This window comes from Phaseolus vulgaris, chromosome 1, assembly GCF_000499845.2.
Source record: "Phaseolus vulgaris cultivar G19833 chromosome 1, P. vulgaris v2.0, whole genome shotgun sequence".
Lineage (NCBI taxonomy): Eukaryota > Viridiplantae > Streptophyta > Magnoliopsida > Fabales > Fabaceae > Phaseolus > Phaseolus vulgaris.
In genome coordinates, this window is record NC_023759.2 from 7,570,604 (window position 1) to 7,703,651 (window position 133,048).

Consider the following 133,048-nt stretch of genomic DNA (forward strand, 5'->3'; position numbering starts at 1 on the left):
GTGCGTGTGTTTGCATTTTTCTGATTACCAAGGTTAATCCCACTAAAATAATCCAAGAATAATTTCTAAATGTTCTCAAACTGATTAGAATTTATTGTTAGTATTAATATAATTTCAATGGACTGAAATTATATTTTTAATTTATTAAAATACTCTTAGCAAAGGTCTTTATATACTATAGTAAATATTTTAATTGGTTGTTCTATCGAATCAATTTGTTAAAATTACATAAAACCTTTAGTAGTTTTGTAGAGATTTTTTAACCTATTATAACTTGTTCTTAGCATATTAAAATCTCTTGATCTTTTTTATATAAAGCTTTCATGTTTGACATCACTATGGAACTTGACATTTCAGCTATGCTGACACCTCAAGTAACAACAATCATTTGTCATCACACGAAAAAAAGTATTATTAAAAAAATACAAAAAAATATAGGGGGACTAGACCAAAACCCATATGTTAACAAAAACGGTACATAGGTAGACTATACCTATTTATAAAGAATTCTAAAACACATACTAGAAGGAAGCCTATTGTACCAATGAAATGATTCTCTATGCATAAATTTTAAATTAACCAACTTATCAGCTCTCGCATTCCCTTCACAAAAAATATAAGTAAACCTAAACCTGATTTTGCGACAGTAATTAAGAGAAGTGATCCATCAATTACGAAGCATCCACGATACATTAGTCCTACCAGTAAATGCAACACAAACCAAGGCATAATCACATTAAGGCCATACACTAGTAAGCCCTATCCTTTGAGTTTCCTCCATAGCATATATAACTCCATAAAACTCAGCAACCAAAACAAACGTTAAGAAATGCAGAGAACCCACCAATAAATAGCTCCCACAAAAAATAGCTCCACAGGTATGAAGACCAGGATATCCCCGAGCAGCCCCATCAGTGTTAATTTTAACCCAGCCCAGTGAAGGGAACTCCCATCTAACAGGAAAAGGACGAAAAACTTTACCAGTACGAATATTAATACCAAAAAACTTAATGACATTGAAATCCAACATATCATTCTTCATTGAAGCTTTAGATGAATTTCCCACAAGACAAGTTAAATATTAAATTATCGAAATACCCTAGAAACATCAATTTTATCCTGAAATCTAGCATAATTCCTCATACGCCATATCATCCAAATAGAAAAAGTTATCACAGCAAGCTTAAGCAATTTAACCAAACGACTACCATCACTCCTAATAAAAGAAAGAAGATCAACCTTATTAGAGAATTGAGGAGTAAGAAAAATCTTCTGAGCCCAACTCCAAATACGCAAAGCAGTAGAACATTCAAAAAATAAATGTTGAATAGATTCCTCATGCTTTCCACAAAGCGTACACATAGAACATATATTCAAAACCTTTATATTGAATATGTTGATCTATAGGAAGTCGCCCATGAAAATTTTTCCAAAGTACTAGAGGTTTGGAAGGCAAAATAGATGAAGACCAAATGAATTTACCTAACCACAGGAAACTCCTGGTTCCAAGAAAAAATTTCTAACTAGTGAAACGATCAAACTCATCTAGAATCCAATTAGGAATATCATGTTCCTCCCTAATTATGATATGATTAAAAAAATGAGGCATCTGAATTTTCCAATCACAACCAAGTCAAAACTGGGAGACTGTATCTGAAATGCTGGCACCATTAGATAACCATGCAATATTTGATAAAGAAGTAGTAGAACACCATTTATCATTCAAGAAGTATTATCCAACAATCCAAGAAGTATTATCAAGTATAGTAGATTAAAACTACTTAATTTCAGGCCAAAAAGATGAGGATCTATAAACCATTCTAAGCTCGTATTTTGATTTAAGAACCCTAACTTTCAAGAAAAAAGACCAAGGCTTGTTCCTATAAGAAAAGTTTCAAACAAGCTTAAGAAGATACGAATTATTTTCATGATGAAGGTTAATAATCTTCAAACTTCCATTCTCAAGAGGAGAACAAATTGTAGCCCAATTAATGATAGTTATGCCATTTTTTCAAAATATCACTAGTTCAAATAAAATTTTGACACTACTGCTCAACTTGCTTAAGAAGAGAAACATGTTATTTATACATATTAAAGTTATGAGCTAGAAATCCAATAATCACCGCCTTACTGAATCCAACTCATCATGCTAAGACATTTACCTTTCCAAGATGCTAGCTTCAATTTGAATTTATCAGTCAAAGGTTGAAGAAATCGACACTTTGGAGCACCAACAAAGATAGACACTCCTAAATAAGTGAAAGGCAAACAACCATGACTACAAGAAAGAATACGTTGAATTTTGGTGACAAATCTTGTAGAATTATCCATGGTGAAAAAACAACTCTTAGAATTATTAACATATTGACCAAAAAAATCACCATATGTTTTAAGTAAATACTCAGATTTCTAAAAGACTTATTATCCGCCCTACAGAAAACAAATATGTCATCAACATATAAAATATGAGAGGGAGTGAGATAACCTTGCGGACTAGCTATATGTAGAATTTTCTTATCATTCACAAGATTAAAGATACCTCTACTGTGAACTTCCTCTGCAAGACAGAAAAGTAAAGGAGACAAAGGATCACCTTGTGTGACACCTCTACTATAAGGGAAAAAAAACACCAAGCGTCCATTTATTCTGATAGAAAGCATAACTGAAAAGAGAATTGTACTAATTCAACCGACAACCGAGGGTTGAAAACCAAAACGTGTCAAAACTAATAATAAGAACTTCCAACTCAGAGTGTCAAAGGCTTTATAAATATCAACTTTGTAAGCCACATTACCTCCTCTAACCTTTTTAGAAAGCATGTTAATAGCTTCAGAAGATATACCTATAAAATCCTGAATTTGTCTACCTTGCACAAACCCATATTGATTAGGAGAAATGATTCTAGCAGCCACAAGTGCAAGCCTATCCGCCAGTATCTTGGAAATAATCTTAAATTTGAAATTAGCAACAAAAATTGGCCTGTAATCTTTAATGGATTCAGCACCCACAATCATAGGAATAAGAGATACCATATTAATGTTCATGACAGGCAGAACCCAGCTTTGTTTAAAAAACTATTGAACAGCATTGCGAAAAGTTTTCCTAATAATTTCCTAGCAAGAATGATAGAAAATACCATCAAAACCATTAGGACCAAGAGCATTATTACCATTAAGATTGAAAACAACATTCTTGATTTCCAAAAAATCAGGACATTTATTCAACATCATATTATCCTCAGAGGAAACCAACTCAGAAATATAAGTACCAATAAAACATTCCATATTGTTTGTATCCTGAACATTAGAAATAGACTCAGCATAAAGATTTTTATAAAAATCCAAAATATGATCGTTAATGAGTTTAGGATCCTCAATAACCTCATTATCAATCCGTAGACGATTAATCCCACTAGAATTATTTCTCCTTTTAACCACAACATGGAAAAAAGCAGTATTTCTATTCCCATCTTTAAACCATAGCATCTTAGCCCTTTCTTTCCAAAAAAAATGTTGACAGTGAAGAGCATGATCAAGCTCCTCCTTAGCAATCTTTTCTTGATAGAGAAGCCCATCAATATCAGAAAAACTAATAGTCTTTAAGGTTTGTTGAATACCAAGGAGGATATGTAAGAAATTATGTTTTAATTTACAGGATACACTACTTAAGAAGAAGTGCATTGTGAACATTACCAAAAGAATTTTAATTCCAATCTCATAACTTAATTTTCAACCTTTTTAACTTATATCAACTTTTAAAAGACTTTTTGAAATGAGTATCAAAATGATAGAATCTTGAACAAGATTACTTATTTGAATTTTAAAACATGTACTACTTAGTCAAAGATTAAAGATACTTTGAATTTTAAGAAAGATTAATGTCTTATCAGAATCTTGAAAAACAGAGTATGATTTAACCCAACAACAGTTAAAACAAAAAATTCAATTTTGAAACAACAGGTATATTTTATCACAGATTTCCATATTTCAGTTTTAAAGCAGTAATCAAGAAAGGAGAGATGCACACACACAATTTTTATATTGGTTCACTCAGTAAGAGCTACATCCAGTTTCACCTTATACCAACATGGATTCCACTAAAGCAAAACAATCTTTACAAACCTCCTAGTTCTTGAACCTCCAAGAACCAAGATCACAAGCTAAAACACATTATTCCAGCAACACACTAACTTCTAGAAACTCCATCAAGAAGTAAAAACACAACCACCTTTACAAAAGAAAATATTTAGGAAGGAAAACATCTTGATTGCAGATTCAAGAGTTCGAATCAAGACCCTTACAACTACAACACTTGAAAGAACCTTGAATTTCAAGCCAAAGGCACCAACACAAGAGCACTTAAATGTTTTTAAGAAAAACTTTCAAAAAACTAAACTCACTTCAAACTCTTAATGAAAGCACTTGAAAACTGCATGCAAATTGTAATTGCAAGGGGTATTTTGACCGGGAGATTAACCTTTCTTTTTAGGTTTCATATCAAAATAGTTAAGGACTGTTATAAAAACAACAGATTAAAGTTCAAAAGAACATATTGTTTTTTGAAAATACTCTTGGTTGTAACATAACCACTTTCTGATTAGTTGAAAATTGAAAATGTGAACAAAACAGAATTTGGAGTCAAAACTGAATTTTGAAAAAGTCAAGTAATTTTGATGCAGTGCCAAAGAATTAATTATTTTGTCAAACAACGGATTAAATTTTGTGTGCAGTAAAACGATTTTTGAAAAACTTGGAGTAGTTTCTTAAGACTATTTTTAAGAGACCCTTGTGCTTAAGATCATCACTATGACTATGAGATATAAGGTAGGTTCCGACTGCAAAATGATATTTAAAAAAAATTAACCTAACTAAGACCATGAATTACATATTCCATAAACCTTTGAATAAATTGTCTTCATCAAACACTTCTTCATGCAAGTTGAGTAGAATCTCCACTTATCCTCAATAGTAACAGGTCATTTCCTCAAGGAAAACCTAAGTTAATTCCAGTATTGGATATGAGGATTATTATGGAACCTAAGTTCTTTGACTAATGAGGTCCACCAATACATAGTTGGTCCTTAAAAGCTCAAAGTAGATAAGGACACTCTTCAGTTTTGTTCAACTTGGTAGCATTCAAAAAATTGATCTACCTTCATCTCCCAGTTCAAATACTCTTCTACATCTTCTCTACCATATAAGAGAGGAAGGTCAACCCTAGGTTCTTTATGTGTGTGATGAGCTTTATGTCTATGTTGTCTAGGTTGTTGTTGATAGTAGTCTAAGTTATGGTGGCTACTATTCTCATCTTCTCTATTAGGGAATAATGAGTGTTTCTCCTCCTTCTATAAGAACCTTCCCCATGCCTACTCTTAGACCTTTCTCTTCTTTTCTCTTGGGAAATTAGAAATTGGAAAAACACCTCCTTTAGCTCAATAATTTCTTTCTTTGTATTTGAATCTCTTCTTTAAGCTTATCTTCTTTATCTTTCCCAACTCCCCCATGAACACTAGAACCATGAGACCTATTACTCATTGTTAATATTTTTGAAAAGCTCAAAGGTTTTCACAAACAATCAAGATTAATGGAAAAATAGTTTTCACAAATGTATTTTCTATAGTGTTTTCAAAAAGGAAACAAACAATTTACAAAAACAAATATTTTTGGTTGTTACAAAGAGAAGTGAGTACAAGGACTTCTTAAGCACCAAGTATTCCCTAACTAGAGTGTTCCTTAGATAGTCTTCACAAAAGACCCTTCAAGTAACTTCAAAAATAAGTTTTAACAAGATATTAAAAGTGTGTGTATGTAAATGCAAATAAACCTACTAAACCAAAGGAAGGTTTAAAGAATAATAAGAAAGGAACTCTCATAATACCACGAAGACCTGAAAAGTAACAACAATAAAAGAAAGGAAATAAAAGAAATATTAAAAGCAATTAAATGCAAGTGAATATAACTAGGTGTTTCCTAGTAGAAGTGCAATCAACACTTAGATTCAATTGACACACATTTAGTCTAAAATGAATTTACTAACAAAAGTACAATGGAATTTCCAAATGGCATTTTTCCAAAAATCAAATGCACAAATTAAAAGAACCTTAAATTTTTGTGGTATAACTCATGCAAACTCTCCAATATTCTTGATCTTTGGTGCAAACTTTGAAGTGTATTTGATTGCCAACTGGTCTAGCCCTCTTTGAGTTTTTACTTCTCCTTTGTTAGCACTCTAAGAGTTGCAAGAAAACCTAAAAAATGTGGTTGAAAAGTGATAAGTGCCAAATTTCAGTAATATTTCATATTAAAATATCGACACTTATGAGTATTAATTGCTAAAATAAGTATAAAATAACCCCTAATTTATGAATTTATACATTTTTACTATTTTATGATTTTAATTTGAATAAGAACGATTTATTCCCAAATTTGTGTTAATTTCAGGATTCTAGGGAAGAATGGAGATAATTGGGCAAAAGGAAATATACAAAGTTAAAAAGAGAAAGTTGGAATGCATCAACACTCACCAAAGCTACCCAAATTCGCAAAAAACTAAGATGCCACCAGTGGATCTCGCTCAAACGAGATAGCGCCAATAACGTTGGGCCTTTTTATGTTTTACTCGCCCAAGTGAGCCCATTAGCGCCCAAGCGAGAAGTCACTTAAGCCAAAAAGATTAGGTTAAATAGGAGGCTTGAGGCACCCTAGTGTGAAAGATTGAGAAGAAAACACCATTCAGTGACTTATATAACCCAATTGGAAGAATAGAAGTTGTTAGAAGATGTGTGGCTAATTCTACCCTTTAGGATTGAGAGTAATATGTTCAAACTCTTATGTATTGAGGTGATCTCTGAACATAATATTCTATTCTTGATTGATTATTGGTATTATTGTTTTGCTTCTAATTCTTGCTTTAGAATCTTATATTTGACTGAAAAGTATTTTTAGGGTTCTGACCTAATCAATAATACTTAACATATTTGAGTGTTAGGAATAGACTTGAAATGTTAATTGCTATCAACGTTTAATCGTAAAGTTAAGTTGTTTTTATAAGTATGCGAGGAATTAGTATTTAAGAAACACCTTAAGAATTTTATATGCGAGGAACCGATATAAATGATTTTTATAGGGGCATCAATATCAATCAAAGGACATAATATTATCAGGCTAATCTAAATACAAAAGAGTGAGAAAGATGAAACTCAATCCCTATTTTTCCAATTGAAGCAACAACTCTTTGTCTTGTTTTCTTGTTAATCATTGCCATCACAAAAAAATTCCAACAAACTTTTATTATTATATTTTATATTTAGTGAATATTTTAATCGATTATTTTGTTCGATATCCGTCCTTAGGCACACATCATTACTTCTGAAAACACGCTGCACTTGTCGTAAAAAGTCATCAAAAATCTGCCTCAACCTTTTCCAAAGTTGTTCACATCTTTCTCCAAGATTTTAAGAAATAAAATCAAGAAAAGCTAAAATTTGAAAAGGCTAAACCAAATGGGATTCATATGTAGGCAAGAGTGAAATGAAAGTCAATAAATGGCAAACAAAAATTAAGGCACAAGAAAAATAGATTTCACAACAAAAAGAACCAAACAAAGGCACTATAATGAATTAAAAACCAAAAACAAACTAGATTTGCCACTAGCATCAAAGCTTCCCAAATTTATGCAAAAATGTTCTGGATGGAATTTGGTTCTCAAATTTTAACTAGTTATAGGTAACATCTCAAGAATCATCCTCTCAAAATTTCAAGTCAAACAGATCCCTGGATAATGTTTAACAAATCAAATACCGAGAGCAAAGATTATCGCACAAACCTAGTTGTCAACAATGAACGTCCTGGCTTTTCAGATTTATCATATTTTTTTCTATTTAGAATTAGGATGTGCCTCTTTTACCTAAAATCAATGACATATTGGACTTTTCAGATATAAAATTTCAATTAATTTGGAAAGGTATTTTGATCACAATAAATTTCCCAATCCAGAGCAATTTACAAAATATTGGTAGCAAGATAGAAACCTAAAGATTTCAAGAAAAGACACAACTACTAGACACAAAGGAATTTGCAATGCAAGAGACTTACTAATGATCAAATAGTAAGTTTATAACTAAAAACTAAAACAAAAAATGCACCAAAAGCTTATACAACTTTATTTTCATATGAGATATTTTTACAAACACTTGGTGTGCAACTCATAAAAATTTCATCGAACACCTTAAATACACAACTAATCATAGAATTATTTTTGACAAATGAAAGGAGAAACATGACAAGACAAAAACCAAATAGAAAACTAAATCAAAACAATACAAACACTCAATACTAGACTCCAAACATTAAGAAACTCATTTCGTATTATCAAGAACACAAGAAAAAATAGCAATAAAAAACTAAAACAAAAATCAAAATGAAACTTGGTAGATTATGATTCGAACTCAACTAGGAACACAAAGAAACACCAATACTTGAAAACTGATAAATCTACAACAATTAAAATGGAAATAATTGAACCATCCATGAGGAACGTGAAAAACAACAAAGAACAAACACGGTATGGTTTTGTTCAACCAAGACAAAGAAAACAATCAAGAACTTATCTCTTTTTTTATTTTTTATGAAGAAACTGAAGCTCTGAGTACCAAATGATGGATTTCTCCCTCTCCTTCCTAAGTTCTTTGGTTGTAGATGTTGAACCAAGTGTGTTCAAGCTTTGAAGAATCCAAACCCTTTAAAGGATAATGAAAGGCTAGTTGTGCTTGCTGTTGCTGAGCTGTCTTTTAGTTAGGATCTGGGGTAGATTTTATGTATAATCCACTCTTGATTAAATCCAAAGCATAAGCATTCTCAATCCTTTTAAAAGAAAAGTTTTTTTGAAACTAAGGGAAAAACAACCTGTTGTTTTGTCGAAACAATCGATTGTTTTATACTTAGGAGTTTTTAGAAAGGTTGAAAACTGTTTTCAATGGTTGACTTGCTGTCAAAACCAAAACAACCGATTAAATCGTGGAAACAACCGATTGTTTGTTTTGGTACCATAACAGAAAACTGTTTTGTGCTTTAACTGAGCATTAAATGATTTTCTAACTGTTTACGCTCCAGTTTTTAATGCTTTGACCAAAATTTAAATGCAATGAATAGTTTGTTAAGATTTGATAACAAACAACAACTTTGAATATATACAGAAAAATAGATTTGAGTTTTTCAAGAGATTGAGATTTTGAAAATTTGAGAATTGCTTAGAGATTGAGTTTGATCAAAGAGTGTGAGATAGGATTTTTCATCTTGTATTGATTTCAGATTTGTTCTGTAACAAGTGTAATCCTTTGTATCTGTTGAAAGAACCTTGTGTGTTTGCTGAGAAGTGTTGTGTGTTCTTGAGGGGATCAAGATCAGCATTCTTAGTGTTGTTGTGTTTGACCAAAGGAAGTATGTGTCTTGAGGGGATCAATGTCACTTCTTTGGTTGTGTTGTAAGTGATATAGGGTTGATTGCTTAATGGATTCCCCAGTGGTTTCTGGGAAGACTGGATGTAGCTCTGGGTTTAGAGTGAACCAATATAAACCTTTGTGTGCATTCTCTCTATCCTTAATCTCTTTAATTTCAGTTTTGATATTTGTGAACTGGTATAAACAACCGATTGTTTCTGCGAAACAACCGATTGTTTTTCTGGTGCTGTGGTTTTTGCTTTGTGTTTTGGCAAATTGATTTCCTTATCAACTGTTTCTTGAAGTAATTTCATTCTTGACTTAAAAGTTTGCGATAACCCTCTTTAAACCATTCACCCCCCTCTAATTTAAAGTCATACATTCTTACAGTAGATGGTTTGAATGATTGGAAAAGATATGGCAGCGAAAGATTTCAATGAAAATGGGTAAGAATATGAATGAGTTTGGGTTTGGAGAAGGGTGTTAGGAAAAAGGTTAGGCCAAGTTTCTAACTTTTCTAAGGCTTCTACACTTAGAGAGTGAGAGAAAAGAGAAGTGAGACTTGAGAGAAATTTTGAAAACCATTTAGGCTGAGATTCATTACTCAATTAAAGTTTTATGTTTACAATAGAAGAGCTTTTTATTTATAGAGTCAAAAGTGACTAATGGAGCTCGAAAACTCTCCATTCATGGAATGACATGTGGCTCCTAAAAAACTTCATTCATGAGTTGCCATGTATCCATGTACCCCAAAGCTTTCCATTCAATATGTGACAAGTTGCACAAGAAGAGGAGAAGGCAAGTAGTAGGTGCCCCCATTGCACCATGTGGAAGAAGAATAGTAACTTTGGGAAAAGAAAGGAAAACGAATCCATGTAGGTGTCCATGTGGTGCCTATGTGGATGACAAGTAGACTTCCCTTCAAGCTCTTCAATTCTAATATAAAATTTGTCCCAAATACAAGGCCTAAAAAGTCTAATATAGAATTTTAAAAACTGAATTAGAAAATCCTAATTACTCTATACAAATTTACAAGGCTTCAAAAAGATAATCTTTTAGAAAATAATCTTCTATTCAATACTTCTTTTTCTTCTGAGTTTGATGATTTAGGTGGTTGGGAAGGTCCTCCATCGTCACCTCTCTTTAGGGTAGTATTTTTTTTTGTCTTGGTGAATTATTGTTCAAGTTACTTTCGGTGACTTTAAGAGTTAAGGAAGAACTTCTAAAATAGTGAAAACTCTTGTTAGAAGAGGCAATTTGAGAGGTGGAAAAAAATCCACACAAAAATACTTCAAAACAAATTAGTGACGAAATTTCCATCACAAACACCAAAAATTCGTAGCAAAATTCTTTCTAACATGAGCTTGTATGCTTAAGATGTTTTTGTTACGAAAATTTGTGTTGTAACTTGTAATTTTCTATTTTTGTGTATTTTCTTTTATTTCTTGGGTGTCTTGGGAAAATGTCTTTGAAAGTAAGTCTTATAATAGAAATATGTTAGACTCGTGAAAGTGTTTCAAGGGGCTCACAATTATCACTTGGACTTTCACACTAGGATTTGTCTAATTTACTTTGAAGTTTATTTATTTTAAAAATTTTATGTTAGTAATCTTAATCTATGGCAATAACTAGCATCTCATTTCTACACACTTAATAAACCTTCCTTTGGTCCAAATAAAGGCACATGAACATACTCACTTGAAATTTTTTGTGAAAATCTATCACTCCATATTATTGAAAACCATTCAAAATCTTGAAAATTTTATTTTGATAAAAAATGAGTGACCATTTTAGATATTGTAAACATTCTAGTGTGCATGGAAGCTACAAGGATAATAATGAAGAGTTAAATCTAAGAGATGAGATTAGAATCTTCAAAAAAAATTAGAAAGAAAACTTGAAAAAAGAGATGATGCAACTAGGAGAAGAGATGCGAAAGTTAGGAAAAAAGATGAGGATTTGAAAGACATGTTAGTTCAATTCATGAAACAAAAATAACAATCTAGGAGAAAACATGGAAAGAGTTCACAAAGAAGACAAGAAACACTATAAAGATTCTAAGGTAGAACTTCCTCCCTTCTATGGAAATAATTTTTTTGAAGGATATTTATATTAGAAGATGAAGGTTGAGAAACTTTTTTATTGTCACTAAGTAAATGAAGAGAGAAAAGTGTCAATGACTACTTTAAGTTTTCAAGAATATGTTATGTTTTGGTGAAAACAAAGGTAATATGATGTTGCAATTAGAAAAAAAAAATCAAAAATATTGAAATGCCATGAATTAAAGGCTTGCATTAGAAGAAGCTTTGTTTCGCCTTCTTATGAGAAAAAAAAAACACAAAGAAGAAATGAAACAAAAGAAAATTTATAGTTGGAGAAAAAAACTTAATAAGAAGAGATAACGAGTTTAGAAAAAAGTACAAGCTCTTATTAAAGAAGGAAGAGAAAGAAAGAATAGAAAGAGATGAGAAAGAAAAGAGATAAAAGAGGAGGAAGAAGAGATGTTAGAAAAACTAGAAAAGATTAAGAGTCTCTTATAGCACCCCCTACAAACATAATTAGGGAAATATCCTTAAAGGGGGATTGCATACTTTGGACTCTTCTTTTCATTCAAAACATAATTCTAACTTTTCTTCTCAAAATTATATAAAAAAAAAGTACTTTGTCTTGTTATTTCATAGCATAAAGCAATGGCAGAAACTAAATGAAGAAACAAATATTTCCAAAGTAACACCTTAAGTTTTTCACATAAAACTCTTCCAAAAATAAAGGGCATTGTTTCTTTACTTTTTTTTCTTTATATGCACTTGTCTTAATTTTCTTTTAATAAAGAATTTTATTATGCTTTTGTTTGATGTTTATTGTAGATTGATATTTGACTCGGGAGGGTGAAGGTGTAGTGATGCAATCCAAGCCAACAAGGAGATGACCAAGAACTCAAATTACCATTCACACTATGAGAAGTCATTTCAACTTTCAAGTGAAGATCCCGCCAAGGATCTAGCAGACCTCACCAGAAGGAGAAATGGGCAAAGACCATAACATCAAATGTACTTCCTTATGGTATTCTTAAGAATAATTCAAGTTGTAAACACAAAAAAAGATAAGAATATATTAGATAATTTAAAATATTTTTAATCAATTAAAATTTACTTAGCTTTTATTAAAGAATTCAAAACTCTAAAACAAATTTAAATTAAAACCTATAAAAAATATTATATAAACAACTCAAAATCACTTTTAAAAAGTAAGATTAGTAATCTAACAACACATTCTTCACCAAGCTCATATAGTTGGAGACATCAAGTTTTCCAACGATAAACTTTGTTTTACTTTTTAGTTCTAACAAGTTTTTATTTTCTCCTACATATTCTCACACCTCCTCTCTAATTCTCACAAATTCACTCCCTCCTCTCTCCACAAATCCCCTCCAATCCAAACACAACATAAATTTCAAGTTCTCTCATCTTTCTAAGTCTTGCATATGTGTAAGGACAATATCTTGTGTTTTTTTATGAGTTTGAGTTCATAGTAATGTATTTATTTATTGTAGTTGATTTTCTAGAAGCAATTTAGAATATTTTTGAGTATTCTTAACTCATTATCCTATTCATAATTTAGTTACCTAATCTACATACTTGGCCCACTCATCATCCTTAATTTTCTTAATTTCCACATAAAATTTATAAAATATTATCTTTCATACCAAGAAATCATAATTATTGAGAATATCAAATCTTAAAAATCATAATTATAAAAATGATTAAAATATATTTAATCTGTACCTATATATAAAGGGGATTTTCCTCTTAACTTCTATTTTATTTTATTCAAAATTTATCCTTATACATATATTTTATTTTCTTATTTTAAAAATATATGAGAGGAGATCTTTATCATTTTGTGATTTCTTTATTTTTAAAAACTAAATTTTGAATTTTTGAATTTTAAATTTTGAATTTATAATTTTAAATTTTAAATTTTAAACTTTGAATTTTAAATTTTAAATTTTGAATTTTAAATTTTGAATTTTGAATTTTAAATTTTGAATTTTAAATTTTAAATTTTGAATTTTAAATTTTAAATTTTAAATTTTGAATTTTAAATTTTGAATTATGAATTATGGAGTAATTGTAAACATAATTCAAAATGTTTTGAGTCACTCCTCTTTTCACTTATTTAATCAAACATTTTCCTTCAAATCTCATTCTTCTCCATTTCTTCTTCAATGGTTGAGAAAAACCCCGATGGATCTAAGAAGTGAATCTTATTTCCCAAAAGTGTAATGATGTGTAATGATCAAAGAAAAAAGAAGAAGAAAGTTTCATGCTTTCAACACAAAGAACTCTTTCATTCTTCTTAGGTATGCACATTCTCTTCTTCACTTTTTCCAACTTCTTTGTTACACTTGTTATGATTATATATTATTTATAATTATATTTATTTGTCTCTCATTTCTCCTCTTTTTTCTCTGCAAATTTGTTCTTATTTTCCTTGCAAATTTGTTCTTTCTTATATATATGTGTGCATTTTGCAATTTATTCATAATTGACATTCTTTCGTAAGAAACAAAATTTGTAAAGAATGAAACACTTAGAATGATGATTAATAACTCGCATTCGTTAAACCAATTCGCACAAAGATATAATGATTTTACATAATAGTGATGATAATGACATTTTTTTTATTCATAATGTACTATAAATTTCTATTGTTAATATAAGTGTGCGAATAATAACATTGTTTAATATATAAATGAAAAAAAAAGAAATGCAGATACACAGGCGCTCTCGCGCCTGTATTCCTACTAGTTGATGATAAATATAATTACAATTCTTCATATAAATTTATTAAAAGCATAAATTATATATTTGTAAATAAATTTGATTATCTAACAATTATGATAATTTGATCACAATGATATTTTTTTACTCAAAGAATACATTTTGATCTTTTCATTCAAATAAATTTTGAAAATAACATAATAATCATGTCAATTTTTTTTAATTTGAAAATGACCACTCTCCTTTTCCCCCCTAAACAATTATTGTAAATAACATATAAATTCTAAAAATCGTTGGATGAAGAATTTTCATTCATAGAAACATAGTTTTTTTTATTGGTATATAATTTTTGTTTACAAATCTCAGATATTTAAGAAATCAGTTTTTTTATTCGGAACAACGTAGCAACATAACAACAAATCAATCATTGTTTAAACATGAAGATTTTTCAATTTTTGAATGTTTGAAAATACATTGGTGCGCGTGTCTTCTCCATATTGTTTGTATGCATGTGAGCCCAGGACATGGGAGGGAACGCGCGCTCACTTATCTGCGAATTCAAACTTTATTCTCTCTTTCCCTCTTCGCTCTATCACACACTCTCACCCACCAGATCCATTTTCACAAACCCTAAATTTCTCCTTCCGACATTCACACACTACAATCTTTGATTTAACGTATGAACGAGGATTGCAATTCTGGAACAGCGTCGCTGTTGTCCTCCCTCACAAATTCCAAGGTCGGTTTTTTTTTTTCTTTTTTTTTCGATTCTTGCTTTCAAATCTGAATCTTCTCATTCGACCTTTGTGTTTCAGATCGCGGGAGAGAAGCGAGGAATCACTCACGCTGAGCACAACGCTCGTAAACGAGTCAAGATGAAAGATCTTGGCTCCCTTGCTCACTCAGAGGGTAATTTCGCGTTTCAGCCAAACTACGTCGTTTTAGCTTTTCACAAGCATGCATTTTTATCGCCAAAGGATTCAGCTTTTCATCTAAATATCCGATTTAATTATTGTTTTTGTTTTGTAAAATTCAATCCCACATACTTGCATTTTAGTCTCAATTTTAATTTGGGATTTCAATAAATATTGTTCAGAAACTAATAGCCGTTATTCGGAGTTTAAAATCAAGAAGGAAAACACTGTGCAGTGGTCGTTGGGTGCCTTGGAATCTTCTCAACAAGGGAAAATAGGAAGGAACGCGTTGCCGGAAGAGGTGAATTTTGCGGATAGGCCTCTGGATCTTAACGCTGAAGCAAACAAGAGCGGGGGCTATGTTGAAGTTACCGAAGAATCTTTGACTGAGAAGCAAGATAAAGGACATGGTACTTTAGTAGTTTCTAGGGGAATTAATGTGGATCTGAATGCAGAAGATGTTTCAAGCTCTGTGAATTTGGATCCTGCAGGTTCCTCTAGAGGGCGCAATTCTCTTAAGTTGAAGGATGTATCGGAGAGTGGAAGCTGTGTTGGACCTTTGGAGGAGAAAGATCCAATGATGAAATGGCAGCAGATGAAGGAATATGGCTTTTGGTCACCCTCTCACGCTGGTATTCCAAAGCCGAAGCAACGTGGGAGGAAAAGTAAGAGTGAAATGCTCAAGAAAAAGATGGAACTTGCAAAGAGGGAACAGGTTAACCGATTTACCAAGATTGCTGCTCCAAGTGGACTGCTGAATGAGTTGAACCCCGGAATTATAAATCATGTTAGGAATAGAAAACAAGTTCTTTCAATTATTGAGAATCTTGTAAGGTCTGAAAAACATGAAAGCACAAGCACAGCGAGCAAGCAAGCAGCACATCGAATACATGGAAGTTTAGAAGCTAGTAAGAGGGATCAAGAAAATGTGGCCGAGGAAGGGGTCCTACCTAGCTCTTCAGGGAACAAACAACCAAGAAAGTTTCCTGTAACAATGAATGATTCTTCTTCCCTGATTTTGGAGGGTAAAGTTTGTGATCATGACACAAGCACTGCAGAGAAAGGAAGTCTTAAAAGTTGTATGACGCAGTCAACGAATATTATGGAGGATGATGTTTTGGCTCTGAAATTGTCATCTGAAACTAGGGCATCAATGAGTTCTACCAATTTGTCAAACGATGAATCTTCTAATGTCACAACGGTTTCATCTCTTTCCCTAAAAGGCTTGTAACCATTTCCCTCATGCTTGTGCTTTATTATGCTCAGTTTACTTTTTTGTCTCCTTTTATGCTTGTCTTTTCATGTAATGCATAATTGATGCAAGGGTTCTTAATCTTATTAGAGTTTAAAAGCTAGCAATGAACTGATGTGGTCTGAAATTAGTTTTTTACACTACACTTGAGTAGAAAATGTTATACATTTGGTACCATAAGTAGTTGTTCAGTGATAGATTGGGATACTGAAGAAAGATTCCTTAAAATAGATTCTTCCTTGTGCCTTTGCTGATATGGGTGGTTCTGTGTTTTCCAGCTGCTACTGTTGCTTCTCAATGGTTGGAGCTTCTGCATCAAGATATCAAAGGACGCCTTTCAGGTAAAGCCATATATCTAATTCATTTTGCCAGGTTTTGTAGGTAAGCTGCTTACATGTTATTTTTTGTACTTTTTTCTATAATTCCCAGCTTTGCGACGAAGTAGGAGGAGAGTTCGATCCGTTATCACTACTGAGTTACCTTTACTTATATCAAAGGAATTTGCTAATAGCCAAGATTGTGATCCTTACACTATGAAAATGTTTGCGGGACTTCCCACTAGCCAAATTGCAGATATGCATGGGTCAAGATGGACTGCTTTGTTTAATCATATGGATGAAGCACTTTCAAAAGAGGAAAAACAACTAGTGAGTGCATAAGAGACAACATCTTTTTAATATTTTTGTGGTTTTCTCTAGACTTCTTTCGGTTCAGTAATTTAGTAAATGCTATAATATATGAGAAATTATGGGGGATGGAATAGGTGTTTGTACAAGCTAAGTAAGGTATTGTGGGGGATGGAATAGGTGCGCATACAAGAAACGTAAGGTAGTGGTTGGTTTGTTTTCTGTTTATGTTCTTAGTATGTTTTCAGTAGGATTATAAACTGTGATACAGGTCTCAAAAACCTGTTTTTGCCCTTGAAATAACTATAACTAGCTTTGTTTTGAGTATTCTCCCCATTTTTTCTAATGCACTTTTGTTGATTCAGAAATATAATAGGATGAAGCACTTTCAAAAGAGGAAAAACAACTAGTGAGTGCATAAGAGACAACATCTTTTTAATATTTTTGTGGTTTACTCTAGACTTCTTTCGGTTCAGTAATTTAGTAAATGCTATAATATATGAGAAATTATGGGGGATGGAATAGGTGTTTGTACAAGCTAAGTAAGGTATTGTGGGGGATGGAATAGGTGCGCATACAAGAAACGTAAGGTAGTGGCTGGTTTGTTTTCTGTTTATGTTCTTAGTATGTTTTCAGTAGGATTATAAACTGTGATACAGGTCTCAAAAACCTGTTTTTGCCCTTGAAATAACTATAAATAGCTTTGTTTTGAGTATTCTCCCCATTTTTTCTAATGCACTTTTGTTGACTCAGAAATATAATAGGATTTGAAATCCTGCTTCCTTGACTATTTCTATAAAGTATTACCTTTGTTTTGATCTCTGTTCCTTCGCACTTTACAAGACTTATTTTTCTTGTCTTAATGAGTATAATGGCTGCAATTTAGTTCAAATTTATTTTATTACCTTTTATGGGTTTGTTTCTGTTGATCGTTATTCTATTTTGGCTGTTGTAACAAACAAATACTTTAGTGTGAATCTGGCTGAACATTGAGAGCTTTATTTAGTTGCCAGATTTTTGCACCATTCCTGCAAAGGGATGGAGTTTGCCTGGAGATAATTAATTAGATGCATGCTAAGCTTCTTTGCTATAAATTACATTCATTTTTTTGTTTATTTTTATTTTTTAGGGAGTGGGGTTGAGTATTTAATTTTTTAGCTATTAGAATCAAAATCAGGACTGCCCCTTTGATTATCTCTTTTCAGTTTAGTGCCTTCGACCTTTTAGTAGCGATTTAGTTTAAGATACCAGCAAGTTTCTCGGTTGGTGTTAAGTGACTTCAAAATAATGCATTATTTAAATTTCTGACCTTGTTGGTTAGCAACTTAGCATTGGATCTCGAATTATATGTATATCAATCAAGTGCAGAAAATCCTTATTAATTTCTCTCTCTAATTTGAGGGCAGTTGATGGAAATCAATGTATGTTTAACCATATATAGTTTTTCTTTCTTAATTGTTTTATTACTTTAACTTTCACTTTTATATTTTGATATATATTTTCTATTTCTATAAGCAGGCATTAATTTCATAGTAATGGTCTTGACTTTAAATATTGAACTTAGGAGATGTTAATTTGTGTTATGGTTTTTGGGTAATTTGTTAGCTACAATTTTTTTATTTTATAATTTTGAAACTCTGAAATTTATCTTAGGAAATTCTCAATTTGAAGTTAGAAAATCGATTGAACTTGTATACTCAATGACACCAAATATAAGTTCTGATCTTGGTAGAATCGTAAACATATGTATGATATATTTGACTTCTCCTTGGGCTAGAACTTTTGCACTTCCAAAATCCCATAGCTTCACTTGGTGAGTAAGAAGACTAAAAATATACTGTTGGATCCTCTTACTCACCAAGTGAAGCTATGTGATTTTGGTAGTGCAAAAGTTATGGTTCAGGTGAAGCTAATATATCGTACATATGTTCACGATTCTATCAACACCAAAACTTATTTTTGGTGCCACTAAGTATATAAGTTCAATCAATACAAGTTCTTTTAGGCTAGCCATTATTTCCTAGTGAAAATGTTGTTGACCAGCTCGTACATATAATAAAGGTGCTTGGCACACCCACTAGAGAGGAACGTCATATGAATCCTAACTACAATGACTTTAGATTTCCACATATAAAAGCACACCCATGACACAAGATATTCCACAAAAAAGATACCTTCGGAAGTTATTGATCTTGCATCCTGGGTTTTGCAATTCCAAGTCTTAGGTGCACTACGCTTGTGCTCATCCTTTCTTTGATGAACTCCGAGAACCCAATGGTCGTCCATTACCCCCTCTATTTAACTTCAAATAAGAATTAACCGGGAGTTCATGAAAGAAAGGATGAGCACTTGCTTCAAGCGCATTATACCTAAGATTTGGAGAGTATCAGAATGCAAGATCAATAGCTTTTGGACGCATCTTTTTGTGGAATATCTTGTGCCATGGATGTGCTTTTATCTGTGAAAACCTAAAGTCATTGTAGTTGGGATTCATACAGTGTACTTCCTCTTGAGTGGGTGTGCCAAACACCTTTATAATATGTATGAGCTGGTCTACACAACCAACGGATCAAAATTGATTGTACTTGTATACTTAGTGACACCAAATATAAGTTCTGGTCTTGATAGAATCGTAAACATATGTATGATACAATGACTTTAGATTTCCACATATAAAAGCACATTCATGGCACAAGATATTCCACAAAAAAGATACCTTTAGAAGCTATTGATCTTGCATCCTGGGTTTTGCAATTCCAAGTCTTAGGTGCACTACGCTTGAAGCACGTGCTCATCCTTTCTTTGATGAACTCCGAGAACCCAATGGTTGTCCATTGCCCCCTCTATTTAACTTCAAATAGGAATTAACCGGGAGTTCATGAAAGAAAGGATGAGCACATGCTTCAAGCGCATCATACCTAAGACTTGGAGAGTATCAGAATGCAAGATCAATAACTTTTAGACGCATCTTTTTGTGGAATATCTTGTGCCATGGATGTGCTTTTATCTGTGAAAACCTAAAGTCATTATAGTTGGGATTCATACCGTGTACTTCCTCTTGAGTGGGTGTGCCAAGCACCTTTATAATATGTATGAGCTGGTCTACACAACCAACAAATCAAAATCGATTGAACTTGTATACTTAGTGGCACCAAATATAAGTTCTGGTCTTGATAGAATCGTAAACATATGTATAATATATTGGCTTCCCCTTGGGCTAAAACTTTTGCACTTCCAAAATCCCATAGCTTCACTTGGTGAGTAAGAAGACTAAAAATATACTGGTGGATCCTCTTACTCACCAAGTGAATGTGATTTTGGTAGTGCAAAAGTTATGGTTCAGGTGAAGCTAATATATCGTGCATATGTTCACGATTCTATCAAACATCAAAACTTATATTTGGTGCCACTAAGTATTTAAGTTCAATCAATACAAGTTCTTTTAGGCCAGCCATTATTTCCTAGTGAAAATGTTGTTGACCAACTCGTACATATTATAAAGGTGGTTGGCACACCCACTAGAGAGGAACGTCGTATGAATCCCAAATATAAAAGCACACCCATGACGCAAGATATTCCCAAAAAGATGCCTTCGGAAGCTATTGATCTTGCATCCTGGCTTTTGCTATACTCTCCAAGTTTTAGGTGCACTGTGCATAAAGCATGTGCTCATCCTTTCTTTGATGAACTTTGAGAACCCAATGGTAGTCCATTTCCCCCTCTATTTAACTTCAAACAGGAATTAAAAAATACACCCTTGAAAAATCATCAATTGTAGAGATCCAAAAAAATGTCTTTTGACTTGGACACTTAATCGATATTTGTTGTATGCGTGTCAGTGTCTGATATGTGTTAGACCATTTAAAAGGTGTGTTTGAGCTTCATAACATATGATTGCTTGCTATAGTGTCTAGGTACCAACAATTGTCTTCAATTCTTTCATTATTCGTGCAAGCCATCAATAAGGTGTCACCTTCTAATAACCTCTTGTGGAGCTTTCTCCTCTTTGAATGTTGTTGTTGTCATAGGGCCTCCAACATCGTCTTGTTCATGTTCTTCATCATGACCTCTTCCTTATCCTCAATCTCCACCGCAACCTTGTCCTTGTTGGCTTTGATTATTGTGACCTTTGTGGGTTGAATCAACTTGCATCTAAGTAGTTGCTCTATGATCCCTTTCTTATTTTCTAAATGTTGCTCAATAGTCATAGCTTTCAAGTTTTTTGTTTATGCGATGATGACAACAAAAACTTCAAACTTTGTATCAAATGATCTAGGAGATTTCTCCATAATTTATTCATCATCAAACTTTTCACCATTTTTCTTATGTTGATTAGTGACCATTAAGACTTTAGAGAAATAGTCGGATATGATTTCACATTCTTTCATATGCAATGTTTCAAAGTTTGGTTTTTTTGAAGACGTACCTTATTCACAGGATTTGCTCCTTTGTATGAGGTTTGAAGCTTCTCCCATGTTTCTTTTGTTGGCTTTGGTTCCTAAATCTTCACAAAGGCATCATACTCTAATCCTCAATAGATTAGATAGAGAGCCTTCTTGTCTAGAGGTCATCCCTATTCTTTAACTCGATATGACCTCTTGGTGTCTCCCAAGCATCTAGCGCACCAAGGAGAGCATTAATCTTGATGCTCCATTTGTCATAGCTGCTCTTGTTGAGAATTAGGACTAAGAATGAAATCATGTAGCTACTACTCGCCACCATTTGTTGCTAGTTCCTCAACATGTCATCTTCACACACCTACATTAAATTGATGCAGCTTTGTCATTATTGACATTGTTAGCTTTAGCAACCAATTGATTGATATGTTCACTAGGTCTCTCAAAGATGTTGGGTGATAACATTTATAACAAACTTGACTTAGATACATATGCTCTAGCTTGAGAGAGAGTGTTAAATATATGATTGCATTAAATAGGGAAATATGATATTTGATTACATCAAATAGGGAAATATCTTAGCAAATATTTCTCATTTATTGATTTTGTTACTTGTTAGTTTATCTCTTCTTCATTATATATAAGAACACACGTGTCTACAAAACATACAATTACAAGCAGTCCTTTTAATAAGGTTTTAGCAGTAAAGAGAATATTTTGGAATGGGAGAGATTTGAATTTTTGATGAAGAGGGTATTATACAATTGATCACTTATTGTTTATTTTGCTTAATACAGAGTCTAGGAAAGCTACCCACTAATACTAGTGGCTTCTCATAAACCAATACTTAGGATTTTGCCAACACTACCTAGGAAGATGCCAAGTTACTGAGAAACAAGTTTGTGCTTTTTCCTTCATCCAAATCTGAACTTTTCCTTGTTGGTAATTTCAGGAGTGTTGGTTGAATCAAGTGAAAGAAAAACAATTGCTGTGTGACCAGGGCATTCAACATGTAAACTGGAGTGTGGCTTTTGGTTTACAGCAGCTGGGAAATTCTGAAAAAAATTCCAGGTAAATGTGTTAATCACATGTCATAAAATTATGTTCTATTGATGTTGTTGACTTGGTACTTTTGGTCAGGTTGTGTATCTTTAAACTAGAAAGACACAAAGATAACATCCCAATATGGACTTTATCAGTATTTGGAATTTAGGAGAGAACAAGACTTCTGAAAAAATAAAGCAAATTTAATTTGTTGTGAGCCATCTATGCTCATTATAAATTAGTGAAATAAAATTGATATAATATTTTAAAGGAATAAGAATAAAATTGAAGTACCAAGCATCCTCTTGAAATTTATTTCAAGGCAAGCTGATAAATGTTTGCATATAATGGCTTTTGATCTCCATTGAGATTGTGTGTCTATTTTTGCTATTGAACTGAAACAGCTTTATGCATTTTCAAGAAAGACTACTAATTCTGTTCCCTCATGCATACTTATGCACTGTACTGGAACTTTTGTTCCTGTGAAAATTATCACTTTCTCTACCTAGGGAATTACGTACCTTAAGTTTGTTGCTTTATTATGTGTTCAATTTTCAGTTTAGATAAGTGAAATACCTGGGTTTTCCTTGTCTTTTATCACGGATGTTTGGTTCAGTTTAGATTCTGTTCAATATACGTTTTACCCATGTTTAATTTCCCTTGCCCTGAATTTTTTATGGTAATCATATATTTGATCTGGACAAATTAATCTGTGTTTATCTTTGAAAATGAGTCTTGGAAACACATTTTTGAGTATTTTTGTGAATACTATCTGTGTGAAGTTTAGAAGCAATAAGCCATTTACAGATTGTATTTTTGCCCCTATTTTCCCCTTTTAAACATGCATTAAAAATTGTCCAGAATTTTATACCAATGTAAAAAATCTGCTTTCTACAATAATGATCAGAAATTTGACAATTTTGATATTGTACAAAGTGTAGATCATCGACATTTAATAGCTCCGAGAAAGAGTTAGCGGTGAATGCTGCTGCTGCTTCCATATATTCAACGTGTAATTTTCTACTGTCCGAGCGCTGACCTGTATCTGACTTAGAGTTCATGCATCTAATTATGTCATATCTTTTTTTTTTCGCACTTTATGAATTACTATCAATTGCTAGAAAATGTCATGGGCACGTAGAAAAAACTAAAATATAGGCCCTAATGTACGAGACTCTTGATAACTATTATGGTTGTAATTTAAGTTGTGGAATATAATTTATTTATACTTAGTAAATTTGAATTTTGATACCACATTACTGAACCATTTTCGTTGATCATAAGAATACTCTCTTTTAATACAATTCGTTTAGGTTCTGTTTATTTACTGATAAAATTAGAAGTGATTCTATAATTTGAAGAGAACTCAAGGTATGTTATTTAACATCAAAACTCATTTTTTTTTATAATGTTTAAAATTTAGACCAAACCCCCACAACCCAAGTTCATCTTTGAATATCACAAGATTTGTAATAGTTTCCTAAAATCGTTGAAAGTAAAACGGAAGGTTTTGTATTCCAAATTTAAATTTTGCCATAATTAGGTTTCTTTAAAATTACTTAAACCATTAGACTCAACTAATCATTGCTTTGAGCCAAATAAATTATTTTCTTAATCTCGAATTCTTATTCTAAAGATTAGTTTATTTTCAATGGACTAAGACTATTTACAAATCTCTTTAATTTACACTAGTCTTAATCTCTTTATGAGATTAGGACTAGTGTAATGAAGATTTACAAAGTTTAAACACAACCCAAAAAGCTAGACGTTCTAAACAATTGAATCTTTTCTACATAAAGTTGTTGTATACATCTTCGTCTTATAGTCCTTTCAAAAAGATGATCATTTGAAGCTCGAAACAATAATACTTGATGTTGCATAAATTTTGCCATGCATAACTTCATTGATTTTGCATAGATGCTCGAAAAGGAAACAACTAATTTGATAGATTTTTGTGTATTGAATGTTAAATTTACTTATGGAAACAAACAAACTTGTAATATTTTGTAATAAAAGCAAACAATTAGAATTAAACAGAATCATGAATTTGAAAAACTTCTATATTCAAAAGCTTTTTTGAATGTTGTATTTCGAAATCTTTTCAGTCTTGAATATTTTAAAAACATTAAAGCATATATTTGGTGTTAACTCATTAAAACAAGATTAATACGAGGTTTGTAAACGTTTAATAATCATTTAAGTTCTTAGGAAACTTTGGGAAAACAAAGTAAACTTATTCTAAATAATTTGATTACATAGATCGTAAGCGAAAACAATACCGTGTAACATGTAGAGTGTTGTGAGATTGTCTAACGAGTTTAACATTGTAAAACCCCTTACATATTTAATAGTTTGAGATTGTCTAACATGTTTAGCATTGTGAGATCGTCTAACATGTTAATATTATATACCGTCTAACAAGATTAACTTAAATTGCACATGAAATAAAACTTTATTAGAAACCTTTACACAACTTATAGTTTTTCTTATTTTCAAAATCTCATAGATTTTCTTATACACATAAGACCATCTAGTAGAGTATTAAATCATCTAAAGATAACTAGACCGTCTAATGTTTTAATACTAATGATCTTTCTTGTAATCAGGTTTCTTGTAATGATTTTCTTGATTGAATTAATTGCAAAGAGGGGGTGGCTCCTAATCAGGTTTCTTGTAATGAATTTCTTGATTGGATTAATACCAATGATCTTTCTTGTATGCCTTTTATTGGATCTTGTTATACTTGGTTAATGGAAGGAGAGGGCAGCATAAAATTCATAGAAGACTGGATAGGACTTTATGTAATGTAGTGTGTTTGGATGAATGAGATTCTTGTACTTATCAGGTTCTTGTTAGAAATTGTTCTGATCATTCCCCTATTCTTGCTAGTAATTCTTTAAGGAAGGTTATCAATTTTTGTTTCTTATATATGTGGCTTCAGGACACTTCATATATGAAGCTTATTCATGATTCTTGGGCTAATAAGGTTGTTGGTTGTCCTATGTTTATTTTGCAATATAAGTTAAAAAGGTTGAAAATTAAGCTCCGAGACTGGAATAAAAATTCTTTTGGTAATGTTCACAATGCATTTCTTCTTAAGCAGGGTCTCCTCCTTGATATTCAACAAAATTTAGAGACTACTAGTTTGTCTGATATTGATGGGCTTCTCTATCAAGAAAAGATTGCTAAGGAGGAGCTTGATCATGCTCTTCACTATCAATATTTGTTTTGGAAAGAAAGGACTAAGATGTTACGGTTTAAAGATGGGGATCGAAATACTGCTTTTTTCCATGTTATGGTCAAGAGGAGAAATAATTCTAGTGAGATTCATCGTCTATAGATTGATAATGAGGTTATTGAGGATCCTAAACTCATTGAGGATCATATTTTGGACTTTTTTTTTATGCTGAGTCTATTTCTAATGTTCTGGATATAAGTAATATGAAAGATTTTATTGGTACTTATATTCTTGAGCTAGATTCCTATGAGGAGAATATGATGTTGATTAAATGTCCTGATTTTTTGGAAATCAAGAATGTTGTTTCTAATCTGAATGGTAATAGTGCTTCTGGTCCTGATGATTTTGGTGGCATTTTCTATCATTCTTGTTGGGAAATTATTGGGACAGATGTTTGCAATGCTGCTCAACAGTTTTTTAAACAAAACTGGGTTCTCCTTGGAATGAACAGTAATGTGGTATCTCTTATTCCTAAGATTTAGGGAGCTGACTCCATTAAAGATTACAGGTCCATTGCTGTTGTTAATTTCTAATTTAATATCATTTCCAAGATAATGGCGGATAAGCTTGACTTGTGGCTGCTTGAATCATTTCTCCTAATCAATATGAGTTTGTGCAGGGTAGACAGATTCACGATTACATTGGTATTGCTTTTGAAGCTATTAACATGCTTTCTAAAAATGTTAGAGGAGGTAATGTGGCTTACAAAGTTGATATTCATAAACCCTTTGACACTCTGAGTTGGAAGTTTTTATTATTAGTTTTGACACGTTTTGGTTTTCACCCCTCGTTTTTCGGTTGGATTAGTACAATTCTCCGCATCTATGCGTTCTATTAGAATAAATGGCAGTTTGGTGTATTTTTTCCTTGCAGTAGAGGTGTCAGACAAGGTGATCATTTGTCTCCTTTACTTTTTTGTCTTCCAGAGGAAGTTCTTAGTAGAGGTATCTCTAAGCTTGTGAATGATAAGAAAATTCTACATATGGCTAGTCCGCAAGGTTATCTCACTCCCTCTCATATTTTATATGTTGATGAGATATTTGTTTTATGTAGGGAAGATCATAAGTCTCTTAGAAATTGTAGTATTTTTCTTAAAACATATGATGATTTTTCTGGTCAATATGTTAATAATTCTAAGAGTAGTTTTTTCATTGTAGATAATTCTGCAAGATTTGTTACCAAAATTTAACGTATTCTTTATTGTAGTCATGGTTGTTTCCCTTTCAATTATCTAGGAGTGTCTATCTTTATTGGTGTTCCAAAGTGTCGATTTCTTCAACCTTTGGCTTATAAAGTCAAATTGAAGCTAGCATCTTGGAAAGGTAAATTCCTTAACATGATGGGTCGGATTCAGTTGGTCAATATGGTGATTACTGGATTTCTAGCTTATAGCTTTAATATGTATAAATGACCTGTTTCACTTCTTAAGCAAGTTGAACAATGGTGTCGAAATTTTATTTGGACTGGTGATATTCTGAAAAAAAGGCATAGTTACCGTGAATTATGATACAATTTGTTCTCCTCTTGAGAATGGAGGTTTGAAGATTGTCATGAAAATAATGCATATCTTCTTAAGCTTGCTTGGAATTTTGCTTATAACAATAAGCCTTGGTCTTTTCTCCTGAAAGACAGGGTTCTTAAATCAAAATACGAGTTTACAATGGTTTACAGATCCTCATCTCTTTGGCTTGGAACTAAACAGTTTTATTCTACTAAACTTGATTATTCTTCTTGGACTGTTGGAACAAGTACTTTTATTAATTTTTGGAATGATAAATGGTGTTTTACTACTTCTTTTTAGCAAATATTGCAAGGTTATCTAATGGTGCTAGCATTCCGGATACAGTCTCTCAGCTTTGGACAAGTTGTGATTGGAACATTCACTTGTCTTTACAACAAATGCCTAATTGGAGTCTAGATCTGGTTGTTCACTCTTAAATCGGCTAGGACTTTTTTCTTGGAACCAGGAGTTCCTTATGGTTGGGGTAAACTCATTTGGTCTTCATCTATTCCGCCTTCCAAAACTCTAATACTTTAGAAAAATTTTCATGGACGGCTTCCTACAGATATGCATATTCATAATAAAGGTTTGCATATATGTTCTATGTGTACGCTTTGTGAAAAGCACGAGGAATCTATTCAACATTTATTTTTTGAATGTTCTAATGCTTTGCACATTTAGAGTTGGGTTCAACAAATTTTTCTTACTTCTCATTTCTATAATAAGGGTGATCTTTTCTTTTATTAAGAGTGATGGGTTAAATTGATTAAGCTTACCGTGATAACTTTTTCTATTTGGATGATATGACATATGAGGAATTATGCTAGATTTCAGGATAAGATTGATGTTTCTAAGGCTATTTCGGTAATTAAAGATTTAACTTGTCTAGTGGAAAATTCGTCTAAAGCTTCAAATGAAGAATGATATGTTGAATTTCAATGTGATTAAGTTTTTTGGTATTAATACTCGTATTGGTAAAGCTTTTCGTCCTCTTCCTGTTAGATGGGAGTTCCCTTCACCAGGCTAGGTTAACATTAACGCTAATGGGACTGCTAGGGGATATCCTGGTTTTGCTACTTGTGGAGGTATTTTTCGTGGGAGTATGTGGGAGTTTATTGGTGCTTTCTTTGCGTTTCTTGAAGTTCAAACTGCTTTGGTTGCTGAGTTTTATGGAGTTATACATGCCATGGAGAAAGCTCAAAAGATGAGGCTTACTAATGTATGGTTTGAATGTGATTCTGCCTTGGTTTGTGCTGGGTTTACTGTTAGGAATAATGTTTTATGGATGCTTCATAATCGATGAAATACTTGTCTTAATTACTGTGGGAAAATCAGGTTTAGAGTTTCTTATATTTTTCGTGAAGGGAATGTGTATGTTGATAAGTTGGCTAATTTAGGATTTATTTATAGAGAATAATTTCATTGGTATAATATGTTTCCATCTAGTATGTTCTTAGAATTCTTTATTATTAGGTATAGTCTACCTATCTATAGTTTTTGTTAACATATGAGTTTTGGTCTAGTCCCCCCATATTTTTTTTTGTATTTTCTTTCTTTTTTCCTTTTTCTAATAATACTTTTTTCATGTGATGACAGATGATTGTTGTTACTTGAAGTGTCAGCCTAGCTGAGATGTCAAATTGCATAGTGATGCATAACATGAAAGCTTTTATAAAAAAAAAGTAAACTTTTATCACTTATGATAATATAATGGGTAACCATGTACTAGAAGAATGAATTCTTCAATTAGGGATTTTAGTATTGTCAAAGCTTTTTCACATGGAGCAACTATGAATGTTGGCTTCTTGGAGCAACATGTGGTGGGATTCTTTTCAATATTATAGAGTTGTTTTTCTATTTCTGTTGTTAGACACACTAATAAGAGAGTGCTTAAGAAACCCTTTACATATCTCATTCATTTAAAAGTGATTTTTACAAGAAATAAGAATAGTCTCTCTTGCATACTAACCTAAGATATGTGCAACTTGTAGTGCACGACGCTTCCAAGACTTATTCAAGACCGACGAAAAATTGTCTTGAAAAAATGTGAGACTTCAGCCTTCTATTCATATTTTACATGCCACTTTTGCTAAATGAAAACCAAAAGTTTGTCCAAATATATTTCTACAAAATCCTAAAAGTTACAAATAAATAATGTACAACGCAATTTTTACAAGAAATTTCTAATATTTTACTCTCCAGATTAAAAGGATTTTCTTTTTTTAAGTTTTATCTTCTTCTATTCTTTTTAAGTCATGATCATGTGGCGGGAAATGCTATTTAAATTGCTTATCATACGAAACAACAAAGTAAATGGATTAAAAGTGATAAAAGCAAGTATAATTTAAGTATTTGCTACTTTTACCATTGTTTCTTAGAGGCTTTTGAATAGATGATTAAATACGACTCTTAAGGAAATGAGATTTAAAAGAAGGTATTAGACATGTTGACTTCCTTGCTGCTCAAAGTATTAGGTATCATAATAATAGTTGGTAGGGTGTTCTGCTCCTTTTTCTTAGTATTGATGAGATAAATATCTTCTACCTTTTTATAGGTTTCTTTAGTTATTGAAGACGAGTTTAGTTTGGCTCCATCATGTATATGATTTTTTTACAAATTGAGATTATAGATAGCATCGTACTTGCTTTACTAAAAAGGAAAAAAAAAAGATGACTATCGATAACAGAAGGCTGAGATATATATGGTCGTCATCTTGCTCAGCGGGGAAAAATATTGATAAAAATTTCTCCGTAATTTAAAATTAAAAATGTGAATCACAGCCGCTGTATGAACTCCAGAATGTAAAGGAGAGTATAATTCAGTTTTTAAAAGTTTAAAATATATCCCTATTTCATAGTAAATAATTTATACCTAATTTTGTAATTGCGTTGCAATGCGTGCTGAATCGATTCCCTCAGTATGATAAAAGCTTCGTATATAACATAACATGGCATTAATAGTCATCTACCTAATCTAAAATAATTACATGACTATACTAAGAATTGTTCCTGAAGCTATGTGTACAAGTGTTCTTGAAGCAGACTAAATATGCAGCTTAGGTATATCCTCCAGCCAATTTACACATACCACGGAGATCATTCTGAGTAAACTTGTGACTGAAATCTGACCAGAATTGCTCTCTTGATGATATTTAGTGGGAATGCTCTAGAAAACATGAATGCAAACAAGACTTTATAGGAATAGCTACCAAAATAGTTCCGGAAATGACCACATTATGAACCTTGCAAAAATGTCAGACTCCAGAAATTCAATATGAGCAGCCCTCCCAATTAAAGAGTTTAAATTCTTGCCGTAGGAATTGGCATCAAAATTAACATCACATCGGATGAAAACTCGACGTTCAGAGGGATTGGAACGAATTTGGTCCAAACAAGCATTGAGCATCTCTAGGAACACTCTACCCTTCTTCGAATTGTCATGTGAAGCAGCCTGGCATGACTCAATTCTAGCAGAATGGTAAGGCACATAACCATCCTGAAAAATTTAATTATTTAACAGCAAACCAAATAAATCCAAGTAAAATCCATAATAAGACAGGGATGAGAAAAGAAAAACGCAGAAATTGAAAGAGGATTTCCTTAACTTAACATACACATAAGGTTCCTTACATATTTAAGGTCTGTTTACTTTGAATAAATATTTTTTTTGTTTTTATTTATAGTTTTCACGTTTAATTGCAAAAATGCTATCTTATTTCCATTTACTTTTTGTTGACAGACTTGTTATCCTCAAAAATAAAATAAAATAAAAAAAAGTGAAAATAACGTCACATTTTTACTATCAAAAGTGAAAGCAAAAGCATTTTCTGAAACCAAACAACCACTTAGTATTTTATTTGATCTAAATTAGGAACGATAAAATATTTCCAACAAAATCTTACTACTTTGAGTATAAAGTTCATCTTCCAGCATATAGTTCTAACAAAATGAAAAATCCAGAAACCTTGTTTATTTGCCATTTGAATTCATTTCAGATGCACCATGATACTAGAGACGTAATATTTATTAAGAAATAGATTATCAAACTTCGCATGCATTTATATATGCGACAGAGACCATCTATCTAGTCCAATTTAAAATACCAATATTATACCTAAATGCAAGTGTACATTCACTGTTAAGAAATGATAGTAAAAGGCGTGTCAGGAAATGATTTCAAGAGTCAGAAGAGAAGGGAAACCTGAGGGGAAGAGAGCAAGATTATATGTCTAAAATGATCCAAGGTCTTCTGCTGAAAACGAAGAGAATGTGAAGAAATATTAGAATCTCATTATCTAATTAATGAAGCTACACACAATATATGACCCAGGCCTTAGAAGAAAAAATATGCTCCTCTTCAGCTTTGGGACTTCGCAAAGAAATTCTTAACTTTCAATTTAGAACACAAATTTGAACATTGTCTTAGCCGCTTCAATACAGTTTTTATTACAATGCATCTTAACTAACACTCCTGCTCATATATTTTCCAACCATTAATTCATAAATCCTTTGGTAGAATTATTTGTATGAAAATAGCCAATCGACATTAACTCATCAACTTCTGAACAGTGCACAAAACATTGTCCTGGTTGCCAAAATGAAAGTTGAGGGTTATAAATGACAAGTGTTTAGTGTTAATTACATTGGAAAAGGGAAAATATGGCACACAAAATGTTTTGCTTTGCTTTACAGGCCAAGCTGAATCTCAGTTATGGTTACAAAGGAAAGAAAAAGAAAGCTTCACAGAGAGCAACTTTGTGCAATGAGAGAGTTCTAACTAAGGTGGTAAAAGAGAAGATGAGGAGTCAAATCATCCTCCTTGTCAGCACCGTGGAAAGAGGAGTCATCCTCACTTTAGATGTTGAAAGAGGTTATATGCTGCAACAAATGAAAGTAGCTTGGTCATACTGAAAAAATTTGTTAGAAAAAAAAGCAGACTCAAACTAGGGCTCAAGTGGCTGATCAATAGAAGAAGAACGACCAATTATTTGCAGCAACCTGTCTTGCCACCAGCAACAATAGTGAATTTGGTTTATTGACTGTGGATGCACACATCATATGACCTAAGATAAAGAGTTGTTCAAGGAGTTAAAAGTCAGAATTGGCAATGGAGAGTGCATAGTTGAAAAGGAAAGGGCACTATTGCAATTGAAACTTGTCCAGTGATGTGCTTTATGTACCAATATTAATAAAAAATTGTTTAAGTGTTGGCTAGTTGCTTGAAAAAGGCTGCAAAGTTTTCATTGAAGACAAAATATGTTTGATCAAAGACTAGGATGGGTAGAACCTGTTCACTGTCAAAATGAAGGGGAAAAGGTTCTCTTTAGATCTAATGGAGGAGAAGCAAGCTGCTGATTTAAGCTCAGTTAATATCACTGAGCTTGGGCACAAGATAATGACTCATTTTAACCATGTTGCACTGTTAAACATGAAGAAGCACATTATTCTAGAAGGCTTTCCATCATTGTCTAATCTCCATACTGCACTTCGTAAAAGTATGTTAAGGTACAATCAATCTAATCATAGTTCTTCTAAGTGTGTGTTCAAACAGCAAACATGAAATTAGTAGATGTTGAGCCATATGGATTTCACAAGATGTAAATTTAAATTTGTTAGACCATCTACTCTTTTCCAAATGCAAGTACAAATCCCACAATGATTACGATAGTATACCAACATTCTCGGTTTTGGATTCTTGAGAGGGGAAACACTAGAAGGATTCAATGCCAATGAGCCATGAGCAAACCATATAAGATACCAAGAGATCACCTTCGACCCAAAATCTTAGGACAATGAATTTGTGGGTTTTCTTTCATATATACTGCTCATTCTTACTTAGTGTGACACTCAAACTCACTTGGAATCCTAAAACTCAGAGTTTGTAGCTCAACTTGGTGTTGTTAATTATATAAAGGGATGTTCAAATGAAAAGTTGCCTTTTGCATGGCAAGTTGAACGCATTAGAAAAAGATGTAAGCAAAAGACTATCAACCTCTGGTAAAGCAGTGACGCAAGCTCCAACGCTCATTTTCAAGACATTTACTAATAAAAGCTTTCTTACGCAGAAACAACTAGTGGTGCTAAGTGAGCCTACCTGAAATTAAGTGCTCTGCATTCAAATGTATTGAAAAGCTTCTGTAAGTGCAAGATCATAGACCAACTAATAGGCAATAGAAAGAGTGAGCTTTAGTTGTAAAACCTTCACTTTGTGAAGTTTCATTCTCTCTAGCAAGGAGTGTTCATAGTTTATATCCTCTCTTCAAAGTGTTTTTCTTGTAAACTAACAACTTTTTTTGTTGTAGCCAAGAATAACAATAATAGAATACTCGGGAAAGTCAAAAGTAACTTAGTGTTAAAGAATATTTGTTCTTTGTCTTAGGGAGACATAAAGGAACAACCGAGAGTGACTTTGTGTACTTGTAATCAATATTTTATTAGTAAAACCTTTTAAAGGTTCTAAAGGAGAATTGAACATAGCTTAGTGTTGGAGTGAACTAGTATAAAACTTTGAGTGTTACACTACTTCATTTATTACTTATGTACTAGTTGTCTACTTTCGTTTTCAAGATTTTGCAAAAATTATTTTGAAACATTTTCCAACCATTAGATGATCATTCTCTGATAGTATAATCATCGTTCTACAACGAAAAGTTTTCAAAAGCTCTATTCAACTCTCCCCTTCTACAACTAACCTATTATTTCAAGGTACACATTCCACTCGTAATCCTTATCCTCATTATGTCATTCTGAGTTATCACAGGTTGTCTCCATCCCATTGTGTTTGTCTCTCTTCCCCTCCTCTGTATCAATTCCTAAAGTTATAGGTGATTCCTTAGCCCACCTTGGTAAGTGATAATACATGATTGATGAATTGTGTGCTCTTCAGAATAGTGCTAGTTGAAATATTGTTCCTTTGCCTCCTAGGAAATTTGTTGTTGATTAATCTTTCGTCAAGTTGGCCCTAATAATGCTATTGATCCGCTCAAAACTCATTTAGCTGCCATAAGTTATACTCAAATATTTGGATTACACTATTGTGACACCTTCTCTTTAGTTGCCAAGATGGCCTTTATCAAATTACTTTTAGCCATGGCTGCTTTTTGACATTGGCCTTTTTATCAATTGGATGTCAAAAGGCCTTCTAACATGGTGATTTGCTGGAGGAGATTTATACGGAGCAATCTCCTAGTTTTTGTTGCTGGATGGGAGTCTTTTGGGTACATATTTTGTCTCCCTAAATCTTTATATAGTCTTAAATAGTTTCTCAATAAATGGTTTTGTAGATTCGGTGTAGTAGTCCAATAGGTACGAATCGAAGTGAGGTCGATCGTTGTGTTTTATAGTCATTCGGGAGTTGGGTGTAACTATGTGGTAGTGTTTGTTGATGACATTTTTCAAAAAAATAAAACAACACCTTTGCCATCATTTTCAGAAAAAAAAAAGACCTCAAAAGACTTCTACACTGTTAGAAAAGGTATCAAATATAGGCATTAATTAGTTTTATCGGAAAACTACTACGTGTTGTACCTATCTCTGTACCTAGGACTCTAGTTTTGTCTTTTGATCTTTGCTCTTTCCTAGACTAAAGCAGAAGAGTCATCAACATGAGGCGTTATATCAGTGGTGTGTTTATCTGGCACATGCAAAAGGGTAGAACAGGTGGAAGTGAAATTGGGCACAATAGGAGATCACAAAATTTGATCACGAACATGAGAATAATCATCAGGAAGGCCATGTAAACCCCATAACATGAAGAACTTGGATTTTGTTCTAGTTCTTGAGAAGGAGTGGGGGCAGGAGGTAATAACTCATTAAAATCATGAAGAACGTCATTGTACCATCAAGACGTTTGGGAGCAACAACTGTGAGGAGATTTTGACACACACCATAACGACGTTGACTATCATTGGTGTATAATAATTTTGCTTGTTCCCAAACATTCGAACATGTCTCATAGGTACGAAAATTTTGTTTTAAAGATGAGTGAATGGTAGATTTGATAACAATGCATAATTGAGCATCAATTTTCAACCAACCAGAAACCTCATTTTCAGCAACAATGGGACAGGTAAGATGATCAACATAACCTTGACTCTTAAGCCTTAGTTTAATATCTGAGACCCAAGTGTCATAATTGGTTCCATCCAATTAGTATAAATAGATGGATCCGGCATAATGGCAGCGGACGAAGCCACAATGGCAGCGGAAGCGGAAGAGGGAATAGAAGAAGCCATAAATGATAAGGACAAATCCAGTCACCCGTCAATTGGCGGCAACAGCAATGATGAAGGCTCTAACAGCGTCTCCGACGGCGATTTTGGCGGCTGTTCTGGTGAGATTCCGACGAGAGTCCGGAGGCGGCTCCAGCGAGGTGATGGCGGCTTCAGCAAGGCGGTGGGGCGGTGGCTGGAAAATTCCAGTGAACAGTGGGTTCACCAATAAAAATTGAACTCTAACCCTACGCTCTAGATACCATATTAAAGGAAAGGATAAATCCCTTGTGTATATTGAACACATAGGGTTATGTTTATATAGGAAAAGAAACATATGGGCTAACCCCGTTACATAAATAGAGATATCTAACAATATCTATAATATCTAATAATATCTAACAGAAGCAGATCATTCAGTTTTTTTTCGTCACTCGAGTGTTGGGTGTATCTGTCTTGTAGTATATGTTGATGACATTGTTCTTACACGCAGTGATCACCATGCCATCATCTCACAAGTAAAACAACACCTTTGTCAACACTTTCAGACCAAAGATCTTGGCAAACTCAGATATTTCTTGGGGATTGAGGTAGCACAATCCAATACTAGTATTGTTATCTCTCAAAGAAAATATGCATTGGATATTTTGGAGGAAATTGGGTTGATGAATACGAAATCTTTTGATACTCCCATGGATCCCAATGTCAAACTTCTACCCAATTAGGGGAAGCCTCTTTCAGATCCTGAGAAGTACAGAAGATTATTTGGAAAATTGAACTATCTCACTGTTACTCGTCCTGATATTTCCTTTGCAGTCAGTGTGCTGAGTCAATTTCTTAATTCTCCATGTGAAGATCATTGAAATGCAATCATTCGTATATTGAAGTACATTTAAGGCTCTCCTGGAAAAGGTTTGTTATATGGTCATAATAACAATACTAAAGTCGTTTGTTATTCAGATGTTGATTGGGCAGGATCTCCATCTGATAGAAGATCAACTTTCGGTTATTGTCTCCATTGGTGATAAGTTGATCTCTTGGAAGAGCAAGAAACAAAGTGTTATGGCGAGATCTAGTGCAGAAGCATAATATAGAGTTATGGCCTCGGCTACTTGTGAACTTATTTGTCTTAAACGTTAGTTACTTAAAGAATTGCAATTTGGAGAGGTCACTCAAATGACACTTATATGTGATAATCAGGTTGCTCTTCATATTAACTTAAATCCAGTTTTTCATGAAAGGACCAAACATATTGAGATTGATTGTCATTTTATTCGAGAAAAGATTATATCGGGTGATATCAAGACTGAGTTTGTTAATTCAAATAATCAATTAGCAGATATTTTTACCAAACCCTTACGAGGGCCTAGGATTGATTACATTTGTAACAAGCGGAGTACATATGATCTATATGCACCAGCTTGAGGGGAGTGTTAGATATTATTAGATATAATTAGATATTATGAGATATTATAGATATTGTTAGATATTTCATATTATGTAATGGGCTTAGCCTATATGTTTCTTTTACTATATAAACATAACCCTATGTGTTCAATATACACAAGGGATTTACCCTATTCTTTATTTTCCTTTAGTAACTTTCTCTTGTGATGACTAAGCAACCCTTCATATTTCCTCCAACACAATATTCAACAAGGACTGAACATATTAGGATAGATTGTCACTTCATTCATGAAAAGATTGTATCTAGAGATATTACTACTCAATTTATTAATTCCAATGATCTCTTGACATATGTCTTCTCCAAAACATTGCAGGATCCTAGAATTGATTATATTTGTGACAAGCTTAGTGCGTATGATTTATATGCACGAGCATGATGGTGAGTGCTAGATGCATTTCACCATATCAGCCTAGGCCCATCTCTATGTAATGCAATGTACATTCTACATATAACATGTTCCTTTGTGGTGCTTGAGACACACAAGGATTCCATCATATGACTCTATCATTTATTCCTATAAACTATAATCAAGAATTCAATTTCTATGGATTTGTTTGACAGTGATTAGGGAGGTTCATTGGATGATATGAGAAACACTTCTGGTTATTGCTTTAAATTTGGTTCTATAGTGTTTTCTTGGGCTTCCAAGAAGAAAGATATTGTAGTAAGGTCAAGTACAGAAACAAATGTATGTAGATGCTATTGCATCTGTTAATCAATCTTTATGGTTGAAGAAAATTCTAACTGATCTATATGTGGTTCAGACATGTTCAACTAAAGTATTCATAGATAATCAATCAGTAATTGTAATTTCTAATAATTCAATTTTTCATGGCAAGACTAAACAATGCAATATCAAGCTGTATTTTCTTAGAGATGTTCAAACGAAGATGAAGTTTTGTTAGAATATTGCAAGACGGAAGACCAATTGGCAGACATCTTTAGAAAGGCACTTCCAAAAGGGTGTTTTGAGAACTTGAGGGAGATACTTGGAGTCAACAGCTACTGATACAAGGAGTGTTTGAAAATCTGAATCAGTATTTATTATAAGAGTTTATTAGAGCATTCTTCCTATTGTTATAGTTTTAAATATAAGAAACATGGGTGTCAACGGGAGGCTAAAGATTTATGGGTAATTTTATTTTTTATTTGGAATTGTTATCAATTTTTAGTTATGTTTTTCTTGTATTTAAAGGTTACCAGTATGAATAAAAGTATATGAGCATTTTTAGCCTTAGAAAATATTCTGAGTTCCTGCAGTAACAGCTAACAATCACATATCAAATTAAGTTATTCAAAAGAATAGATGAATGTGTTAATTGATTCCAACCTTTGTAGAACACTTCTTACCTTACATAGTTTATAGAGGAATGTATTTTGAATATCCTGATCATCTGTGAAGGTTAGTTGATGAATACACTGTGTACCTTTTAGTTTCTTCAAAAGCCACAATCCAGAATTAAACAAAGAGTTTGAACTGTAAAGATACCCCAAATGTGGACCAGATACCGAAACATATGTATGTAGATATCTAAGAAATGGCTCCATCATGGTCTCTGCAAACATAAGACAAAATTTAGCTCCTAATTTCAAATAGACAAACACCATCAATTCTAAAATTATGACCCACCTGCTAGTGCTGTTCTTATAATGAGGTTACCAATAGAATGTCCAACAAAACTTAGTCTAATATCTCCTAAATTCCCATATTTTGCGGCTTTATCCATTTTCTTTTTAACAAAAGAAATAACTTCCTTAGCTAGCCGCTGACCCATTTCTCTGAAGTCTCCTGAAGTTTTATCCTCGTTAGTCTCTGACATAAGAAATTCTACCTTAGGGTCTATCAAAAGCCATTGATTTCGAATAAGCCGTAGATCCAAATGATGCCCCTAAAACATTTGAAGTTATGAAGAATAAGCATTCAGCCATCTTTGAACAATGAAAAATATACAAACACAAAAAGTTTGCCAATGTTATGCTTTGCTGCTATTCTTTACACAGCCATTCCCAAGTCTGGCTAAAAAATAGCATGGCTGATGAATTTTACAAACAACATAAATTTTGTTAATCTTTATAACATGAATAGACAGTGTATTGTGTTAATTTAGGTGGTACCAGTAAATAATGCATTGTTTCCTGTTCAACTCAAGTATTGTTTCAAATTTGCAGAGTCCAATGTATCAGACCGCATGTGTAGTGGAAAATAAGAAAGTTTCCTATATTTCATGAAATCAAGATTCATTTTGGAGCATGGAATACTCTTACATTTCACATATCTATGGAAATAGTTGAAACAATGATTACGAGAAGAGAAAATAAGAGAATTAAATCAAGGAACTGAAGTGCATAAAAGACCAAATGGTAAAGTTTTTGGTTGGTAGGTTATTAGGTTATGCATGCTACTACAATATACCTAGAGATTTTAAAGGTTTAAATGTTTGTAGTCACTGAAATTTGGATTAAACCCTTTTGTAGTCCCTAAACACTAAAGTTGGTAAAGTTTTTGGTTACAAAATAAAATCTCAAGGAACAAGGATGGTAATTTCAAGAATTATTTATGCTACTACAATGTACATAAAGATTTTATAGGTTTAATTATGTTTTTAGTTCTAGAATTAGGATTAAATAATTTTTAGTCCCTCAAATTTAGTAGAATATGGTACAAAAGGATATTGTAATTAGTTACATGTGTGCTTTCAAAAGTTGTCAGAAGATTCTAGAGATTTTTGTGTTCATTACTTAAGGTTGAGTTCTCTGTATAGATGTTGACGTATTGTCTCAAAAATTCAATTCAATAAAATCTTCTCTCATTCTTTAATCTTTTTAAAGTTGGAGAACTCCATATCACTTCTTCCGCTGTCACTATGCCGGATCCATCTATTTATACTAATTATGTCAATGTTCATCTCTCCATTGACAATTTAGATGGAACCAATTATGAAACTTGGGCCTCAGATATTAAATTATGGCTTAAGATTCAAGATTATGTTGATCATCTTACTTGTCCCAATGTTGCTGAAAATGAGGTTTCTCGTTGGCTTAAAATTGATGATCAATTATGCATTGTTATCAAATCTACCATTCACTCATCTACCATACACCAATGATATTCAACGTCTTTATAGTGTATGTCAAAATCTCCTCACAGTTGTTGCTCCCAAACGTCTTGATGGTACAATGGCGGATTATCTGGGTAAACTTCATGCTCTTCTTCATGATTTTAATGAGTTATTGCCTCCTGCCTCCAATCCTTCTAAAGAACTAAAGCAAAGATCCAAGTTCTTTGTGTTATTGGGTTTACATGGTCTTCCTGGTGATTATTCTCATGTTCGTGATCAAATTTTGGGATCTCCTATCGTGCACAATTTTACTTTCTTTTGTTCTACCCTTCTGCGTGTTCCAGGTAAACCTAAACCCTAAACCACATCACTGATATAACACCACATATTGATGACTCTTCTACTTTAGTCTCTCAGCATAATGATCGTGCTCGCTCTTACAAGCCGGGTAAAGGGCGTCACAAGTGTGACCATATTGGCAAACTTGGCCACAAAGTGGATAGATGTTATGCCTTCATGGTCATCCTCCTAAACCTGTTGTGGTTTCCCAAACTTCTCTTGTGCAACCTTCTACTATGGGTCATACTTCATTTCATACCCTAGGTCAGCCTGCTATTTTCAATGAATTTCTTAAATGGTATGAGGATCGTCAGAACCCTGGTTCCACTGCTTTTGTTGCACATTCAGGTACATCTTTGGTTGACCTCATTCACTCTACTTCCCTTGGCTCTTGGGTCATCCTAGTCTTGCCAAGATGCAACAGCTTGTTCCAAGTTTCTCTAATGTATTTAGTTTATCGTGAGTCATGTCAGTTAAGGAAACACATTCATAGTTCTTTTCCTAGTAGTGTCTCACAACGTGCTTCATCTTCTTTTGCCTTAGTTCACTCTGACATTTGGGAACCAAATCCTATTAAGTCTAATTTAGGATTTAAGTATTTGGTTACTTTTATTGATAATTATTCAAGATGTACTAGGGTGTTTTTAATGAAAACAATTTTGACTTGTTTTCTATATTTCAAATATTTTAAAATAAAACTAAAAATCAATTTCGAATTTCCATCGAATTTTGCACAATGATAATGGACATGGGTATATTTCTGATTCTTTTAAAAAAATTATGGCTTCTCATGGTATTCTTCATCAAACTTCATGTGCCTATACTCCTCAACAAAATGGGGTAGTTGAGCGCAAAAATAGACATCTTGTTGAAACAACTTGTACTATTTTAATCCACGGTGATGTTCCTCAGCGTTTTTGGGGTGATGTTGTTCTTAGTTCATGTTATCTCATTAATCACATGCCATCTTCAGCTTTAGATGACAAAATTCCTCGTTCTATTTTATTTGCAAATGACCCTTTGCACTTTTTACCTCCCAAAGTGTTTTAGTCCACATGCTTTGTTCATAATTTTAGTCTTGGTCTTGATAAATTATCTCCTAGGTCACAGTAATCATACTAAAGTCGCTTGTTATGCATATGCTGGCAGGATCTCCATCTGATATAAGATCAAATTTTGGATATTGTGTCTCCATTGGTGAAAACTTCTCTTGGAAGAGCAAGAAACAAAGTGTTGTGGCAAAATCTAGTGCAGAAGCAAAATATAAAGCTATGGTCTTGGCTACTTGTGAGCTTATTTGGCTTAAACAGTTACTTAAAGAATTGCAATTTGGAGAGGTCACTCAAATGATACTCATATGTGATAATTAGACTGCTCTTCATATTAGCTCAAATCCAATTTTTCATGAAAGGACTAAACATAATGAGATTGATTGTCATTTCATTTGAGAAAAGATTGTGTCTAAAGACATCAAGACTGAATTTGTTAATTCGAATGATTAATTAGCAGATATTTTCACTAAATCTTTATGTTGGAGATCCCACATCGACTAGAGATGAGGACAATTCATTGTATATAAGTGGGTGCAAACCTCAACCTCATGAGCCGATTTTATGGGGTTGAGTTAGGCTTAAAGTCCACTTTGTAATATGGTATCAGAGTCATTTTGATCCTATCCTAGCAAATATTTGTTGGGTTTATCAGGCCACCACCCATTATATGTTATCCCACGTACGAGCTGTTGTCACTCTCGACGTGAGGGGGTGTGTTGGAGATCCCACATCGACTAGAGATGAGAAAAATTCATTGTATATAAGTGGATGCAAACCTCAACCTTATGAGCCGGTTTTATGGGGTTGAGTTAGGCTTAAAGTCCACTTCGTAATACTTTATGAAGACCTCGAATTGATTATATTTGTAACAAACTTGGTACTTATAATTTATATGCACCTAGCCCATAGTTTATATTATTCTATTATTATGTTATTGATTCTGTTATTATTTTCATTTATAAATAAACACCCTTATGTGTGTATTTCACAAGGGATATCAATCCTATATATTTTTTCTTCATTCTTAATAGAAGGGAACATAGAATTTAGAACAAAAAAGGATGAATGTGCTAGATGACGGTGGAAACGACAAATTTGACAGGACTTAAAAGTAGTGCACAACTAGAGACAAGAGGTAGTCGTTTATCTAGTGATACTATTCTTAGATCCTAATCATCCCTGTTCCTAAACAATTTCAATTGTCCTTCGTGTGGCAAGATCCTGAAAAACACAATATGTGGGAAAGAAGGTTATAGAATGATTTAGGTCATGAGTAAGCTTTTGAACGAAAGAAAGGTTATTAGAAAGTTTTGGAACATAAAGAACATCTTTAAGGCTGAGAGATGGCAAAAGAGAAATATTACCACGTCCAATTATTGGGATATGAGTCCCATTGGCAATAATAATGTAGTTACTGAAAAGAGAGACATATGATGTCAAAAGAGATGAATGAGGGGGCATATGGTTTGTCGCACCCGAGTCTAGAACCCAAGAGTCCATATTTTAGAAACATTAAAAAAAGAATTGAAGTTCTTATCAGTCATAGTTAGAAAACAAGTACCAGAAGGTGGGTTACTGATAAATTCCATAAGAGATTTTAGATGTTCAATTTCCGTATATAGTTTAGCCATTTCTTGTTCAATTGAAGAGGATGAAGGAGTTTTGCCAGGATTTTCAGAATTTGAAGTTGCTTTATTAGCCTTCCTTGAGAGTTGCTCTTCTAATTCCGCTAAATGATTGAGAGTTTTCTCCTTTCTATGTAGCTTGAAGCAAGTTTCTTTTGTGTGGCCATATTTCTTATAATGAGAGCACCTACCATCCTTCCTACCTTTTAAGCTGAGTTTTATGTTTGCAAGATTTGAAGTCCCAGGTTTAGAAGCCTTTCCAGAGAACATGGGATCTCTTTCAATGGAGGGCTCATTCATCATGACCATTCAATGAGTCTCCTCACCTTGGACAATGTAGAAGACTTCAGAAAGAGAAATGTTTCCTTCCCAAGAATTTGAACCCTAATAGAGTCATATTTAGGATTTAATCCTGATGAGAACTTAAATATATGAAATCGTTCAACGAACTAAGAAAGAGTGACAACATCTATGCTATTTTCAAGCTTCAAATTTTGATACTAGTTAAACTAAATCCCCAGACCCTACAACATTTCATAATATTCTACAATAGAGAGTGTCCTGCCTAGCACCAATGATCTTGCTTTCTAACTCATAACATGTAAAGATGTCATGTCGCATGGAATAAGCATTTGCAAGGTCTTTCCAAATTTCATAGGACTAGAGTAGAACATATAATTTTTACTGATTTTTGTAGCCATGGATCCCCATAACCATGTAATAATTCATGAGTCATGATTGTCCCAAATTTGACAATTAGGGTTATCCTAAGATATAGCATCTCTTTCAATATGGTTGAGTCTACTCATACCCTTGAACGTGCGTCTGATAAATTGAGCCCACTGGATATGATTCTGATCAATAAGGGGGTTATCATCAGGCAAGTGTAGAATATTAGTAGTGCTTAGTGGAGTTGTCATGCTAAAATAAATAATAGGGATTCCTTAACCCCTTCCAAAATAAGAGAAAACAGTAAGACAAATAAAACAAAATAGTGTCATCTTGGAGGACGAAAAATCTCATGGTATGATAGTCAATCTAACTGAAGGCTTCGACGGCGAAAACTCCAACATCTCCCACAACATTAGTACTGACATCTTCACGATAGAGGCAGCTATAGCTCGGGTGACGACCTTGACTCCAACGATAGCTTCGGTGCTGACATCGACTCCAATGATGGCTCTGGTGGATAACTCCGACAGACAATGATGACTTTGACAGAATAAAGGAAAGGCGGCATTTCAGGCAACCCTATAAAGGAACCACAACTAAGATGGTGAAGAAGAAATGTGGAAGCACGACCCCAAGATCAGGAGCTCTGATACCAACTTGAAAATGATTAATTTGAATGAAAGAAGAATTTTTTTATTCAATTGATTGATTTGAAGAAGTACATCAACCTCTACATATAGAGAACTCTAACCCTCACTACAAGAGCAATGTTAGGCCATGTGTGAGCCACCTGTGTGGAGCGCACCTTTCTGGCCCACCACTATCCTCAATGGCAGCATTATCAGGGCGGAAAACACACACATCGACGATTTATAAGGCAGAAAAAGCAGAGCTCCCAAGATTGGGAGCTTTGATACCAAATTGAAATATGTAAGGAAATAAAGAATTATTTTATTGATAACAATTACACCTTACATTCTCATCACCTTTATTTGTAACAATCAAACAGTCATAATTGGTTGAGAGTTTTAAATCAAGTTCTTAGGAAATTCGATTTTCATGACACTCTGCAATTGGATGAGAATAATTTTCGAATAAACTTTGTTGTCATTCTCTTTTAATGGCAAAGTCATTGGCTTCATTGGATGCAAAAGGGGAATGTGCTAGGGTGATCCCTTATTTCTGTATTGCAAGAGAGGTTTTGAGCAAGGCTATTCAGAACCTCATGCAGGTAATATGCATATTATTGGTGCTAAGAATGAAAATGTGGAACAAACAACATGTAATCAAGTTACCCTTTAGATTATTTACCTCATAAGAGATTTTGGAAAGGTGCTCGAATGCTAAGTGACTTTGAAATAAGCCCATAACCTTGCCATTGAGGCTACTGGTTCTAGTTTATGAAAGATTACTTAGAACCAATTTATCCCTCGTGTCAAGTTGTTTTTAATATGGAGATTACTACAAAACAAATTGGTCATTGATGATAACATGTTAAAAAGTTGCCATATTGTGAGCAAGAGGTTAAATCTATTAATGAACATATTTTTTTTTAAGTCTTTTTTGTTTAAAGTTATGGTCTTCTATTAGTTCTCATCTGCATGATAGGCTCGAGTTTCCTGATATTGTCTCTATTATGAAAGCTTTTGATGGGAGTTGGAGTAAGTTGAGTAAATTGTTTGTCCGATTGGCTATTTTTTCAGTTATGGATTATATTATTTGGTTTGATAATCAATATATGCCTTACAAAGGATTACAAATAAGGTTTATAATAAGGTAAGTTTAATTGTTAATTTTTGTTCTTATACTAAGAATTCTAACATGTTTGAGTTTTGAATTCTTAACCATTTTAGCATTGATATCAAACCTAGTGTTGGCCCAAAAATAATTTTTGTTTTGTGGAAGGCCCCTCCTTGTCTTGGTGGAAATGTAATATAGATGGAGCAGCCAAAGGTGTACCTCGCCCTACAGTTTGTGGAGGCTTTTTCAGGACAATGCAGCAATTTCTAATTTCATTGGAATCTATTCATCCATTCATACTAAATTTGTGGGAGTTGATAGCAGTTGACTTTGCTTTTGATGGAGGTTGTCATAGTTTAGATTAGGAAACTTGTTTTCGATAGAAGTTGGCACAGTTGCTATATGACATTGGAATGCTATCATTCACAACATAGAGTACATTAAAAGGGCCACTAGAAAAGGTTTGTCATATGAACACAATAATCATACTCAAGTTGTGGAATAGATGAAAATTGGGCAATTCACTTACTAACGAAACTCACTTCTGGATAGTGTCTCTATTGGTAACCACTTGTTCTCCTAGAAAATCAAGAAGCATAATGTGGTGGAAAGATCTTATGCAAAAGCATAGTATAGAGGCATGGATTCTACCTCTTGTAAGCGTATTTGGCTCAAATAGTTGCTTAAAGAATTGAGATTTGGGAAAGTTAATTAGATGTCTCTCATTTGTGATAAAGATTTTGCTCTTCAAATTTCCTCAAATCTAGTATTTCACGTAAGGACCAAACATATTGAGATAGATTGCTAGTTCATCCAAGAAAAGATTTTTTTCTGGAGACATTACCACTTAGTTAGTTAGTTAATTCCAGTGATGAGTTAGCATATATCTTCCCCAACATTGTGGAGCCCAAGGATTGATTATATATGTAACAAGCTTGGTGCATATGATTTATATGCTCCAACTTAAGGAAGAGTATTAGATATATTTTGTATATGGGCTTGGGCCCTTCCTTCTATAATGCTATATATGATATATGTATATATTTTCCTTAATTTTGCTATTAAAAAACTAGAGACTTCTATCACATGAATGTATACCATTTCTCTCAACACCTAGTTCACACGGAAATTTGGAAAGTAGAAAACAAGAAATACGCAATATACTCTAGACAAATCTCAAGAGTAATTTTACTATTATTCCAAAAAACCCTTTATGATGAGGTTTGGGTTTTGGTTTGCTGGCTTCTTTGAGAGACGGCCAATTATTGGTTCTTTTTTGCTTGACCCAATGTCTGTAAAATAAGTTGGACAATCCAACAAACTAAGACACAAAAAAAAACTATTAATTCCTAAGAGTGCATGAGTGTAAGACTTGCCTGAAACCCATGCACAAAGATAACAATCTTCAACACACGAGCACTACTTTGTGAAGCAGATATCTTGTTTGCAGAGTCCAAGTTAAGTCCAGTTTGAGAGCTAGGTGAATTTATAAGTCCTAAATTTCTCAAGTATGAATTATCACTGTTAGTTCGACGTGGTGCATTCATCACACGTTCAACAATCACAATTGGTATGTGTAAAGGATCTCCAAATATGTACATGTCTTGAATTGACCGGCTGTTAATCTGCAAAGATGGAATCCATTCATAGGCCATATGCAAAGGAATAAAGAGGAGATACTGGTTCATGAGTTGATAACTACCCTCATTTGTGCTATGCTTCTTCGATGAAGTTCTGCCCGTGTAGCAGCAGTCTGAGGAGGCTGTATAATTTAAGGCAAAAAAGATCATGCTTTAAGTTATTTGCACTAAAATTAATTTTACGAAGGAATAGTAAAGTACCTACCTCATCAGGTTTCCAAATAGAGGAAAGTCTTTTGTTTGCTGCACGATGGTAAGACTCATCACTCTCACTGTTTATATAATGATGAGGCATCTCAACCTTAGAGTACACCATCCATATTGACCATTCAGCTTTTCGATCCTTAGCCCATGTATCCCGCAAAATTTCCAGAATCTTAATTTTGTTGTCCCTAGAAACAAGAATGTTAAAGCTGATTAAACAAGGTAATGTTTCATGATTATTCTCATGCATGGGTAATGAAAAGGGCCACAAACTATAATTGTCACAGTTAACTGGGATATTCTCACGCTATATGAATGGCAGCATGTGAAACACTAAATGTGGATTTGTATGCAAAAATATAATCTGAAACGAAATATATAAAAGACTGAACGAGGGGAACAGAAGCTAGTGATGTCATTTATCTGCCCCTATACAAAACGATCCATAATTGATCAAATGTGCAGCTGTAACAAAATATATATACTAGCATATTAGAAGGCGAGTAAACAAAACCAAACTTTTGAATCATAGCCTTTAAAAAGCAAACCTGTGGAACTTTAGAAATATGTTCCATAAATACAACAATTGATTTCCCACTGAATGATAACAGTTCAATAGCTCTCTCATTGACAAAGAACGAAGCTTTTCAGCATTCTCCGAAGGTAGAGCTCTATTTCGTCCCTGTACAAGAAGAGACCATTTAATTAATAAAATCTTAAAAGAGTAATATAAAAGGAATAGCAAAGTTGCAATATTTTTTCGGATGAATAAAGCTCAAGGACCTCAACATAATTTTGTGACTTGTCTTGACCTGAAATTTCAACTTCAGTCGTAAACTGATCAGATTGAGGAACAGAATTTATTAATTTCATACTGTTCCTTTTGGACAGAACCTCTGAAATATCAATAGCTTGACCAACTGCTTTGCTAAGTTTTTCTAGTTCGTCAAGTAATATATCATAAGCTGTTAGCAATGCTTTAACAAGCATGGCATTTTTCAACTTTACGGAGGCAATGTCACTCCATCCCTGATTAGTCACAAAGAATTCAGTTAATGCCCAAAAATAATGTATAAAAAGGAAAAAAAAAATTGAAGGATTTTTAAATTGTGTTTCATCCCACATGCATACTATTAAAATATAAGAATGAAATAATTAAATTAAATAAGGATTCAATCATCAACCCTAAATAATAGCCAGACAATATTTCCAACTTCCCTTGTTTAGATAAGGATAAGACACAATAACACTCCCTCTCAAGCTCTCTTTTCTGTTTTCTGTCAATTATAACTGACTTTCTGCGCTGTTAAAAGTTTTGTAGAAAACACTGTTGTGTTCATTTAGCAAACTAGAAGAGAGTTCTTATCTTTACAAATTAAGATGCTAACACTCTCTTGTGAGCAAACCCCTGTGATCTGTTTGATCACATCTTCATACAAACATAGTTTATTTAGCCAGGAGTGACTACAATCCAAACGATACTTTGTCTTAACCGAGAGTGGTTGTGTTCTAAACAATACTCTGTAAGTTAGTTAGAAGTGGTTGAGTTCTAAAGAATACTTTGGTTGTTAAGGAGTGGCTAAGTTCCAGATGATACTGGCTTTTTTAGCCAAGAGTGACATTGTGTCCAAATAATACTTGTGTTATTAGCCCCAAGAGTGGTCACGTTCCAAACAATACTCAGTTTGTAACTTGTAGTAGTAGTTTGCATAATAAAACTCAATCAATTGATTGAGAACTGGACATAATCTACATTATTAAAAAGAAGCAGCATAAAAGTCATAGTGTAAATCACTCAAAAAGAAAGGTACTTTTAGATATACTATCTATCATCTACATGGTAAACAGGTTGAAACAACGCACACGGTAGAACTTGATAAAGTCATAATATAAGAACATAACACAAGAAAATAGCCCACATATAACATGTCCATTTGCATAGTATATATGAAGTGTTACGAAGTAGACTTTAAGCCTAACTCAACCTTATAAAATCGGCTCATGAGATTGAGGTTTGCACCCACTTATATACAATGAAAGACTCTAATCTCTAGTCGATGTGGGATCTCCAACACGAAGATTAACTTTTCACCTTTGACTAGGCTAAGTTGGTCACTAATAGAGATAATAATGGCACAAATAATATAATTGAGCACCAAGCGCTAGTTTTCAAGAAGCCCAGGGAATAAATGAATGCACGGATAGATTTGCAATAGTATTTTGAGAAATAGCAAATTGATCATTACTTCAAAAGTGATCTAAAAAACGAGACATCCAATGAGAACATACTTGGTTCAATGAGTCATAACTTCTATCAGAAACAAATTCAGCATCACGAGAAAAGCTGAAACCAAAGCATGTGGAGAGGTTAGTCCATGTAATCAAACATGCATAAAAAACTTCCAATTAAATATTTTCTTAAGTAAGCATATCAAAAGAAACAGAAACTTTAAATGAAGGCCTTAAAGATTCATACTGAAAATTAGCTAATGTGACAAACCTGGGTACCTTCGATGCAGATTGGTTAGAGGCAGCTGTCAGTAAACTTACATGTACAGTGACATCGACCAGCACTGCATGTAAAGCATCAAAATGTACAGGACAATATGAATGCAATCCCAGAAGAGCTTTAGGAGGAATTCGGAATTCATGGACAGCAGCTGGGTAAGCATCCAGAGAAGCTTGCAAATCAGCACTGTAGATGGTGCACTCCAGTCAGTGTACAGACTTCACTAAGGAGAGATGAATCGAAAAGGAACAACAATGTGCTTTGGCAACATATTAATAACCCAGTGAATAATATACTACTTGAATCACTCACCCATTTTCAAATGTGGGAGCATACATAAGCTCAAACTTTAAAATTACAGCTGTTGTAGGTAAAACCTGCAATTAAGAACCACAAAAACACAGTTAAATTAGATAAGAACATTGCAAACGAATGCACATTGCAAAAGCCCACCTCCCTTGTGCTCAATTTAACTTTTGTACTAGAACAATAAGGCGTGATGAGGATCAAACTGTAGAACACTTTTACATATAGGCTCAATACCATGTCATGAATTAAATATTACAAGGGGTCCTTACATCAACTAAATTGTAACTGAAAATCATTTCAAGGTGCTTTGTTGCTAAGATCACTAGACACATGTGTCTCAGCAGACACATCTATGCTGGAGTGCACAAACAATTTATGAGTAATTAGATGTCAACTTCGCTAACACCTAACATAGTGATATGACCTAGGTGATCTCCCAACAGATAATTGAGCACCCAACATTGGCATCGGCCAATATTTCCTTTCCCTCAATACCCTATAGAAAGAGAAGAAATAGAGATAGATCATCACCTCAAATCTATCTAGAGATAGGTTGAATGAGATCATCATACATAAATGAATGTCCTGCCTAGCATATCTTATCCGAAAGGGCTGGGTTGAGAAACTGTTGTCCGTGTCATCAATCCTCCAAATACCATATATACTGCTAGGACGCAGATCATGAGCTGCAAATCAGAAAATTTCTACCTCGTAAGTTAATATTGTTTCAGCACATACAGAACTGCTTCTACAAAAGTTCTCATTAGAAGAAATATGCAGGTGCACAAAGAAAAACATTAAGAGTGGTAGTTTCAAGGATTACAAAACAAGATACCACATCTCATGTCTTTCCAAGAAGCCATGACAAATACCTCAAGTATGAACTTTCATTAAAGACAAGAACATACGACTTCAGCAAGTAAAATATCAAGTAAATAACACTTTAAACTGTAACGTGTTTGGATTAAAAAGTTGAAGAGAGCAATTTAATCTTTTAGGGGTATTCACTAAAGAAAGTATTGCTGTTCAATAAAATACTGTCTGGATATGTAAAAAGAAAATTCAAAACAATTTATAGTATACTATTTTTATAATATAATTACAGAAATTGTTATAATTATTGAAATAAGGCAGAGACCCTTTATAATCAGAAATATCTTCATTACGTACATTATTAGGAATACTTTTATTTATTCCTATATCATATTTTTATTATTAAAGGATATCAAATTTCTTTCTAACTATTGTATTGATTTCATTTTTTTCAATATAAATAAAGCACTAGTGGTGCCTCAAAAACACAATTTCAACTTAATGTCTCTCTCTTTCCCATAGTTTAAATAGTATCTAGAGCCTCATGAAAATTGTTTTGGCCAGATGAATGGGGGTATTAGTATTATATAATGTACACATTTGGTTGGTTGTTTTTCAACCGAATGCTTTGCTATTTGTTGCTTTCAGTTTTTCTGTTTTCTGTTTGGGCCTTGTTATGTTTGAACCGATGGAATTTATTCGTAAGTCTATATATTGGTTTCCTTTCTCTGTTCTCAGGCAATAATGAATGATAATGATATCCAGTTTTAGTTTCTGTTGCATAATCAGGAGAATTATTCTGTAATTAAGTACAAATTTTATTATGTATTTATTAGGACAGATTTGTTAGTGATTTGATCTGATTTGATTTGTACAGCTTTATTTCTTGCTTTCATTACCTATTATTTCCTTCCTTAATTAGGTTGTAAACAGTCTATAAATTGAGACCGTAATCAAAGCTCCTGATCGGGGAGACTTTGCTTCTGCAATTTTTTTTAGCCGTCTTCATTGTTGTAATTACTTTTCTGGGCAGCCTTCATTGCTATAATTACTTTTTTGGACAGCCTTCATTGCTGTAATTTTTTTTTCTCCTCCGTCGACTATTACCACTTTGTGTCATTGACCGTCACCACCATCGCTGGCCGCCGACCACTGCCGACCGCCGCCAACTACCGTCGCCGACCACCATTGATCGATGTTGACTGCCACTGCCAGAAAATTTTTCCAGCGTTTTTTTCCAAACATAACCACCACCAGTTTTTTCTTGCAAAGCCCAATCGGTTTTGTCTTATTGTTGTCAACTCTTACCAATGTCGGCTAAAAATACAACCCCTCTTAGCTCCAATGATTTGCAGGTGTTGCTTTGCAACTATCATCTCGATGGAAACAACTACCTGAAATGGGCCCAGTTGGTTTGTGCTACTCTCAAGGGAAGGAAGAAATTGAATAGCCTAGAAGGGAACCCTCCAGCCAAAACCAATTCTAAATATGAAGATTGGGACGATGAAGACTCTTTTATCATGACCTGGTTATGGAATTCTATGACACCAGAGATTAGCCGAAATTGTATGTTCTTCTCCACTGCTAAGGAGATTTGGGAAAACCTTTGTCAAACATACTCTATGAAGAAAGATACTGCAGCTTGTTACAAGATAGAAAACAAAGTCTTCCATTCCAGCCAAGGGAGCCTGTCAGTAACAAGCTACTACGGTATGTTGAATGGTTTATGGATCGAATTAGATCAATACCAAAATTTGAAAATTGAGTGCATAGATGACTCTATCGCACTAGCACAATTCCTTGAAAGGATGTGAATATTGAAATTTCTTTCTGGATTGAATTCTGAATTTGATCCAATTAGGATTCAAATCTTGGGTAAGAAAAAACTCCTTTCACTCTCGGAAGTTTTTCACATTGTACGAGAGGAAGAAACTCGGAGGTCAGTAATGTTGGTTGGGGGCAACTCCGTTTATAGTTCAGCTTTGGCTGCTAGCAACTCAATTGATAATTCAGCCCTGGCTACTGGCAAGGGCCCTATAAGAGGTCCATTTTCTTCATTTGAAAAGCCTCCCATAAAGGCTAATCGTGATGATCGCTAGTGCAGCTAATGTAAGAATACTAAGGAAAGGTGCTTCAAACTTCATGGAAAAGAGAAGGTCTTGGAACATACTGGAGGATTCAAAGGTACCATACAAAGGCATGTTAATCAAGCATCATCTGACTCTGAAACTCAAATAGCAAAGGAGGTCCCGTCACTCAGCAAAGAAGAATTGGAACGTTAATGAGCTCTCATGAACTCTCTTAGTAAGACTAGCTCTTGTTCTTTAACCATGAGTGATAAGAGTTCTAGTTTCTTATCATTTAATGCTTCTAGTACTGAGAATATCTGGATTATAGACTCTGGTGCTACTGATCATATGACACCTCATTCCTCTTATTTTTCATCCTACAATACCTTATCTTATAACCAACATATTATTGTTGCTAATGGTTCCAATACCCCCATTACTCGTCGTGGTAACATCCACCTTCAACCTTTCTTTCCTTTAAAAAATGTGCTTCATGTTCCCAACCTATTTAATAACCTCTTGTCTATTCATAAGATTACCCAATATTTAAATTGTGCAGAGACATTTTTTAATTCCCATTGTGTTTTCCAGGATCTTGTCACGGGGAGAACAATTGGATTGACTAAAGAGCAGGGCGAGTTATATTACTTACAGTAGAAAGAAAAATAAAAAGTGTGTTGGACTAGAAGCACACACTTCTAATCTTCAGCAAGGAACTGAATCTTGGTCATCTTCTCAGATATGGCTTCAACACAAACGTCTTGGTCATCCTCCTTTTAGTACCCTAAAGTCCTTATTTCCTGTTTTATTTACAAAATTATCGGTTGAGTCTTTTCATTATGATGTTTGTCAGTTTGCTAAACACGGTAGAACAACTTTTACTCCAAATAATAATATAAATTCTAAACCTTTTGATCTTATTCATTCAAATGTATAGGGACCTTCACCTATTTGTAATATCTTGGGTGCAAAATGGTTTGTTTCATTTATTGATGATTGTACTCGAGTTACCGGGATATTCCTCATAAAAAATAAGTCTGAAATTTTTTCACTTGTTTGTAAATTTTTACCGAATGGTTCAAACACAATTTGAAAGTCCAATTAAGAGATTGCGTTCTAATAATAGAAGAAAATATGTGAACCAAAACCTTTCCAAGTTCCTTAAGGAAAATGGAGTTGTTCGTGAATTAACTTGTGTGGACGCTCCTCAACAAAATGGGGTTGCTGGAAAAAAAATCGTCATCTCCTTGAGGTTACTAGAGCTTTACTTTTCCAAACGTCTGTTCCTAGTTCTTATTGGGGGGGAAGCAGTCCTGACCACCACTTATTTGATCAATAGATTACCCTCTCGGGTTCTAAAGGGTGTTAGCCCTCTTTAGCTTATGATCACATTCTATCCTTCTATTCCTATTATGACTAGTCTTCAGACTCGTGCTTTCGTTGTCTTGTTTTTTTCCATGTTCATAGTCCTTATCGGGGTAAGTTAGATCCTCGTGCCATTAAATGTGTATTCATCGGTTATGCCCCCCACAAAAAGGAGTACAAATTTTATTACCCTCAGAGTCGTAAAGTTTATATTTCTAAGGATGTCACCTTCCATGAAACAAAGTCTTTCTTTACTAGTTCTTCTCAGCTTTAAGGGGAGTGTATTCAAGAAGAAGCTGAGAACCTTGAGTTGCCACATTTTCCTTTATTGCAGGATTCCATTCTTAGCGAGAATGACAAAGACCCTACTCCAGAGAAGAATAATGAGGACAAACACTTTGGAAAACAATATCAGCAAAGGCAACAAGAACCCGTCCTGGTCGAACAGCAACTTCAATTGTCCGAACTGGAGGTAAGTACTCATACTTGTGAGACTCTTGAGGACACCTTAAATGAAAATAACCTAGATGATTTACCTATTGCCTTGAGAAAAGGAAAAAGATCTTGTACCAAATATCCTATATCCCAATTTATGTCTACAGAAAAACTTTCTATGCAGCACTAGAGTTTTCTTTCAGCTATTGATTCTATCAGAATCCCTACATCAGTACACGAAGCCTTAAAAGGTGAGAACTGGGTTCGAGCCATGAATGAAGAAATGAGGGCATTAGAAAAGAATGAGACTTGGGAGATTGTAGAGAAACCAAAGGATAAGAAGGTAGTGGGTTGTCGGTGGATATATACGGTTAAGTATCAGTCTGATGGCACATTGGATCGATATGAGGCAAGGTTGGTTGCAAAAGGATACACTGACACCCATGGGATCGATTATGAGGAGACTTTTGCTCCAGTGGCAAAAATGAATACAATCAGAATTATTCTCTCCTTGACAACGCACTTTAGTTGGAAGATGCATAAATTTCATGTTAAAAATGCCTTCTTGCATGGAAGCTTAGAGGAAGAAGTATACACGGAGATTTCACCTGGTTATAGTGCTATTAATGAAGGGAATAAGGTGTGCAAACTTAAGAAGACCCTATATGGTCTTAAACAATCACCTCGTGCTTGGTTTGGAAGGTTTACTCAACTTATGGTATCTTTGGGGTACCGACAAAGCCAAGGTGACCATACTCTGTTTATAAAACATTCTCAGAATGGTAAACTCACTTTACTTTTGGTCTATGTAGATGATATGATTATTACAGGTGATGATGAGATTGAAAAACAAACTTTGAGGGAGAGACTGGTTGCTCGATTTGAGATGAAGGATCTTGGGAAGCTGAAGTACTTCCTTGGGATAGAGGTTGCTTACTCTAGACAGGGCATCTTTATTTCTCAAAGAAAATACATCCTTAATCTCCTCAAAGAGACTGGTAAGTTGGGTTGCAAGACCACTGAAGTGCCAATAGAACAAAATCATAGGATTGGGAATGATGAGAAAAATCCAAAGGTGGAGAAGACACAATATCAAAGACTTGTGAGAAAACTTATTTATCTATCACACACTACACCAGACATAGCTTACGCAGTTAGTGTGGTTAGGCAATTCATGCATGATCCAAGAAAAAGACACTTGCAAGCAGTAAATAGAATTATTCAGTGCTTAAAAGTCTCTCCAAGGAAAGGATTGTTATTCAAAAAAGGGGAAAACTTATCCATGAAAATATATACAGATGTTGACTATGCAAGATCAATTGTTGATAGGAGATCCACCACAGGTTATTGCATGTTCCTGGGTGAAAATCTGGTGACTTGAAGGAGCAAGAAACAAAATGTAGTTGCAAGATCAAGTGTGGAAGCAGAATTTAGAGTCATGGCTCAAGGGGTTTGTGAACTATTATGGATGAAGATCATACTCGATGATCTCAAAATAAAATATGAAGCTTCTATAGGTTTGGTGTGTGATAATAAGTCCGCCATCAGTATTGCACACAATCCAGTCCAACATGACCGAACAAAGCACGTAGAGATAGACCGACATTTCATTAAGGAGAAATTGGATAATGGTCTTATAGCCACCGAGCACATCCCTTCAAGACTCCAATTGGCAGATATGTTACTAAGGGACTTGCCACAAAATAGTTCAAAGATCTTACTTGCAAGTTGGGAATGATAGATATACATTCACCAACTTGAGGGGGAGTGTTGCATAATTAGGAGATAATTATTCCGTATTTAAGTGCAGATTTCATTCTCTATTTATTATGACATATTTGATATCTTTTAGTGATTTGCTCTGATTTGTGTACCTTTGATCACCTATTATTTCTTGCTTTCATTACCTATTATTTCTTTCCTTAATTAGATTGTAAACAGTCTATAAATTGAGACTGTAATCACATTTGTAAAGACATCTTAGAAATATATTTCATCTATTTCTTTCAACTAAGTGGTATAGGACTAAACCCTTGTGTATAATGAACACATAGGGTTATGTATTTATAGATAAGAAACATACAAAAAGTATGGGTTACATCTAACAACATTGAATGTATTACAAAATTGGTTCCCTCAATTTTCAGGATTTCTTAAACTATAGAGAAACTGGAATGGATGTGTTTATTGCAAACAATTACTATTACTATTCAAGTAACAACATATAATAAAGGAAATTTGCATGTATCAAGACTCCCCCTCAAGCTGATCTATACATGTCATACACATTAAGCTTGTTAAATATGCAAGATACCCATGTTGCAAATGACATGGTAATTTTTGGGGTGAGGATCCTTTCTCCAATGAAATGGCAGCACAATTAAATGATTGTATTAATAGCATTTACACCACTTATCAACACATTAAATTATGGGCAAAATTTAACCGAATATGTGGCTTAGTACTATAGATACATAGCCAGTTTCCTCAAACACATGAGTCAAATATATATAGAGCATAATTTTGAAAAAAGCTACCTTCATATTGAACAACTCTAGCTGGGATTCCAAAACATATATCTTCATCATCCTCCCATCTCATAGTAATTTTAATCTGATACCATCTATGTAACACAAAATATGCATGTAAATTAGTGTAACAAAGGAGACTTCATAACAACACTTGAAAGAAGAAAACAGAAATTGATGTATACCCCTGCTGGAAAAGGTCAAGATTGTGAAACCTATGAATGTAGATGGCAATCTCCTGTACAGCTTCCAACATAGCCACCGGCCTGACCTTAAAAGAGTGTGGCATTACATCAGGAATCCTCTCTATTGGCCAGCTTCTATATATTTTTCACACCAACAAATAATCCTAGTTATGTCCAACAATAACCTATAATAACACACTATGGCCGTTAAGTAGCAAATCCAAGCGTCTCCCTTCAGTTTTTATCATATCATATATGTTACATATTGCAAATTCTTAAGCAAATAAATCATTTGCTAAAATGAAACGCTGGATGATAAAGCGAAAGACTCACTGTCAGTCAGCACCCTCCACGGTCAACTGCAAATAAGAACAACAACAGGACACAGTCACAAGTGAGATTGTAACATAAAAAAGACAACGATAATAGCCAGCTTTTGTGAGAAGCAATTGCAGCACAATCGCACTACACGCACACAAAATGTGCATCATAAACAATTAGAATAAACCGTGTATTTAAGTGACATCACAGTCACTTGTTTCTTGGGAAGCGATATAGTACTCTAGGTTCACAAGGGAAAAAAAATGAAAACCAACTAGAACAAAAGATAACTTTCTTCTGTCCTTTTATTATTACAAAATTGTCTTATACAGACCTTGCATATACACTGAAAGAACATTTCAGACGCCTAGTTACTATCTAAACAGCAAATATTCCTACGTGACAGAGAGGACAGCTCCTAATCCAGTTAAATATAGTCCCTTAACCATTAGGGCTTAGTAATTGCTCTTGTGGGCCTTGTGTAGATCATCCCACTATTACGTGGTGACCAAGCATACATTAAGGTGTTCGTGTCATGGCAGTAATCCTAATATGACTTAAGAAAAAAGTGTCTGCATAATCTAAAAAACCCAGAATCATGGAAACAAATAAATAAACTCACGTTATATGAAGATGAAATAAGGTCAACTTTATGTTAAGATGATTTTCCTATATAACCAATACACCTTACCTTAACGAATGATTCGATATTACAAAAACTAAATTTTTCAAAGGAACATAAACAACTAATATGGTGAATAATTGCGCAGTTAAGGCACAAAATTGCATGCATGTAAATTAGCAGGCACTAAAAATCCGAAAATGATGCTTCGGCGAAAAGAAAAATGTTGGGGGAAATCAGAAGCACAAGGCAATGAAATGAACGACGGTAAGAAGATGTAAACAAAAATTGTAAGCGAAACCTGAAATTGGGAACCGCTAGGATTCGTACCTGTGTGAAGGATGATTCGGTTGCTACAAAGAGAAGTAGAACGAAAGACGGGTAGGAGAGGAAGAAGAAGCGCGCGGGGGTTCGTATCTGTGTGAAGGATTGTTCGTTATTGGAAGGCTATGCACAACGTCTTTCCACGTTTTGATTGGTTTGCGCCAGGGACTGTTATTGTTGCATTTTGAACTTAGGACAATTTGACCTGGAAAAACTATTATTATTTCATTACACAAAGTTCACAATGGAATAATTTTTAAGGTAACTAATATTTAATATAAATTTTATTTTTATAGAAATAAATTTATATTATACATTTTTTATAAGTACATAATTTATATTCTAATTAAGATTTATGATGAATAAATATTTTAACACATAAAGTATTTAGATTTTTATATATCATAATAGAATATTATTTCTATTTAATGACGTATTTTAAAAATTAAAAATTTAATTTGGAAATATAAATAATAAATTGAAAGTGATAAATTATCAAGAAAAAAAACAAGCGTAAAAATAGAGAGATAGGAAAAAAGAACTTAGAGATGGTAAAAATTATATTTTCTTTCAATTGGTTTTTAAATTAAATTTAAATTTGAAAAATATTAACATTTGAGCAATACAATATATGCTAAATGTTATTTTTTTTCCAATTTGGTTTGGAGAGGTTAAACTTGTTACATCTAGCAACCTAAGATAAATAGATAAATATATATATATATATATATATATATATATTCATACGTATAATATTTTTTAAAATATAGAAAATTATAATATATCTATAACAGAAGCAAGGAAGTAATAATATATAGCACATATATTGAGATTGAAATAGCTTTGTGAATTTTTTTTGTTATTATTACTTATAAATGCAATATTTATTCAAACTATTTGTTTCTTGTGGTCAAACCAAATTCATTTCTCTCGCAATGTTATCTAAAAGTGTAGTCATTATTATGTCTTACTTGTGCATTAAGATAGAATAGTTCACCATAGTCTCAACTTCATGATTTGCGACCATTGAATCTTATGGCTGACTGAATAGGGTTCAGATATATGAACTCGCCTATGGACAATCAATGGTCATTCCTCACCATTGAACATTAAGCATACTACCAGACCAAGAAATTTGAATTTCAAATAGAAACATACATCTATAAACAACAATAACTCCAAAAATATCACATTGCCATTTCATCTCAACAGGGTAGATTTAGTAACTCATAATAAAGTACACTCAATTCGTTGAGTCATTCTTCATGCGTTGGGCGAATTGGCTCTTTTTCTCCATCCTTGTTTGATTTTTTTATTTTTTTTTTGCATTTGTCTGTAATAATTCTAAAATTTCTTCTTTTCCTCTTTGTCTTCATGTGCAGCTAGAGTTGGAGGATTATTAGCATGTTTTCACTAATTTTTATACATTTTCTACACAATTTACATGTCTAATTATCTATGAATTTTACTACAATTTTGCACTTATCACCTTTTAGATGCCTTGATAGTCTAGTACTACCATTTAGTAGGTTATAGACCTTCTAGAATCTCAGCGAAATAATAAAGTATATACACGCATACATATATAATAGTTATAATAGGAAGGGTTTATTTCATTAAAGAAGAAATAAGCATGGAAAGAGTAAAAAATATGCTTACAATAAATGTTGCAGATAGGACAAAAAAATTGACGGAAGAAGACTCAAGTCTACGTAGTAGTTACCTTCTTATCTTCTACCAAGTCATCTTATCTCTTACAAATTAGAATATACTTAGATTCCAACTAAAAGGTTTAAATGAAACTAGAGATAATGATTACAAAATTCACTATAAAAAGAGAGCATGAGCTATGATCTTAAACAAAGCACACAAAGAGAGAGAGAAAAATATAGGGAGAAAAACTTATTCAAATGGTTAAAAGTCTTTGCTATCCAAATATTTTGTAAGGGAAAGGATATATATGTTCTTATTTATCTGTTTAATTTTTTTGGTGAGGTGTCTCTAACCTTATTCTCTTAAAGTATTTTTTTATTAACTACAATACTAGTTTATTCATGGGTATTGTTATATTTTGATTATATTTTCATACTATATACATGGGTCACATGATCATGATGTATCTACTTGGAATACTTGGGATGGAAGATTAGGTCTTTGGTGATTAAATGAGTAAAAGTTATTATATTGTATTATTAGAAGGTGGTGTTGAGAATGCTCATTTATCCTAACTATTTATTACAAATGTTATTCCAAGAGTTCTCTTAACATTATTCTTAAGTATTTTCTCCAAATCTTTCTAAGAATCTGAATTTTATTTATTTATTGATTTTGATATTATATTTTCATCATATATGTCTCACTTTCTCATTTCATTTTGTTTGTATATAAACAACATCTAAATCATTACAGATATTGTAGAATTATGGATGGATGCTCCAAACAGTTTAAATCATTTCAGTGCAATTACCTCTGCTTACTTTCTTGGAATGGATTGGAGTATTAATCTAGTTAACAATTTTGTCACATTTCGAGGAATGGGTTATACAATATTAACCTTTACTTCATATTTGGTTACTCCATAGGTTTTGAATGAACCTATTGTGGTCACTTTCTTCATGCCACATGTTGTACACATCAACCCTTTGATCAACTTGTTTCCTCCCCATAATAAAAAATATTACTAAAGAAAAACATATGATGTAAAAATGTATTGTAAAATTATTAAGAGTGATGTAATAGATATGATATAAAATACCATGTAAGTAGTAATTATGTAATATAGGTTGAGGACAATATATAATGATAAAATTGTACCATATAGTTAAAAGATATAATATCACGTTCGATGCTCAAATTCCTTGTTGATAAGTGCCTAATTGTAACAAAATTCATAGTTAAAAAAGCATGTAAAACAGGAAGAATTTGTACAATTATCAGCAAGAAAGCATGTCAATCACTTCAACCATAGTTGCACATAAAAAGCATGAAGAGAAGAAGGAAATCACAGATAATTGTGTAGAAAAGTGCAGAAAAACAAGCAAAACAATGATGGACATGAAAGCTAATTTGCCCAGCGCCTGGGGAATGACTCAGCAAAATGAAAATCTCTAAAACGCTAAGCATATCCCCATTCGCTGAGCAAATTGAGGCTAGAATATCAAAAGATTTCAGAGAAAAAAGCATTAAGTGAATGGTAGAGGGTTGAGTGAAAAAAAAATACTTCACCATGAAGAAAACCAAAATTCGCTCAGGAAGGGCTCAAGCCAAATTTAATCAAGTTAGGATCAAAAGGATTTCATTTGGAGTCAAAGTCAAGCCTAATCTACCTCATCATTAAGATTTGGAAAGGATTAACATGAACTGGAGCCAATCCCTGACTTTGAAATCATAAGAAGTCCAAGAAATGAAGATTGAAGCCCGAAAAGAGTGCTTAAGGATGAAGAAAGCGAATTCGCTGAGTGGATTGAGCAAATCACCAATCTCCTTGGACCACTTTCAATCCCAACTCTAACATTTATAAATAGAGACATTGGGTAACGTCCAAAGCATCGAGAGACACCAAGAAGCATCGAGAGACATTAAGAGGTACCAAAGAGTACCAAACATCAAAGAGAAGTAAGGTTAGAAGGATCAAGTGAGATCTTTATAGAGACTTAGATAAGGAGATTTGTGTTGATTTAGACTTAGAAAGTCTAACTTCAGAATCTAATTAGGTCAAGAAAACTAAAGCCTCAGAAGAACTGAAAATAAATCTCTAGAGAATGGAATCTAGAAGCCAAGTTGGCCACAACATTCAAGGATACATGTTTTTTTGGTAATTTAGCTTTTCATCCTGCTCTGTACTGTAAGACTTTATTATGAGTTGTTAAATCTATTTTGTTGGGATTGGATGACATTGTGATATTTTTGAAGTTATTGTTGTTTATAGATGCATGTCTCTCTTTTATATTCAATTTCATTGGGTTTAGTAGTGTACATAATGCTCAATAGTGAAACCACCATTGATTGTCCATAGGGCATGAATGAGATCGGAAGGTGATTTCATGTTTTTTAACCTTATTCAGTCATCCATAAGATTCAATGATCGCAAAGCGCGAAAGTGAGACAATGGTGAATTGTTCCATCTTAATGCAAAGGTAAGTCATAACAATGACTTATTACTCATAACCTTGTGTGAGGAATCAACTTGGTTTGTTATTCCAATTACAACATCTGATATATGATTATCTTTGCATGACTGTTATTAAAATTGACCAACATTAAAGTTGGTTTTTTGGCATTTTAATTTTTCCATACTTCTATTTGCCAATCAATAATATTATTCTTTTTTCAATTTTTTTATTAACTAAATATGATATTTTATTATTAGAAGAATTGTAATATATAAGTAAAAATAATAAAAAAAAAGTGTAAAATTTGTATTTTTTTTCACAATTTCGTAGTTGTACCATGAAAACTTAATCAATCCAGTAATAAAAAGAATTACCCAAATTGAACATTTTGGTGAAAAAACCTCCACACCCACCACCATGAGCCTTAGAATCAGAATGTACATCTGCAGCCATAGGGGGCTATGGTATTATACCTATTCTCGTTCATAAAACCAACCATAGGTGACAAAAGCTAACCCTAACTCCACCAAAACAAAATCAATCGAAACCACAATCACACCGTCAATGACAACGAGGAGATCGCAGAGAGCACGATTCCCATAATCTCGTAGCTCTTCTTTTTCTGCTCTTGGCTTTGACGTTTTCCATCGAAATGGAGCAAGATTCCGATCATCGTCAAAGATGGGAAGGCAAGGTTTCAGCAAGGTTGCGAAACGTCACCAAAGCACAAGCATGGCCTCTGGTGAAGGACTTCTTCAATCTCCACAAGCGCTTCCCCACACTCGCCACCTGCTACGGGATTCACGGATCCAACGGTGATCCTGGCTGCATAAGATACTGCGCCGGGTCCTCCATCCCATCCAACGGCCCAGCCACTGTGAGCTGGTCCAAGGAGAGGCTGGTAGCCGTCGATGATGTTGACTTGAGGCTCGAGTATGAGATAGTGGACAGCAACATTGGGTTCGGTTCGTATGAGTCTACGATGAAGGTCCTGAGCGATGATGATGACTCAAATGGATGCATGTTGGAATGGTCCTTCGCCGTTGACCCTGTTCAAGGCTTGGACCTTCAGGAACTGGTTCTCAAGTACCATGTGGGCCTTCAGCTTATGGCCCACAAGATGGAGGAAGAAATTCAAAGTTAATCAAATCTGTGTTTTTTTTTTCTATTTACTAAATTATTACTTTTTATATTAAATGCTTTAGGTAATTCACATCCATTAAATATTATCTAGATTTTGTTTTTTTTAGTATGATTGGAGAATTTTGTCTCAGTTTGTTGGATATCCCGCGTTACATTTCATTATATAATTAGATGCAAACTTCCTCTCAACAGCCGTTTTTATGAAATTGACTTAATCAACTTTTTAATAGTTATAAAGAAGTTTATCAAAATAGAAAAAAAAATTAATAATTGTTATTAGTTTATCAATAACTTTATAAAAAAATATATAACTTTTTCATCTCTACTAGATGAGAAAAATTCAAATTATTCAAGAATGTAATACTTTTTCAAGTACACAATTTTATATTTAAAAATAAATTCTAAATTACATAAGCATAAATTATAATGATCAACCAATCTAAAATAGCTTAACTTCATACATAATTTAAAGTTTTCTCACCTTTAATAGTGGATTATCGATTCCCTCCATGAAGAAATAATTGTCATAATCGTAATCCTCATCATATTGTTACTTGTATTTTGTGTACAAAGTCTATAAATGATAAATTAATAAAAAAATATCAATTTAAAAGTTATTATAAATTTTATTTATTAAATAAGAGGAGGTAATTTGATTTTTATGTTGTTTATATCAACAACCTACAAAAAATGAATTTTTATTATTGTATTTGCTATATCTACTTTAGTGTATGTAATCCGTATTTATTTAATTATAACCAAAAACTAATTTTTAACGTGTAATTTTTATGTTCATTCACATATTATTTATTAAATATTAATTTATATATTAGTACTCTTTTTACATATTTGCGTGTTTGGATATGATATTTCGTTTTAATAAAAAATTCATTTGTTTTTCATGAAAATTAAGATTTCATTGTTAAGTTACTTAAACATAATATTAAAAATATCCAAACATAACAAAAAAAGCTTTCATATATAACATTAAAATAATTAAGCATAACGTTGAAACATTCAAACATAGGCATACGGAAATAATTTGTAAACCTAATAATCTAATATAATTATTCTAAAATTTAAACTATATATAAGAAAGTTGTTTACATAAAATATTTTATTTAAATTGATATACAGTGTGATGACCCACATTATTCATGGATCTCACAATATCTTAAAAATATTTACTTTTCTACTTCAATCAACTTGCATTATTAATATTATTTAAAATTTATACAACTTAAATTCAAAATATATTTTTATGGACTATAATTTAAGTATTGAATTTAAACCTATTTATATTTTAATTTAAGATATAAAAAAATAATTAATATATATATTAATTAATTATTATTTTTAGTCAATATATATTGACTAAATTAAATATTATTTTAGAGACTACAAAAATTATTTCTAAATTAGTTTCTATTAATAATAAAATTTATAAATTAATTTCTAAATTGATATCTAATTAGTTATCCAAATTACACGCAAACATAAACCAATAACATTCAACAATTTTAACGTAATATCCAATAAGTTTAATCATGGTGCCAAAATATTACAAGGTTGTAATGAAAAATTCAATTTGAACTATTTGAAGAAAAAGTTAAAAAGTGAAAATAAATTATGTAATAATCACTATATTCACTATAATATATATTTTGTCTCATGATATTAATGTTATCTTGTTGTTTTTTTTATTGGTTACAAAAACATCAACATTTCTAAAGATGACAAAACAATTCGTATCATGAGTAAAATCTCTAATGGATATTAAATGAATATCTTAATACTTTTAAGTAATTGATATATATATATATATATATATATATATATATATATATATATATATATATATATATATATATATATATATATATTAATTACCCACTTGTTTATGGGTTGGATAGTGAATTTTATTTTGAATATTTTTCTTTTATAGAATTAAGTGATCAAAATAAAAGTTATTTGCAAGAAAAATATTAACCATTGAAGAATTATTTAGAATTTGATTTTATATAATTTTATTTTTATTTATACTTATGAAATTGAAGTTATTTTAAAAAATATTTTTAAAACTTATACTTTGGATGCAACTCACTTTAATTTTTTAATTTATTTTTAAGAAAATCCAAATTTATTTGCATTAACATTTTATTGTGCCATTTTATTTGAATTATAATTTAAAAATATTTTTTTATTGAGTTTATATTTTGGAAAAAAAATATTTGTAGGTATTCATGGATAGTCACAAGTATAAAAAAAATCTCTTGGTATTTTTTGTGGGGGCTACCCAACTGGTAGTGGAGCGAATAATGATACAAATTTATTTGGAAATAATAGGTAGGCACTATCCATATCTATCATGATCTATTGTTATCCTTAAGCACTGTCTACACCAATCTTTTCGTTCAAGATGACTAGTGAGTTAGTCCTTCATGGGTGATTTGTATGAAAATTAAAATATTGAAGAGTCAAAATAATGATTTTGATCCTAATTAGGGTATAAAATAGTTGGAGTGTTTGCATAAATTATAAGTGACTTATCTGACAAATCAGAAGGAGGACTTTTCTCTTGTATTCATTGATTAGTTTTTTGAGAGACTTGTAAGTAAATCCTATTCTTATTTTTTTAGGTGGATTCTTAAGCCATATGTAAATTCACATTACACTAGAGAATCATTACAAGAGCACATTTATATATTCATTTGACACCGATGCTTACTAGGATGTCATTTGATTTATGTAACCCTTTGAACAACTTTTTAGAAATATAAGATGAGTATTTTTTTTATTTATTGAAAAGTTACATCGAAGTGTCAATGATTTATTGAAAAGTTGCATGGAGGTGTCAATGACTTTTTATTTCACTTGATGCATGTTTAGAGAATTTATCTAGGGTACCACACATGTGCATTGAAAGTGAACTTGTGCTAAATTTTGAAAAGTATTATTTTATGGTAGTATAAGATATAGTTTTGGGGCACATAGTCTCTAGTAGGGAATTTAGGTTGATAGAGCTAAAATTAATTTCATTATTTCTCTATCATCAAAGCTTAGAGTATGCATCCCTAACTTGGGTTTAACACAAATACATCCCCAGTCTTTTTTTTTACTTAATTAAATTATGTGCATTGGCATTCCCAATATTTGTTCACTCTCACTTAAGAGATAAAGTCAAACTTGTTTAAGCATAAAATTTATGTATAGAACCTCTTAGATTTGGACTCTATGAACTCCAAACCTAACTCTAAGGATTCTTATCATTTTAAACCACTTTCTCATGCTTTAAAGATAACTTCAAAGTAAACCATTAATATAGCTAGCAAATTAAACAGAAAACGGGTAAAATACCTAGAATAACAAAACGACCAATTTTTACTCAATTATAGTAGCAATTAAGTGTTTTCGTATATTCAAAACCTGTCCAAGAAATTCAAATAAACGATAAAATATAAGCATAAGTGGTTTAAGGTCAACTCCGAGAGAAACCTCACACTCAATGAGCTAGTAACAATTGCGTGGATGAGATATATGACTAAGTTTGAAACTACATTGTATATTTGAAACTTCACATTTTATTAGGTATTTGTTGGATTTTGAATTTATTTTTATTATTTTTAATTAAGAATTCTTTTTTGCATATTATATCCTATAGGTTTATTAAATAAATGAATGAACCTAATCTAATCTATTAGACTTAAGTTCATAGTATAACTACTTATTTTTTAATTTTTGTAATTAAGTTTGAACACATTTATAGATGGAGTTTTATGCTTTGTAATATTTTTTTAGATTCTTGGAAGAACTTTTAATTTTTATATTTAAATTACTAATTTACAATGAAATTTTTCTCAATTTTCTTCTTCAATCTTGTTCTATATTTTATTGTACGGGACACACCAAGAATAAGTTTGGATTAACAACCTAATTAACACTCACTTAAATAAGCGTATTAAGTTCAAGTAGGGATTACCTCGACGATAAGAACTATAACATGTACGGGCTCATCTCGAAGTTCCACATTTGTTAGAATTTGGTAAAACTAATGTAAATAGGTGATGATTTCATGGTATTTATGCTTCATTAATTACGCATTTATTACACTATTTATTTTGAAAAAACTGATTTCAGAGTCAGAATATCTTTGTAAGGATTTCTACCTATGTAACACAGACACTAACATGGACACTAATACGACATGGACACGGACACGAAGAGAAAATGTAGGACACAGGGATATGAATCTATATATTATATAATTATGAATTATATAAATTGACAATTTAGGTGTACAAGTATGTTCCAGATTATTTTTTGGAGCAGAAAAATGTTTTTCATGACCGATTCAAAAATATTTGTTTCTTAATTTTATAATCATAATAAAAATTTATACAATAAGTTTGAGTTTTTAGAAAATTAATATATTTTTTCTTTTTAAAATTGTGTTAGAACCGTACTAGAATTGTCAGATCCAACAAATACTTTTTGAATTGAACATTTCACGGATACGTGTCATACGAGTGTCGGTGTCTGATATGAGTATCCAACACCGACACACCATTTAAGAGGAGTGTCTGAGCTTCATAGATTTCTACCCATTCTCAGTTTTTGGTCAACACGTAACATAGGCAAGTGTTTTAAGAAGGTCATGAGCACACTTTATGGTAGAAGATTTAGAGATGACAGAATTATCCGAAAAGATAATATGGTTTTAACCCTAAACCAATATGAATAAGGTTGCCTTGTGCTGAAGCTTCAAATGGAGCTAGAGAGTTGGAAAAGGAAGAACATTGATGAAGTAGAAGGTGGGAAGAATGAGAATGCAAGAATTGGACAACACTTAAGGAAAAGTGAGGCCAGTCATTTTAGTTATGGCTCTGGATAAAACGTGAAGGCAAGGGGCACCATGAAACCACAACCAATACCTTCGATCTCAAAAATAGAAGTCGGGCTTTGTACCATGCGTCTGCACAAATCTCTCTAGGGGTAGGCAACATCGAAGATTGCGTGACATTAAGAGACAAAATTGAGAAGTTGGTGTAGGCGAGGCACCTTAAAAAATATGTGAAGTACGAAGACAAGCGAAGAAGTACAGTTTTTGTTGCAAAGAGACAAAGTTTTTGTTGCAAAGAGACAAAGGGGACAATAATAATCGCCCCTTGCGTGGTTATTAATACCATAGCTGAAGACTTCACTGAGAGAGGAAGTTCAAACTCAGATAGAAGAAGGCACTTACACGTAGTGCAGTCGGCTAATGCAATTAGTGACAATATGTCATCTATTATTTTCACGGATGTTGATTTTAAAATTATCAACCCACAACAAGACATTTTGATGGTTATCACAATTAAAGTGAAAAATTTTATTGTGATGAAAATCCTAGTCGATTAGGGGAGTTTGATCTAAATAATCTATTGAATATATGAGGATGTAATACATACATACCAAGATCAGATAGTCGAATTTTTCAGAGAAAGAGTAGACTCACATTATTACATCAACTTGTATACCAAGTGTATCGTGTTGTCAAAAGTAATAATGTGTCCCTAAGGACGGATATCAAACCCACAAGGAACAGTTGAATAATCAAGTAAAATATTTACTAAATATAAAACATAATAGTAAGAATTTGTTGAAAGTTGTTGTGATGACAATGCTTAATCAAAAAACAAGGCAAAGATTTTGTTGCTTCAAGATGGTAAAATAGGGATTGAGTTTCATCTTTCTCACTCTTATGTATTTTGATTAGCATGGTAACATTATGTCCTTTGATTGATGTTGATGTCCGTATAAAATTCATTTATATCAATTTCTAGCATATAAAATTATTAAGATGCTTCATAAATATCGATTCCTCGCATATTTATAAAAACAACTTCGAATCCAGCTCAGAAGTTAATAACAATCAACATTTCAAGTCTATTCCTAGCACTCAAATATGTTAAGTATTATTGTTTAGGTCAAAACCATAAAAATATTTTTCAGTCAGATTTAAGATTCTAGATCAAGAATTAGAAGCAAAATAATAATACCAATAATCAATCAAGAACAAAATATTATATTCAAATATCACCTCAATACATAAGAGTTTGAATAGAGTACTCCGAATCTCAAAGGGTAGAATTAACCACTCATGATAACTATTACACGCAAGGATGACATGAAAAGAATATCCATGATGTTTCTCTTTGACGACTATCTCTTCTAATGTTTTCCATTCCTCCTATTTTCCCAATTGAGTTACAAGTCACTCAATGGTGTTTTCTTCTTAATCTGGCACCCTAGGATTGTGCCTCAAGCCCCCTATTTAACCTAATTTGCTTAGGCTTAAGTGACTTCTCACTTGGGCATTAATGTGCTTGCTTGGACGAGTAAAACATAAAAAGGCCCAACGTCACTAGCGTTATCTCGCTCAAGCGAGATTCTACTCGCTTGAGCGAGATCCACTGGTGACATCTTGGCTTTTTGCAAATTTAGGCATTTTTTATGAGTGTTGTTGATGTATTCTAACTTTCTCTTTTTAACTTTGTATATTTTTCTTTTGCCCAATTATCTCCATTCTTCCCTAAAATCTTGAAATTAACACAAATTTGAGAATAAATCGTTCTTATTCAAATTAAAATCATAAAATATGTAAAAAGGTATAAATTCATAAATTAGGGATTATTTTATACTTATTTTAGAAATTAATATTCATAAGTACCTATAGTTTAATATGAAATATTACTGAAATTTAGCACTTATCAGTAGACTTAAGGAAATATCATTTTGTAAATATTTTTCAATAGGTTTCGTGTGACAAAGCACAAAATATTTTTCTTAAAGAAAACTTATAACTAATATGATTAGACAAACATGTTCTAAATCTTATTTTATACTTAGAAATGTCACATTAGACGCATATTTATAGCTCAATTAAATCAATTAATTGACATATTTTCATATTTTCTTTAACAAATGGTTATATCACATTTCTAATGTATTTAGGCTTTCTTTTCTAGTTCAGATTATATTACACTCTGGAGGGTAGCATCTTTCAACGTATATCATAGTTAGGCTCACTCTCCTAGGTAGTTGGATAAGCACTCTCAGTATTTTCCATGAAGTTCCTTTGGATCCTAGAGCTTCAATATTCTTTAAGCTTGATGATCCTCTTATGAACCTGTAAGGTTTGATTTATCATCTTGTTAACATTTTTAGTATAATGCAACCTCGACTCTCTTAACTTTGAGAACACTTTTATTTTAAGCAACATCTTGGCATGATATCTCCTTTCTTCTTCTTCTGGAAGGAAGGCTTTAAATAGACTTTGGAAAAAGGTACCTATTAAGAAGTTTTTATAGTCGTTGAGCATCTTCATCTTCTATGCACATTCTTTCTGCATATGGCGAGGTTCAATATAATTATTGTATTTAATGTACCTTTCATCTTCACTCCTTTCTCCTCACAACAACCTTGGTAACTCAACTTTTATCTCCCTAGGTAGTATAACATTTTGTACTAATTCATGATTAATGTACATGCTATACGAGGTTGATAGTTGGGTCAGATCAATTGAAAGACTCTTTGGGTCAGGAAGTTGATGAAGAAAATAGCTTTAATCATGTCTTGAGATATCTTTGATATTTGTTTTATATTTGATTTTGAATGACAGACGAGCATTCCCAGCAAGCATTTGGATATTTATTTAAGTACGAGGTTTTCTTACTCTATGTGTATTGTTTGATTGGTGCATATATCATCTATTTTATGTGTGTTTTATCAAAAAGACTACACAATATATTATTTTTCAAACGAAATATTTGCATCTTAAATTATTTGATGTTTTTATTATACTATCATCTTACAAAAGAAGTATAATCATGTTTTATTCTTAGCTATTTTTAAGCACTAATTAAAATCTTGAGTTGTTGAACTTTTCTCTCAACACAACAAAATCAAAATGCATTTTCTAGAAAAGCAAAAAATGACCTTCATAAAAAATTTAACAAATTACCACTATGAGGTCACGTTTTTTGGCCTTAAGAATATGGAGACCACTTACCAAAGACTAATGGATCACATGTTCAAGAAACAAAAATAGAAGTATGTGTAGATGATATAGTATAAAATCAAACTTATGTCATAAGCACGTAAGCAAGCTCAAGGAGATATTTGGTGAACTATATCGATAAAACATGAGGCTATATCCTGAAAAGTATATTTGTAGTGTAGACAAGTGAAAATTCTTTGACTTTATACTCACACACCAATGGATTGAGGTAAAACCAAACAAGTGTTAGGCATTGATAGAGATGCGGAGCCCCAAGAACCTCAAAGAGGTAGTTGGGAGGCTAACATCCATGTCTCAGTTCTTGCCCAAACTAGTTGAATGAACTAGGCCCACATACTGCTCATGAGGAAATCCCAAGTATTCACATAGGATCAGGCATGCTAATGCTAGGAACGCCACTAATGTTGTACATGTCAATCTTGGAGGAAACATTGAGCTCGGTGTTGGCTCAAGAGATTAAAAGGGAGAAAATGTTGGTATACTTCATAATTCATATCCTAAGAGATACAAAAACTTGTTATCAGATGATAGAGAAGTTGGGATAACCCTAGTAACAACAACACGGTGATCAAGATCATACTTCCAAAGTCTTCACATAGTCATCAAAACCAACTACCATATAGATAGGGTTTTCAACAAACCCAACCTAGCAAGAAGAATGGTAACCTGGTCCATAGTCATAATTTTGCATATGATATGAGTCGAAAGGGCTTATATAGGCACAATGCCTTGTAAATTTCATCAATGAACTCAGGCCATAACTCAGTGTGGATCCCGTGTGGTGAGTGCTATACGTGGATGGTTCCTCCAACTTAAATGGGGATTTGGAGTTGTATTGTAAAGGCCATAACATTTTTTTATCGAACAATCCTTATGATTCAACTTCAACACAACTCACAATTAGGACGAATACGAGGTGCTAATCATAAGGCTAATCCTAGCCAAGGATGTTAGAGCAATCTAGGTAATCTGCTAAAATAACTCTCAACTGACAATCAACCACCTCAAGAGAAAGTCTCAAGTGAAAGATCAGTGTTGATGAGATACTTCCACAAAGTCTCAAATATTATCGAACTTTGCAAAACACAAATGAACATATTTGACGAGAACAAAATGGAAAAGTCGACTTGCTATCCAAGTTGACAAGCATAAAGAAGACAGGAAATCATAAAACGATCATAAAGCATACGTTTTCATGTCCTACCATCAACTTAGAGGAATGCCTCGTCATAAACATAGGAACTTGATGGATGAGTCCAACGATAGTCAACAATAACAAAGATGTTCCAGAGTAAAGAATCTCGCTTCATGATTATCAGTGGCGATTTCAACCAAAGAGGATTCTTCCCACCTATGCTCAAATGTATCACAGGCTCAAGTTGAGTGCATCCTTAGAGAGTTATACGTCAAAACCTATAGTACACATTCGAGGGGACGAACAATGTGGTTAAAGTGCTTCATGTTAGAGCTTCATGTCAGCTATTACTATCTGAACTTAAGGGGAGATTGCATAGAATTTGTCAAGAAGTGTAGAAGATGCCAACAACACGCCAACATCATCCATGTTAGCCCGAAACAGCTGCACAACATTTCTTCCCTATGGCCTTTTTCCATTTAGGACATGGACCTTCTTAATCCCTTCTCAACCCCTTCTCATCAACTAAGGGTTAAAGCCTATTCGTACTCCTTGTGTTAGATTACTTTACCAAATTGTTTAAGTAGAGTCATTGGCAATAATAATTGCCCAACAAGTTCAAAAATTTGTGTGGAGAGGCATAATATGTCGATTCTAGATACCTCATACAATTGTTACTGACGATGGTAAACAATTTATAAAAAAAAAATCAATACAAAGGTCTAGGTATCTGACAAGTAACTATAGGTGCAATGGCTCCAAATGGAGGGGTTGAATGGAACCTTTAGACTCTCTTTTCGCAGTGAATAATTAGACTATCTATTTATACCATCTAATGGATCATCTAACAAAAACATATAGTAAGACCGTCTAGTAAATTGTTCAATGGTGAGAATTAAAACAACAACAAAAGTAAAGAGATACTAAGACAAAAAGATTTATCCTAGTTTATCCAAACCTTGGCTACATCCAGTCCCCTTAAGTAATTACTTAAGAGATTCCAGTAACCAACTGACTATAACAAGTATTCTCGCCTCTCTAGATTCAATAAGTATTATCCTCTTCAGGTTACATTGAGTATTAGCATCTCTCTAGGTTACAACTCTTTTGTACTTTCAACAAGATTACTAATATGACTTTTGTTGTTTGACTTGCCTTACTTTGTTTTGCTCCTTCAATCTCTTTATATATCTATTAATTTAACCTTTGATCCTCAATTGGTTAACATTGAATTTTGCATTATCTTTTATCTTCATCTTTCTGACGATCCTAGAAAATAACAAAAATCTTGAAACCTCAATCTTTCATTTTGTTTTTGCTTTGAATTTGTTTAACTAAAATTCAAAAGTAATCACAATATGTTAGTAAAAAACAAATTGAAACTTTAACTAGTAATCTTTTAGTTCTAGATTTTTTTGTGGCATAAAGTATTTAAGATTTTCAGTTGTTCAAAATATTTTTATTTAGAAACGATACAAAGATATGCACAAACATGATAAAAGATAATTGAAAATGTTAATTTGATCAAATTTGTTTAAGAAAAGCTAAAACTTAGAGATATTAGAAAAATAGGGATGAATAGAGTGATTTCACGATTTCAAATTTTAAACTTGAGTAGAAAATCTCTTTGATTGAATGCATATATAGTAGATATGTATATTCAAAATATTTCGATGTTACAAGTCAATTTGTTCATCAGACTGTCTAATAACTACGTGTTGCTAATAAATTGTTTATCATATTGTAGATACTCACTGCAGATGTAAAAATACTATTCATATCTTTCAATATTAGCAAAAATCTTTAAAATGATTTTTGTTATCATCAAAAAATAAATATATGAATCAGGAACTGTCTATGTCTCATTTGTCTCATTAGACATCAAGAGACATAACAGACTGTCAAGACATGTCATCTAGTTCCTTCAGGGTCTCAACAATCTCCAATTTTTTTATGATGACCAAAACAACTCTCAGCATAACATATTTTACCATTAGAATATACATATTCATTCACACATCACAAAACATACCTAGTATTAAGACGTTGTTCACCCAACACTAGACGCTTACGTTGTCTTCTCCCCTATTTTTAACATAATAAAAAAGCTTTACTGCAGATTGGATCATTTAAAATGCATAGAGATAGCAGAAACATTCATCAAGAAAGTGAGGAATAATGAAAAACGTGATTAGAAATTTTCAAGATTTTAAAATAAGAAATTAATTCAAATCATGAATAGAATTGCATTAGAAATTTGTCAAACTCTCAAGTGTTTTAGGCTTGTGTATATATGAGGAGCATAATTTTATTCATACTCAATAGATTTGATAATAAACTTTTAAACTATAATCATAAATAAATCCTTTTAATTAAGAATCATTTAATTGAGTTTACTTGGACTTTAACAGTTATTTATGTGTTTTTAGGATAGATGGTCTAATATTTTTCAGAATAGATAATCTAAAGGAAGTGTTACCTTTGTGAATTGGCCGAATATGCGAAAGTCAAAGTTATTTCTTTGAATCTGAATCAAAACAGAAAAAAAAAATTGAGAAAAGAAATAAGAGAATAAATTCTACAATATCTCATAAACAAAATTATTAATAAAGAAGATATACAATAAATATTTCTTTATAAGATATCACAAGTTCTTTTTTTCCAAACTTACAAAAGGCTAAAGAATGAGAAGATAAGATGATATGCTTTCTATAACAAAGTAGAAGTGTATTTATGTATTAAGATGTGTTCCTTACATTTGTTTTCATCTTGTATTTTTAGTTGTTCAAAATTAAACCTTTGTAGGACAATCTTCATCGTGATATTGTCGAGTAATTCTAATCCTATTTCCCTTTAATTTTAATATACAAAATTATTAGAATTAACTTGATTATTCTTGCATGTTATTTCAATTAAATTATTCCATATTTACTTCCACAACGTTCTCGTATAGATTTATTCAAATATAATCAATAATCAATTAAATTATAAATTATTGCCTTTTGGATATTATTTTTTAACAACCAAAATAATGTGCATTGAAAAATAATTTTATATATAAAAATATCAACTACGTTGTTACGTTTCCTCTCCTTTATTAAAAGAATAATCTATTAATATTATTAAAATATGAGCATAAATTCGTAAATATACTTAAGGCGATATCATAATAATAAATATGTTCAATTCTAATTTATGTTGTTATTATTATCAAAACTCTTAACTCAAATGTAACCATGTATTCCTCAATATATGTAACTGTATCATTATGTCCCTAATTATGTGTAATTTTAGTTAGGGGATTATATTCTATGCTTATTTTAGGAAGGCCATGAGAATGATATTCCCTTGACTTTCTCTGGAAATAACGATATACTGTATGTTTACGCAGATAAATCAGGACAAGACATACATTTTCATCTAAAAGCAAATCGAAAACTTTATGCACGTGGATGAGGAAATGCAGATAAATTCTTACACGCATTTTTCATCTAGACCCAAAGCAAATCGAGTATATTTAGGAATAAATGATGACGAAATAAACAAGATTAGGAATACATACTTTAAAGAGGGGAAGTTGAGAATATCCTAGTAGAGAGAGTATGATCTGGAAAGTGAAGAAAGAGCAGGCAAAACTATTGCTAAAAACTCCATTGTTTCATCTAAAAGATTTGAATTCTTTTACAAAATAAATTTTAGAGAGGAGTGAGACGAAATTTCTGAGAACAACTTGCTCCATTACATCAAATAAATCTAAAATGATTACAATGTAAACGGAACATAGTAGTATAGAAATTACCTATTTACCATTAAAATATTCCAGAAGGTGCCGATCAAGCTCAAAATGTCGAGAAAGAAGCCCCTGTAATTCACAATCCATATGTCCGGTTAAACTATACGAATCGGAGACATTAATTGAACAGTGACGATAACAAGGCGGGAAGCAAATTTTAAATAGTCCCAGCCGGTGTTCAATGATATGCAGAGCATTGACAATGTTTTAAAATCAAAGCATATTTTGAACCTGTTTGATTAAATTTCTGCATAATAGTTTTTACTTTCTGTTATAAGTTAAAATCAATTTATCACTTCACTGATATAAAAGTTCTTTCATCTATCTGGCATCAAACTAAGATGAATAAATTATTTTTATTTATGAGAAACTCAACTTATTTTGTCCTTTTATAAAGAGCTTGTGAAGTTTTTCTAAACAGGGATGGTCTTGTTATAGTCACTATTCAAAATAGCATATATCCTACATATGACAAAAACCTTTGTAATCGTAGGGTGAAAATATGTTGCTTCAAAATCCAACTCTGGAAAGCGGGCAACTTCAGCCGCATTCTCAAATAAGATATATGTAGGAAGCTGGCCCATGCTTCCTGATAATCACAAGGCATCATATAAATTCCATATTCACTATACAATAATAACTAAAAAAACAATATAACAGTAAAATAGAGAAATTAAGTACTTTTAGTGAAAAGAAGGAAAATAAATTCAAAAATCTATCAATTAAAATAGGTACCACTTAGAGATATTCCAAATTTTTCAGCAGCATTGGGAAAGAGACCAAGATCAACTATTCCAAACGATAAATTTTTGCTTGAATATCTGCCAGAGAGATGAATGTACGGAAATTGTCAAAATCTGTAATCACAGCAATTTTCATGGAAATTGTCAAAATCTGTAATCACGACAATTTTCATGGAACTTGTCAAAATCTGAAATCACAACAATTTTCATGGAAATTGCTGATGCGAGATATAAATTTCTCTTCACCAAACTAATTAACTTCGTACACTTGCTGTGTAAACAGTAAAGAAGTTTCCCTAATATAAATTATTGGCATTGGATAGGTTTTAATACCTTAATAGAATTCATAACAGACTGGATTTAACACAGTTCCAGAATCTAACTTAAGGAAAGAGAATCACCCAAGTCACTTTAGGGAGTATTTTAGCCATATACTTAGACCTAGCTGATATGGGATTTCAACACTAGTTCATGTGGTTTTAATTTTCCAAGCCAAAAACAATGAAAGAAATATGAGATTGCTTTGCAATTGATGGTAAAATCTGCAAAACACCATAAATATGAGTATTTAGTTTGTTTATTTCGTATTTTAATTTCAATTTAGAGAGAACCAAAATTTGAAAATGTGTTTGGTTAGATTTGAATGAAGACCTTGGGAAACAAATAAAAAAGGACAAATTTGAAAACCACGTGTTCATTTCCAACAATTATTAAAACAGGAAAAGTGTGGTGGCAACTTTATATTGTAATAAAAAACTATAACCAAAACATTTCCTTCATTTGGGCATTATAAAGAAAATAGAGCACACAAAAAAGTTTACTCAAATAAACTCAATATTTAGACAGCTTCTAAACCTATAAAAGGCACAAAAGCTACTCATATTAGGTAAGAAGTACAACAACCTGAAGTTTACAGTATTTAGCCATTTTACTTGAGAGAGGATATATAGTTCAAGACAAAAGTCAAAGAGAAACATACGTAATTGAGAGCTCAGGAAAATACTGACTTGAGCGAATGCAAGCAGGTGAATATGAAGAACGAAATTCCACCTGCCAACTCACAGAAAGAAAGAAAAATGAAACCAAGGGAGAAGGAAAGAACTAAAACATAAACAATGATATGACCAAACTCCACACATTTCTAATATTACTTTCCACTCTATTTCAAAAGTGATAGGGAGTTTTGTGCATTATAGGTTTAAACAGAAGTAAATGCATTATATAGTGACTCACCAACAATCCCACCCATATGCATTACTAGTAGACCAATAAATTACAAAAACGGAAAACACATAAGTAAATTCTTCTCACCAACTACTGAAAAAAAAAAACAGAAAATGGGTAAAAATGAACTAGTACATTATATAAAATGGCTATTGAACCATACTCTGTTTCCCAGAGGTCATCATCATTGTGCATTGAATGCATTCACTAAACTAACAGCATGTTTTCGTAAGATACAGAAAGCAATTCCATTCAACTGAAGTTACGCACCAGCCAAAATCTTGTAGTTGTCCCCTCTGTCAACAGGCTTTCCAAGTGCAATGGGGTTAGCTTGCTGGACGTACCTGTAAGAATTAATCAAAGAGAAAAGAACTTAATCATATGATCTATGACTATAATAAAATAATAAGTTCTTGTATTTCTTATGATAATTTCAATTGATAAGATGCTTAATATAACAAAATCGTAAAGGCAAATCAGTCAAACCCAATCAACAGTACCTAGTCCTTGGAATAGAGGTTGTTGTGTTAACATATGCAACGCTGCAACACAGAAAATAATCAGAAGTATGCATATACAAAATGGTATGTAGAATTAGAGGCTGTAATTATAATTTACTTTCAGCAGTTATCTAACGCATATCTTGGACTTGTTACCCAAATGCAAAATATAAGCACAATCAATTAAGCATCATTAGTCTTAATATTTCATTTTGATCTGACCCTATGACAATTAAGTATGCAGTTTTTTATATAATTTTCTTACTTTTTAAATCACCAATAAAAAACATTTTTAAAATCGCAAAAAATGGTGAAAATAATATATATAATATATTTTTTAAAAATAATTAAAATAATAGTGTGATGGTTCATGGTGCCTCTCATAGTTAAAATTATATTGCAAGAAACTAAACATGCTGTAAATAAAAGGCAACTGTGCTTAACTAACACAAAATAAGCTGAAACTACCCACCTAAAAATACAAGAATATACCATACGGCTAAGTGGCGATCCATTGTAAAGGCTAGGACAAAAAGACAAATCTGGAAATAATAAGATAAGATAGAAGGTTTGAGAACTTCCATATAGACACAGAAATAAATGAAATCACAGGTAGTATGCAGCAGCAAGAAAGTGATTTAACACATCGAGCATACACATCACTTTTTCACAACAGAAGTTGTGCAGTTCCAATAATAAACAAGGAGCAGGAAAATCGTAATAATGCATGCTCCATAGTTTAATAGCCATCTAATCTAGTTAGACTTAAGATGTCATTTTATGATATAAACAAATTAATTTCAATTAAAATAAAAGTGCCAGAACCCTATCTTACTGATAATAAAAAGGGGCAAGTGAGAAGTGATTTACGAATAGGAAGCTGTAAAAGTCCAACAAATTCATCAATTGTGATTACCTTCCCAAGGAAAAGTGCATAGGCTATAAAGGTTTCCCAGTTGTCTTCCTTTGCTCCCTGTAACAAAAAACAATTAGAATTGAATACAACGCACACATGTTCTCCAAGGTCAAAAGCAGCAGTGCGTGAAACAACAGTTAATCAATCGACCATATACACCCAGTTCAACAAACTAGACAAAAATCAGAGCGACTTAACCACACAAGATATTTGTAAAAGAGAATCTCACTAACACATGGCACAAAACGAGAAGTTTCTTTATTTGAGAATGCAGAAAGATCACTCTCCAGCTTTGCGCCAATCCGCAAAACCCTTTTCATTATTAATGCCAACCGACTTACAGTTACATAAATTTCAACCATAACTCATTGCATTGTTGGATATTAAAAGAGTGATCAACGTATCCATGAACTAGCCACACGATTAGCATGGTGATGGTAAACTAAACAAAATGTTTTTTGGGAAAAATAAACTAATAAATAACTGCACAAGACCTAGAATTGAACTGTATAACCTGCAATTCACATTTTGAGAGGTATGCCCAAATTTTAGCGTTAACAATTACAATTCACACGATCAACTAGTAAATTTTAGGCAAACGTAAAGGCGGAATGAAAAATGGATCTGATTTGAACAGCGCGAACCTTGATGACGGCCAATATCGCGAACACAAGCAGCGTTTGTATTTCCTGAGAGAGGGAGAAGAAGTAAAGTAAGTAATCTGTGAAGAGAGGCGTGAGAGAGAGCGAAAGGGAGAGAGGATCTTACGCGACGAAGGAGATGTTGGATGACATGAGGTGCAAGGACTTCGGAAGCGGAGGTGCGAATGATGAAATATGAGAAGAAAGTTAAGAAATGGAAGAGGTAATAAGGTTCTGAAACCATGCGATTCAGGCTCTGCAACCCCGGAACCGTGTTATCACTTTCCTTTCCCATATGCTTCTTTCTTAACTTGTTCCTCTGGATCTGAAATTTCCCTTTCACCCGATTTCAGTCCATGCCCACAACTATGCTCTTCTTCATATACTGCTATTCCTCTGCAAACTCTGGATCTTCATGTTACCCAGGAACCTGTTATAAAATAAATTTAATTATATATATAATGTTCTACAAAAAAAATGTACCTCTTTAATAGTTATTTAAATTCGTAAAACTGTTTTATACTCTACAAATATTTATTAGGTTAATGTTTTGCTTGGAATGAATAAAGTGAAATATATTTAGTTATTAACAATTATTTTAATTATTTTTTATTATAATAAAAAAATAAATACTAATAAAATATTAAACATAATTGATTATATAAAAAGTATAATTAATTATACTATAAAATTAATCTCTACATATATATGGATCATGTGAAATATAACTATTCTTATACTTGTATATATAAAGTGAATCTAAATAGCATTGATAATAATTGTTGTTGTATGTGTCAGTCACTTGGTTGTGCTTTCTTGTACTTTAATGGTTCACTCCTTTAGATTTCAACACTTATTCTCCTTAGTTTCTCAACATTCGGTCGGAAGTAAACCTGTAGAAAGGTTTCTCCAACGATCAAGTAAGTACTTTGTATTGAGAGTGTGTATTGTAAAATTGATAAAAGCGTACCATACTCTATTGTGGAGGGCTTATATTATAACATTTAGTAATTAGTCATCTAATTGATGGGTTGTATCTGACATATATCTACATTAAATCAATGTTAGTTGATTTCTCATAGTGTAACCCTGATTTATAGGGAGATATGTTTGGAGCATACCTTCAATAAATCAGTGTTAACTAATTTCTCAGGATGTCACCTGGATTTTATGGGGTGTGGCCCTAATTTGTAGGATATTTCCTTACTTGTCATTTATTGCAATTGTTCTTTTAATGTAGTTAACCAATCGGTTGGTTTCCGAGGCAGAGTGACGTGGCTCACTCAGTCCCGACCGGTACAACTCTTGAAGATGGGAGCTAAAGAACAAGTTATCTCCTCGCTCGTTATTTCTTTTCTTCCTTTAGATTCCTCTTTTAGTGTTCGGACATCGATTCTCGGTTGAAAGTGCACCTGCAAAAAGTTAACGCTTAAGTAAATGTTCGGTATATAGGTGTAATAAATGTTGTAATAATGTCATACTTTACTTTGGTTATTGTGCCTATTTATATGATTTTGATGAATTATTTTATTGTTGGACCGATGTTAACATACATATCATGATTAAGATTGTGTTACCTAATTTTTTTTTTACGATTTGATCTAATATACTTTAACTTTAACTCATTTTTCTTATGGAATCGACCAGTATCGGATACCAAGTGTCTCAGGATCGTTCGATTCCTAATTGTACAATATTATTTAGCATCAAATATGTAATTTAGATATAAGTGGAAGTATAAAAATGTAACCAAATAATTTACAATATTAGTAAATCATAGAGTAATATCATGTAAAAGCATTAACTTTTTATTAAGAAAATAATCTCTCATAGAAAAAAGCTCAACTTCTGCCAAAAACTTCTATGAAGCACCCAAATCAATCTGGATTTAGTTTTGGGCTTCTTCAATAAGAATTTTAAAATGGCATTGTAAAAAACACAAAAATCCTAAAGCCTAGCAAATAATAACAAAAACTATCTAAAGCAAAATCAATGACTAAAAATGGTGACACGAATAGCATGAGTTGCATCTAATGTGTGAGAAGTATAAGTTATAACATGAGAAAGTTTGTCAACTCATTAAGTTGGATGCATCGTGCATAAACTCAAGAAAGCTTCCAATGTTGAATAATGGGGGTAGTAGCAAGTCTAGTTTCAAGTCCTTAAATACCTCTGGTTAAAGACAAACTACACCTCATTTTGTGAGATTTGACAGTGGCAAGGTCTTTTTATCAGAGTTAACAACAAAAGATCTAAAGATCAAAAATCAAGAGTTGTATAATGAGATTTGACAGTGGCAAGGTCTTTTTATCAGAGTTGTATACAACAAAGTTGTATACAACAACAAAAGATCTAAAGATCAAAAATCAAGAGTTGTATATAACAACTAAAGAGTTGTATACAACAACAAAAGATCTAAAGATCAAAAATCAAGAGTTGTATATAACAACTAAAGGTTATAATACTTTGACACTTAGATTCTACTCTTCCATTCAACTTACAACTTCATAATTATTATCTTATTATAATGATGAATTTGGAAAAATATAGGTGAAAGTTCTACATTTTAGGCTACAAAGTTATTTCAAAATAAATTAAAATATTTTCCACTTCCAATTCTATTTTAAGAAAATTTCTCAACTCCTTGTTACTTCGTTCATTTTTATCACATCTTCCCCTCCCATTTAGCAAGGCAGAAAAAAAGAGTGCGTCATCATCTTTTCTACAACCAACTAACAACCATAATTCTTATGTTGGATATAAGCGTAAAGGGCATCCCTTTTCCACATTTATGCTTAAAAGAAATAACCTTTAGATAATAACTACAACCATAAGAAGGGAATGTAATACAAGGAGAATTGCAACAAATTACAATCCAAACCCAATGATGGTTTAGCCCTTTCCCCCCACTTTTCAATATTTTCTCTAAAACGAATGTACATAATCAAATGCTAATTCCCAGACAAGCAAACAATATGTAACAAGAAACAAAAAAATTATTTATATATATAACAATATGAAAACAAAAAAAAGAAAGAAAAAGAAAAACGAGAACAAAAGTTAGCAATCGGATGCAATGGGCAAACCCGGTAATATAGTTTTTACATGCTACCAGCTCGTCCTGGGGTGGGGTTGGGCTTCACTTTTGCCATGTCAACAAGGTCTCCAAATAACTTATCCTCAGGCTTGGAAGGTTTCCCAGATGCAGCATAAGATGTGGTAGAAACTGGGTAAGAGTTTCTCAAAGCACTGTCATCTCTCACAGACATACCATACATTTGCCGTTCAATGTATGGAACTCTTTGTTGCTGATCATACCCGTATCCCATAAATTGGTTTCCGTACATTTGTTGAGGATACATCACAGGACCACCCTGCATTTGATGTGAAGCCATACCCATGTAGGGTCCTGCAACACCTTGCATATGCTGAGGTTGCAAGCCCATTTGGTTGCTTCCAACATGGTTATTCATTCCTGACATATGGCTGTTAGCATTTGGCTGCATATACATGCCGACACCCTGGTCATTGCCCATTGTTTGAGACCCCGGAGGATGTACTGCATTCTGCACGTATGGATACTGAGCGCCAGCTACTGAACTTCCATTATCTGGTAGTTGAGCTTCCCAAGGAGGGGGTGGCAATGATCCACTGCTTTGTGAACCTATCAAAAAAAGTAAAGAAGTAAGATATGCAACGTCTTCAAAACTATTACAGCACAAATCCTATATACATTTACATTCTCAATCCTTCCTCGCACCAACAAAACATATCAGTGCCAGACCAATTTAAAATATTACTACTTTCACATTCCAACAAAAACCAATTTAAAACCATCTTCTAGAAAGAGAATGTAATTGTGAAGGATTTCTGTCAGGAATACTTTAAATCCAAAGAAACATCAAGTGCACCGTAAACAGGCGAAGGTGGCTGTTGCTGCTGTTGTGCAACCTGACCATTCCAGGCAGGACCTGTACTCTCTGTATACAGAGATTGTTGCTCATACTGAGCCGAACCTGCATTTGGGACATTTCCATTGGGGTAAAATCCACCTTGAGATATGACTGTTTGCTGTTGTTGAAATTGGGGAGCATATGGAGTGGTTTGGCCAGCAACATTAGCTGGCTGGGGTAGCTGGCTATTCACAGATGTAGGTGCATTATTTCCATTAGAAAACATATCAAAAGGAACAAGGGCCTTCTGCTGAGAAACAGGATTAGCAGGTGGCTGTTCTCCAAGAGGAACAAGAGCATTTGAAGCATCTGCTTTTGGAGAGTTATAGTCATCGCCACTGAGTAGGTCCAATTTGGGATCAACCTTAGCAGGAATTGTTGAACCATTAGAAATTGGAGGCGCAGGAAGCAGCAACTGATTCATTGTTTGGGATTCAGCTTGAACATTAGAAGAGGATCTGCACACACATATATGTAAGTAAATAGCTATAAGAGCCATATGGCCAAAGCATCAGATGGGTCAGATCAACATGAAAGTAGTTCATACATCAATCTATTGCTACATGTTTACAAGTCAAAATAAGTAATAATAAGAAGTAAATTTTAAGCCTAACTCAACCTTAAAAAACCGGCTTATAAGATGAGGTTTGCACACTTATATACTATAAAATATCCTTATCCCTAGTCGATGTAAGATCTCCAACACTAGATGGTCCGATAACGGTTGGCCTGATCAACCCAACAAACTCTCGCTAGGACAGACTCTACAATCATATTAAGAAGTGAACTTTAAGTCTAACTCAACCTTATAAAACTGGCTTATAAGTGAGGTTTGCACCCACTTATATCCCATGAAATATCCTAATCTCTAGTCCATGTGGGATCTCCAACATTAACGAATGTAGGTTTGCAGCCAAAACGAAAGATTATGACTAGCTCATGAATGATAATCGATCAATTGATTATGATGAGTGAACTAAACACAAAAATGTGACTTTGATGGTTTCTAAAGGTTTTCTGCATTGTGTATTAATCCCCAACACATTCTCCTCCATTATAATGTTCTCCGCTTTTAGTTTGATGTACTTAGTTGAGAATCAGGATTTCATATTATAAATTTAATGTAATTTTTATTTGATAGGATTTGATAGCTGATTTAGAGGAATCTGAATATCCTCTAATCATGTGTAATTAATACAACCTCTACATAAACCAGCAGCATAGAGTCATTTGATCATGGTTTCAACATCATATATCTGTCTTCTTTCCCATCCAACATGGGTCCCAGAGCAAGTTATCTAACTTAGCACATGCCCTTGTTTGTCCTTGTCAAAACCATGCTGCTTGTTATGTATTTAAAGAAGTTTTATATTTTACCTTGCAATAATTTTATTCTCGATTATAGTTATTAATACTAGGAAAATGTATTTAGAAACAATTCCATATTTAAGATGATATTAGTTTATTGGGAGACTCTAACTATGTTTGTAATCCATAAAATGAAGCCTTCATTGTGGCACAACCTTGAACTCTAGCTGTCAGTGTTGCACAGCCTAGAGTCCTATTGCAGCCCTTATTGCTGCACAATCCACATGTATGGCTGAGATAGTGAATTCTGGTGGTCTGGAAATTGGGGACAGACAGATCCTAGACTACTGGAGAATTGCAGGATGTCCATTCTACTTATCGATTAAATGGAAACAATTAACTCAAATGGTCTCAACTCATTAGGACCATCCTAAAAGGAAAAGGAAGGGTCAGTCACTTGACTGATAATGCCCTGATGAAATGATGTCAAGTTTAAATCATGAAGATTCAATGATCATGGCATGGCTGTGGAATTCAATGGTTCCATAAATCAGTGATACCTGCATGTTCAAGTTAAATCAGCAAAGGAAATTTGGGAGGAAGTAGAGTAAACCTATTCTAAGGCCAACGATGCTGTCCAAATCTATGATGAGAAGGTGAAGACTGTTACTGCAAAACAAGGAAACAGAACAGAATATGCCAACCAACTCAAGTCCCTATGGATGGAATTGGATCACTATTGAGTTACAAAAGCAAAGTGTTCAGAAGACTCAATAATCCTTAAAGAGTATACTGAACAAGATAGAGTCTATAATTTTTTGATGGGCCGAAGTCCTGAATATGATCAGGTTCGAGTCCAAATCTTGGAAAAAGAAAAAGTTCCAAGGATTAATGAAGTGATGGCCATCATCCAGAGTGAAGAAAGTAGGGTTCCCAATATGGAGAAAAAGATATGAGGAGGTTTGGTGTACTTATTGCAACAAACCAGGCCACAGGGAGACGTGCTGGAAATTACATGGACCTAAACTGAGAATGGGGGCATCAAGGAGGCCCAAACCAAGAATAAAAGCATAAAGGAGGCCCTAAAAGAGGGGGAGGGCAAGGGCAAGCACACGTTAATAGACAAGGTAAAGTGCTTGTCCCGGTCCAACAGACTTATGAAGAGATAAAAAGGGTAAGATTCTTCCTTAGTAAATTGGAGAAACCCTTAGGTCTGAGCTCCCAAGCATATTCTGGTAAATTTCAATTTTCTTTTGGTCTCAATGCTTTAGATACACCTTTTACTCACTATTGGTTACTAGAGTGCAGACTCACTAGCCATATGACCCCACTACCCAAATACTTCTTCACATATTCTCCATGTCCTAGCAACAAGAAAATTTCCACAAGAGATGAAAATCTTATAACTGCATGAGGACAAGCCCATTCATAATATTAAAGTGTGTCCTTCATGTCCCTAAATTGTACACTAATATGATTTATGTACAAAAATTCACAAAAGATCTTCATGTAATGTTTTTCATAGCAACTCTTGTACATTACATGATAAGAACTGGGGGAGAACAATTGGACATGCTAGCTAGAGAATGGAATGATCTTTACTACCTGGAGGACCCTAATCAACCTATCAATAGCCAACTCCCTCATATTTGAACCCACCATAACCAGTAAAGAGAAAGCTCAACCATACCATTTTCAGCTGGGACATCCTTCATTTCAAATTGTAAAATTGATTTTCCCTTCCTTGTTTAAGAATTTAAATGTGGACAGTCTCCACTGTGAGAAGTATGAGTTAGCTAAATACAAGCATGTAAATTTTCCCATTAGCACTAAAATGAGTCATTTCCTTTTTTAATCTTGTTCATACTGATGTATGGGGCCCCATTAATGTCTCTAATATCTTAAGTGCTTTTGTTGTGAGTCTAGTAAGCCAATTTATGCACCAAAGCACATTTACAAGCTGCTCTTAGAATTGTTTAAAAGGGGCTTCAGGGAGAGGGATTTTATTTAAACAAAGTCTTGAAGCATATACGGATGCCGATTGTGCTGGATCAGTTGTAGATAGGAGATCAACTACTGGATACTGCACCTTTCTGGTGGAAACCTAGAGACTTGGAGGAGTAAAAAATAGAATGTAGAGCTAGATCATGTGTTAAAGCAAAATTTTCGAGCAATGACCCAAGGAATATGTGAACTTCTATGGTTGAAGATTATATTGGAAGACCTGAAGATAAAGTAGGATGAACCTAAGGTTATATTGTGATAATAAATCTACAATTAGTATAGCCCACAACCCGATGCAACATGATAGAACTAAGCATATTGAGATGGACAGACATTTTATCAAGGAAAAGCTAGATAGTGACTTGATTTGCATCCCATGTGTCCACTCAGAATGAACCTTGCCAAGGGCTGAACTGCCTTAACTTTGAAAGAATTTTATCCAAGCTGAGAATGGAGAATATTTACTCACCAACTTGAGAGGAAATGTCAAAATTTTGTTGCTCATTATGTATTTTAAGAAGTTTTATATTTTATAATTGCTATAATTGTGTTTTATTTTATTACAGTTGTATCTTGCTAGTAATACTAGGATTATGTATTTAGAAAAAAATCCATAATTACCAGGTTTCGTTTCCTTAGAATTAACCTTCTATATTTCCTAAAATATCGAGCAAACTCATGTATTTATAAGTCCAATGGCCTCATTATTGAGATATAAAAAATAATATTATTCCTTCTAAATTTAAGAGTCCTCCACAACTAAATTTTGTACTCCATTTTGTACCCCCAACTAGGAATCCATAAATAACTTCTATACAGTATTTCCAACTTCCCTATTTACATAAATAGGGATACGATCTTTAACAGTCTCATAACACATCCCATGTGAAGTACCCAAGATCTTAAAAAACATCCAAACTTATTTTGGTAAATCTAAATGACTAAAATTAACCAATTCAAAATAATAAAAACTTCACATAGCATCAAACCCTAATGAAAGCAAAGAATTAAAACTCAATTTGAACTTACATATCTAATAAACTATTCCTAACAGTATCATTCGAGTCGAAATAATATAACACGTTGTTAGATCACATATTAAGGGAAGTTATTTCAAAAAGTGCACTTGTTTAGATGATGAATTAGCCATCAATTATTCATTGCATGAATCCTAATACTGTAAAAGTAATAGTAACATGCCAAAGTGAATGCATCTAACACACATGAGCAAAGCAATAATGGAAGAAACAAGAGACTTGATTACCTCTCTATAGTTTGTTTGCTAGTATCCCCAGTATCAACCAAAGGAGCATCTATATCTACAAGAGCTCCAGGAAGGGCAGATTTTGAATTTTCTGTGTGATTTTGGTTTTGGGTTGAAGTTCCTGAAGAAATAGATTCGTGCTTGGCCAGTACACGCTGCAGATCATCATTCAGGGCCAGTCCTTGGCATAGCAGTGATTCATCGCTAGCAAATAGTCAGAAAAGACCATAATAAATTAATAATAACTGTTATATTGATTGGATAAAAAGAATAAATTTTACTGAAGATACAACAAATATGAATCAACGATTAATAGAATATTATATGCAGTCATCATTATAAAACATCACGGGAAGGGACTCCAGGCCTTACGAAGTTGAGTTGACAAGGTGTACCACTCTCTGCTTGTAAGTTCGACACTGCTCCACCAGGTCAACAATAACCTCCTGTCTAATCCCCTGAAAATAATAACAAAGGTCATCCATTAGATGTCAAGTCAGTTTTGTAATTTAAAGCTTGGTAATCAATGACCTCTTGAAATTAAATGTTGAAAGAAAAAGTAATTAGACTTGGGCAAACAGGGAGGTAAAAATCAAATCTACTGCAACAAAGAGCTATGCTTAGATTTGATGAAAGGATGGAGGTCAATAAAATGGAAAAACATATTCAGAAAGGATGGTGTCATACAGGCTGGTCAGCTGGCAAAGTATGAGCAGCAAATTACTTGGTAGTAGATGCCTAGCAATATTGGTTGGATGAAGAGGTCTCCCATTTACTTTCCAACACCAATCAATGGTATGGCTTAAATGAATTTTAGCATTACCTATGCAAAAGTGCCCAAAATTAGAGCTCTAAGGTAAAAACTGAAGTGTCCCCAAAAAAGAGGTATTTATCTCTGCATTTATTTTTGGAAGAATACGGAGGTGCGCAGAAGAGCAGAAGTCATAGTTGGGGTTACTGGTAATTCCAAAATCTAATCACATGTAGTAACATACTCAAGAGGCAAACCATATAAGGCTAAAGTCATAAAAAATGTAACGTGGTTCTCATGTTTCTTCCTTACATCTGCAGATGGTGGCAGGAGCTCATGAAAATCATGTAAGGCAACATGAATCCACCCAAGATAAGCATATATAGTGTCAAAAGGACTTGGCAAACACAGTACAAACGTTGGGGTGTCACTAGTATAAAAGTCACGAGCCTCACTCCAAATTGATGCATGTGCCTCATGAGAGAAGATAGGTTTGAGTGAGGAGGTGTGGATAGTGGACTTGAGAACACCACACAATTGAACATCAATCTATATCTACTATTTGTGTTCATCTTTTAGGACAGATTCAGTAATGGCAGCAAGATGGTATTCATGGAACAGCAAGAGGCAACGAGTGTGAGGACACGTGGATGGATGGTTTGTCTCAACGTTTATATGATTGGATAAATTGGCTCAACACGATCAAAACCCTATTCTCACCAGTACAAATGGATGTCACGAGAAAGCTCACCACTGGAACAATGCACGTGAATCTAGGAGAAAAGTTCGCAAAAAAAAATCCGTCTCTAGAGAGTGGGTCTATTAGGCCAACATGTTATAATATACGAAATAGAGAGCCATTGACCTGAAATAGTGTGTTTTTGTGACAGCATGATTGTTTTATTTATATTGAGAACATGGAATCAATACAATAAAGAGAAGAGATTTATACCCTTTAATAATTAAGATATAAGACTAGAATGAATAATAATTTTCCTAATAAAACAAATATAATTTTGATATCCTAACTACAAAGATCTGCTCCTTATTTTATAAAGATATGTACCTATAACAGTATCATATCCACACCCACGTACCAAATACGTATAAGATACTCCTAAATACAAATCCATGGAGTATCCAGGTTTTTTTACTAGGTCATGTGGGATACAGTTCAGAATTCAGATCCATTGAGTAGGACTAAAATTACATGTGTTTGTTTCAAAGGTTTAAAAAATTATTCCTGGAAATATGAACACAACAATTCAATTTTCAATTTAACATGCTTGCTATAACTTTTAAGCTTTAGAAAATTATTCACGGTTTATGCCTGGGAATGTAGTAATACCTTACTTCATTTTTATTATAATGGTAAGAGGTGAGGACATTTTCCCACAGAAATATGAGAAGTTATTTGAAACACAATTGTAACTTTTGCTCTTCTTTTCTTATATATAAAAGGTTGACTAACATGCATCACTATGGGAAAATGGTATCTCAACAACGTTGACACCCCAAAGCATACCAATCATTTGATTCTCACATACTTTTCTTATAATTATTTCAAATTCTAAAATATAGTCCCAAGATTCTTAAAAACTAATCGCACATTTTTTAAATACTCAAGAATAGCTTTCTTGGATAGTATTTGCAGAAATGTTATTCCAGGGAATACAGGACCATAACTTGAAACAAATGTCACCAGAATCTACCTTCTTCTCTGTATCCTTAAAGGTATCGTAAATAGTAAATAATACACAACTTTATAGTGTTAAGAAATCTATTAGGCAAGGCTAATGCTTTTTCGTTAAAGAAACAAGAAAACACAAACTAACTGCATTTGTAGATCAGTTAAAATACATAATATGCTGCAGTGTATTTGTTTAAAAAATATGTAAGTTAAAGACTTTTTAAGCTAGTAATGTCTCCAAAATACCATACAAGCCATTCATTAACCATGCGATGCACCGAAAATTGGCCAAGTTTCAAGTTTTATCTCAGTAGTTTCAATTCAATTTAGGTTTCATTCAGTCAACATCAATCATTACTACTACCAAATCTTTTGTTGTTTTTCATTCTTGTAACCAGTGTTATCACTAGTGAAATTCTATTTTTGCCTTGTCCCATAAACAAATTTCAACACCTATTGTTAAACTAGAGAGACACTGAAGCCGTGTGTTTATGAGACAGCAAGGATACTTTATTTATATTGAGAAAAAGGAATAAACACAGAAAATTTGATAGCTATAATAATAAAGATATGATACTGGAATAAATAAAATCGTTCCTAATATTATATATATATATATATATATAAATGTATATATAAATGAAAATATACATTCATGATTATATAGAATCTGCCCTTATTTCTATAATTATAACACCTATAAATAACAATCACCCATATCAGCAGTTAAAGCATAAAGACAAAAATGAAGAGAGGGCACAAAAAGCAGTCAATCAATTGAGTATCAATGTAATTCAACAAATTATTAAGAAAACCCCAGAAAAAACACAATAGTTGAGAAATAAAATTGGAATTTTGTGAATATGACAATTAATACACATTCAACCAGATTAATGAAATAATTTGAATGTGTTATTTTCAATATGCACACATAATCTTCACAATCATTACAATATAAAGAATTTTAATACATTTATTCTATCATAATTTGAAAGACTGAATTGAGTAACTTGCTTCTTCACAATCATTACAATATAAAGAATTTTAATACATCTATTTTATCAGAATTTGAATGACTGAATTGAGTAACTTACTTCTTTGTTACTAGGGTCTAAGGCATTGAGCATTTCTGCAAGAACATCCATGATGCCACGAGCATTCTGAATTTCTGTCAAACTGTAAAAGAAATATCAATTCGATATTTAGAGAAAAATAATGCATGATATATGGAAATCAGTACCAAAGCTTAACCCTCATTATCATTATATGAAAATAGCAATAAAAGTGCATACTAAAGGAAACATGAGCTCATTATATTACATCAAATGAATGAAATTTAAATCCATTGAAATTCATTCAGCTTATTTAATAACAAATAAAAAGGAACTGATAAATAAACAGATACTGTGATTAAAATTTGAGTCATCTAAGCTATATTTAGCATATTCTTTTTCACTTTTCATTGATTCCCCAAATACCACCAAGCTTTGCTCTGTTCCATAGGGAGAAAGATTACATACAGCCATCAAAAAGTACATTGTCCAGTAACAAGAAAGAATATGGCTTCAAATGTGACATCAGAACTGCCAAAACAAAAAGATTCATATTGGTTCCACAGATACCACCAAACTTCTCTGATTCCATAGGGAGAAAGATTACATACAGCCATCAAATAACAAGAAAGAATATCTTCAAATGTGACATCAGAACCGCAAAAAAAATCTGCTATTATTAAAAGTATAGCAATGCACTTATGAGTCTTCCGACCACACACACACACACGCTATAAAACATTATGTCAACCATAATTAAAAACAATCCAAAAATTGAATGACTGAAATATATAAGAATTAAGTCAAACTCCCTTCATATAAAAAAAATTAGGTCTATACCTTAGAGTTGGAAACTCAGACTCAGCAGAGGATTCAGCTGTGTCCTGACGAGCATCTGAGTCACGTATATTTTGAGGGTATGATGCCAATGGCTGTGTTTGCGGGGGTGTCAATACAGGTGCAGATTGTTCCGATCTCTGAGGGAATACTGCCCCAGCACGCTGAAATAAACAAATCCTCTTTATATTAACATTAAAAAACAATTACATTCTAAAGGGTTTGGGTTGATATTTCAAGTGCAACAATTCACACCCATATATCAAAACCTATATATAAGCAAGCAGATAAGAACAGCGTATACAAACAAAAATGCTAAAATATTGATTGCTCTATTGCACAGCTTTCCTTCATTTACACAATGGCAAGAGGAATACTTGGCAAAAAAATCTCTATGTTAAAAACTTCATAGTAAACATTACCAACAGTTCCTGGTATGCAGCATAATATTGTGGATATCTTGCCCTCGGGCCTCCAAATGCTTCTTGCCAAGTATCTACAAGAATCAATATCTTCTCTTTGACATGAAAATCAGGCTACAATTGGCATGGAAAATGACATCAACATATTTTACAAGAAAACAAAAACATCAGAAAACTACAAAAGATGTTCCAGAAATTATATATACCTTTTTCTTCACCATTTTGACCATATCATGAAGCACATCTCTCTCGGCAACATGCATATGAACAATATCTCCACAATTCTTTATGATTGTCTCCAACAACTAGAATAAAGTAAACCAACATAAAACCAAATGAATTTTAAATAGTCAATCATCTAGATAGTCAATTATACCAAACGAGAATGAATCCTAGCTGAACAAACATTATTGAAAAGGAACCCAAGGTACTCTCAAAAATTAGTTTGCATTTCACACCAGCACTGTTAAAAATCTTACAATTTTGATACGTGTGCATAAATGGAGACAAAGAAAAAGAGCAAGACATCATCATCCCAGGAAGGATAACTAAGAGCATCATGACAAGAGAAGATGTTCTTATGAATAGTTCATAGGTTACTTTATTTTGTGTTTCTTGAATTCATTAAATAGTAGGATATGTCCTTTGTTTTTCTAAGTAAATTAGGTGAGGTTGTAATTGGGCTCTTTCAAGGAGGCTACATGATTCAGCCAAGGAAGCAAGGACAAACACAGAAGCAAAGGCCAATGGAAAGCCCATTCTTAATTTAGGCCAAAGCACATGAAGGAGACCGTCTAGGATGGCCTCAATGTGATCTTCAGTGGAAACAGTGGAGCCCGCAGCAGAGCGTCTACGACTTTCTTGATGTCAAGGAGATAGGAGAGAGAGCGATCCCGCTTTGGAGTTTTCAACTGGGTTTTGATTTTTCGAATTTTTACGTGTGTGCAAGAGGCATAGTAAACATTTAACTTGTCCAAGATTTGATAAGCAGATTTTAAACCAACCATTTTGGTTAACAGGGAGGTGGACATAGAAGCTACAATCCAAACAACCAGAAGATTGTCTTGTTGCTTATGCAGAAGAAAAGTCGGGGGTTTACAGTGGAATTACCCGTGGGAAGAAACTGCAGAAGAGTGGATGTGATTCCAAAGAACTAAGAAGGTTGAGACTAACAGTATTATGTTTATATCCACTCGCAACTAACAGGAGCTTAAACCAAATATCCATTTCAGACAAGAAATAAAAAAAAATTATTGTAAATTTTAGGTATTCTATTTCTGAAGATATCTTAGTTGTATTGTCCTTTTCTCTCAAACGAACTATTATATCCAAAAATAAAACCACCTATTGGTATTTTACTATTTTTACTTTAATAGTATGCAAAGGAAAGAAAAGCATCTTAAAAAAATTCGTAAAACATACTTTAATGAACATCATATCATTTAAAAATCAGTCAACAATGTAAAGTTTAAGAGGTCAAAATGAAAATTGAAAAATGCAATTGAAGCAAAGATGCTTAAATCCAAAAGAATCTGGAACAATGCTGACATCAGAGTTTAAAGCGAGAAAAAAAAACTATACTCCAACACACTCTTTTTGCTTACAGTTAATGCAAGAAGTTGAACTTTTGAATTTTTACTTCCAATCTTCTTTTTTATCCCTTTCACGACATCCTTTGCTTGCCTGGTAATCATAACCAAACAGTTCTCAATATATGGAAAGCATAACAAAGAAAAGATCCAAACATTATACATCAAATATTCTGATTCTAGTTTAAAATAAGAATCAACCAGTTCATAACTGTGTTAACACAAGCTTGCAGAAACACTAAAGAAATATATGTTTTAGACACTCCCCCTTGTTCTCCCCCTAAGCGAACATTAAAATCACTCGGAATATACTTTAAACTGTTAGAAAAATATTCGTTCAAATTTCCAATACAGAACGTCAAAATTTTCGAAATTTTAAAAAAAAAATACAAGAAAAAAGAGAGGTGCAAATTATGAAACCATAAGAATTGATATAAAGTTAGGTTGATGATAATTTATCTTACTCTGATCCCTAAAAATGTACGACTAGACCACAAAGTGTCGACTTGTTAACAAGTTTAACCGATCATATTGCCAACTAGTTCATCCCACGAATGACCAATTTTTATAAATGAAAACTTTCTTAAACCAAAGCAACACGACATGTCACTTTCTGAACCAACTTTCATGTTATTAACTAAAACCATAACAGAGTATGGAAAAAAATTATCCTAGATAGCGTATAATTTATATAATTCCGTACAGAAGATAACTAGTAAATTAGATGTCACACCTAGCATATACGCACACATCTGAGTCACACAGAATTTAGGAGAACTCACAGTAGTCATCAACTATCACTGGTTGATCAATTCAAAAGGTTTCACAAAAAACTCCATACAACAAGAACACTCAATCACGCCAATTTTGAAACAAGTATCATACAGTAAACGGTTACAATTGAACAGACAAAATCACTCCGAATCCCAGTTCAATCCTAACCAACAGCTTAGCTCACGCACCGATCGGAACAGGCATTTTTAACCTTGAATTTTCCGTTCCCCCAAAAAAGGAAAAAAATGATAAAAATGGAAAACAAAAGGGAAAATCGCGTTCTGCGAACTAGAAAACGGTGCGTTTTGGATGAAACAGGGAAAGGAGGCGTACCCAGGGTCATGATTGAGCATGTCACAGATCTCGATGTTCATGGCCCAATCGGGCCCTATGAGCATGTCGCTCGTGGCGCGCTCGACCATGGAATTCACCATCTCCGGTCGCCGACAAAGACGATTCGAAACCAAAACAAGATCAGCGATTCTCCGATGACCATAAACCGAACCACCGGCGGGATCGGAGAATGATTCCGGTCTCTCTCTCTCTCTTTCTTTCTCTCTCTAAAGAAAACTAAGATTGCGAGTTTAGTGGATTCCGTTGAGGAAAGGTTTGGTTGGGGTCAGAATTGGAACTTTGAAGGGAGCAATATAACATTGCTCTTACGAGAACTTGCCACGTGTCCGCTGAGATGCGATTCGCCCCTGATGCCGTTGCTTTTGCCGACCACTTTTTGAATCAACGATTCGCACCTGAAGTTGCATAGGCCAGCCTAGCATACCGACCTTCCCTAAAATATTAGCACCAAAATAAATTACGAAATAATAGAGTGTTAGCTGATTAAACAACTTTATTATCTAATTATAAACTAATTATCTCATTATAAATAATTATATATTAGAAGCACAGTTTTATGATTATTCAAGATTTAAATATATTTTTAATTCATTAAATTTTTTATTTTTGTAGCGTTATGCGTCGAGTCCGATGGTACAAGATATGTATGTTGATTGGAGATCGTCGGAGTAAGCTTGCCTTTTAATCTCATTGACTTATGTCTAGGGAGCTGTAACATCGATATTGCTTATAAACAGATCGCCTACTAGTATTCATATTTAAGGACATTAATGTTTGTACCGTCTGAGACTTGGCCAGCTATTTGGCCGAGTTGGCCCACCTAGTTAGGCGACCTAGTAACAAATTAATGCAGTATAACCCCAAAAGTCTTGTTTTGGGTTGATTTACGACCAACCAAACTCCGCAACGCGACGAATTGGGCTCCAATCCAATTCGCAGTTCACCCAAAAAAGGGGGTAGGAAAAATCCAAAGAGGCTCCGATAAAAACACAGTCATAATGTTCAATGAATGAAATCCAGTGAAACAATATTTCCTGGTTACATAACATAAATGCTTTGTGTAATGTCCCCGATTATATCACATAAATAGCCTAATTTACTTGCTCAATATTCTCAATTATATCACATAAATGCTCCTAATTTACTTGCTCAATATCTTCTATTATATCACATAAATGCTCCTATTTTACTTGTTCGATATCTCTTATTATATTACAAAATACTTCGATTTATACACATGATATTTAGATTTTATGAAAGGATACTCTAATATGTCACATTAAAACCTAGAGAAACCAGGGTAAAAGATCCAAGTCCATAAAGGCTTATAAATACATGACCACTCACAGGGAGTACTCTTAACTCGAATTTTGGCTCTATATTCACTACATACACAGAATTTTATGTTCTTACTGACTTGAGCGTGGGAGTGTCTTGTGTAGGAGGAGCCCCCCTCATTCCTTAAAGGTTGAATCACTAAAGCTTGAAGGGAGACTATTGAGCTCATCCAAATTCCGACCGACCTTGAGCCGTCGAGAACATTTGACGCCCACCATGGGGCACGGTGAAACTATTCCCACAACCACTCTAACTGTGAAAAATATGAGAACTAGAGTCATGAGGACCAGACAGACGCTCACACCCGAAAACGGAGAAACGTTCACACTACAACAAGTGGTGGAGACAATGTGGGCCCTACAACAGGAGAATGAAGAGTCAAGGAGACAAGCTCAGGAATTTCGAGCAAACCAGGAACGACTCCAAGAAAAATCTTATATTGAACAGCAGAGGCTGAGAGACGATGTCGATGCCTCAAGGCGACTGATGAAGGACACGATCAGGGCAAACGAGGAGTTGCAGAGGGTGAATGAGGAGTTTCCGAAGACAGCACAGGCGAGGACTTACCCACCCACCCGAAAGGGGATGGCGATTGGACCCCCGACCTTTCTCTCAAGCCATAATGGAGGAACCTATTCCTCCACACTTCATAATGCCGAAAATGCCCCGTTTCTCAAGAATCGAAGACCCTGAGACCCACCTCAAGACATTCCAAGCTCAGATGTTGTTAATGGGAGGTTCAGACGCAGTTAAACGCAAGATGCTGCAAGCCACCTTCACAAGATGTCTTTGAAGTGGTTTAGTGGAATATCGAATGGGACAATTGACTCATTCCAAAAGTTCTAGCAACTATTTGAAGAACAATTTGCGGCCAACATCGTGAGACTACCACGAATGGTCGACCTCTTCGACATAAGGCAGAAGGAGGGCGAACCGCTGAAGGAATACCTCAACCGCTTCTATGAGGTGTCGGTATGCGTTCTAAACCTATGGGTCAAAATTTTGGTGGATGCGTTCGTAAAGGGGTTACGGGAAAATCCCTTCAGCGGTTATCTCATCAAGGAGAGAGCCATGTCAATGACGGAGGTTTGAGAATGAGCCTCCGTCCACATAGCAAATGATGATGCTATCCGGCGAAAAAAGTCAAATGAACGTCACGGGGAGGGAAGCTACAAGGAGCGTGCTTGGGAAGTCTAGTCCATGTCGACCGAAATGACGATCAACAAGAGGTTGGACAAAAGGTATGTACCCTACATAACTCGAAAAGAAAACGAAGGAGGCAACGTGCCTTAGTTGCTCCCTCCACCACTAGTGACGACCTTTACTGTGTCATTTGGACGCATACTAGAAGACCCCAACATATTCGCTGAAGTTCCCCAAAAAGATAGATCGCATCTTGGGCCTTCACTGATCCGCTTGGTGTGCATTCCACCAGGCACGAGGACATGACATTGAGAGCACTACCCTATATAAGGGAAAGAAAACAACTCACAATACACACAACAGGAAGTACTCTCAACTCTTATTTTACACCATACTCTTTATATTTTATGTTCTTATTGACTTGAGCGTCGGAGTATCTTCTGTAGGTAGAGCCCCTTCGGAGTTTAACCAACCTCAACTACATGCCCTATTAAGAGACATCCCTCTTGACTAGAACATCTTTCAAATTTAAAATTTATCTTTAGAGTTTCTTTACAGTAATTTAATATATATATATATATGCGTTCTATCCTAAGTATCCTTATAATTGGAGGTTATTGATAATTTATTTTGATATTACATTTTCTTATCCAATATCCTATCATATTTTTTTTAATAATCATTTCGACCAAAATTTAAAGAGTTGTTGGAAGAAAATTTATCCATAAATTTTAAGAAAATAAAATACAATAAACAAAGTCCACTTTTTAATGGCTATAATTATATTACGAATGAGTAAGAAATAAGATTTTACACGAATTAATAAAAAAGGATTTTACAAATTAATTTATGAATAGTTGATTTTATTTATATGTTATCCTCTATATGATGAAGAAGAGTAATAGTACATTATTGAATAGTTTGTTTGGATTTAAAGGAATAGTTTAGTATGATTGAGGATGAGATCGTCTTAAGGTCGAACTATAAAATTGCTTGTATTATAATAGTATAAGACTCAGCCGGAAGTGGTTGTCGCAATTTTTGGGACGCTATTTTATATGGCATAATCTTTTATCTTTCATTCTGAATTTATGCTAAGTCGTTTTTCAGTACCTAGGTTTTTGGGAATGTTTTTTGTTCAATGCTAGCCTTCTATAAATATTGAAAGGTACGCTTACATAGATTCAGATCACATATAAGGCATATAATACTAATATTTAATCACTGGAATATTCGAGTTTTTAAGCTTAAATCTTTTCAAGATTATTGACGCCCACGGTGGAATAAGGTAAAAATTTTCCTACACACTTGATACTCAACCCTTCTCTCCAAAAAATTTAGACGAATATGTTCTCCACCATTATATTATGCCCAAAATTAACTACTTTACAGGCATAACAAACCCCGAGGAACATTTACGAATCTTATAAGCCCAAATGGTGATTTTTTGGAGGATCTAATGCAATAAAGTGCAAAGTGTTTGCGGAAACACTTGCAGAGTTGCTTAACAATGGTTCACCAACATTCAGGAATGTTCACCGATAGCAAATTAGCAAGTACTATAACAATAAAGTACATTATAGTAAAAACACCTTCATCCTACAACCTCCTACTTAGTTTACCTTCTTTAAACAAGCTAGAAGTTATTATCTGGACAATACTACTGATGTGAGTTGATTTTTAGATGTTTTTATTTTGGTGACACTTTACTTTAATCTCCTATCTTTCATTTTGATTTTTAGATGGAAAGATTGTAACTCTAAAAGTCAGTCATAAAACAGCTAGGAAATGCTACAAAAATAGCATGCTCAATCAGCGGACAATTTATGTGATTTCCATTTCGCTCGGTGTTGCTCTTGAATTGGATCCCATATTGATTTATGAGGAGCGATGTCCTCAATCGGTATGAGATGTTAAAGAGATAAGTGTAGGGGAAATTAGAAAGATAAAGATTGGACAAACCTTGCTCGCTCGGTTGGAGGAAGATTTGTTAACCTTGATAAAGGCCAATTTGCATGTATTTGCCTAGACAATTGTAAAGATGACAAGAATCAACCTTGACTTCCTTTCTCACTGTTTGGTTGTGGATCCAAAAGCTAAACATGTGGCTTAGACGTAGAAAAATCGGCTAAGAAAAAAGGGAAGCTGTACTGGTAGGCTAAAATCGAGAGGTTCAGGCCGAGAACTACATACTGAACAACCAAGAGGTGATAGGCTAAAACCGAGAGGTTTAGACCGAAAGCGGAAAAGATATACATAAAAGAATAAAACAAAATAAGAACAATTATTATAAAAAAAAAGCCCAATTAAGATAAAAACCTGCATGAGGGGTGTGTAAATAATAAAAAGGTGTAGAAAGAAAGCCCAAAAGTAAGGGGGAAAGCCCATTAAAGAAACCCTATAAATAGGAGTTCAGAGTAAGAAAAAGGTAAGAGTGAATTTTATCTGATGAACATTACATCGTTTCTGACTTTGGCATCGGAGCGACTTGCAGGTACACCCCCCCATCTGTGGGAAGGAGAAACCGAGAGCACCTAGCTGAGTGAGAAGCCGAGAGCACCCAACGAGAGGAGAAGTCCAGAGTATCCAGCCCACGAAGAAACCGAAAGAGTCCAGCCAAAGATTGAAAGATTTGCATAAGAATTAATCTTGTCAACCTGTTTCGAGTGTTCTTGGTCCCTGTTGTAAGAACAGAAGCAATAAAGGAAGAGAGCAACAAATTGTTGAAAGTCGATCATATATGAGAATCCAGTATCCAAAATGATTGGCGAACATGGTAATGGTTGGAAAGCGAATGACAAATGGCAAGTGTGTGTGGATTTTACTAATTTGAACAATGCTTGTCCAAATGATTCATATCCCCTTTCAAACATCAATGCATTCGTAAATAACACATTTGGATGTGAACTTCTCAGTTTCATGGATGCATATTCGGGTTATAACCAAATTTGAATGCATTTATTGCGCAAAGAGAAAACAACCTTTATCGGAGAAGGAGCTAATTATTGCTATAATGTAATTCCTTTCAACTTGAAAAATGCAAAAGTCACCTATCAAAGGTTAATTGACATGATTCTTCACCCTATGTTGGGAAGAAATGTGGAATCTTAGGTAGATGATATTATTCTAATGTCTACCTCCATGTCCAATCATAAAACAAACCTTGAAACTTATTCCCATTATCAAGTGAAACTTAACCCATAAAAATGTGTTTTGGGGGTAAAAGTAGGAAAATTCGAGAGTTACATGGTAGTGATCAGAATGGACATGCCTCTAACACAGGTCTTTCACAACCAGATGTCGAAGGGTGACTGACGAAGTGGGTTATCTAGTTGTCTGAGTATGACTTAAAGTACGAACCAAGAGGCCCATAAAAGCACAAGTTTTTGCCCCTTCATAGTTGAGTTGACACCACCCCAACAAAACTTGAATTCGCGGGTAAAGGATTGGATCTTGTCTATTGATGGATCATCAAATCTAAAGGGAAGTGGAGTGGGGATTATTCTCGAAGGATCAAATCGGGTAATGGTCAAACAATCTTTGTGTTTCTCATTCAAAGCTAGTAAGAATGAAGCAGAATATGAGGCATTGATCGGCGAGATGTTATTAGCAAAAGAGATGGGAGCAAATGGGCTCACTTCCAAGAGCGATTTGCAATTAATCACTAGACAAGTATAAAGAGAATTCCATGCTCAGGACCCCCACCTTGCCAAGTAGCTAAGGTATGTGCATTCGTTAGCCGAAGATTTTCAGTTTTTTGAATTGTTGTTTGTTCCTGGGGATCAGAATGCTCAGGCATATCTCCTGTCTAGATTAGACAATACCAAAGGCTCAAGTGGTCACCGATTTATCATACAAAAAACTATGCATTGCCCAAGAGTGACCATGGGAGATGATTCAAGAACTCAACAAGTGTTGTCCCTACAAAGTCCAAAGAAAGACACGTGGATGACCCTATTGTACGACTCTTAATCAACGGAATAGAGCCTTTGGGTCCACAAGAAGCCAAGCAATTACAAAGAAGTGCTTCTAGGTTTACAATGATATATGGTATCTTTCTCGCCATGGGTACTCCCAACCTCTATTATGGTGTCTTAACAATGAAGAAGTCGAGCGAGTTTTAACCGAACTACATGAAGGTGTGTGTGGAAGCCATGTTCGCGGACGAGCTCTGGGATACTGAGTTATCAAAGCCAATTATTATTGGCCTACTCTAAGACAAGACTATATGGATTATACAAAAAGATGTGATAAGTGTCAAAGACATGCGAATTGGCATTTGGATCCCTTAGAGAATATTCATTTTATAACCACACCTTGGCCGTTTAACACTTGGGGAGTAGACATAATTAGACCGTTTCCTAAAAATGTTTGGCAACTAAAGTACTTGGTGGTGGCGGTCGAATACTTCACCAAATGGATTGGAGTTGAGCCATTGGTTGTTATCTTCCCATCAAAGGTACAACACTTCATATGGAGAAACATTGTGGTCGATTTGGAGTTCCAAAGGTGTTAATATAAGATAATGGTACCCAATTTACAAGCAATAATGAAAGGGAGATTTGTGAAGAATTTAATATTTAACATGTTTTTTCTTCTCTTGAATAACACCCTTAGACTAATGGAAAGGTGGAAGCTTCCAACAAAGTCATACTCTGAGGAATAAAAAGACAACTATATTTGGCTAAGGGAAATTGGCCAAATGAAGTACCTCGAGTACTATGGTCCCATCACACCACACTTCAATCTACAACTCACGAGACACCATTCAGCCTAGTCTACATGATAGATGTTGTGCTACCAACAAAAATTTATAAACCTTATCATAGAGTTCAACAGTTGATGTAAGCTAAGCTTGAGGTTGAATGAATGATTGGAGTGGTAGCGGAATTGAGTTGGAAAAGTGCACCAAATATGAGAGAAAATGTGAGTTTTCAGATGGAATTGGAGGTGCAATGAAGGGAAAGAGGTGTGACCAACTTTCCTTGGGTTTACTACTCCAATTAGGCTCTATAGCAAGGGAGATTTGGGAGAGAATGAGGTTTCAAATATGAACTCTTCATTCAATAATGGCAAAATCTGAATACATAAGCTTTGTTTAAGGTATTTATAGATGAGGGCAGCTTGCTCCTTAAGCTACCATAACCCTAGTTAAGTAGATTTAACTATGGTGAGTTGTGGTTACTTAAGGAGGTCGTGTATGTTCCCTTTTAGATGCTCTAGGGACCCTTACTCGTGTGACAAGTTAGGGTTTCTAGAGTGTCTTTGTTTCATCTACAAAATACTCTTAAAAAGAAATCAAAATACAATTCATATTCATGTTTCTTCTAGTATTTATATAGACAATTCTTCTATCTTTTATTCTTATGTATGGTGGTTTGGATGGTCCTCCACCAGGCTCCCTCCTTCAAAAGGATTTGTCCTCTGATCCAGTGAAAGTGTCACCTTATTTGTAATGAGTGAAGTCAAGATTCGCCCGGTTTGTGGATCGACTTGAAAAAGATAGTAAAAATAAGTAGAATGTAAGAGAATAAAGGTTGATTGTTATGTAAACATAAAATAAACAAAGTAGGTTGACTGGTAGCTTTATTGTGGTTGTGATTTCCTAAGGTAGGAAAATGAAATACCACAAGTAACATAGAAAACGATGAAAAGTAAGAAGAAATAGAATAGGAAGAAGAATTACCTCAATTAGGTGAGACAAGCATGCAAAATATTTTGTGTTTGAAGATTAAGATTTTCTTGATCAGTTCTGTTTTTAGTGTATTAGTATTCTCTTGAACCTGTTTAGTTTCAAGAGAATATAGAAAAAAAATACTTGTCTTTGCCATGGTCAATAATTACCTTATAAAAACAATAAAAAATTAACTTGAAAGAAATATGGATGACACAAGGAAGAAGAAAAATGGAAAACAAAACCTTTGTTTCAAGGTCAATGTACCCCTTACTTGATAGGTTGACAAAATAGATCCAATGAGTATTATTATTGTTATTTTGAGTTTTTATTGTTTGTACCTCATGAAGTTGTCGAAACTTTTGATCTTTGTGTTTTATTATAAGCATGTCTTCACAAGGTGTTTGAGCAAAGTCTGGTTCAACTCCAAACAAAATATTCTATTTATTGAATTCGTTATAAAACTATTGAATTCGTTATATATATATATATATATATATATATATATATATATTTGGATTCGAGATTAATTTTTGGATTATGTAATCCAAAATATATATATTTTTTAAATTACTTTCAATTCTATAAATCTAGAGAACACTTTTGGATCTGAAAATATCTTCTGGATTATATAATCCAAAATATAAAGAATGTAGAATTTTAAAGGTATTTTCACATTAAGTATGGGTGTCTGAAAAATGTGGGGAGGTGTAGGAAGAAGCAGCCACCTTTTTTCTTTGCAGTACAAGGCTGCTGTTTGGCCCAAAATATCACTTATTTAGATGATTTCACACTTTAATAATAAAAGATGAATTTTTTTTACCCTAGTAACCTTAATTAACTGAGACTCTCTCTTAGTATAGTTGTAGCAAAACCTATCATTGTTCTTATATGGCACCCCACTTATTATGTTTTTTTTTCTTCATTAACACAGCCGGCATATTTATAAACCACATAGAATTAATTACCAATTTAATTAATTTGTGAAATCTGAATTACGAAAGTAATGAACATTGTGATAGGGACTAGCCTCAATGAACTATTTTTAAATACATAAAAAGTTGTAAACCAATTAATCTCTGAGATTGATTACAGTCTTTCGATAAAAAAAATAATTAAACATATAATTTGATAATAATAGTTTGATAGTGAGGTGATATTTATATTTATAATAAAAACGTTATTATGCTTGCAAAAAAAAAACTACACGCAAACAATTAGGTGGCCCCACAAGTGTTGGCAGTACACTGATATTATTAGTATGGCTGTTTTCCAGCACCATATCATTTAATAGATACACCAAACATGAAATTTTAAATCCAATATCTTTGTCTTTGTCTTTGGATGTGGAAATTCAGAAATTGTTGTTATATATTTTAAGTTTAGATATTTGGAAGATTATTTCTGGGTTTCATTTAAGTTTTCAGATCATCATATCTAGAAGTGAGTTATGCGTTTTGGATTTTCATGTTCAAAATGATGTGATGTAAATGGTACTGAAGATTGAGATTCGAAACTCATTTATGTTTGCTTATGGATCTTGACATAAAAAATGTCATTTATATTGTCCAGATAAACTTCTGGATGACCAAATCTAAGGGTGTGTCTAGATTGGAGAGGAGATTTGAGGGAGTGGATTTGAAGTGATTTGAGAGAAAAGTGAAGTTGTTTGGATTGAAGTATATTAGAATAGATTTGTAAGAAAAATTTATTGAATTTTGTGAATGATGTGATGGTTGTGTGAAAATTTTTAATTTTTTTAAAATATGTAAAATACAAGTTTACAAATTTGATAAATAATAAATTTTTAAAAAATTATAAAATAATTTAATATAAAAGAATTTAGAAATATATTTTAGAATTTAAATAAATTTAAATAAAAAATAATATTAAATTTAATAAAAATGCATATTAATAATTAAAATTAATATTTTATTTATTATTTATTTTATTATAATATAGAAATTAATATTAATAATTAATAAAAAAATTATAAATATAATATATATATTAAAATATAATTTACACGGATGTAATTTATTAATTTTTTAAAACAAAAATAATGTTAATTCACCTCTTCTCGCAAATCTCTTTACGAACGAAGAGAAAATTTTAAACCAAAAAATTGCCTTATTTTTCGTATTTTGATGCTTTTGTTTTTTCTTTTTTTCAATTTTTCCAGCAATTCAACTTTCTCTGCCATTCTGTGTCTGGAAACAAAGAAACCTTAAAAGTTTCGGATTTATATATTTAGAAGTTTGTAATCTGGAAACAAAGAAACCTTAAAAGTGACATTAGTTCGGATTTATATATTTAGAAGTTTGTATGAAAAAATCTTAAAACAAAACAAACATTTTAGTTAACTGTGTTGGGTATAAATTTCATCAGGTGTAGAGAGAATTAGCCTATGAGTGTCTTCAAATGAATGAGGGGCATCAAGTTGCGATAGTCACTTGTGGTCCATGGCAGACAACCTTCATAAGTTCAACTGGTCAACTCTTTACACTTGGTGATGGAATAAATGCATTACTGTTTTGTCAACTAATCAGAAGTCAAGGTATCCAAAAATATTTATTTCAATTTTATGCCTCAAACCTTGAAAGGAAGATTTCTAACAATAAGCTCTCATTCCTGATGCTTGGAAAATAAAAATTGTTAAGAAACAAATATCTAATTCAAGATCATACACAGTAAACAGGGAAGTTAACTTCGCCTACAAATAATTAAAAATCACATAATAAAAGCACACAATAAAGCATAAACACTGTGAAGTACCTAATAGAGTATTAGATGAATCTGACAATGTAGAAAGGTGTTGGTAAAGTAGCAGCCATTGATGTGGACAAGAGGAATGACACTTTTAAGTGAGAGTTGCAGTGAAAGAAAGAAGAAGTAGTGAGGAAGATGAAGTTAAACACTAAGAAAGACGAAAAGAAGCAGTGGAGTATTTTATTCGAACCGTACCTTGTCATTGTCTCATTCATTGCTTTACTGGTACTTGACCCCTGCAATGCACGATTATTTTTCTAAAATTTCATATTTAAATTATAATATTAAATAAATAAAAGAAAAAATATTTTGTATATTACAGTAAATATATTTGTAAATAAATAATTAAAACTATATAATTTTAATATATTTTATATATTTTATAACTAAATTATCTAAAATTATAAAACTGTGAATTTATATTACAAATACGTTTTATAAAGTTTCAAAAATTTATTTTAAAAACTCACCAAAATAACATTGGATAAAAAGAATTTCAACAACCAATCTTGGATAATAAGTATTTCAACAGTATTTGTATATTTTTTTATGATTGATGGTAGTTGGTTTATATAATTCTTAGTTTTTTTTTTGTTACTATCTCATACCTAAAAAAACTTAATTTATTTTGTTTTAGTTTTTGATGTACATATATTTTATGTGTAGTTTTAGTTTTAGTTATAATTGTTAATATTTAATTTTCATAATTTTGAAATATTTTAAATAAAGTTTTTTTTTTAAAAAATGCATCCAATAATTAGTTCATTGTGAAAGTGAGAAGTGATAAAGTTAATTTCTCCTCGCAATATATTTTTGCAATCTTTGAAGCCCTCACAACCAAGAACACACATGGCTTTGAAGCCCACATATTATTTAAGATATATAGAGCAGTGATAAACACCAGTTGTTACCAAGTTAGGTAACAATGGCTTGTGACCTGAGTTGGAGCAGTAAGGTAATGGAAGAAGCAATGATAATGTCTTATTTAGTGTTTCTTCTCCTTAGATATAATAGACATAAGTGTGGTTTATTGGAGATTTTGAAACCCATGGTATTTAGTGGAGATTTTGAAACCCATGGTATTTTACGAAGTTTTTTAAACTCATATTATTTTACGAAGTTTTTTAAACCTATAGTATTTTACGGAGGTTTTTAAACTCATGGTATTTAACAGAGGTTTTTAAACCCATGATATTTTACGGAGGTTTTGAAACCCATGGTATTTTACGGAGGCTTTTAAACCCATGGTATGTAACAAGAGTTCTGAAAGACTTTTCCTAGGGTTTAAAAAGCCCCGAGGAACACCTTCCCTAGGGATGGTTTAGCGGGGAAAACTACAACCCAGGGCAAATGACTTAATAGAGGTTTTAACCCTAGATAATGTAAAAATAAATCCCCGTTAAAACCATTTTTTTTTTCTTGTAGTGAAACAAATTAACTAAAGTAGAACAAAATAGAAGAACTCAATTCATTTTCCTCTTTCGTCAATGACAATGCCGAAATCCTTGAGTGGGTACGGAGTAAAAAAATTAAGAAAAAGTGATGAAAATACCTACAAATTCCACTTTTGAAATGTACCGAGAGTGAGAGACCGAGAGATAGAGACGAGGGCAAGAAAATAGCATTAGAAACGAGACAAGAGAGATCAATAGACTGATAGTAATGAGAGATGGGTGCAGAGCAACGATTCTAAGAGAGACAAGGGCATAGTTGCGATTCTAAGAGAGAGGAGAGAGAAAAGAATGAGAGTGAGAGATGGGCGAGAGTTGTACAAGAGGAAACTTTACAAATTTTATTTTTAATCCTTATGATAGTGTGCAAATACATTGATTAACTTTAAGTTATAAATTTAGCCCACACCTTTTTATATGGGTTGCTTATTGATAAATCATAGACATCATTTAAAACTTGTTGCTTAAAGCATCCACAAATTATTATTCATGGCCTATAGTGTTCATAAGGTACAATCATGAAAATGTTTTCTTTTCTTTTTTTAAGTTGAGAAAATGTCACTTTTTTATGATTTAGCGAACATTTTTTTTGCGTAGTTTATTAATTTTGAGAGACATCTCAAAATTGTGGGTTAGACATCATAATTTAATTAAAGGCAATGGAAAATAAATATTGTTTAGAATGCCATCACTTTAAAAGATATGGACTTAAAATATCACTTAAAATACACACGATTTAAAAAACGTTGTCTAAAGTAGTCACATTTTATTATACATTGCATATAAACAAATATGCAACATTTTTGCTATATGCTTTTATGTGAAGGTAAATATAACTTAGTTTTTAGCCAACACTTAAAAACACTTGCATATTCCTATTTTAGGCAATTGTTTTTTAACCATTGACATGTGAGTGCGACCTAAAGTAAAAAATTGTGTAGTGAGATTTGATTCTAGTCATGGAGGAGAAGCTTCACCAGTTTACTAGAACTGACGTTTGGACATTGGTACCTCCTCCATCTGACCAAAGTGTGATTAGGACTAGATGGGTCTTCAGGAACAATTTTGATGAAGATGATAATGTGGTAAGAAACAAAGCTAGATTGATAGCATAAGGCTACAATCATTAGGAAGATATTGATTTCACCAAAGCCTTTACACCATTTGTGCATCTTGAGGTAATAAGGATTTTATTAGTTGTTGTAACTTTAAAAAATATAAAGCTTTTTCATATGAATGTTAAAAGTACTTTTTTGGGCTTAATTACCTTCTTGGTTCCTACAATAAGGGTCAATAGTAACTTTGGTGTACAAATTTTTTAAAAATTCACTTTGGTCCCAATATAATTTTTTAAAAATGATGTAATTTGGTCCTTTATGTTAAATTGGCTTAAACAACGTTAACTTGTGATTATGTGGCACACTTATGAACACATGGAATCCACATGTAATCTGAATTGCATTCCAACACCCCTCTCTTAGTTAAAGTCTAATTCATTTCAAACGTTTATAATTTATAAAGACATAAAAGATTTTGAATTAATATTACTAGTAAGTTCTGATATCGAAGGTCTTCAAATAGAGATTATGATATTAAATTAAATTGATTCTATCCAATGCTAATTGAAATATTTACAACACTAAAGACGCGTAGAAAGATCAAATCAAAAGTTTTCTTATAGAGTGTTTAACAGTAAAACGATGGTGCTACAATACAAATTCAAGCAAATTTCAAGTATAGAAGATTCAAGCTTCAACATTCGAATATATACAAATACAGAAAGTTTTCAAAGGCCAACAATATCATATAATTATTCGAGATGCATAAGAAATCATCAAAGTAAAAGTTTTCTTATAAAGCATCTAATGGGAAAACGAAGATACTATATTGAAAAATTCACGCAGTCTTAGTGTATTGAAGATTCAAGAGTCAGCATTCCAAAATACCCGAGTATAGAAGGATTTTGAAGATCAACGTCAACATAAAAATGCACAAGATACGCAAGAGATATTTGTAGAGCGTCTAGTTCCAAAGTGATGAAGTGTAGAGCGAGATTTGTGTTGTCTTTAAAGTCTTACATTAACAAGTGTCAACAATCGTTATTCTTGAAGACTATTTAAAGGACTCAAGTTGAAGGAGACATAAGAAGAGAAGAAAAACGAAGAAAGAAAATCAATTATGATAAGACACAAGATTCGAGTTGTGAGCTAAACAATGTAAATTCTTCACTTTGTGAAATATACCTAGTGAGCTTTCATTGTTCTCTCTTTGAAAGTTTTTTTCTCATATCTTAAGAGGTCTTAGCCTTAGGTAAAGATTAAGACTAGTGTACCTGGAGAGGTGAGAATACTTGTTGTACATGGAGAGGTGAGAATACTTGGTGTACCTAGAGAGGTTAGAGTACTTGGTGTACTTGGAGAGGTTAGAATATTTGTTCCTGGAGACACTACAAAAAATTGTGTATGTAGTGGCAATTTTAATATGACGGTTATTAAAAATCGCCACAATTATCCATATAATACGACAACTTAATAACCGCCACAATTCTTCTTCAGAACGTGTCATTTTGAATCGCCACAATTCTCATTCGAAATATATGCTCTCCCGCTTTTTCATTCCCTTCATACCATTCCTCTTTCCTCAAATTATTTTTTTTCCAAAACCTCACTTTGACCCTTTGGAAAGCTCACACTTTGGAACCTCACATAGAACCTTTCACTCTTGGCAAACCCTTCTCATTCTTTCACTATCAGAAAACCCTCTTCACTCTCCACAAACCCTCTTCTTCACTATTTAACTTGTAGGGATATCGTGTGCGGAAGCGTGATAATTTCAACCAAAGATTATGAGCAATTAAAGTAACAAGTAAAGTGAGAATGATACCAGAATTTTTAGGTGGAAAACCCCTTTAAATAGAAGTAAAAAACCACCGGCGAGAGAGCTAAAACTTCCACTATAATGGTACTGGGAGTACAATGAATTCCTCTCAGGCTAATGATAAATAGCCCCAAAACAAATTCTCTCTATATGGGTTAAACACTTACACCCAAGAGCAGAAATAGAGAGTATAGGAAAAGAGAGAGGAAGCAAGTGTGTGTTGCTGTTTGTTGTGTGTTACATTGCTTGAAGGAAGCCACTATATATAGTGATTCTAGGAGACAACAATAATAAATACAATTAATGGTAATTAACCTCCCATTGATTGCAATTGATTGCGGCAATTAACCTCCCTTTAATAACAATTAATTGTCAACGCGGTAAGTAACCTCCCATTTATGCCAAGATAACGGTAAAGGTGAGTCATAACCCACATAACTCTCGACAAACCCTTCACTATTTCACTCTTCGCAAACCCTCTCACCGCAAACTCTCCTTCACACAGACCCTCACTATCCACAACCCTCTCACTCTCATACAAACACTCTCACCCTTCCCATATAACCCTTTCATTACCACAAACTCTCCTTCACACAAAACCTAACACTTCTCATTGTCATTGTTGGTTCTGTCTGCCATTGCCACCAGTTTGAAGGATGTCCTCCTTGCAACGATTTATATAATTTGTCGTCACAACAAATACAATTTTAGTCATTCTTAGTTTAGTTTCTAAATTGGATATTCTTAGTTTAGTTTCTAAATTGGATTCTCAAAATTGCAAGTACATATGCTGGTATGGTTGTGCATTTCCATTGTTTATGAAAACTTCACTAATTCTAATGTCACAATCTGTCTTGTTTTTATCAATTTTGAAATCCCACATAATAAAGCTGAATTTAAAATTCCTTTGTTTTTATGAGAAAACATACACCATTAAATTCTTTGATGGCTAATATATACTGTCACCAAATCTTCATCTTCGTCCATTATTTATATATATATATATATATATATATATATATATTTAAAACGAGTAATATGAATGTTTTATTTTGCGTATTTGACTCAACCCCAAGATAAAAAAACATGTTTCTTAAACTTATAGAAAGTACAGAATAAATATATTAATCCTTAGCAATCAACACAATTTTTAAAAATTGAAATTAGTAGCTTCTAGAAAACATGTCATTTTCTGAAAAATTTGTTCAAAGCAGAAGTAAGATTTTATTCTTAAAATTAAAAGAACTTGAAAATGCTCATGAGTTTGAATTCTTCTGAAAAGTTAATGTTTCCTGCAAGTAACTACGAAAGCAAGACTACGTAACCTTTGAAAAAAATTTAAAACTCAAATTAGATTCGACTATTCAAATAAATAGTAAAGTGATGAATATTTTTTAATATTATAAAACAGCAAAAGAAAAATACTACGAGAAAAAGTTAAACACGCCAAGAATATAGGGATTAACCCTAAACCCTAAAAATTGAAATTAGTAGCTTATCGAAAATATGTCATTTTCTGAAAAAATTGTTCAAAGCAGAAGATTTTATTCTTAAAATTAAAAGAACTTGGAAATGCTCAATGAGTTTGAGTTCTTCTGAAAAGTTAATGTTTTCTGCAAGTAACTACGAAAGCAAGATTACCTAACCTTTGAAAATAAATTTAAAACTCAAATTAGATTCGACTATTCAAATAAATAGTAAAGTGATGAATATTTTTGAATATTATAAAACAGCAAAAGAAAAACACTATGAAAAAAAGTTAAACACGCCAAGCATATATATAGGGATAGTATATATGTCCCAGGAAAATGTTGGGCAGAAATTGTTTAGCTTATTAAAAATCATTACTTGAACTTGGAAACTCTTTCTACTATTAGTCTTTCTTTTGGGTTCTCATCTCATTCCAGCTCATAACACACTTTAAGGTGCTTCTAACTGTGTTTAAATCACAAGAACTAAAAATATGGGTTAAAAGTCATTTATCTTATAAAAATCATACCTTGAAAGTTCCTTTTTCCCTTGAATCCTGCTTTTGAGTTCTCACAACACATAGAACTAAGATTATAGATGATAATACCTTTTTAAGGTGCTTCAAATGGTTCTATACTCACAATACATTAAGCTGTCACATTCCTAATTGAGCCACAAAACCAACAACCATGAAAACATCACAACAACCTTTAATTTGCATGTGCCTTATTTATTTAGGCTCAAATAGTTAGAGGTGAAACCTTGAGTAAACATTTATGGTTTATTTGACAAAAACTCTCTTATTGTATCTTATTGTGTTGGACACAATGATATAAACTTCAATGCTATTTGCCTTTATATTTTTTAAGTTGATACTTTTTTAAACTAAAATTTGTTTCTTACTATTTCAGTTATTAGGAACTTGAATCGAAGCTCCATTTTGGAAGAATAAGTTGTAAGATCCCATTCTTTAGTTTTGTTTACACTAATTGAAAAATAATTTATTTGCAAGAATTGAACTGTTATGTAACAAACAAGTGTTGTTCTAGTCCTAACCATTATTTTAACATCATTATTTGTACTATTAGGATCGAGAGGTATAACCGAAAGAATACACCGAGAGGCTATGCCGAGAACTATATATATAAAGGACAAAATAAACATATACATATAATTACTGTAGCAAGCCCAAATTAATAAAAGTCCAAATTAATGGGTGTGTTTAAAATAATAAAGTGGTGTAGAAAGAAAGACCCAAATAAAGTATAAGTCCAATAAGAAAATCCTATAAATAGAGGATCAACCCAAGAGGTAAGTAAGAGTGAATTTTATCTGATGAATGTAAAACTATTTATGACTTTGGCATCAGAGCGCCTTATAGGTACACACATCCATCTGTGAGAGGAGAAGCCAAAAGCCCAACCTGAAGAGCAATGCCTGAGAGGAGAAGCCGAAAGGCCAGTTCGGGAAATCAACCAGTGAAGTTTGTGTCATCAACTTAATTAAGTGTCTTCGGTACTCTTTGTAAGAACATTATTTATTCCTACTTTAATTAATGAGGAAATTATATAGTAATAAATTAGTGGATATTAGTATAAATGTTTGTAATCATTACCAAGCTGAAATTGGCTTGTAATTTGAAGCTACCGGTGTTTGTTGAAAAGTTTTGGCACTACCAGCTTATTCAATATTTTGTTTGGACAGTTAGGTAATTTGAATCAACCCAATTACAAATGAAAATAAGTTATAGCTAAGGAAGACATCTTATTGATTTATATTTTTCTTCTTGTTTGATTGGTGAAGTAATCTAATGATAACGTCTAACTTTAATGTGTTTAATGGAAGTAGTGTCTGATGGAGGTCGTTTATCTTTTGTACCACAGACATATTTTCATAACCATTATTATAAATGATTGTTTTGTTTAGTTATTTAAGTTTGCTATTATTCTATCACGTAGTTAGTTTATGTATACTCGAACTTATCTAACTTAATAAAGAGTTAAAGTGATATATATATATAATTCGTATTGATCATTTTTATAATTTGGTTTTGTGTGTTATTGATAAACTCTATGTATAATATTTTGTTTCGGTCTCACATGTGTTCATTAAATACTAGTGTGTTTTGGTCTTATATATGTCTTATAGATTGGTAATAATAATAGCCATAAAATACCTCAAATTAGTTAGGATAAAGTATATACTGGTGTGTTGAAAAGTTTTAGCACTAGCAGCTTATTCAGTTTTGACATTTTCTAGCTTGACAATCATCACTAGCGATTTAGTTTTGAGAACCATCACTCTAGTAAGTTTGATTTTTACACCCCAATTATGTTTGTATTTTTGTCTAAACACTTGGGTAATTTGAATGCAATTTTTGTTTGTGCTCTATAAAAATTACCTGTTTAAATTAACTATTTTTTATAATCCAATTTTTTACAGCTCAATTAACTATTCTTATTTTTTTTAGTTAACTTTGTTTCATTTAACAGAGTTAACTTTAGTTTTTGATATATGTCTTTGTCAAGAAGAAGAGATAATTTGATATATTTTTTAATTATATTATGCTCTCTGTTTTGATATATTATAACTTCTGATTTTTATACTTATATTATTTTTGTTGAACATGTAGAAAATTGAGTCTGGTAAGAATATTGGACGAGTTGAAATGTGGAAGATCACACATAAGAGAAAAAATAACGCTATGTGAATGATGAGGCTAAGGAGATCGGGGTAACTATTATTATAATTTAAAAATATGCATTGTTTGTTTCCTATAATGTTAATTGGGTAGTTGTTGTTGGTTTCTGAATTTTATATTGATCATGATATATTGAAGTGTTGATTGGTTGATTTGATATATTGTTCTGATTGGTTGATTTGATTTTGGATGATTTCTGGTGTGAAATGTTTGATTATTAAACCTATGTGTTGTTTTGATTGTAAGTATTAGAAAATGATTTGGTATTAGAGATAACTATATGTATTATTGCTTACTCTTGCATGGTAAGGCTGCATATGTAGCTTCAATATGGATTTGACTCTTCTGTGGATGCAACACTCCCTTGTGAATGTTTTAAAACTTGATAAAAACACAATTCAACTTTCCCTTGTGTTTTCCCTGTTCTCATGGTTGGTATCAAAGCCTACCTCTAAAGGGTTGAACATGTGGTCATGGCTAGAGGTAAAGATCCAACATTGTGAACATAGAACTTCCTTTTTGTGTTTCCTTGTTTTAAACACAAATGTTGATGACAATGATATCAACATCCTGTTATACAAGATAACACAACTTTCGTAGGGGATGCATGTTGAGATAAAGACCTTTCTTAGGAGCTCCAAGTTGATTCCCCTGGGAAGAATGATCCACAACATTATTTTCCACACAGTGTTGCTATATATAGACGTAAGAGATCACATCTCGGAGAAAGATTGATTCATGTTGTACCACCTGATGAAGTTGGAAAAAAATCAATTTTCCTTCACTGTTTTTTTAGCACTGCGGAATGTCCTTCAATAGCAAATATGCTAAGAAGAAAAGTAGGTTCCTATCTCCTACGAGATACTTTTCACAAGAGTGTTTAATCTACATGACATCCATACCCATAACCTGCCAAGCAACGAAAATGGTGGAGAATGGAATACAACCACTATTGACTAAATGCATGTTGCTAAAGATGTAAAGCTTGTGTTGAGCAAACTTCCTAAGTAAACCCTTAAACTTAAAATAGGTACAGTACTCATAAATGTTTGAGTTACCTAGACAACAATTTTGGATCTATCTTAATTTTTTTCCCTATTTCAGAAGTTGTATCCATTTATGTGACCTATTGTTTAATGAGAGGATCTATGGTGGAGTCATGTCATGATATCATCATTTGATTGCATTTTTTCAAACTTCATGTATGAGATATAATTGTAAAGAATATGCAAAAGAGTATCATAGATGAAATTCTCTGAGTACTTGATTTAAAAAGTAAAAATTATGTCAGATTCTCATTGACAAAAAATACTTTTAATTACTTCTTGGGAGTTTTCTTCATCAGGTTGGGTTAAAATTAATACAGATGGTGTTGCTAAGGGTTCTCCTAGTTTTGCTGCTTGTGGGGGTATTTTCCGAGTATGGGAGAGTTTATTGGTGGTTTCTCTGCTTTCCTTGATATCTAAACTACTTTGGTTGCTGAGTTTTATAGAGTTATACATGTCATTGAAGGAGCTCAAAAGATGGGTCTTACTAGTTTATGTCTTGAATATGATTTTTCCTTGGTTTGTGTTGCATTTACTGCTAGGACTAACGTTCCTTGAATTCTTTGTAATAGGTGAAATCCTTGGCTTAATTAGTGTGAGAAAGTCAGGTTTAAGATTTCTCACATTTTTGTGTGAAGAGAATGCATGTGCTGATAAGCTCTCGTTAACTTAGGATTTATTCATAGAGAACAATTTCATTGGTGTAATATACTTCCATATAGTATTTTCTTATAATTCTTTATTAATAGGTATAAATTACCTAAGTATCGATTTTGTTAGATATTTTATATATGAATTTTGTTCTAGTTCTCCTATATCTGTTTGTATTTTTTTTTATATGATAACAAATGATTATTGTTACTTGAGGTATTATCATAACTGAGATGTCAAGTTTCATAATAATGTCTATCATGAGAGTTTTTTTTATAAAATAAAGAAGAATTTTCTTCGGAATAAAAAAATACAAAATTAATTATTTATTATGGTTAATTTTTACCCATGGTTAATCAAAGAGTAAATTTAGACAAATCTAAATTTGGGAAAGTAAAAAAGAAAATCATTATAAATATAATGCAATAAAATTTAGTTTTAAGAGAGAAAGTACTCAAATTGTGAATTTCTTAAAATTTATTATACTACAACCAAAAAAAAATAAAATAATAATTACATATAAAAAAGAAAAAAAAAAGCAAATTTAACCATTGCTAGCTGCTATAAAGAAAAAAAAAACTTAAGAGTATAAACCTAATAGAATTGCAAGGAAAAACAATAAAAGTAAATATAGTATTCAGAGATGAAAATTAACTTCTAATTACATAATACATATTTTGAAATTATTTATAAAATGCATTAAATAACTTCAATCAATTATAATATCTGTTTAGATGTTATTTTTTTTTAAAAATGTTATTAATAAATGCCTTAAACGTGTATTTATAGCTTTAGCTGGCATCAAGTTGTAATGCCGAATCTGGTAATAGTCACTATGTCCAGCAAGAACTCCTGTCAGGTAATTTCTGTAATGCTCTCATGCCGCCACCTACACTCTGTTAGGCTTAATGAAACTTCAATTTATTTCTTCTTCTAGATAGTATAATTTTATAAGTTTAATACTAAAAATAACATTTAAATTTTTTTTTATTTATATGAATAACTCAAGGTGAATCATATGATTTCATTATGATACATTCATGATATGATTTTAGTTTTATTAAAGTAATTACTCTTAACATCTTCACACGATTTTAGTATTGGAATAATTTATATCATTTTGATATGACTTTAATTATTTTTAATGTTTTTTTCAACTAAATTCGTGTCATATATGTTTATTTTTTATATTACACGAGTACTATTTATTTGTTTGTTATATTTATTTAATGATTCAATTGATAAAATTATTTAAAATAAATTAAAATTTAGTATTAAAACTAAATAAATTATTTAATATTTAATTTTTTTATAAAAAATTTCATGGCATTATTTAATGTTTAATTATACTCGTTGAAAGTTATTAGGTTATTTTAGAAAAAAGTTTAACTCAATAGTCTTATTTAAAAAAAAATTATGTTTAATATTCTAGTGTTTGATATTTGGATATAAATATTTTTATATAGAAATATTAATTAAGAAACTAAAAAAGAATATTATACAATTGGGAAATAAATAAGAGTAATATATAATGTTTTAGAAATTATAACATTAAAAATATATAAATTATTAATTAAATATGGAAAAATTGGAAAAAATTGAAAGTATAAATTTGGTCATAAAATAAAGAAGAAAGAGGAAAAAATTAATAATTGTAATTGTATTAAGTTATGATATGAATATATTTACAGTTTATGGGATAATTTATCTATGAGATGACGTGTTACAACGTGATCTTCTTGTTTGTCTTTTAGGTCTTTGTGGTGTGTGATGGTTGGACCGAGGTGAATGTGCATTATCATTGTTATTTTCGTTATCATCTTTGTCACATGTAAATGTTGAAGTTTAAAACATTTTTTTGCAGATTGGAAAAAGTATCTAATTAAGGAGGATGATCCATGTATGTGGATATGGATGATTATTGGAAATCAGATTGACTGAACTCACCTACATGGAAACCAATCATAAAAAAAAATTAACATGTTGATAAGTAAGTTGTAATTAGGAATCATAAAGTGGGGTGGGTCGTGCAAGTTGGCCCACGGCCCGCTGGAAAAAACGTGGGGCGGGTTGCTTATTTCAACCTGCTCATCCGCTTAGACCCGCCCTGCATAACCTGCAGCTCGTGTGGGCCAAGTGCGGGACGGTTTGACTCGCATAACTTTAAAATGTATAATTTTTTTGCACCCCTATATTTTCTCCATGTAGCCTCATATTTCACATTCAGAGATTTTTAATAACATCTTACTATGCATGTCTCATGAAAATAATATTATGAGACCATTTAGCTAATGCATCTAAATAAAATATTCAAAAATTTTATTTAAAAATTATTTAAAAAAAAATATTTCTTATGTGGGCTTATCCGCAAGCCCGCGGACCAACCCTTATGCGGGACGGGCTAGAAAAATCAGCCTGCAAATTTTATGCGGTGCGAGCCAACCCAATCCGCTCTTTACAGGCCAAGTGTGAGACAGACCAGCCCGCATTGCTACCCCTATTTGAAATTGAAGTTGATTAGACTCTTGTGACATGTTATACTATAAAAAAAAAAATACATGTCCATATAAATAATATTGATAATAAAATTTACTTTCAATTTTCACCATTAATTTCCCTAATTTTTTAAACTATCTATTTATAACTTTAATTTCTTGCACTATCACACAAAATAACAAACTACAAATATCAATATATAACTCCATAAAACTACCACCCTAAATTCTATATTATTCCTAATTACATTTCTTATAATAATTTTTTTCTTCTAACACATTGTATATTATTATAATTTTTATAAGATTATCCGTTGCTCTTTTTTATAATTATGTATATAATAATTTTTACATTTTACAAATAGTATTATTTTATAAATAATTAATATTGATATATTAATATTTTTCATATAAAATTTATACATTAATTTAACATAAATAATAAAATAATTTATAAAAAAATATCAATATATTACGATTTTATCATGTAATTTGATTTTAATTGAAATAGTATACATTAACACGATGTTAATTAAAAAAATATTAATGTAGACGATTTTCCTTTTATAAAACTAAAATGATATTATAATTAATGTAGAGTTCTTGGTAATGAACTGATAGTATAAAGTCATGGTGGTATGCTCAGAAACATAAATAGTATAGTTGCAGAGTTTTGGAGAAAAAAGCGACGTGGTAATAATGGCCACATCCACCGCCTTCAAAATAGTTTATATTAATGACCAAAACATAGGATTTCATTCCTCTCACCACACTCGCAACTACCCACCCACACCTTCCTCATCACATCCTCCAACCATCAACATGCAGACACAAACTACTCTTCCCTTTGCATGCACTCCAAGAACCGTTCGCCACCTCATGCTGCCACCCAAGTGCGTCCTCTCCGTTTCACCGCCTTCGAAAGTGCGGAGGACCCACTCGATGCCGCCGGAAAAGTTAGAGGTTTTCAGGTCACTCGAAGGATGGGCTGCGCAGAGTATCCTACCCATGCTCAAACCCGTGGAGAAAAGCTGGCAGCCCGACAGTTTCGTTCCTGACCCATCGCTGCCATTTGAAGAGTTCATGGACGAGGTGAGGGCTCTTCGCGATCGAACCAAGGAGCTTCCTGACGAGTACTTCTTGGTGTTGGTGGGTGATATGATCACCGAGGAAGCCCTTCCGACTTACCAGACCATATTGAACAGCCTCGACGGCGTCAAAGACGAGTATGGAACCAGTCCAAGCCCGTGGGCTGTGTGGACTCGGGCCTGGTCCGCTGAAGAGAACAGACATGGAGATTTGCTCAGAACTTACCTTTATCTTTCTGGTCGCGTTGACATGAAGATGATCGAAAAAACCATTCATTACCTCATTGCTGCAGGCATGGTAAGCATACATGGTAAAAACCTTTTGGATGATTTTTTTTTCTCTCACAATGACTTACAAAATATCAAAGAAAATCTAGAAGTAGATCTACTGCTAGGGGTCACAATTAAAAAAAAAACTTTTTAATTTAAACTACTTTTAATTAAAAATAATTTTTTTTGATATAAATTTTTAAATTGTCATTTTCTTTAAACACTTCCAAAGGAAGGATATTCGAAATTAATTTGTAAACCTTTAAATGAGAAAATTAGATAAACAAATTAATTTCCATATATATATATATATATATATATATATATTCTAAGTTCTTACATAATTGAAAAAAAATTAAGATAAAAAGAGAGAAAAAGAAGAGTTTAAATATATTTTTTAATTTTTATTATAAGTTCTTGAACAAATATATATCCAAAAGAGAAATAAAAAATAAGGATACACTTCTTATGTGAAAAAAATGTAAAATTTTAGTTTTTAAGTATAGAATAGGAAAATGATAGTTTTACAAATTTTTAAGTTATATATAATTTTTGTTGTGACGAATTTAAAAATAAATGAGAAAATTAGATGAACAAATTAATTTCAAAATATATATATATATATATATATATATATATTCTAAGTTCTTACATAATTGAAAAAAAATTAAGATAAAAGGAGAGAAAAAGAAGAGTTTAAATATATTTTTTAATTTTTATTATAAGTTCTTGAACAAATATATATCCAAAATAAGGATACACTTCTTATGTGAAAAAAATGTAAAATTTTAGTTTTTAAGTATAGAATAGGAAAATGATAGTTTTACAAATTTTTAAGTTATATATAATTTTTGCTGTGACGAATTTAAAAATAAATATATATAATATTAGATAAATTTAAAATTAAAAGAAAAAATTAATGTAATTATATAAAAAATTGTGAGTTTTAGGTGGAATATTTGATTGTGTTTGTGTGTAGGACCCTGGTTTTGAGAACAACCCATATCTAGGGTATGTGTACACGTCATTCCAAGAGCGAGCAACGTTTGTGTCGCACGGTAACACAGCTCGTCTTGCAAAGGAGTGTGGTGATCCCGTGCTGGCACGCATATGTGGAAGCATCGCTGCAGATGAGAAAAGGCACGAGAACGCGTACTCAAAGATTGTAGAGAAGCTTATCGAGGTGGATCCTACCGGAGCAATGGTTGCAATAGGAACCATGATGGAGAAGAAGATCACTATGCCGGCGCATCTTATGTACGATGGGGAGGACCCCAGGCTATTCGAGCACTACGCCGAAGTGGCGCAGCGCGTGGGAGTGTACACGGCAAATGACTATGCAGACATCTTGGAGTTTCTGATCGGGCGGTGGAGACTGGAGAAACTGGAAGGTTTGAGGGGAGAGGGAAAGCGGGCACAGGATTACGTGTGTGGGTTAGCACCGAGGATCAGGAAGTTGCAGGAGCGTGCTGATGAGCGAGCGAGGAAGATGAAACCTCGTGGCGTGAAGTTCAGCTGGATCTTCAATAAAGAGCTGCATTTGTGAGAATTGAGTTTAGCGTTGACATGGAAAAGACGGTGGAAAAGGTAGCCCTGTGATAACTATACTCAATGATACTAATTTAGTTGGTGTGTTGTTCTACTTATGCTTTCGAATGAAGAAGTGAAGTGGGTTGCTTCTAATAGACCTCGTGCAAAATCATTTGTGATGTTTGGCTTTAATGAGAACTTGTAATGTTTGGTTTCAATAGATTTGTAATGTTTGGTTTGAATGAGTCTCCTATGTCATTAAACATGCCATATGAACCCTACGGGTAGTTGAGACTATCTACGTTCTATTTAATATATACATAAATACATGTAATAATAATATACACACCACCCTTTCGAACAAGTCTATCGGAAATAACGCAAGTATATTGATTGTTTTGAAATTTAAAATTCCTTTACGATCTTGTTCTAAAAGATGTGCCGATAGATTAAAAAAAATATATATATAAATTGATTACGCCTAATTCAACTTCATAAAATCTGAAATAAAATCTGAAATAAAATCAGTGGGTGTGATACGTCTATTTATATATAATAAAATATTTTTATTTTAATTAATATAGAATTTTTAACACACTTCACATTAGAATGACAACTCTCGAATGATCTCTCACATCAAGAATAACAACTCGTACGGAAACATAATTAATGTTAATCTTATTCTTAAATGATAAATGATAAATGATGTAAGACTATATATATTAAAATGTAAAACCATTTGAATTGATATGGAAAAGAGGTGGAACTCCAGGTGTAAGTATTCTGTGAACTTAATTTGATGGTGTGGTTTGAAATGTATTTTTAACTAAGGTAGTCATAACTGCAGTGTGGGTGGTCATTGATGAGGGTTGGTTTGAAGGATTGATTGCTGGTGAAAATGATGTTGTAACTATGATGGCTTAAAAGGGTTTTTTTTTTCTTTACTTTGAAGCATAATTTTATGGGAAGAATAATAAAATATGTTGCTGAAAGAAGTGCACATTTGTTCAAACAAGTTTCTTTTCATTGTCGGTGTAGACAAGGAAGTCATTTCATATGTCTATATTCTGATTTAGTAAAAAAATATTTATAATATTTTGGATAGTATAGCAATGTAAATAATATATATAACTTATTCATCTATGAGATTAGTTATCCTTAACAATCCAACATACCCCATATCTTTTTTTCTTTTTATATCAAATTTGAATTAAGCTTAATTAGTTAAAAGTTAAAACTAGAATACATACATTATGAGTATGTTTTGAGTCAATTGAACTAATAAAATAGAATTTTGCGTGAATTAGACGTTAATAGTCAAATCTGCAGTATATGACTTTGATTATATTTGAGATAATATTAATAACTGAAAATGTATTTATATTCTTAGTATGTATTCTCAACAAAATTAATTAATTACTTATATATACTAATGTAAAAAGGGAAGTTTGACGACATCTATAAGTACCAGTTCAAATGAGAGTGTTCTTTAAAAAAATACATTGACAATTTTGTTAATAAAAGTAATATATAGGCGATAGTTATTATTAGAACTATTGCCTATTTGAAAATAAATGACATAGACGATGATTTTGGTGAACAACTGTCATCTATTTTGTTCAATATTGACTACAGTTTTGCGACAATCGTTGTCCATACTTAACTATTGTATATAAACTACTGTTGCCTATTTGAAAACAAAAGACATAGGCGACGACTTTGGTGGACAAACGTCACCTATTTCTTTTAATATAGACTATGGTTTTGCAACAACTGTCGCCTATGCCTAACTATTCCATATAGACTACGGTTATTAGCTCATAATCGTCGTCTATATGACTTTTTATTTTCCTTGCAAGCCTTTTCTCCTTCGCAATTTCTCTTCGTTGCTCCCATTACTCTTTTCTCTACACCTTTTCTTTATTATTATTGTTGTCAGCTTGTAATATGTTTTCCTTATTTATGTTGTTTTTCATACTTGTGCTTTTTTTTAATTCTTTTGTTTCCATTTTCAGTGTAGAACGAGTTTGGTTCTGGAGTTCGAAACTGTTTGCCTGCCTTCTTCTCGTTGTCGCAACTGTGCACCACCTTTGAAGCTCCCTAGCTCCTCTTACTCTCAGGTTAGTAGTTTTAGGGTTTTTATTTTAATTTTTGTCATTATTATTTACAATTATTATTTGTAATGAAGTAGTAGTTATATTATTATTTAGGGTTTGATTATTTATATTATTAATTACATGATTCATTACTAAAAAAAAGTGATTACTCTTCTTAAACTGTCCAACTGGACAATTCATTACAAATTATTAGTTATATTATTATTTAAATTATTAGTTATATTATTAATTACATGATTAGTTAGACTATTATTTAAATTATAGTTAAATTATTATTTAAATTATTAGTTAGATTAGTTATAATTATAAAAGTGAAATTGATTAATTAGATGGATTATTAATTGTAATTGTAAATTTAAAATTGATTAATTTTTTGAATTGGATGTATGATTATAATTATGTAATACATGTTTGTATTGAGTCTAGAGGTGTTTAACTCCTGACAAATTATTAGATTTTGGAAATTTTCATCGAGTGACCCTTAACTTCTCGTTTGGGATTTAATACAATAATTTGTCTACTATGCCTCCAATTGTAAATGTGTTTTTTTTCAAACATTTTATAAAACACAGAGGAAGTTGTACCGACATTGAATATGAATTGTCCAGTTGGACAGTTTAGGAAGAGTAGTTACTTTTTTTTAGTTCATTAGTACATAAATTGTAATCTACATTTCATATATTTTTATTTAATTTTTGATTAATTGCATTTTTTTTGTTCTTCGACTGCATATTTAATTGTGGAGATGTCGTGTCACCACTTTCATTTTGTTCACCCCAATGCAAAATGCTACTAAAATTTCATGAAATATAAGGAATGATGATTCAAATGTATGTACTATTGAGTTATAATAAAAGTGAAGCTTCTTGAATGGGATATGTTCATACCTTTAATAAAAAAATGTGAAATTTTACATGCATTAGTCAACATCTGTATGATCATCTACATATAGATTGATACTGAATTAATTCAACTCACATAATGAGTACGAAAGAGGAGTAAAAGATTTGATACAATTTACGCAACGAAATGCCAATAGTAGTGGTGATGGAGTAAAATTTAGGTGTTTTTGTGTTAATTGTTTGAATGGAAGAAAACTAGATGTTAAAAAAACTAGAGAGCACCTTCTATGTGATGAGTTTCTACGATCTTATATAACTTGGACATGACATGGTAAATTATTACATTTACCATGTGTATTAGTATCCCAAGAATATGTCCAGTCTACCATAGATGATGCAATAGATGCAGTAGATGATGATTAGTTCAAGGATATGATTCGTGATGTTGGATCTGAGTCTTTCACAAAAGCGCATGGATACGAAAGTATGTCAAGCAATGCAGAGACTCCATTGTATCTTAGATCTACTAATTTCACACGGTTGTTGACAGTGTTAAGGTTCATGAATTTGAAATAGATGAACTGATAAAAACTTCACATAATTGCTTATGTTGTTGACTTTACACATTACTTTATAATTTCATTTGATTCATTATATATTGTTTTATAAGTATTTATATATTTTTTGCATTATTAAACAATACAGGTTAACTAAGAGGAGGAAACATAATAAACAAATTGAATCTAAAAAAAACTCACATAGGCAACAATTTTGACTAAAACCGTAGTTTATGAGGCACTATAGGTGACAATTTTGACTATAACTACCATCCATGTGAATTTTTTGTCATACACAACAAAAGCATATGCAAAGATTGAGACAACAACCGTCGTCATATACTTCCTTTATATGTTCTTTTACATAATTTACATTAACTAACGATTGACCATCTGTCATTATAAATAGACAACGACTCATACAATAACTATTACTCATATAAAAAAAGTATAAACTACAACACAAATTAATTTTTATATTAAATTATTTTAAATAATTAAACTTTATATTAAATTATTTTAGATAATGTCTACATAAAAATATTTTTAATACCGTTGTCTAATAACTTTAAAAACCATACCGTATTCTAAATATCTTTTCAATATATAAATATCTTTTCAATGTATATACATGACAATATTATGAATATAACGTAAAGGTTGTTGGAAAAGTGAACAAAAATATATATAAAATAAGTTGTCATATCAAATAATTTAAAATACATATTAACAAGGTTTTTTTTTTTGTTGTATAAAAGTTTTATCAATAAATGTCTTAAAGGCGTAACTATTCTCGCAGATGGTCTTAAAAGCTCTGTCTCAAAATGTATCCAAATTCAATTATACAAGAACTCACTTGTGTTCACCATGTCCTGCAAGAAAACCCGATATAAATATGTACACGTGTTCCGAAGCTGGCACCTATACAGAGGGACAAGTGACCTAATGTAACGAAAGTACACGTTTTACATACAAGGGTCACATATTCCACCACCACCTTCTGCTTATTAATGACCAAAAACAAAGCCTCATGTATCATTATTTCTTTCCTGACACCATAGTTAATATTTTTCCACCCCCACCTCATCACACCAAACACATATACAAACTATTCTTCCATTTCTTCACACTCTAACAACATTTAGAGCTATACTAGGTTACACACCATTATAAGACCTCTCTTCATTGATAAAATAACTTCATTCAACTATATATTGACATAAAAAAAAAGATTGATAGTGTTAAATAAGACTCTTGATTATAAAAATACAAAATTAATGAAATAATAAAAATATTTTAAAAAACATCAATCACGAGAAAACCAAAAAATAAACTAATAATTAAAGAAACCAAACCTATTCTCCAAAAAGAGTAGATTTAATATAACTCTAGACAAGGAATATAACCACTTAAAATATTCCTTTATTATATTCTAAAATTAGTTAGTTTATCCAATGTAAGGACGTAGAAATATTTTTAAAAGTGATATAATTAAAATGACACATAAATATTTTATGATTAAAATAAAAAATATATATAAATAGAAAAAATAGTTATTAAGGTTTCATTTTAATATGACCATATCTTTAGAAATTTTTCACTTTTTCTACTCTATAAATTTCTGACCACCTCCTTCATCATACTGACGTTCGGAGGTCATCACTAAACTCTTGATAGTAAATTGAGCAATATTGTCCGATCAACATTTTAATTAGAGTAAATTTATTTTTGCTCATTTTTTTTTTGAGCTAGTTTTGAGTTTTATGTTTTGCCAAGGTAGAATTGTTTGCATGTGGTGGTCACAACTTTAAGATTAATCTCTCTTAGTTAAGAGTTCTAGTGATATGTTTGGATCATTGACTAGAACTCTGTGGTGCATGTTAGACTATCCTATTTTTCTTTATGAGTTGAAGCTTTTTGTGAGCATGCCTACTTCTACTCAGGTAAGGAAATCTAGTTATACTTTTCAATAAAACCCTAGGTTATAAGGTCTAGATGTCAAGGTGACATGATCACAAACTTCAAATTTTCTTGTAGGGTTTGTTGATGAGTGAATTAGAACGGTTTGCTTGTGATTGATTGTGAAAGTATATAGATATAATAGACTTTGAAATTATGGAAATGTACATGTTAATTTTGATGTCGAAAAAGTTCTTGAATGTATTTGAATTGTAGTATGAATGATTTGAAGTGTAAACACTGATGAATGTTGATGGTTTGAATTTGAATTTGAATGAATTTGGTTTATAAATCATGAATGTATATATGTATATGTTGATATAGGATTTCAATGAGAGTACATGTCCAACTTTGAGTATAGTGATATCATATTGGTCTTATATGTTTTATAAAATACAAATATGAATATTGATTTTTGGGTGAAAGCTTGAAAAATAATCAATTTTATGAAATTTTCTTCTGATATTTTTGCTCAAGTGAAAGATTCTCGCTCAAGCTAGAATATGACAATAAAAATTGGCTTGTTTTCGGGTATATTTTCGCTCAAGTGAAAACAGTATTGGAACTGAACTTGCTTTTGACCTCATTTTCGCTCAAGTAACAAAATTTTCACTGAGGCCATTTTTCTCAAGGTAAAAAACATTTAACCTTTGAAATTTACTTTTGAAAGACTTTTGATAATTTTTTATTGTTTTAATTAATTTTTTTGAACTTTTTTATTTATATATGTAGTTGAAAACAATTAGTTTACGTGTTTATGTGATTTTCTTATATCTCATGATTGTTTAATAATATAAACTTTTGTGTGATTGAATGACGTACTTATGTGTGGTATGAAATATGAATTATGTGAAATTGTGATCAAGACATAGTATTTTCAGGAAATGAAATACCGTGTTGAGATTGTTAGGATGTGCATTGGTTAATGATTTGTTTAGAAGGGAGTATCCTAACTTTGCTGGTATATTGGAATCTTATAAATGCAAATTATTAGGTTGCAAGAGTCAAATAAAGTTCATATGAATGGATCTACGATTTGAAATATAATTGGTATAACCTATTATACGAATTAACCATGTCATATGAGATTATTTGGTACTGAGATTATTATGCACATAGTTGTGTGGATTTCATAGTGGGATAGTATGACATGAACAAATCTTTGAGTCTAAATCAATGCAAGAATCTTTCGGAAGAAAAGTCAAGTGTTTATGTATGTTGATTAATGGATTTTTGACATGAGTAATATTGATTATGAATTATTTATAGACTCTTGATTGCTTTGTTAAAATGTAATGTATAAATAGTTGTAAATTTTATGTTGTGATTAAAAATTATATTTATATTGGAAGTTTTAAAAATTTTAGCTTACCCTACTTTCTATTTTGTGTTTTTTCTTAAAAAAAATTGTGGTAATTGTGTATTGCATGAGAGCAGATGATGGTGTAGGGGGTAGAACTCCAAATCAAGCAAATTAAGTGTTCTACTCTTATTTTTGACATTTTATTTTTGATATATGTATATATTTTAAATTTCCTATGAAGAAGGATACTTTTTGAGATACTTTATGGATGATATGTATATATTTATATGTTTCATTAGATATTTTCTTACATGATATAATATTTAGATTATATACCAAGGAATCTTATAACCCTTACATTTATCAAAAAATAACTGAAAAAAATTAAAACAACTAAAGTAACCTATTACAAGAGAAAATATTAAATACAATTAAGTACTATATATGCCAAGTATAAAAACAATAAAAAAAAATAAAGACAAAGAACTAAGAAACTTAAAGATAGATGCATAAGAACACTTCATATACTACTTTGTTCTTCAAAAAAATTGTTGCCAACTATTTTTTATCGTACTCCAACATATATAACTTTAGGTGAGTTATACTCAATGAGTTATAAAGAAAACCTAGGTATATTACATTATTCTAATATATTTCAAATATTTTAAATTTAACTTATAAATCACATTTCAATTTAAAAAAACATAATTCTATTTATGGAATAGTAAGGTGTATTTATCACTAAAATTCTCTTTAAATTTTATTTCACCATTCTATTGGTATAATGTTTAGCTTCAATATTTTAAGAGACATACCTCCTATATGTGTCATGAACTTTTTATATTCATACCACTAGAGGATTCAAACCTTGGGGACCTTTTCATCCTCTTAAGATTATTGAGTTATGGTGACTTGAATAACCTTAAGTGGTATGAACTCCAACAAGCATACTTATGAATTTCTTTCATATATATCGTAAAAAAAATGAAATATTCCTTAAATATCTCCTCGAACTATCTTTAAACATAAAGAAAGTGATAATTTTAACAAATGAAATAAGAGTAATTCAAGAAAGACAACAACTATAGAGCAATGATTGTAGAAGTTTGGTCTCGCAACCCAACTATGCCTATTCACCTTCTTCTCTAAGTCCATTTGGTGCAATCCTCCCTCAAGTCTTTCAGTGTCGTCATCTTCCTTCCAACTACAAGAACACTACTGCATTATGTGGATTAGAGCAAAGGACTCACAATTCATATAAGGTTGAAACTCTCAAAAAAACAATTTGGTCAAGTCTTGTGTTTGTTTGTTTTGTGTTGTTTTCCATTATCCTTCATTTCTACTATTTAATCTTGAGTTTCCACTATTTATATTCAAGTTGCACCATTTATTCATCATGTTCTTCATTGTTCTTGAGTTGTTTTTTATTTTTTCTTCATTTTAATCATTTTTTTCCAGTTTATGTGTTGATTTTATAGTGGATGGAATTTCTAAAGCAATTTCCATGTTATCAACTACAAGAAGGGAAGTACAAATATTCTGGTAGGTGCTCAATCTTGGAGACATGTCCTCTTTTCTAAACTTGGAGCCCAAATTCTTGGATTTGAAAGCATTCCAGAACTTTATGAAAATGATCCAGATTTTGCACCCACTTTTGCTAGTTGCAAACATAGAGCACAAAGAGGATTCTATGTTTCTAAGAGGTATTTGTTTAAAGAAGGAAAACTTTGTATACCTCAAGGAATACATAGAAAACTCCTTGTTAAAGAGTGAGTCATATGAAGGAGGTCTCATGGGCATTTCGGAGTTGATAAAACTCTTGAGCTTTTAAAAGGAAAATTCTTTTGGTATTACATTAGAAAAGAAGTTCAAAGACATTGTCATAGATGCATCTCATGTTTAAAAGGTAAATCTAAGACAATGCCTCATGGAATTTATACTCCTTTTCTTCTTGCTTGTTCTCCATGGGAAGGCATTAGCATGGATTTCATTTTAGGGCTTTATAGGACACAAAGAGATTTTGATTCCATCTTTGTGGAGTGGATAGGTTTAGCAAAATGACTCATTTTATACCCTCCCATAAAGTGGATGATGCTAACAACATCTCCAAGATCTTCTTTAGAGAAGTGGTAAGACTTCATGGTCTACCTAAAATCATAGTTTTGGATAAAAATCCTAAATTTATTAGCCATTTCTGGAGAACTCTTTAGGAAAGGCTAGGAATTAAGTTGAATTTTTCAACCTCTTGTCATCCTCAAACAGATGGACAAACAGAGGTAATAAATAGATCTCTATCAACTACGCTTAGGTCAGTTATGAAAGGGAACCACAAATCTTGGGATGAGTACCTTCCTCATATTGAGTTTGCAGACAATAAAGTGGTCCATAAGACTACTAATATTTCTCCATTTGAGGATGTATATGGATTTAATCCTCACACTCCTTTAGATTTGTTACATTTGCTTAATCCACAAGAATTTGTACTTAAGGAAGAGGCAACAAAAGCCGAGTTTGTTAAGAAATTACATGAGAGGATTAAAAATCAAATACAAAAACAAACTGAGAAATATATAAAACATAACAATAAAGGGAAAATGGAGATAGTTTTTGAAGATGGAGACTTGGTTTGGCTTCACCTTAGAAAAGATAAATTCCCTAGTGAGAGGAAGTATAAGCTTAATCCCAAAGGAGATGGTCCTTTCCAAGTCCTCAAGAGAATTAATAATAATGCAGATCAGTTAGATCTGCCTAAGGAATATGGAGTACATGCTACCTTCAATGTTATAAATCTAACATATTTTTCAGTTAGCACATATGATGAGG

General features: G+C 32.6%; 6 protein-coding genes and 1 pseudogene across 16 annotated transcripts; 4 read left to right on the forward strand and 3 right to left on the reverse strand.

Moving 5' to 3' along the window:
* Positions 1-14,618: 14,618 nt before the first annotated feature.
* LOC137813436 (uncharacterized) lies at positions 14,619-23,707 on the forward strand. 2 transcript variants are annotated; one of them, XM_068615683.1, is made up of 8 exons: positions 14,660-14,959; positions 15,036-15,129; positions 15,317-15,544; positions 15,626-16,357; positions 16,665-16,727; positions 16,816-17,033; positions 22,362-22,480; positions 23,395-23,707. In XM_068615683.1, the coding sequence occupies exons 1-8, from the start codon at positions 14,900-14,902 to the stop codon at positions 23,489-23,491; spliced, it is 1,611 nt and encodes a 536-aa protein (XP_068471784.1). In that variant the 5' UTR covers positions 14,660-14,899; the 3' UTR covers positions 23,492-23,707. The 2 variants fall into 2 exon arrangements, with proteins under 2 accessions (XP_068471783.1, XP_068471784.1); XM_068615682.1 differs by having other exon boundaries at positions 14,619-14,959; positions 15,317-16,357.
* On the forward strand, positions 20,101-20,965 carry LOC137815327 (shaggy-related protein kinase eta-like; annotated as a pseudogene).
* Positions 23,708-30,090: 6,383 nt separating the features above from the next.
* On the reverse strand, positions 30,091-58,894 carry LOC137813437 (uncharacterized). 10 transcript variants are annotated; one of them, XM_068615686.1, is made up of 17 exons: positions 58,687-58,894; positions 57,747-57,772; positions 57,414-57,598; positions 57,238-57,323; positions 50,550-50,704; positions 50,022-50,086; positions 49,701-49,895; positions 49,490-49,544; positions 47,984-48,229; positions 47,749-47,882; positions 47,202-47,388; positions 47,059-47,118; positions 46,733-46,981; positions 38,500-38,758; positions 38,220-38,425; positions 31,393-31,440; positions 30,091-30,687 (listed from the first exon to the last, which is right to left on the reverse strand). In XM_068615686.1, exons 3-17 carry the CDS (start codon positions 57,515-57,517, stop codon positions 30,397-30,399), a joined length of 2,340 nt encoding a protein of 779 aa, XP_068471787.1. In that variant the 5' UTR covers positions 57,518-57,598; positions 57,747-57,772; positions 58,687-58,894; the 3' UTR covers positions 30,091-30,396. The 10 variants fall into 10 exon arrangements, 7 of the variants coding, with proteins under 7 accessions (XP_068471787.1, XP_068471785.1, XP_068471790.1 ...); XM_068615684.1 differs by having other exon boundaries at positions 31,393-31,443; XM_068615689.1 differs by having other exon boundaries at positions 57,414-57,494; positions 58,687-58,872.
* A 4,215-nt stretch (positions 58,895-63,109) lies between these two features.
* On the forward strand, positions 63,110-64,039 carry LOC137813439 (lachrymatory-factor synthase-like). Its single transcript, XM_068615692.1, has one exon. It carries the CDS (start codon positions 63,445-63,447, stop codon positions 63,934-63,936), a length of 492 nt encoding a protein of 163 aa, XP_068471793.1. The 5' UTR covers positions 63,110-63,444; the 3' UTR covers positions 63,937-64,039.
* A 10,845-nt stretch (positions 64,040-74,884) lies between these two features.
* LOC137813440 (uncharacterized) lies at positions 74,885-81,384 on the reverse strand. The gene is made up of 12 exons (XM_068615693.1): positions 81,074-81,384; positions 80,950-80,994; positions 80,306-80,362; positions 79,862-79,931; positions 79,390-79,431; positions 79,160-79,233; positions 78,645-78,715; positions 77,658-77,743; positions 77,402-77,511; positions 76,929-76,991; positions 75,609-75,656; positions 74,885-75,214 (listed from the first exon to the last, which is right to left on the reverse strand). The coding sequence occupies exons 1-10, from the start codon at positions 81,239-81,241 to the stop codon at positions 76,929-76,931; spliced, it is 786 nt and encodes a 261-aa protein (XP_068471794.1). The 5' UTR covers positions 81,242-81,384; the 3' UTR covers positions 74,885-75,214; positions 75,609-75,656.
* A 2,350-nt stretch (positions 81,385-83,734) lies between these two features.
* LOC137813441 (TOM1-like protein 9) lies at positions 83,735-97,379 on the reverse strand. The gene is made up of 10 exons (XM_068615694.1): positions 96,924-97,379; positions 95,832-95,910; positions 94,434-94,532; positions 94,228-94,341; positions 93,809-93,969; positions 93,011-93,092; positions 89,848-89,933; positions 89,476-89,679; positions 84,858-85,357; positions 83,735-84,610 (listed from the first exon to the last, which is right to left on the reverse strand). Exons 1-10 carry the CDS (start codon positions 97,022-97,024, stop codon positions 84,048-84,050), a joined length of 1,989 nt encoding a protein of 662 aa, XP_068471795.1. The 5' UTR covers positions 97,025-97,379; the 3' UTR covers positions 83,735-84,047.
* A 23,832-nt stretch (positions 97,380-121,211) lies between these two features.
* LOC137813442 (stearoyl-[acyl-carrier-protein] 9-desaturase 6, chloroplastic-like) lies at positions 121,212-123,723 on the forward strand. Its single transcript, XM_068615695.1, has 2 exons — positions 121,212-121,945; positions 122,897-123,723. Exons 1-2 carry the CDS (start codon positions 121,259-121,261, stop codon positions 123,461-123,463), a joined length of 1,254 nt encoding a protein of 417 aa, XP_068471796.1. The 5' UTR covers positions 121,212-121,258; the 3' UTR covers positions 123,464-123,723.
* The last annotated feature ends 9,325 nt before the right edge of the window (positions 123,724-133,048 follow it).

What these genes read in the sequence shown, in the direction of transcription:
- LOC137813436 (XM_068615682.1), top strand. Translation starts at nt 14,900, where the DNA reads ATGAACGAGGATTGCAATTCTGGAACAGCGTCGCTGTTGTCCTCCCTC. An exon ending in CCTCCCTCACAAATTCCAAG is followed by an intron (nt 14,960 to 15,035) that starts GTCGGTTTTTTT and finishes TTTGTGTTTCAG; the next exon opens with ATCGCGGGAGAGAAGCGAGG. An exon ending in CTCCCTTGCTCACTCAGAGG is followed by an intron (nt 15,130 to 15,316) that starts GTAATTTCGCGT and finishes AATATTGTTCAG; the next exon opens with AAACTAATAGCCGTTATTCG.
- LOC137813440 (XM_068615693.1), bottom strand. Translation starts at nt 81,241, where the DNA reads ATGGGAAAGGAAAGTGATAACACGGTTCCGGGGTTGCAGAGCCTGAAT. An exon ending in ATGCACTTTTCCTTGGGAAG is followed by an intron (nt 79,932 to 80,305) that starts GTAATCACAATT and finishes TATTATTTCCAG; the next exon opens with ATTTGTCTTTTTGTCCTAGC. An exon ending in ACCTCTATTCCAAGGACTAG is followed by an intron (nt 79,234 to 79,389) that starts GTACTGTTGATT and finishes TAATTCTTACAG; the next exon opens with GTACGTCCAGCAAGCTAACC.
- LOC137813442 (XM_068615695.1), top strand. Translation starts at nt 121,259, where the DNA reads ATGGCCACATCCACCGCCTTCAAAATAGTTTATATTAATGACCAAAAC. An exon ending in ACCTCATTGCTGCAGGCATG is followed by an intron (nt 121,946 to 122,896) that starts GTAAGCATACAT and finishes GTTTGTGTGTAG; the next exon opens with GACCCTGGTTTTGAGAACAA.
- LOC137813439 (XM_068615692.1), top strand. Translation starts at nt 63,445, where the DNA reads ATGGAGCAAGATTCCGATCATCGTCAAAGATGGGAAGGCAAGGTTTCA.
- LOC137813437 (XM_068615684.1), bottom strand. Translation starts at nt 57,517, where the DNA reads ATGCCACACTCTTTTAAGGTCAGGCCGGTGGCTATGTTGGAAGCTGTA. An exon ending in CTTGACCTTTTCCAGCAGGG is followed by an intron (nt 57,324 to 57,413) that starts GTATACATCAAT and finishes TGTGTTACATAG; the next exon opens with ATGGTATCAGATTAAAATTA. An exon ending in TATAAGAACAGCACTAGCAG is followed by an intron (nt 38,426 to 38,499) that starts GTGGGTCATAAT and finishes TTATGTTTGCAG; the next exon opens with AGACCATGATGGAGCCATTT.
- LOC137813441 (XM_068615694.1), bottom strand. Translation starts at nt 97,024, where the DNA reads ATGGTGAATTCCATGGTCGAGCGCGCCACGAGCGACATGCTCATAGGG. An exon ending in TCAAAATGGTGAAGAAAAAG is followed by an intron (nt 94,342 to 94,433) that starts GTATATATAATT and finishes TGCCAATTGTAG; the next exon opens with CCTGATTTTCATGTCAAAGA. An exon ending in TCTGAGTTTCCAACTCTAAG is followed by an intron (nt 93,093 to 93,808) that starts GTATAGACCTAA and finishes TTTCTTTTACAG; the next exon opens with TTTGACAGAAATTCAGAATG.